The sequence below is a fragment of the Alligator mississippiensis genome, chromosome 1, assembly GCF_030867095.1.
Source record: "Alligator mississippiensis isolate rAllMis1 chromosome 1, rAllMis1, whole genome shotgun sequence".
NCBI lineage: Eukaryota > Metazoa > Chordata > Crocodylia > Alligatoridae > Alligator > Alligator mississippiensis.
In genome coordinates, this window is record NC_081824.1 from 237107066 (window position 1) to 237251244 (window position 144179).

Consider the following 144179-nt stretch of genomic DNA (forward strand, 5'->3'; position numbering starts at 1 on the left):
ACCTGTTCTTACTGCAACAAGACATGTCGCTCTAGAATTGGGCTATGGAGCCACCTGCAGATTCACTATTAAGATCCTTGGAAGACAATCTTACTTGTTTGCAAATGATTGCCCATCATCATCATCATACAAGAGTAAGGCTTCATTTTAAGCTATTGTGTGACTACCTCTGTGTATGCTACACACACACACACATGTAAATCAGGACAAAATATTTTTTGATATCAAATTGATGAATGTTGTAACTTTTTGATTTTTAGAACATAATTTGGTATTTTTCTGGTTCTGAGATGGCAAAACCCCTTGCTGAAAGGAGTATTTCTAGGGGCAAGGGGAGGGACTTCTGGTGGCAAAGGTTGGGGGCTAGGAGGTAGGACTTCTGGTCCTAAGATGGTGACCAGGGGACAGGGCACCTGTCAAGAGGCAGGGCTACCCATGCAGGACTCAACAGCTTGCCAAAATTCGGTCAGCAGCCCTCTGCCTGAAATAATTGCCCAACCCTGGGATAGAATATGTCCTCCTGGTATTCCCCTGCAACTCCCACCAACTGAGCTTAATCCTATAAATGTGCTTTGAGCATACCTAGGCTAAATATAATGCATACATAAGACAGCTGAGGGATAAAAGGTAGAGTGTGACCTGCAGTTAGTTAATTCACCTATGAGATGAATGATCTACATTTAAATCTGCTCTACATGATATGGAGCAGGGACTGAGTTTCCCACATTCCAGGTAAGATCCTCTACCATGAGGGTGTTCTTGGGTGGATCACTGTCTTTATTTAAATTTACTGGGCAGAGATAGGGGGACTAACTCTATAGTCTAGCAGTCAGGACATACATGGGATACAGAAGATGGAGGTTCAATATCCTGCTGCAATAGCAATTTACTTACACAGAACAGCTCCAACAGAAGAGTGAGAGAAACCCATACCAGAATATCCACTGGAAGTTCTTGCTAGTTAGAAACTTGCCAGGACACACATTCAAGTCTCTGCTCCAAAATAAGCCTATCAGGGACCTGAATATAGGTCTCTAGCATCAGAGGTGAGTGCAGCTACAATAACACTCTTGGGTTTTTGGGGCTCTTTCTTCTGTTTTTTGTAGATGGGGGGGTAGAAATCAGGCCTAGGTGCTTCACTCTCAGGAGAACATATGCAGCTGAGATTCTCCTGAAGAGTGAGGCAGCTGCCTGGTCAGAGGTAGGTGCCTAAAATAGGGTGGAGGGGTCTACTTGTTGGAATGCCTGAAGCGTGTTGAGATCTGAGCTGACTGCAGACTTCTTACTAGATGCTAGTGTGCATGCATACAGCTAGAAGTGCAGGTCCTCAAAGGATCATTACAAGGTATCTGGGACAGTTCTCGTCCTTCTAATTCTTCAAAACCTACAGGCAGTAATATGCAGTCAAAAAACCTAATGCTATGTAACAGGGTGTAGGCTATTATCTAGTCTTGTCCTGGAAATTAGCTCAAGTTTTTATGGTGCTGGAAGGGATGGACAAACTTACTGGGATTCTGCTTTGGCCAAGACAGATTAATGTATTTGAAAGGAGATGATGCTGTGCTAAAAGTTCAGCCAGGTGGACTGAACCCTAGCCTGGGGAAGTTTTCTATTTAATTAGGTAACACTGTACAATAAGAGTTACAATCTTAACTTTTGTATATTGTTTGTAATTGTAATGTTCAGCCATGATTAAAAGGATCATAGAGTACACTTTGCTCCCTGTACACATATACTATTTACTACTTAACCATACATAAAACATGTTAGTATGCTATTTTATATGTTTTAATGTATGTTTTAGTACATTTGTACAAATGACAGCTCATGCAATATGGACAACATTATGTTACTATGACAAAGTCATACGTTCAGCTAGTTCTTACTGTAAACAAAAATAAATTACACATCTGTATTTCTTTGGCAGTTAAGTACATACTGAATCCTACAGAATGATTTTTGCTTAGTGTGCAATATTCTTTAGATGATGCGGTAATCGAGGATTTACTGGAACAGTGGAAGTTGGAAGTCCAAATAGCCTAATTATGTATTGTGATATTTGATTAAATAAAATCACATACAATTACATTGTTCCCTATGAGCTCGCTGGAACAATGACTAGACTCATTGGAAAAACAGATAACAATAACTGCCCCTGGTAGTTAACAGAGAATGGTAACTGCCTGACATCTAGTGCTGGCAGCTGGAGATGCAGTTAGGCTTTCATTTGTTGCACTGATATTTAGAAAGATCAGAGACTGTATTTAAAAAAACTCAGTAGGCAACAAACCCTTTCTGTCCCATCAAGGACAAGAGAATAGCCATCTCCAAATCTCTGACCAAAAGCATATTATGGGCTAGGTTCTTTGCTGGTGTCAGCTGAGGGAGCTCAGAGTACAGTAGAGTTATATGAATTTAGATCAGCTGCACATTTTAAATCTGAAATAGGGATCAGATGGAATAGCTGCCTGCTCTAGCAGAGGACAGTACACCATGACCTAGATATGAGGTCCCTTTTAAATCTTTGCTGCTATGTAATCTGGCTCTGGGTGCAATGTACTTCCTGTCCAGAAAACCATGACATCCTAAAAATCCTACCTTTCTCCTTGTAAGGCAGAATGCTTGAGGAATATGATGGGGTACACTACACTCATTATTCAGTGCCTCTTGGGAAGTACCCTGCAGCTCTGTTGCACTTGGCCAAACAGTACACCCTGTGGGGAAGTCCTGTCAGGCAGCCATAATTAAAAAAAAAGTTAAAAACTACTTTTGGCTCCTAAATGTGATGCTGAGTACCCCTCCTAACTTGCAATCAGCTTTCTGTTTTTAAAGTGTTCACCTATGCTCACAACTAGAAGAAGCTGACAGAGGCCCTGATCCTGCTCTGGGTCCCATGTGGGTAGATATCTCTGCCTGCCTGGAGCCACACTGTACTTAGTGGGGCTCCAGCTTGGCGACTGGGCCCTCCCACAAGCAGCTTGTTCACATAACTGCAGAAGTCAAAAGTGTCTTCCTGTGACCCACTCCATGGAGTCTAGCTCACAGCATCTAACAGTCTTTGTCAGCTGTCTGTAAGTTCATTCTAAAGTAGTAAACCACCTGGCAGCATTAAGGCAACCACAAAAACAACCCCCCATCCTAGAAAACAGAGGAAGATTTTGTCCCCTTCTCTGCAGTTGACTCTATCCCTTTAAAAAAGATCAGAAGTTTCAGAGAAACAGACTGGAACACTTTTGAGCCTTAGCAAGTGCCCAGAGCTGAGTTTCTGTACCAGGAGCTTAAACAGAAGCTCTGATAGCTCTTGTGGGAGGGGAAACAAAACAGATGTTTGATCAGAAAGCAGTGGAGACTTAAGAGCTGTCCATTTATGTTCGGATTTTGTTTGGCTGTTCTTTATCTGGAGTTGAACTCTTAAGCTGTATGGAGCTGAAGAATTTACTAGTGCAAATGTTCTTAGTTGCAAGACATTTATGACACAATCTGGAAACTTAAAAAAGATTTTTATAGGGTGTCTTTAAAAAGATTTTTCTGTAAAGCTACTCATTCTCTAGCCCTCCTCTTGGGGGAGGGAATATGAGATGTTCCCTTTTAATGGAGGCTGCTTGGCATGGCAGCTTATTGTGGCTAGAAGGGCCAATTGCTTGATGAAAAAAAACTTGTACTCTTAAAGATGACTAGGTTCTTTAAAGGGATGACATAAGACTAGTTCAATATGGCTGTGAATTAGTGATGTAGTGACACTAGGGTCATTTTCAGTGATCTGGACATTACAGGGAAACTGAGACTGCAAATACGAATTTAGAATAGAAATGAGACTTTGAACTGCAAAAGAGAAATCATTATTATACATATTTATTTCTAATTCTTCCATCCACTTGTGGACTGTGGCCAGGGGCTGCTCAGTTAGGGGTTACCTGTAAACACCTTCTTCTGAAGCCCCCTCTACATGTTACAGGTATTGTGCAATTACTTTGATACCAGCTACACCTGCAAAGTAGTTATAATACACAATAAAAAGCTCCAACCAACTATAAAGTTAGACCTTGAAAATGTGTACAACTTTACAGCTGGTTGCTATCTAGCTTTAATTTGCATGTGTAAGCAGGGTCTCCCCTGCAGCTGGGAATCCTCTCAGCTGACAGACCTCCCAGCCACAGGGTTGCACCTTGCCTACTGTGAAACCCCCAGGCATGGGGGATTGTGGCTGCCTTGGTCCCCTGGGCCTGGGGGATTGCGGCAGCTGCAGTCTGCTGGGCCCAGGGGTGCATGGGGTTCCCTCACATTGTGGGTAGCCAGTTCACAATATAGTAACCAACTGGTCACTCTTATTTGTTTCATAACTGGGGAGATCAACTTCCAAAGAAATGGAAGGGAAGTGGCTTGCAGGCCAAAAGGTTGGAGGTAGAGGAGCTTCGCCCATCCTGTTTTCAGGGGCAGAATGTGTATCTGAGAATCCCAACTAGATAGTAGGCTTGAGACTTCTGCATTATGCCTGATTTACTTTCTCCCAGTAAACCCAGATGGCAGAGCATTCTTTCTGCATTGAGAAGTGCCCAGGTTCTGCCGCAGCAGCTCCTGTGCAATACCTCCCTGGATACCACGGTACAGACATGCCCAAGCTCCCTTACTTCTTGGAGATCCCTATCTCTCTTCTCTTTGAACAGCTGCCATTGCTCCTACCTCTACATCCCAGTAGTGGCAGCTGAGTTCCACCCTGAGCAAAACCTGCCACTATGGTGACAACACCAAGACAGAGAGCCCCGCTGCCTTGGTGAAAGCTGAGTGATAGCTTCCCTCTTCCAAGGCTGGTTCCCTGCTCTAATAATAACAGCAAAGGCACCCTGCCCCCTCATCCCAGGGGTGGATCCAGAGGGGGTGCAGTAGGGTGACTACATCCCTCTTTTGGACTGGATTGTGCTGCTGGAGCCTCTGGGGACTTCTTTTTAAGTGGACGAGAATCCTCCGTTCTCCTCCAGAGTCAGAGGCACATCTCCTCTCTTCCCCTTCCTCTGTTCCCCACCTGTCCTGCTCCTATTTCCACTTCCTGGGGAGGGGGTGGGGGGGGGTGAAATCTTCAGAGCTGATCCTACTCATTCCAACTGGGCTGCAGGGGAGAGGGGGAGGACAGGGGGCAGCCACAGTGCCTACTCCTGGGGGGAATGGGCAGAGTGGAGGAACCTAGCCCCTTCCTGTTGCTGCACTGTACCCAGCACAGAAGCATCCCCAGCTCTGGAACAAATGGGAAAACTGCAGTGACTGGGAAGGGGAGGGGAGGGCACCTGCCTTAGAGCATGCAGAGAAAAATCAGGGATGCTTACATGTTTGGGAACTTAAAAAAAGTCCTCAGAAGCTCTTGTAGGGTGGTGTGTCTGTACCAGTGGCTTCACATCCCACCTGCCTCCAAGCTGCCTCCCCCACTGTCAGTGACACGGGCAGCGTGGATGGCTCTGCCCCACACCCCTATACCTAACCACAGGGCCATTAGCATGCCTGGGCATTGCCTTACCCTGGGGCAGGGGCCTCCTGCCACAGCATCACTGTCCTCCATCTCCACCTCCATGGCGAAAGCCAGGTGGCAGCAGCAGGTCCCTTCCCTCTGGGCCACTGATACACTGCCAGGAGCTCTGCAGCAGGTCTAGTGTTGCCAGGTCTTAAGTATGAAATTATTGTATTTACTGAAAAACTACCATACACTGAAAAAAATTGCAAATGAATATACAAATAAGCCTTCTTATTTACTTTATATTGCTCATTGTAAGTCACCATGAGAACTGGGCCATCCAACTGGAAGCATTTCTTTATTTTGAGGTAAGCTGTCATAAGAAAATGCTGACAGCAAACCCAAAGGCCTGTTAAGACTCCTTGCAAGTGACTTGGGTTTTGAATATGCTGTCAATGAGCTGCCGCAAAAATAGGTACATTCTGAACACATTTTCTATTATTGATTGTCAGGGATCCTGGCTTTCTCTGAAAAAAAATCCCCAATTTCCAGTTTAAAAAAGTAACCCCAAATCCACGTTTCCATGATTAATATGGAATGCCTCTAATATATTGCAACAAGGTTCTTTGGGTAAAGCTGCTATTTCTTATTAGACCAACTCAAATAGTTGGAAAAAATTCTTGCTTCCTCAGCCTTACAAAGGTCTTGCTTGACCAATCTCATTTCCTTTTACGACCAGGTGACCTATCACCTGGACAAGGGGGAAGAGATTGGTGTCGTATATCCTGACTTTAAAAAAGCCTTTGATCTGGTATCCCAAGATCACCTCTTGGCAAAACTGGCTAGCTGTGGACTCAACCTCACCATGATCCACTGGCTGGGGAATTGGCTCTGCAGTAGGACCCAGAGGGTGGTGGTTGACAGAAGCCAATTGTCACAGTGCCCTGTGACCAGTGGGGTCCCTCAAGGCTCTGTCCTAGGGCCTCTACTGTTTAACATCTTTATCAGTGATGTAGACACTGGTGTCAGAAGCAGACTGGCCAAGTTCGCCAATGACACCAAACTCTGGGGTAAAGCATCCACACCTGAGGACAGGAGGGTGATCCAGGCAGATCTTGACAGGCTCATGAAATGGGCAGATGAGAACCTGATGGTGTTCAACACCCAAAAATGCAAGGTTCTCCACCTTGGGAGGAAAAACCTGCAGCATGCTTATAGGCTCGGCAGTGCTACGCTGGTTAGCACTACAGATGAAAGGGACTTGGCGGTCATGATTGACCACAAGATGAACATGAGCCTTAATGTGACGCTGCAGCTAGTAAAGCAAGCAAAATGCTGGCTTGCATCCATAGATGCTTCTCAAGCAAATCCCAGGACGTCATTCTCCTCTTGTACTCAGCCTTGATGAGGCCGCAGCTGGAGTACTGTGTCCAGTTTTGGGCTCCACAATTCAAAAAGGATGTGGAGAAGCTTGAGAGAGTCCAGAGAAGAACCACGCGCATGATCAGAGGTCAGGAAAACAGATCTTACGACGACAGGCTAAGAGCCATAGGACTCTTCAGCCTGGAAGAGTGCAGGCTCAGGGGCGATCTGATGGCCACCTATAAGTTTATCAGGGGTGCTCATCAGGATCTGGGGGAATGTCTGTTCACCAGAGTGCCCCAAGGGATGATAAGGTCGAACGGTCACAAACTCCGCTGGACCGTTTCAGGCTGGACATAAGGAAGAACTTTACTGCTTGAGCCCCCAAGGTTTGGAATAGACTGTCGTCGGGGGTGGTTCAACCACCTACTCTGAAAGCCTTCAAGACACATTTGGATGCTTATCTTGCTGGGATCCTATGATCCCTGCTGACTTCCTGCCCCTGGGTCAGGGGGCTAGCCTCGATGATCCTCCAGGGTCCCTTCCAGCTCAGCCCGAATGTCCGTGAAATCTATTAAATCTATGAAATACCCGAAAGCTTGCAAAGAATTTTTTTTCCAACTGCCTGAGTTGGTCTAATAAAAGATATTAGATTTACCCAAAGAGTCTTGTCTGCCTATGTCCTTAGACCAACACGGCTACAACCTACACAACTTATATAGCGAGAGAGAGAGTGGTGTTTCATTTTAGTCACGGAAAAATGTGGATGTGGGGTGTTTGTTTTTTTAAATCCGAAATGGGTTGGGTTTTTTTTAAGCAGAGAAAACCAGGGTCCCTGTTAATCATACATGGTGCGAAGGCTGAAGTGATGGCACCAACACCATCATTATGGTACATCCGTCTTGTCCCCTCCTCCCGGCCGTACCCCGCTGCCGCGACAACAGCCCGGAGGTCTCCCGCCCCCCGCCGCGGTGACGCAGCCTGCGAGCCGAGGAGGGTGGTGGGAATTCCAAGATGGCCGCGCCCGCGTGAGGCGCCGCTGGGGCTTGCGCTGCGCTCTGCGGAAGGAGCCCCGGTCCCGCTGCCGCCGCGCGCCCGCCCTCCCCCCGCCCCTCCTTTTTCCTGTGGCAGGCAGGTTCGTGCGCGCCCGAGCGCGTATGGGTAGCGGTCCCGGACACCTCACCGGGAGCTCAGGAAAGGGTCCCTCCAAAGCGGGGTTGGGCCAGGGCGGAGGCTTTTCTGTGGCCTCACTGTACAGTGGTTGGGAGGACAGAGCTGTGGGAAGGGTGGGACCGGTAAGGAGCTTGGCAGACAGTGCTGGAATCGCTGCTATCCTGGTGGTTTTCTTTGTGAAAACCTGGGACGCTTGGCTCAGGCTTCAGGAGAAATAGGAATAAGTGAGCAAGTCAGCTGGCAAGCAGAACTGTACACTACAGAACCTTGAAGAGCCTTGAAATGTGTTTCCCCGTATTTCTTTTTCTTGAAAATCCATGTTTACATGCAAAGGTTTTTTGTTGTGAACTGCTAAATATTACCTAGGTGATTTGCATGACATCGGAGGCGTGACTGGCACTGATGACTGTTTTGTCTTGGATTCAGAAATAATGTTGATATTTGGAACCCATGTCGAACAAGCATGAAGAGAGGGCAACGATGATTGCAGCCGGGGATTTGCAGGAGTTTGTTCCTTTTGGCCGTGACTACTGCAGGCACCACCCTAATGCCCTGAACCTTCAGCTGCGGGAGCTGCAGCCAGCTTCTGAGCTATGGTCCTCTGATGGAGCTGCTGGCCTTGTGGGATCTTTTCAGGAGGTGACAATCCACGAAAAACAGAAGGTAGAGTTGGACTTACTGATTAAACAATTATTCTGATGATTAAACCTAATGAGCTTGAAGAAAAAAACTTTTCATTAACTATTTGAACTATACGTACTAAAATACATAATATATGTACTAATATATGCTTAAACTCCAAATATTGAGGAACTCCCTCCAAAGAGCAAATAGGATAGCTGTATGTATTTGTTTAGGAAACGCATGTAAAAATATAGATAGTACATTTTACTGCACTGTTTCTCATTGCAGTGATGTGCTCTGGTTCAGCACAGTTGTTACATTTCTGTCTAGCCATGTGTAGTCACATGGGTTTCATTGATCTGGCTTCTACAAACAAGCTGCTGCAGTAACTACATCCACCCTATGAAGAAAAGGACAAAAGGGCAAGTTTACATACAAAAGCTATACCACATTAACTATTAGTATAAGAACACACTTCTGATGGGGATGCAGTTCTTCAGCTACAAGGCACAGATATAAACATGTCTACATTAGATTTTATACTGAGTTAATTAAAACTGTGAGGGAGAAGGGAAGTAAAAAATGGCAAAAATCAGTTTACATTTGTGCCAGGTAAATTAGCGAATGATGCAATTATTTCAGTGAGATGTCCAGTGGAAAAGTACAGAGAAGACGGGAAGAATTTTCACCTGGTGTTTGTTAACGTGGAAGAAGCACGTGACCATGTATCTATTAAGAGAAGTGGTGTGATATATGAGGGAACAACTAGTACTAGAGCTGTGTGAGGGTTGTGCAAAATGAGTGTAGAGGCTCAAAACCACAAATTAGAAGCGCACACTGGAAGGCGGGATTTCCCAGTCGAGGTTGGGGTTTGTCAAGGGTCAGCACTATGCCTGTTTTTTGTTTGCATTAGTTCTTGATATGTTCACCAGGAGCATTCAGAAGGATGACGTTGCATAATGTTTGTAGACTACGTGGTCGGTTTTGCAAAAGGCAGAGAATGATTTGAGCAGGGGGAGGGACATCCTGAAAAGGCATAGTCTATGGATCAGCAGAGAAAAATATGGAATACATGTCATGCACTTATTCAGGGAGTGCACCCCTGGGATTGGATGACCCACACACCTGCATATACGTTCAAGTACCCGAGCGCCATTGTGGAAAAAATAGAGACAGATGAGAAAATTAAGAACAGAATAAATAAAGGATAAAGTGGGGTTGGTTACCATGACTTACGATGTAAATTTTTTCTTCCAGATTAATTGGCATTTTTCTAAGAGTGGCAAGGCCAGTGCTATTGTATAGATCAGTGCTGGCCAACAAAGAAACAATAGTCGTCCATGATATGGGTGATGGAGATGAGGATGCTGATGTAGATTTATGTAGCCAGTAGGAAAGACTAAGAAAGGGAGAGAAATGATGACAGGCAAAGGTGACATCAAAGTGGGGACACACTTGGAGTAAGAACAGTGAGACTGATTTAATGGTTTTGATAGAAAGTGATGTTCCTAACCTACCATTAGATTAGTATGAAAATTGTGTGTAGGACAGGCCCCAAATAGTTCCCCCCACAGCAGCAATCTTACTTGTAATGATGCCTACTCCATTCCCTCCCTCCTACTTTGATGTATTCCATAACTGATTGTGAAACCCTAATACACAGATAAAATGTTGTACAATCAGGTGGGCAAAAGCTTTATGCCATCACAGGTGGCTGCGAAGTGTAAGATTCTATCTAAAGGAACAAAAAAATACTGCTTCTGACATCGTCCGTTTCTGCAAATTATGGATTAATCTTTTTTGTTTTTGTTTTTGTTAGTTTTTTGCATGTAAAAGAAGCAAAGCTTTTTTCTATTTTTGTCTGTCAGAATCTAGCTGGACATGTGTAATGTTTACAGCTATTCATAATCCATGATTTGAGATGTGTATGCATGAGTTTGTATGCAGCTGGGAAGGAATGTACCTCTGGTAAACCAAGCCCTTGGGTATCAGATAGAAGAGTGTTCCAGCACTCTAACTATAATATAACTGCGTTGTTCTCTTGGTTGGGAAAATATTGTGAGAGGGTAGTAAGGAAATAAGTCTGAGCATTTCATAATTGGTGCATATATCAGCAATCTCTGCAAACAAGCAGAAGAGCAAACAGGCATGGAGACCCCCCTCCTGCCCCCCCTTCTAAAAGAGGTTTCTAGGGCTGGTAGAGACGAGCTGGAAAGGAAAGCTTGGACTATATCCATTTACTTGTGGAGTTATTCTGCCTCTTTCGACTCCAGGCTGGCTCCAAGTTTAGATTTTTTGTAAGCACAAGGTTTTATAAAAGCTAAGGCTATTAGAAATATTTCTATACTTTTTTATTTTTAAACAATGAAAATAGTAATTTTGACATTTCAGTGATTGTTTGGGATGCAACCCAATCACTGCAGAAGTGAGAACTTGAATTTGAAACTAACCTTTAAGAAGTACAAAGATTAAATGGCATGGATTATAAAAAAATAAAAAATAAAATAAAATAGTTCAAGATAATTCATAATAATTCATTATAACTGGGGTTTGTGCATATGCCTTGGGTGTTTCAGAAGGCAGGGTAGATGATGAACCTTAAAAACTGACTTAAATAAGATATATAGGGCATAAGCTTTTGTGAACTTGAGTTTACAGCATCTGATGAAGTGAGAGGACACGCACAGAGCAGTGTATAAAGTGGAGTGAGTGATCTGAATACAAAAGGTGGTGGGGGGAGGGGGAGGAAGAATGGCAGGGCTGGGCAAGGCAAACAAGCATCCATAGAAATGAAGGGATCATGCAAGCTAATCTTGTTTTATATATATTTAGTTTGTCTGTGAAGTGCATATCTACCTTTTCTTCTGCCTGACTTCATACTAATGCAACTAACTACCTTTGGTATTGTAACCATCCCTCCCCTCCTGCTTTCCAAAGATTGCAAACAGACCAGGTTAAAACACCTGAAAAACTATTGGGTTGCCTGAAACACAGTAGCAACAATCCCTGAATTTCTTGCTGTAACAGAATGAGGACAGTGGACACAGTGGCTAATCTGTGTTTTGGTACACCACATAGCTGACCTCTCCTTTGATTGTAAGCAGAGTTTTTCAGTGTAACAGATATTATGTTTTCCCACTTCTAGAAAAGAGAAGTAGAAACCAAAATCTACTCTGCTCTGCAATAATAGCCAAAGACTTTATTTGACTGATTAATAAAACTAAAGCTAGACCCACCTTTAAGGTTGCACTAGACTTGTGGCTAAATCATCCTTCAGTTGATAGGAGTGTGTAATGTTTTCTTAAAACTTATGATTTACAGGAGAGTTGGCAGCTGAGGAAAGGAGTCAGTGATGTCGGTGAAGAAGTGGACTATGATGAAGAATTGTATGTGGCTGGCAATGTGGTCATTTGGAGCAAAGGAAGTAAAAGCCAAGCCTCTACTGTTTATAAGGCTTTCACTGTGGATAGTCCTGTTTTACAGGTATGCACAGTTTGAAGTTATGGTCATTGAATGGGTGCATATTAGCTAATCAATACTAGCTAACTCATTCTAAACTTTCAATGCCTTGGAGCAGAATGAAAACATTGTATGAATAGAAATGGTGTATTTAGTTTTTTAATATCAGACTGTCATTCTTTTTTAGGCATTGTGGTGTGATTTCACCATACCACAGGAAAAATGTGGAAAGGATGACAGTAAGTTTCATTTTAATTTTTATTGTAGTGCCAAATTAATAGTTTATCCTAGTTTAATTTTGTTAACTTGAGAAATAAACTATTCATTTTAGAGCTAAAAATACCTGTTTATATTTTCCATCAGTTTCAGACAGCAATGAAATGGTAGAGAAATGTATCTGCATATTGCAGAGCTCCTGCATAAATGTTCATAGCATAGAAGGAAAAGATTTTGTTGCTGCTTTACCTTTTCAGGTAAGTTAATTATTTTCAATGCTTCTATCTTATTGTGTGTTTTGCTGAAATTGTTGATTCTCTGTTGTGTGTTGGAATGCGCGCCTCTTGAAACATCACTGTAGTGTAGTAATCTGCAGCATGAATTCTTAATTGTAGTTAGAGGTGCACTGATATACCATTTGCATGTCGTATCAGTACCAATAAAAGGAAAATTTACATTATTGGCTATCGGCTTTTTTTGGCTGCTGTAGCCGATAAAGGTCACTGATAAATGTAATTAATTATGCCTTCTGGCCGGGGCCCCTGGACACTTGGGTTTTCTTAGGAAATGGCAGGCTTCCCCTTGCAGGCAGCCAGCATTCTAGTTTGCAAGGGGGGTCCTGCTTGGGGTTGCTGGGAGCGACACACAGGAAGCACTGTGTGCATGTGTGTGACTGAACGCATTCACATGGCCAGGAATGCAGCCAGGCAGTGTGGAGAGCATCTCCCTGCAGGTAAGTCAGTGGAGGGGAGGAACTGTTCGGGAGGGAAGGGGCATGGGGACTCATATTGAGGCCCCCACGGTGAGGGAGGGGCTGGGGCTGCGGCTGGGGCTGGAGGCGGTGCATGGGACCTGGTGCCAGGGTGGGGAGCGGGATAGAGCCACGGGCGACTCGTCTGGGGGGGGGGGGGGGGGGGCACTAGGGTGCAGCTCCTGGCCACTGTACACCTCCCAGGGGAGGCATGGGGGGGGCATGTGCTGCCCAAATTTGTGCACAGGGTGGATGCAGGCTGGTTGCTGTGGGGTTGGGGCTCTCCACCCTACTGCCTTTACCTTGGGAGCCCCATGCCAGTTGCACATCCCCTGTCCACCCAGCAGCAGTGGGGCTGGCGAGTTGTGCCTCCTGCTGCTGGGTGGGCAGGGGTTGTGCAGCCAGCTTGGAGCCCCCAGGGCAAAGGCAGCAGAGTGGAGAGCCTTGAGCCTGCAGCAGGCAGCTCACAACCACCCTTGCCCTGCTCGGCTGTGCTCTGGTGAAAAACATACCCACACTTAAAAATGGTGGTGGGTGGTGGTGCTTGAACTAAAGCTCATTCAACGAACTTTAGTTCAGACATCCTCACTGCCGTTTTTAAGGACCGGGATGCTGATCTCCTGGACAAGCCACCTGCAGCTCCATCCCGCTTCCCGCCTCTGCCCCACTGCCCACCTCACTGTGGGGGCCTCGATCTGCAGCCCCTGCCCCCCCACTCTAACCCAACACTCCTTCCCTTCCACAAACTTGTCTGTAGACTCCTTCTTTCCATGCTGCCTGGCTGCATTCCTGTAAATTGATTATTGGATCGGTATAGGCTGATATGGCTGGTTAATAATCAGCTATTGGTATCGGCCAAGAAAATCTTTGTTGGTGCACCCCTAATTGTAGTAAGAGATGAGGGAGTATGATAAAACAGACCTGAGTGTGCTGTCTGTCACCCTGGGTATTGGATTGAGAGTTGGAGTATTTTGTCATATTCCCAATTTTAACCTGAAACTAGGATGGAGCTGGAAACTTCACAGAGTCCACTAGGAGCACCATTATTGCTACTCTGTTGTACGTGAAAAGTGCCCAGATACCACTATGATTGTATGTGGTACAAATTCCCTGAATAGGTGATAAAATAAGTGATTTGTAGTTTTGTTACCCTGTTAGTTACAAAACTTGGCATGTTACCTGATTAAAATATTGGAGAAAATCACACATGGGATATGGGAAAGGACAGATATGCTGTCTTTTTTTGTTTTGGTTAGCTGTTGTGTTATATATGTAACATTAAAGTCTCTGCCCTAAACCATGGCTAAACATTTTGGTTTTCTACTACTTTAGTAGGTGAAACTCTATTGTTAAAAACATTTGTTTTTCATAGGTGGCAAATGTCTGGCCAACAAAATATGGCTTGCTGTTTGAGCGCAGTAGTTCTTCTCATGAAGTACCCCCAAGTCCACCCAGGTAGGTAGTGAGAGTGGCTGGTAATGGTGGTGGCAGGGAGTTCTAGGATATATCAAGCAGTACATGTTTTAATTGTGTTATAGTGCAGTGGTTCTCAACCTTTTAGCCTCTGCAGACTGGATAAGTGACATGGGGCCAGATTCAGCATAGGGTCAGTCTGCTGATGTGACCCTGCATGCTGGATCCAGCTTGCAGGGCTCTAGCATCCAGTCTTCAGGCTTCCCACAGATCTGAAAATTTGGTGTTTGGGGAGCAGCTGCAGTTTTAATTACTATGGCTTAATGCAGAGCCTTGGCAGTTAATATTGCCACTGCTCCCCCCACCACAAATTGCCACACCCATGGGCAGCCCTGGGGGAGGATGACATAGTGTTGCAGGTCAGAGGTTGAGCACCACTGTTCTAGTCTATCAGTCTTATCAGCGTGACCTCAGAGTAGAAGGGACTGGGACTGTGCAGCCACAACAACAATTGGGCCCCTCACAGCTCTCCTGCCGTCCTCCCAGAGGTGCTGGCAGTGAGTTCTCTGGGGCTCCACAGACCTCAGTGCAGCTGCTTGCAGCCTCCCTGCCACCTCCTGTGAGCAGATTGGGCTCCACAGCAGGAGCCCCGGCCAGCTGTGGCAAGAGGCTGCAGGCAGCTGCATCAAGGTCCGTGCAGCCCCAGCTTGGCTCATTGCCGGCAGTCAGTGCATGCATGCTTCAGGGCAGATGGGGGCCGGGGAGCTGCGAGGGACCCAGTCTTTGTGGCAATGCAGTCCCAGTCCCTTCCATGTCATCCGCTTAGAGGCATGCGTGCACCTGCTGCCAGCAACGGGCTGGAACCTTGGTGCAGCAGCTTGCAGCTTCCTGGCTGCTTGCTGCAGCTGGGCCAGACTGACCATGCCCCTGCCTTCCACTATGGACCTTGGGCTGCTTGCCTCATGTGGCGGGGAGACTGAAAGCTGCTGCACTAAGGTCTGTGGAGCTCTGGCCTGGCTCGTTGCTGGCAGTGGGTGCATGCACACCTCCAGGCAGATGGTGGGGAAGGGGCTGGGGGCTGTTGCCACAACAAGGATCAAGCCCCTCAGAACTCACTCGTGATCCTCCCCTGGCATGCCAACATCCTGCTGGTGGAGGCTGGGTTGTTTTTGGCACTCTGCCCAAAAACATTGCCAACCGCTGATGTAGGAGGAATGGTCACTAATAACTTGCTGTATAGCTTAGTTCAGTGGTTAGGGTTGTATTGTTACTGTGTGTCTATTACTGCATTTTACAGTTTAGAGCTGACATCTGGAAAGGTAAGGCATTCTGGGAGTGTGTCAGAAGAGGCAGGAAGTTGGTTAGAATATCAAGAGCTTGGAGGTAGGGAGACCCCACATTTGTAACTTTCGTTACACCGATTGGAGAATGGCATTAGATGTTCTGGGTTTTATGATGTTTAGCTTCTCTTGTCCCTGAAGCTACAAGTTACCAACAGCTTCTTTTAACATTTGCCCTGGTAGTAGGATCACAGTGGTGGGGTGGGATATTAAAAAATGGACAGAGGAGGAAATAGAGGCCTGTTTCTTTCTCACTGCAATGCACTTGGAAAACTTCCTGATCTTGGTATGCTTTCTCCTCTGCCCATGTTGCACAGGGATATGGATTGGGTTTATTGCAGGCATACAGCCAGAATGCAGGATATAGTGTTGGGTTAGAATGAGATGTAGTGTAAGTAGCTGATTGCTGTCTGCTTTGAAGCCATGTACATTCATTCCAGAATGTGTGGTTCTCTCATCTGAATTGGCCCTGGGCAAGAAATATTTCCCAGAAATAGATTTCCCAGGTTAAAAACAAAAAACAGCCTTTTAATCCAAAACTGGATTGGAAAGTTTAAGTCTTATAAATTTTCAAGAATTTAAAATCTTTAGTTCCAGGCACTTGAATTATTTAGATTCAATAATATCAAAATGTTTAGATTTTCACCATATTTTGCTTTAAACTTAACTTTTTTATTTTCTGATAATGTTGAAATGAAACACTTCAATTTCAAAGCTTGTTTTGAAAAAAGTGAGTTGAAAAACCTGTCAAACTCTTTTCCTACAAAAAGTTTCAGTCTTGATGAGTAAACATTTTTGATGCAAAAAACAATTTATTGAAAAAATCCTGGTCAGTTCTAGTCTTAACCACAAGCATGTTGAAAAACCTAGATGGGTAGCTATAGTTTAGCAGTTTGGATTTTGAAACATATAATTGAAAATCTCTCTTTTTTCCCAGTATATAAAAGTGTTCTCTCTAAGGGCTACCTGTCTAATTCAAGTTTTGCATATAAAAATACAAGTTTATTTTAGTTATTGTTTGACCAAACCCATAAAAATAGCCAGCTAGTCTTTTAATTTTGTTAATGAAAAATCTATTTGCTTGGGCCCACCAGTGGTTCTGAAAATATTGTGCCTGTTTGTGATAAATGTAGGAAACTTTTTCTGATGAGAAATGTAGGAGGTCAGAGATGGAGAATGTGACACAAGCATGCCTGAGAAATTTATGACTGCTCTTTTTTTAGGGAGGTGTAATAGCACTTTTGGCCTTTTGTTACCTTGCACTGTATACTCTGAGTGCAGTATTTCACCAGATGTTTTTGCTTTCAAAAAAGATTTAAGCTGACAGTATTTTTGTTAGGAGTCAGATGAGATCTTCAGTCTTTGTGTTCTGGCCATATTTTTCCTAGATAATTCTGTCTGTCTAAATTTTCATTCAGTTTTAAAAGGATAGAATCATAATTTAATATCCTGAACTTATAGCTGTATAATATTAATATTTGTAACATCTTAGTGATGACTGTATTGGGGTTCTGATTTAACTTGGATATCAGTTAAGGCTCTCTAAACTGTTTTAAGATAATTATATATAAACAAATTTGTAACTAATGTGTAAGATGAGACTTGGAGACCTGAAGTAATGGAATAAATACCTCAGTTATTTATGTTTGATGGTTTTCCATTCTTTAGAACCATAGTGGGTGTTGCAACTCATAAATAATAGCTGTGCTTGTAATAACACTGGTTTTTAAAATGTATTTTTCCACTGTTCTCCAGAGAACCTTTGCCTACTATGTTCAGCATGCTTCACCCATTAGATGAGATAACACCTCTTATCTGCAAATCTGGAGGTAGGTTATGTCTTTCTTAAAAAAAACAAAACAAAAAAAAAACCATGAAAAACTATAAATGGAGATGTGAATCACTCAATCACAATATTGGTGAATTTCACATCAAGTATTTAGCATGGTTATGAGAGAAAAAAGTTTGTGGGAAACTAGGAGTAGAAATGCATTATGCTGTAGGAATGATCTGTCTGCAGTGGTGACATTTCAAGAAGAGTATGATGATAACAAGGATACCTTGAAAAAGTAGCATGGCTTGGTGTTGCTATTACGCCTGTGAGTTAAGAAATATAAGGAAAATAATAACAAATACATAACTGTACCTCCTAAGCAGTATGGATATTACACTCACTCCTGTACAAAGCTGCTTCTCTGAAGATCACAAAACCTTTACCAAGGAGGGTCAGCGCAATATATCCTTTTCTTGCAAATGAATGAAACTGAGGCATGGGTGGATTTAATGACTTGGTCAAGATGACCAGGTAGGATAGTGCAGAATGCAGGAATATAAACTGGGTTTCTTGAGAGCTCTTGTCTTTTCAGAAGCAGTCCACACTGTCTCTTATTTTTGTTACTTATTTAAACTTGGTATATAATAAATTGTGGTAGTCTCCCTTGCATCTGATTTCTTAATTATCTATTTTTAAGTGTCAAAAGGGTTCTCCAGTCCCAGTATAGGAAGTTATAAAGGGAAAAATCAAAATTGCAAAAAAACGGTGACACAAAATACTACAGTAGCATTAAATAACTAATAATAATGGTAGAGACTTATTCCTCCTTAGATGTGGTTAACCTGATCTTTAATTTTTTTAACAGGTGTGTTTCCCCCTGCTAGAGTACAGTATGTTGCTGATTACACCCTAAGAGTAGTTTTTGTCAATGCTGAACCTTCCATCATGATGACATATGACACTGTTCAGAGTTTGCATACTATTTGGGCTCTTCGTAGAGTGAAACCAGAGGTAGGAAATTTTGCTGACTTGAAGGTAAAATAGCAAGTGTTGTTTGCTTACATATGTATATTTTAAAATGCATATCTCCAGTCCAATCTATACAATAGATGGAGACAAAGTTTTGAAAATCAGTTTGCCTTGCACTTGTTTGCTAGTATCAGAATGAAGTATGCTAGATTTCTTTAGCACTTATTCATGTTAAAAGTTTCAAGAATAGGGCAAGCAACTGATGAGTTTGGATAGCTTGTGTAGAGGTATAACTGCTTCACATGGTGGTGATATTTAGGTAGCAAATTGCATTTTATCATGCTGTTTTAATGGTGTCATGGACTCTGATGATTGAAGTTGGTGAGTGGTTTAACTGTATGTAAGTGGTTTAAAATAAAAGAAAGTTAGTAATGTGTTGCTATTAGGATCAAAGAGGATTACTTGTGGAAGGAGAATAGACATCGCTAGATGGATTTATGAGGGGGCCATGCCCCCTTCACTTCCACTCCCCCCTGCATCCTCCATGCCACTCCCCCCTGCATTCTCTATGTGGGGTTTCTTCTAGCCCTTACTAGATCACAGGGTTGAGAAGTCTAGCAGCTGATCAGTCTGAACATGTAACATTTAAACTTGCATTGAGCTGACTAAATCCACAGCTCTTTAGTGACCCCCTTGACACAGGCTGCTTTGCCTTGCTTGCATTCCTTGTGCCATACAGCTTATTCTCTTTTCTCTTCCAGGAGCAGAATGCAGTCCTTAAGTTCTCTCAGCAGGTGGGGACACCACAGCATCTGGCCACTAGTAGCTCTTTGACTGCACATCTCAGGAGTCTCTCCAAGGGCGAATCCCCTGTGGCCTCTCCTTTCCAGAACTATTCTTCTATTCATAGCCAAAGTCGGTCGGGGTCATCACCAAGTGTGCACTCCCGTTCACCTTCTATATCTAACATGGCAGCTCTTAGGTAGGTGCCAAATGTGCTTTGTAGAATTTAGTAAATTAACAAGCCAGTGCACTTGAGGCAGAGAGAGTACGTGCACTATATCTGTCCATGTAAAATACTTGCATGGGTCTAGTAGTTTAGTATCTGAATGCCTTTTAAATGAATTTATCTTCTCAACTCCTCATGAGGTAGGCAGTGCTGTTACCCACAAGTTTGCAGGTGAGGGAGCTGAGGCATAGAAAGACTAAGGACCAAATCCAGATTGGTAAACTATACACCGAAATGGCATGTAGGCAGAATTTATGTAGCAAATTATCAAAAAGTGGTCAAAATCTACCCTGCTTTATTGACCCGAAGCCCCTTAAGCCCATAAATCCTTTTAGAGACTACATTTGTACTGCAAAAGATCCCTAGTCATCTGTACTTGGACTTCTAAGTGTGCACATGAGGGCACCCTGCTCCTAGCACTGAGGTGCCTGTTTCATTGCAGTCCACATTGAAATGGAGATCGTATCTAGGCTCTGCTTAAGCCCCTGGAGAGGTTTTTCGGACCCAGAAAGTTTGGGTCAGTGCCAAATGTACTTCTGAATGAGTCAATGTGTTCCTGTGCCAGGACTGTAATGTGAGCAGTAGGACTCTCATTGAATTAGTTATTCTGAGAAAAGTGCTAATGTATAAATGTCTGGCTCACCTTTTAGAAAAGGATTCTTTACATGTTTGAACTGCCTGCCTGACTCCATAACCTGCTTTTCAGTAATATTTCATGTCTTGGTTTTCAGCCGTTCTCACTCCCCTGCATTAGGGGTGCACTCTTTCTCGGGAGTGCAGAGATTCAACTTTTCCAGTAATACCCAGTCACCGAAGAGGCAAAATATTAGCCATTCACCAAACAACACTTCTAATGACTCCTTCATTGTACCAGAAACTGAGTCAATTGTTCCAGAGCTGTGTATAGACCACCTGTGGACAGAGACCATCATGAACGTGAGGTATGAAGTCTTATGTTTCAGTTTGAGAAGTTCTAGATGACCCCTGAACAGGCTGAAGTAAAACTGTGGTTGTTCTCTCAAGCTTTTAACTTGCTCTTTTATTTTAAAACAGAAATGCCTACACTTTTTGCTTCAAAAGGCCATTTTCAGGGGTGCTGTAGGACCTTAAGGCAATGGTGGTTGTGTACTGCGTTGCCTCTGAATGTGTCACCTGCTAAAAGGGAGTGAGTACAGGACATAAACCCTGAACCTCTTACGCTTGACCAAAGGCCTGCATCAGTCATCTCAGAGCTGTAGCAATCTTAGATCTTTATCTTATCCAACCACTAGTGGGGGCACTGAACTCTTCACTATACATGTTTATTTCCCATGCTGCTGGCTAAGAAGTGTATCCCAAGTGTCAGAGGAGCACTACAAACAAGGCCATGGTACAGGCCATGGTTGTCCTAAGCAAAGCAATGTTTTAGTATTCCACTGCAGATGTATTCTTCTGTAGGGGCCTCACCTGTAATATCCTCCTCTTGTCATGTGAAGAGTCTTTTCTATCATTCTGCCCTCAGGTCATGAAACAAGGAGAGGAAGCTGCCAGTGTTGCAGGTACTCAAATCAGAGATGTTGATTTAGCTGTGTGGGACATTGGTATGAGGACCCTGTACTAGGGTGTAATTGGCAAACATTTTAATCCAGCCCTCATTACAGCTGAAATCCCTTGATAGACTACCCTTTTACCATAACATCCTTTGACTGGCTCGTCAGTAGTAGAATCTAGGACCTTTGAATTGGAAGGTCAACACCAATTGCCTGGGCTTACAGGTCCTGGGTTCCAGTCCTGGGACATAAGTCTGACCCAGGAAAATTGTTACAGTGTGATAGAATGAGAGCCAGTCCTGCCTACTGTCAAGTATGTCTCAAGTTTTATCGCATGTTGTTAGTGTCTGGCCATGGTTGTAACCTTGTGCCTTTTTTTGTTGTTGTTTTGCTTCTGGTGTTTACAGCACCTACCATTTGTTATCCTCTCTAAATTTAATTGCTATGCTGCTCTTCCTCTCCTGGATCTTGAATGGAGATGCTGAACACAGGGATTAGCTAACATCACAAGGGTATCATGAGAGCAGCACTGTGTGCCACCATCTACTGTACTCCTGCATAATACTGAGTGAGATATGTGAGGGCAGCAGTAGGCAGGCTTTTCTGGCTGCAGGCTGGAATGACCCACCTCAGGCCAGTGGCAGGTGGGTGTTGGACCCACCCACAGACTTCCTTAACCCCATGGTGGCACAGGGAGAGCACTTGCAGCTTGCGCTTCTTCCTGAGGCAGTACAGAGAAAGCAGCTGCAGCTAAAGTCCCCTACTACTGAACGCCACTGAAACCACATGTCTGAGAGTTATAGATTGCCAATCCCTGCCTAAGGGCAGGGTGGATTTGATTTAGATCACTGGTCAGGAATCCTTGATTTAATCATTGTTTTATTACAAAAAGTCCATTTTTGTTGTTTGAGATAATCTTCATTAAAATATTCCCAAACAGGGTCTCTTTTATAGCCTGGCAAACCTACTGCCATGTTAAGTTCTCCCTTCTACCATTGCATTCCCTCACTAGATCTCAAATCAGTGAAGAAGCTATACTCAGAAATTTATCCCTCAAGACTTTTGGAATAGTCTGCTCAAAATGTTTCTCTTTGGTTTCTAATGTTTCTCTTTTGTTACTACTGCATCTCCCTCCTTGCATTTACCTCCAGACTCCTCCTTGCCCAGATCTATTCCACCCCCAACAATCAATCCTCTCTTCATTTAACTTCTTGAAACTTTGTACTGTTAGAGAGAGGTAAGGGCTTGATTCTGTGTACACAGACTTGCAGAGAGACAAGAGTGCTCATGGGTAGGTAATCAGATCTGTTATCTCTCATCTCCATATATGGCTGTTAACAAGGATGTTATTTCTGGAGACACAAATCCACAGTTTGAGAGCTGGAACTAAGCATCACAGAGATGCTTAATGGGATTTTCTAGACTGAGCACTGAGTCCCATTGGGTAGAGTGTTTTTCTTTAATCTTTACTAATCTAGAGAGGAGCCTCTGTAAACCTCATAAAATTTGGCCGCTAATATAATCCATTGCTTGTTGTGACTTTATAAATAACCTTTTCTAAAATGGTTCCATGAATATATTGTCTTAAATAGTATATAATTAAAAATTATAATCCCTATTCCATGATGATATCTTTAAACTCTAACGTATCTTAAATTAAAACGATATATGTTTATTTTTTTAAAGCATCTTAACGAAAACATTCAGAAAATGTTTAAATTTTAAAAAAATCAGATTTAAATAAAATCATTGATTTTTATCTACCCTGTAAGGAGGTAATAGTGTGTGTATATCTTGAAACATGCAGCAGTATCATCTCAGCTGACCAGAATATTCTCAGTCTATGAATCTTTGCTTTCTCCCCTTCCATGCAAGGAGTTAATATATTTTCATAGGGCAAAACACCGGTGTTACAGTATGATGCAGTGCAGGTCTAAGTCATGCTTTAGCAAAATCCTTTTATGTATTTTCTTTCTTTGTGGTGTCATCTGTATCATTTGGGGAGAGATACTTACAGGTTTTGAAGGCAGTTAGTGACTAGGAGCATGTGTTTACTTTCTGTGAGAAGTGCTCACTGCCAGTATCATAGGTGACTTCTGAGAATTTGTACTATTGTAGCAGCAGTTGCATTTATAGTTAGTAGGATCTGGTTTAAATCCCAATTTCACATTTTTCATGAAAGTCACAAAATTAAGTGATTTTCATGAAAAATGCAATTTGTAATGACCAGACGCCTTTCCTCCCTCCTCTAAACTCCTTAACTTCACTATCATTTATATTGCCACATATTTACTATTCTTTAACCAGTTTGACTCCAAATTATGTTGGTGCCCCTCACCTTGGTCTTCAGATGCTAATGCTGTTAAGTGGCTGACATCAAAACGAGCCAGGGGAGCAGAGAGAGTACCTTGCAGATAGCGCCTACCTTTGGTGAGGACACCAGCCTTTGATCATACGTGACTTGGAGGTAGATTGCCAGACTAGAGCAGTAAAATTTAGAATTAAACAGGACAATAGGGACAAAGCCATTCAGACTGTGGTGCCGGCCTGCATAGCATATACTCAGAGGGTCAAGAACTTAGGAGCGTGAAGATAGGAAAATGTATTCCTAGAACTGTGATATGTATTAGGGTGGGCACTTGGGTGATCCATTGCACTGCTTGACTGAAGTCCTCTCTTCTACACAACTCACCTTACTTCAAGAATTCTCTCTTGTACATTTATGTTTCTGGTACAATGGTCAGCCAGAATGCTATACAAATTGTTACTTCTGTTTCAATATTGACAGAGAGAAGAATTCCCAGGCCTCAAAAGTGTTTATTACAACTGATCTCTGTGGGCAAAAGTTCTTATGTTTTTTAGTGGAATCGCAGCTCCAGTTACGGTAATCATATGCTTTTAAATATAAATACATGCTAAAGCATGCAGAAATAGTAGTTCAGACCTGGTATTGTATGTGTATGTTCTGTCATTAGTGAAGTCTGTCCCATTAGTGTGGTACATGCATGTCTGTCTAGCTGAAATGCTCTCTTGCAGATGTTTACATCTATAACGTATGTAGTATTGGCCACACAAATAAAAGTAAGATTTGTTTTAAAAAAGTATTATATTGATGCTTTTCCTGCCTACCCCTAGAAAAACTTTGAATACTTTGGCGAAGATTAAGAAATTAATATCAAGTACCAGGGGTACAGAAGCAAGGAAAGGAAATACCAATACCTTAACAAACATAATTGGTTCTCCTACAGCATTGTTTTAATATTCTGTCCCTTTTTAATAACAAATACTGAAAGTTTCTGTATGTAGTGTTTTTGATTTGACTTTTTCTTTTTTCCTTTCAAAATATATAGCTGTGTAAAATTTCAAGAGAGCAATGATAAGTCGCAGTTGATCTTTGGTTCTGTTACCAATATACAGGCAAAGGATGCAGCTCCAGTGGAGGTAAGCATGTGTGTGTGTGTGTGTGTGTTTACCATGAAAAGTTGGCATGCTTGTTCACGTTCAGTGTCTAAATATAGTTTGCTCAGGTAGATAATCTATAACATGTAACATACATGCTTAATATTTACAGGGTATTGACACGTTGTTGGTTCTGGAAGGTAGTGGAAACCTGGTGCTATATACTGGAGTGGTACGGGTATGTAACATAATGTCCTCAAATTCAGATTCTTAGTATCTCAACGTAGACACTTGGAACTTAACTGTACCAAAGGGACAAGTGTAACTGTTATTGCCTAATGGGTTTCATCTGGAGGAAGCTACTAAAATAATTACCTCAATCTTGGTCATTGTAGGGGGCCTCTTATTTGGGACTTCTTCAGGGATATGTTTGGGCCTTTCACTCAAATTCAGCTCATTGCTGGAACTGCAGCCTGATTTGCCATGTGCAGTGCTCTTAAGATAGTCACTGACACTTCAGGGAACAATAAAAACATAGAACCATAGAAAAGTAGGGTTGGAAAGGTTGTTTATACTTTATTTTGCTTGTGTTATATTTTTATTATTTTAACTCACTTTTTACTTAAGAATCAAAAGAATCCTTTAAGATATGAAGAACAAACAGAATTTCTTCATAATAAGAGACTTCAACACTTCTTCAGGGTGTTCCAATGGTCATAAATGTCAAATCATGTTGCATTGCAAAGAACAGTTGTGGTGATTATTCTTGGCGGAACTTTTATAACTTAAAAATGTCTATACCTATTTATAATTATGTGGGGAGATGTACAATCGAATTTTGCTTAATTTTGGAAACCTCATAATCTGGGGTTTTTTCCCTAAATATTTTTATAACTTTTGAAAACAGGAGTTTGTCACTGAAACTGTGCCAGAACTTTAAGGAGATGCCAGTGTGTAGCAGTCTTCAGGCATGTTAAAATATGCGTGGAGCAGAATTGGAATGTTTTTCAGAATTTTAAAAAGGGAAATTTAAAATAGAAAAGCAGTCCCATGGTTAGGAGTTTTAAGGTCAATATTTATGTGTTTTCTCAAACCCTTTTCTTCTGTGTTTATTACCTTATTGGTATCTTGAAAATATATGACCATGTGCATAAGCATGCTTTTCAGAGGAGTTTGTATATTAAAATTACCTACTTTTTTACCTACCCATTGCTCATATAAAGGTAGGGAAGGTCTTCATTCCTGGACTGCCAGCTCCATCACTGACAATGTCAAACCAAATGCCTCGGCCGAGCACTCCATTGGATAGTGTCAGTACTCCTTCCAAGCCTTTGAATAAGCACCTGGCACCCTTGGATGAGGTAAGAGGAGCAAGAGCTACCCTTTTATTAAAAAGCTTGTATTGGATAGTATTCAAAGTGCTTGTATCAGTGAGAAATTATGTATGTTTACTGCTCTATTTTATTAAACCAAATTCTGTAATTAAAGTTGTCCTGATTCAAGGAGAGAAGATTTAGACAAATTGCAGTAGAAAATGGTATTATTTGGCTAATATCTTTTTATTCTGGAAAAACCGATAATAAAAATATTTTTTGTAATACCTTCTGTCTGAGGATCTTAGAACACCTCAAAGTGTGTACTGTTCTAACCCCCTCTGAGGTGTGTATGGGAAGGATTACCTGCCTTTACCTGCCTTTTACTGGTAGGGAAGCAAAAATGCAGAGATATATTGTAGTATGCAGTAGGGTCACATGAAGCAGGCATCGTCAGAGGGCTGTTGGGAAGGACCGGCATTTTGCTAATAAGTCTGGACCAACAGCGAGATACTATATGGTTTGTCAGAAAAAAATCTATGCTCTATTGAACCTTGGACTGTCATGATGGAAGGTCTCTCTGTGGCTTTGCATCCACAAGACTGGGACAAGCAATCTTACTTCTTTGCTGCGTATACCTGCTTTCTGTTTTTGAAAGTCAAAATGAAGAAAATAAGATTTTCCCGAGTTATGGCCTCATAAAGCAGACCCAGAGTCTAATCTTCAGCTGACTCACCCTCCCTTTCCTGCTTACCAAAAGCTGAAACCCTAGCTGCTGTGTGGGTTGATCTGTGATTTTGGAAAGATCTAAAGAGTCTTCAGGGCTGTGAAATAGGACCAACAAACAGACAGCAAAATTTCCCTAAGAAAAGTTAGCTTTATTAGTGGAACATCAAAACTATTAAAAAGGAGGATCAATTGTTAGCACATGTAGAGTGAAGAACAATGAGCCATTAAGTTAACTGGTGCTCTCAGCTGCCTGAAAAGTAATGCCACAGCTGCTGCACTGTGGAGCAGGAATAAAAGCAGGGTGCTTCTATCTGGGCTAATACATATATTCCAGTTTTGGGGGGAAAGGTGCATGTTGTGTGTGAGAAAGTAAGGTAGATTCATAGATTGCGAGGCTGGAAGGGACCTTGCAAGATCATTGGGTCCAGCCCCCTGCACCAGGCAGGAAAGACAGCTGGGGTCAGGTGACCCCAGCAAGGTGACCTTCCAATCTCCTCTTGAGGATTTCTAGGATAGGCGATTGCGCCACCTCTGGAGAGAGCTTATTCCACAGTCTGGACACCCTGGCTGTGAAGTTTTTCCTAATGTTGAGCCTGAAACAGTTTTCCAGGAGTTTATGGCCATTACTCCTGGTTTTCCCTAAGGGTGCCGTGGTGAACAGTTGTTCAGCCCTTGATGTTCTCCCCTAATCCTTTTGTTTGTGATTTTTTTTTTTTTAATATTGAAGATGGGCCTCCCAAACAATGGATGAGCACTGATAGTTTAGAAATGTGAAAAAATAATTTTAAAACTGCAAATAATTTTTAATCTAATAGTCAGCACCTGCATAATGTTAACTGTTAATATAGACCGTTTTGTCCCTTTGCAGGGAGTACTGTTGTCACCAGTTCCAGAGCTCAGGGATTCTTCCAAACTTCATGAGTCCTCTTATATTGATGATTGTACTTTCCAGCAACTTGGAACATTCATTCATTCTGTGAGAGATCCTGTCCACAACCGAGTAACTTTAGTAAGTGTTGCCCTGAGATTTTTTTCAGAAATGAGTCATGTAAAGCAAAATGTTAAATCCACCTTTTTTTTTTTTTCCTGTGTTGTAAACCCCCTACAGGAAACCACGGCCAGGTGTTGTTTTGTTTGTCTAGGCTGAGTAAACAGCCTTTCCCTTGTAGAAAAATCCTGTTTTATACAGCCATCCTTTATCACGTTAATACAGTAAAAGTTCTGTTATCCAGCATCTTACAAGCCGTCATGCTCCACTAACCGGCATGCTGGCTTGTAAGATAAAGTGAAACTGGAAGTGCCCACCATGGCACTTCCGGTTTTTCCGAGGCCCCGTGGCTCGGGACAAAGCAGCCAGTGCTGCCAAGCCCCTGCACAGCCCAGGGGAGCCCTGCGGGAGGGGCGGCGATGCTGCGGGAGGGGCGGAGGGACGCCCCAGACACGAGGCGAGAAGCAGCAGCTGGGGCTGCTCCATTAACCAGCATATTTTGTTTATCCGGCATCCCCCGTTCCCGGGGGATGCCAGATAGCAGAGCTTTTACTGTATCCTCATTATGACAGTGGCTCTCCCACTGACTTCTCCTGGGAAACATACAGCTATTTACTATGATAAATTTTAATGTACTACATAGTCTGAATAGATGGAATAATCTTTACCTTAAAATATCCTTCAGCATTTGACTTCTTTACATTTTTATAGGAACTCAGCAATAATACAACAGTTAGGATTGCCATTCCTGAAATTGCCACCTCAGAACTAGGTAAGATACAAAATCCAATAGATAAGACGTTGACAAAGTTGAAAACTTTCGTATGCTTTGTTTAGGGCAGTGGTTTTTAAACTTTCTGAAGTAACATAACCCTTTTCATGTCTCTTCTTCTGCCAGAGAACCCCTGCCCCTACCCCTGGCTCTGTATGACCTGATGTACAGCCAGGTAACCTAGCCAAGCAGTAGCAACACGCTGCCTCCTGGCCTGCTGCACCACTAGCCCCAGTTTCATTTCAGAACCCTGGTGACCTGTCACAGATCCCCAGGGTTCTCTGGACCACAATCTGAAAACTACTGGCTTAGGGTAACAAGTGGGCTACCACAATGCAAAACCCAGTTTTATAGGCTAAGGGATCAGCTACAAGCTTGCTGATTTGTCTAGCAATTTTCTGCAACCTCTAACGTGTGTCCTGTTCTTTAAAAATGCGCATGCATTTTTTTAGGCTATTTTGTTCCATAATATTGTGCATAGTATTACTTAAAAAGTAAAAGCAAAAGAGGTTTTATCTGTTAACTCAGACAAATATTGGTTTTAGGAATGTGTAAAAAGGCATCCCTTTTCTCTTAAGTTTTCAGCATCCTGTAACCTGAAAGCAGTTTCTGATTGCTTTGAACAGCAACTCAAATTTTTCTTTTCACTGAAGAGTTAGCAGGGAACATTTTCAGCAGACTAGCAGATGGAAATTGTCTTTTGCCTCTTTTGACAGAGTAACGAGATTGTCAAAAGTAGAACTTATAAGAATGGGTTTTCAGCAGAAATTATAGGGCCAGGATTGCAGCTCTGTACTACAGACAAAATAGCACAGAAATGCTTCTTTCCCAAACAGTGAAAAGATGTTTGCAAGGAATTAAGTCCATCCTGCCCAAAGAGATAGCTGTGCAAATGCTTGTCAAGTGGTATAATGCCTATAACGCTCCAGGAGGGCCAAGTTATCACTCGGAGTGGAATTTATTCGTAACATGTCTCATGAATATGATGGGTTACAATACGGACAGATTAGCATGGACGCGAAATGTAAGTAAATTTATATCTTTGCTTTCTTTTTCAGACTTGTATTGGTATTAAATAATTTGCATAACAATATTACAGAGTTCAAGGAGTCTATCTACACAAGTTTGGTTCAACAATAGTAGCATCTTAATCTGTTAAATACCAAGGTTCCATTGAATTTATTTTATAACTTTTCCAAATTTCACTATCTTCCTCCTTTAACAGTTAATCTTTTTCTTCTGTTTAGGGTGTCTTGAAATTTTGAAATATGCCTAAGCCATATCTAGGTTCCATATGAACAATTGTCCATTAAGATGGCATTCTCCCTTTAACCACTGATTGATACTTTTAAAGTGTAATTGTAAATTAGTTTATATTCAGGACTTTTGTGATTGAAGAGGCAGGTCACATTTTATATTTCTTTTCCCTAAGCGCAGGAGTAAGGGTGTAGGCCAGGGGTGGGCAATTATTTTGGCTGGAGGGCTGCTTAATGAGTTTTGGTGAGCTGTCAAGGGCCACAATGGTAGCCCTGCCCCTTGACAGGTGCCCCACCCGCACTCGCCACCTTGGGACCAGAAGTCCTGCCCCCTAACCTGTGACCTTCCCTTCCCTTGCCCCCCCGGAAGTATTCTTTTGGGGGTGGGGGGGGAGGGGTGTTGCCAGCTTGGACCTGGAAAAAAATAAGTCATACACTAATAGTCAAACATCTACTATAATGTATTTCAATTTTATTCCAAAAAATATTTTTTCCTGATTTGTGTGTTTGCATAGTGTATATAGAGGTAATTGCATAGTAGTTCAAAGTAGTCTTACTCTTGTATATTGTGTGTTGGGAGGTATGTGGGGGAATGTGTAGGTTGTAGTTGGGGAGGGGGTTTGTGCATATGGTGGGGTTAGGGTGTGCATGTAGGTAGGTGTGTGTGGGGGGGGCTGGGAGGGTGTGTGGCTGTGTATGTGGGAGGGTTCTGGGCACAGTGTGGGATTTGTGGGGTGTAAGGGAGGGTGGGGAGGTGTGGGGACCCCCCACACACCCTCATCATGGCGCACAGCCTCTGCTGCTGCTGGCAGGGGCAGCAGCTGCAAGCAGCAGGCCCTCAGGGTGTTTGTGGCTTGTTCAGGCTCTGCCACCAGGTGGCGTGTGGCTCCAGTCAGTTCCAGGACCTGCATGTGGCGGCAAGAAGCAGAGCCAGGCCAGCCTACCTCTGTTGTGCGGGGCTCATGTGCAGCTTCCAGGACTCATGTGCCACCAGTGGGGGATGGAGCCAGCTGCCTTCCCCATTCCCTGCCATCACTCTGCCAGAAGTGGCAGGGAGCCTTGCTCCCTGCTTCCTAAAGGAGTCCTGTGAGCTGCATGTGTCAGGAGGGAGCGGGGAAGGCAGCCAGCTCCATCCTGTGGGGCTTTCCCTCAGTGGTACAGAGTCCTAGGAGCTGTGCATGAGTGCTGATGGAGGCAGGCTGGCCTGGAGCCCTCTGTTGCTCAGCACCCGCCCTGAGGGCCTGCCACCTGCTGCTTCTGCTGCTGGTGGCAGGGGCTTTGCACCATGTAGAAGCATGGGGGGCGACCCACATCCCTCCCACCCTCACTCACACTCTACAAGCCCCACTCACTCCTATCCTGCCCACCCGAGCTCAATGCTTCTGCTGCCCTGCTGGGTGCAGGCCCCAGGTTCCGTGGTCCCACCAGCCCCAGCCTTGTGCTCTGCACTCCTGTCCAGCTGTAGCTTCCCTACCTGCTGCCCGGAGTGAGCACTGCAGCAGGGACAAAAGAAGGAGCTGCTGGAGGCTGTGGAAACCAAGCAGGTCCCCTGGCAACTGCAGCAGTAGTAGCAGCAGCCCCATCTGGAAGCTGCATGTACTGGCCAGGGCTCGGGCCCTCCCATGCAGAAGGGTGGGAGCAAAGCGCATGGGTTTGGTGGGGTACAGTTAATTCATGGGCTCCTATGGGCTGGATGAAATTGCCTGGTGGGCTGGAGCTGGCCCATGAGCTGTATTTTGCCCGCTCTTGGTCTAAGCAGACGCAACTCTGGTGTGTTGTGTTTTGTTTTTTTAAAATAGAGCAGGCAGACTATGTAAACACCTACTGTAGTGTAACTTACTTGAATGTGATAGAGGATTATCTCAGGAAAAAACTGGTGTGTGTCATCTGTCAGCAGCCTGTTTTGGGGTACATTTTTCCAAAGGTAAACAAGCTATTACCTACTTCCCCACCACCTCGTGGCAACAAAATGTAATAGCTACCTAGTCGTGGCATCAGCAACACTACAGGAACCATGGGCGGAAATTAACCAGCTCAGTCAGGACAAGCCAGCCCGTCTGACCTGGCTGTTGCCATCACCACTTCTGCCTGCCTCGCAGTGACGGCTGCATGTCCCTGCCACCTGGCACCATGCAAGAGAAGCCCCCTACCACTAGGAAATGACTTATGTGGTGTTCCAAAGGACTGGCATGGCAGCTTTTTTTCTTCATTGCCATTGCATCTGCAAAGTGTTGTTCTGGCAGAACTGTTCTGGGTGTTGAATGGCCTGGTGAATTCAGCTATCCTTCCCAGAAACTAAGTCTGTATCAGTCTACTGTGGTGAATTTGCCACCTACTTTGCAGATAAAATTGCTTCTGTCTGGCATACCTTGAGGACCACCACTTTTGTTGCATAGTCAGAGTTTGGAGTTGAGAGAGCCTGGTCTGTTCCTGTTTATATGGATTGTTCTAAATTGCTATCACCCACCAATGTGGTGGATGTGCTTGGAGGGCTGAGGGTAGTCAGCTGTGAAATGGACCAGTGCCCATCCTGACTTGTAAAAGCTAGCCAAGGGAGACTTGGGCCACTGCTGGCAGTGCTTGTCAATGCCTCTCTTTAGGAGAGTAGGATTCCAGATGCTTTTAAGTCTTCCATTGTCCAGGCCCTGTTCCAGAAGCTGTCACTTGATGTTGACTTCCCATCTGGTTGTTGCCCAGTCTCCAGCCTGCTTTATGGGAAATGTCATTGGACAAGTAGTTGCCCAGTAGCTCCAGGTACATTTGGATGTCACTGGTTTCCTGAACTCCTGTCCTGGATAGAGCACAGTGACGGCACTCTTGTTCTTGCTCAGTGATCTTCACATTGAGCTCAACCGGGGAAATTGTGCCTTGCTGATATCATTCAGTTTTTCAGTGGCCTTTGATACAGTTGACTATGAGGTGCCGATAAAGTGTTTACATGACCTGGTGGGTATTTGTGGGACAGCTCTAAATTGGTTCCATTTTTTCCTATCAGGGAGATCCCAGAGGGTTGTAATGAGTTGAGTGCTCATCATCCCCTTGGGATCTTTCCTGTCATGTCTTCTAGGGCTCTGTTGTGTTGCACCTCCTGTTTAATGTGTACATGAGGCTGCTGGGTGAGACTGTGCAGAGGTTTGGTGTGAAATGCTATCAAAATCCTGATGACACCTCTGCTTCTCTTTTGACCCTGGTCTTGCAGTCCTAGTCCTTTCCTAGTGCCTGGCTGCAGTTGGTGGCTGGATATGGATAAATTAATGGAAACTGAATCCTGACAAGGCAGTTATGGGCAGACCATGTGATTTATGGACACCTGTCATTGATGGGATTCAGTCTTCCTTTGTAACTCAGGTCTGCAGCCTTGGGGTGGTCCTGGATCCTCTACTTCACTTGGATCTTCAGGTGGTGGGAGTGACTAGGAGCATTCCTCACCAACTCCATCTTCCTCACCAACTCCTCACCATTCCTCATCCAACATCCAACCCTTTGTTTCAGACTCTGATCTGGCCACCATCATCCATGTCTTTGTAACCTCAAGGCTAGACTACTGCAATGCACTCTACTTACAGCTGGCCTTGACAACTTTCTGGAAGCTGCAGCTGGTACAGAACATGATGGATTGCCTTCCAACAGGGATGGGCTGCCAGGACCACATAACTCCAATCCCCTAATTTCTGCACTGGTCCCCAGTAGCTTTTTGGGTGCAATTTAAAGTGCTGGTTTTGACCTAGAAGGCCCTAAATTGCCCATGTTTCTAGAGGGCCACCTTCTCCCTTATGCCCCATTACGATCCCTAAGGTCAGCTGAGAGCGACCTCCTACAGGTGTCATCAGTATGCCAAGTCTGTTTGGCGAAAACGTATGGGAACTTTTTCTTGGCAGTTGTTCCTCAGATCTGGAACTCTCCCTCCCTCTGGAAGCCTGCTGGGGAGCCCAATCTTAGACATCTTTTGGAAACACTACAAGACCTTACTTTTTGGGCAGGTGTTCAGCAGCCAAAGCAAAGCCAGGATTTTTGTTAGTGGATCTGAGCTTTATTTTGTTTTCTTCTGTTATTTTGCTGTATTTATCCTAGTTGCCTTTAAGTTGTTCTGTTTCTCTTGCTGTAAACCTCCCTGAGCCTTTGCTGGGAAGGGCAGCATATAAATCATGTAAGTAAATACAAAAATACATAGAAGCTTTAGCTTCATGGGCTGGTTAGAATGGATCCAGGTTCTAGGTTGCTGACCCGTGACCTGCTGTTTGCAGTCACTTATGCAGAACATGTCTGCTTACTCTAAATCTGAATTTAATTTATAATAGTCTATAAAAAACAGAGATGTGGGTTTTCTAGAAAATTTTGATTCAGAAAATTTTCCAATGCCCTAAATAGAGTGTCATCTGATTCAGCATGTTTATTTGACTTGTATTTAGTAAACAAAACATAAAAAGTACCCCATGTTAATTTTATGTCCCAATAATCATAAGTATTTGAACTGAAGTATTTGATTAGGAAAAAAATTAAATACAGCAAACTTAATGTGGTTTAAATGTTATATTCAAACATTCAAAGCTTTATGTGGAAAGAAATTATTTTTATTGGAATACTTGTAAAAATGTAAAGACAATACACAGTAGCATGTACTTCCCTTACATTGTTTGTTTAAATTTAAGGGGAAAAAAATGAAGGCACTGAAAACTGTTGTCAGTAATTTTGGCACACCCAAAGAACTGTGTGTGATATGCTGTGGTTGTCCACTCATCTACTTCAACAGAGTTTAACTTTCTTCCACTAAGGCCGTTGCGGCACCTCCAGTTTCACTGTCACTATCTGTAGAATCACTTGCATTACTTATTAGTTCCACTTCAGAATCAGATTGAGGCAAATCTGATTCAGAACTATTTGAACCAGGTTCTCTTTCACTAAAAGATGGTTTTACCAATGAGTCTATGGGCAAGGGCAGCTTATCACACTGCATCTTCTTCACTAATTGTGCTTCTGACTGATTCTCCAGAAGCAAGAGATTTTGAGAAATAGAAACAAGTTTAGCATTGCGTTCATTTGTTAGTCTATTCCTCTTTTTTGTCTTGATTGAGCCGAAAGCCTTCCAGTTCCATCTGCAAGAAGCTGCTGTTGGTGGAACGCTTAGGATTCTCAGAGCAATCGTGGACAGCAGTCAGGTGTTACAGTATCCCTTCTACCATGCAAGAGGAGACGTATATTCTCTGCTGCCTGCCAAATGATGTCTTTGCTCCAAAGTTTTTCTTTTGCCCAGTATTCAGCAATGTGTGTCATCACAGCTATTTTGTCACTGTTGGGGACATTTTTAGCTACTTCCATAATTGTATGGAGAGCTGTAGATAATTTATCTTCTTATCAATGTTGTCCTCCGTGTTGAGGATTCAAAAGTTTTGCTGCCAGATGAACTAGATGAGAGCAAAACTCCAATCTCTTAGTAAACATTTGTTTGACTTCTTTTTTGGATAGAGGTGAAGAAGGTAAAAGCTCAATCAGATTTTCATTTAGTTGTCTGAATATCTCTGAAATATTTGAAAGGCTTGGTGTGTCTCCTTCAAGTTTCTTGATAGCCACTGAAACTGGTAGTAGCAAATTGAATGCTCCTTGAACTTGGAACGCAGAACACATCGTGGTTGAGAATCTGCTTCCAAATTTTCACAAGAATAATCTGGGATACTGTGTCATCTACTGAAGCACACTGCAAACAGTTCTTTGTGCACAGCAAACTATGTAAACACTTTGTAGCCAAGCCCCATCTAGTTTTTCTTGGTAATAAAAGTGCTCTTTTCTTCCCCTACTTCTCTTTCTGTAATTTCTTCAAAGTCTGATTAGCAACATGATGATTGTTGAATACCTTCACAATCACTTTGCTGTTTGCTAATATTGTCTTCATTGTAGTCACACTTATTATGTCCTTTGCCAGAAGATTCAACCCATGAGCAAGACAGCCAAATACTATTAAATGAGGATACTTTGCCTTTAATATTTGCCATGCAGCTTTCATGTTACTCGCATTATCAGTTACAAGGGCTTGTACCCTGGAGGGACCTGCAGTTTCAATCTCTTCACTCAGTAATTTGGCCATGTATTCACCTGTATGACGAGAAGATTTGGTAGCAATTGCTTTCAGGTGTTGCTAACATAATGTTCAATAAAGGATTTCCTTGTATATCAGTCCATCCATCTGACATCAGAATCAATGATTCTGCTTGACCAGTCCTTTGAATAACCATTGTTTGAACTCTCTCATACCCTCTATCTAAGAGAGAATGTGATAAACAATAACATGAAGGAGAAGGGGCAGGGAGCTTGCTTTTCCCCCCTCCCTGCCAGAAAGAACACTCTGCTGTTCAACTTACTGCTCAGTTGCCCTGGGACTGCAGAGCCAAAGGAAACTATAGTCTGGCCTCTGCCATTGGCCAGAGCACTAAATTCGCTCTGCTGGGTTGAAATAGTTAACTTATTTATCTATTATATAATATATATATATTGTTAAGCCTAAGCCACTTAAGTGCTTAGTGCAAGCAGAAAAGCAGGATACAAATATTTTACATAAATAAATAGTAGTCCAGAGTTGCATTAACAACTTTTAAAATTATAATGTTTTAAAACAATGTAGATGCTAGTCTATACTGTGTGTTGTTTAACATATTAATTTGTTTGCTTACATAGGATTCCTGAAGTAGACTTTTCTCAGATGATGTTGTTCCACTGCTTCATTTCTGTATAAGCTTTCTGTATATGGCTTGTACTCTTTCAGGACCATTTCTACATGTTATGAAATGTTTCTTCATTCTTGTAGCATTGTTAGCATACTCCTGCCTGCAATATGTTGCTAAATAGTAACTTAATTTTGGTGCAGATATTGATTAACCTTAGTTCTTGTTAGGGTTTCATTTATGTGATTTTCATGATTTTTCAAAATAATTATTGAAATTATTGAATTTTTTTCAAATTTTGTTTTTTTCAGTTTGATTTTGAAGGATCCCTTTCCCCAGTTATTGCTCCCAAGAAGGCCAGACCTTCAGAGATAGGATCTGATGAGGTAAGAGATGCTTTTATTTTTAATAAGTGATAACTTTTTGTCCATTCTTTTCTTCATGTATAAAGTACCGTATTTACTTGCTTATATGACAACCCTAAAATAAGATGAGCCCCTAATAGTTTAGATTTTAACTTTCAGATTTGTTATAATTATAAATTATTGGAGGTTTGCCTTGAATCTGAATTTGTCTCCCCCATCCCACTGCTACAGCAGGGAAAATAAATCTGGGGGTCAGTTAGCCCCCCTTCCTTACCCTCTCGTGCACCGCACCAATTGCCCCCTCCAGTACCTTCCCCCTCTCCTTATTGTCAGACCCTGATTTGAGCACATATGAAAGCGCTGACTTTGAAATAAACATAATTTATCATATAGACAAATTACTACTGGTACCCTTAGACTTAGTTCATCCAGGATTGATGCATTTTACCTTTTTTTGAAAATGCTATATATTTTAGCACAGGTATTTGAAAAATACACTTTTAAGCAGCATTTTAGCACCTGCTTACATAGAATACAAACATGATATTAATCCAAAGCCAAAGTGAGGCGAGCAGCGCTGGCCTTGGCCCCCCGCTCTGTCCCCTTCATCGCCACAGTCATGGTGGTGCTCTGCCACGCCTCTGCCACCTCCTGTCCAGAATGCTCTTGGACAACTGTTTTTTCCAGTCAGCATTGTGACTGGCTGCCAAAACAACCAATCAGAGTGTGAATAAAGCATTACAGACAGACAGAGGCTTTTATTATATTAGAATTCTGAATACTTTATTTTCTTGTATATACCCCACACCTTTCCTACCAAAACCAGCCAGGAAAATTGGGGTTTGCATTACATGTGAGGAAAAGGGCTCCCTACAGGTCTGGAAATTTGTGGGGGAGGGAAAGACCAATAGCAGTATTAATTGCTGCAGCTCCTTAAACCCCCCTCCCCCCAAATTTTCAGACCCACAGGGGAGACCCTTCCCCAAGCATGCATTGGATTGGGGCAGTGCACAGGGTTCATTTTCAGTGCAGCACATGGTTCCAGAGCCTGCATATGGCCCTGGAACCAATGCACAGGAGTGGACCCAGCACACAATTCCAGGTTTGCAACGCTGGGTTGGGCTCTGCCTCACGATCTCTGACCTCTCATACTTATCTGTGCCCCAAGGTAAGATTTTTTTTTTTTGTCCTGCCTGGAGCCTTCCAAAATATAAGGCACATGTTATAGGTGAGAAAATATGGTATTTAACCTAAATTTTCCTGGTTGTTATTTAAGACTATTATGACTTATCCTGCCCTCTGTGGAAACAAAAGAGAATAATCTTTATAGACACAGTATTTGAAGGCTATTATCAAACCCTCCCCTAAGTCTTCTTACCACCTTGTTAGCTGCACTATGTTTGGTTAAAGAGCTTAGGTTGAAACTTCTGGTTTCCCAGAACCAGGAACAGAGAGTATTTACATCTATAGTCCTTAGCTACTTTCTTAATATTCAGACATCACCCAAACATGTTCTTTGAGTCTTCTAGCAAAGATGGGGAACAAGGGTTCTGTCTGTATAGAACAGTGAGCAAGACCTAGGGCCCAGTGAGTGACCTTCAAAAAGGTATAAGGCAGAAGGTAGTGACTTTGCAGACCAGTTCAGAGAGTGAATTTTACACTTAAAAACGAAAGGGGTTTTGTCTGGCATTGTTGGTAAGTAGAATGATAGATGAGTGAATGATGTGATGAGAAACTAGGTCAGAAATCTGGAGGTGCTGAGGCAATTAAAGTAAGTAAAAAGTGGAGGCAGAGAAGAAAAAAATTCCACACTAAGCTCTGAGTTTTGCAATAACTGTCTTTAAATGTACTTTTGCAATACGGATAGTGTGGGTTTTTTTAATGCTGCTGTATGTTTTATAGTATTGCAATGTGATATTATATAGGACAGACCATAGGAGCTAAAGAATTTTAGATATATAGAGCCTGAACTTCTAGTTTTTAATCGCATATAAGATCTACAAGAAAGATCCAAGGAAATGAGTCACGTGGGTCCCACTATCCCAATTTACTGGGAGAATTGATAACTTCTTCAAACACTGCTAGTTATAATTGGATTTCTGTCATCTATTCTGGTGTTATTTATCTATTTTTACAGTATTGCTGTCATTTTAAGAATCAGTATTGCATTATGTACATTATGCTGATCTTTTCTTGAAATAAAACCCAACTGCTTATAGATTCATAGATTGTAAGGGGCTGGAAGGGACCTCGCAATATAATCGGGTCTAGCCCCCCTGCACTAGGCAGGAAAGACAACTGGGGTCAGGTAACAGCAGCAAGGTGACCATCTAGTCTCCTCTTGAAGATTTCCAGAGTAGGTGATTGCACCACCTCTGGAGGGAGCTTATTCCACAGTCTGGACACCCTAACTGTGGAAACGTTTTTTCTAGTGTTAAGCCTGAAACCGTTTTCCAGGAGTTTGTGGCCATTACTCCTGTTTTTTCCCAAGGGTACCCTGGTGAATAGTTGTTCACTGAGCCCTTGATATATTCCCCTGATGTAGTGGTAAGCTGTTACCAAGTCCCCTCTCAGCCTTTTCTTTTATAGGCTGAAGAGGCCCAAGTCCCTTAGCCTTTCCTCATATGGCTCGCCTTGCAAGTCTCTGATCATATGGGTGGCTCTTTTCTGGACTCTCTCAAGGTTTTCCACGTCCTTGTTAAAGGCTTCTGATACTAAATTTCTAATAGTTAATAAAAGAAACGAAAGTTCAAGGTTCTCCTGTCAGAAAGGAATATGCGTAGTTTGTAATTGGTACATGTTCTCTCTTTTGACCAGGACTGGGAATACCTGTTAAATTCTGACTACCATCGAAACTTTGAGTCACACCCTTTGGCTGGAGCCTTGGGGTTAGATCCGTTGGAAATTTCAACTCCAAAAGAAGACTTTTTGCATAGCCTTAGCTTGGATTCCTCAACTCTTCTCTTCACACACATTCCTGCTATTTTCTTTGTGCTTCATTTGATCTATGAGGAGCTTAAATTGAACAGCCTGATGGGAGAAGGAATTCGTTCGCTTGTTTTTCTTTTGGTTCAGCTGGCAAGGTATGCTGCAGCTATCAGTCCTAGAAGTGAAGACCAGCTGTGATTAGGTTGCATCATGCCTTTTTTGATGTGTGTATACTGGTTTTGAAAGTGAATGCGATGACAACCTTTTAAAGCAAAGCACATCTTCACATATTTAAACAAATTTGTGAATTGGTGTCTAAGAATGTTTGTCACTAGCGAATACCTCTTACAGTTGGTATGTGCATAGTGCTTCACACCACCAAAGTGTTTACAAATGTTAATCCTCATAATACCCTGTTAGTCATGTCACACCAAAAGGGGTAAACTGAGGATGAATCCTGACTGACTTGTCCAAAAACACAGAAGGGCAGTAGCTCATGCCCAATGCAGGTTTAGGCCTCGGGAGTTCTTGGCTTCAAGTCCTGTTGTTAGACCATGCCTCTCTTTAGATTAAGAGTTCTCAAATTTTTGTTTGGTACACAACTTGAAAAAGTCAAAACTCATCCTGCAATTCACAGTCCTTTGTGTCTTCAGATGACCATTGCATTGTGTTATGGCTAGGAACTTGGCATAGTTTTGTACTAGTGATCCTTGAACATACTGTTTGGACCTTTGAGGGATTGTGGAAGTGCTGGCTTTGGAATGTGTTGGAAGCCCAGGCAACCCAGCTTTGAGGGCAGCACTTCTCAAGAGGTTTTGGAGCCAACGTTCTTGGGAAGCACTTCTGAACACTTAGAGCTCTGAGATAGCTGGAGGCCAGGAGAAGAGAAGCTTGTGGCAGTGTCTCAGAACTCAGGGTGGGAGGTAAGTTGTAGGGTGTGGTGGAAGCAAACTGATCCTTCCTTCTTTTGTCATGGTTTTGGAAAAGCTCAGTTCCTTTTTCATGTACAAATTCTAAACCCGAGTAAAATCAATAGCTGAAGTTCATAACTCAGAGAGGCTTATGTCAAAAACTCTCTATCTTTCTAGGGACTTAGAACTTGAAGCTTACATAGATTATTACTACAGAGACTACCCAGCACTTGTAAAAACTTCCAGACAAGCGTGCATAATTGAACAAGGTAAGTGTAAGGATTCCAAGTGAAAATGGCATTGCCCAGAAATGAGGACAAACAAAGTGGGTCTATAAATGTTATAATTTTCATGACCATTCTTACTAGAACTAGCCATTACATTGCTCCCCAAATACAAAATGCTTTTTACTTTTTTCCAATACACTGAGGTTGCTATTTTATTTTGTACTGGATTGTTAAAAAGACTTGGAGTTAGGGTATAAGTATCAATCAAAATAGACTTGTTGGGGGAGTTTTTTAATCAGTTTCCCACTGCTGATGTTTGAGTCTGTGTCCACATAGCCTGTTTTCTTCAGAATTTCTGGCAGGCAAGGGGAGTTAATTTTAATCTCATGGTGCACTTTTACATGTGCTCTGCTGCGTTCTGATTAGAATGTGTTGGAGCAGACTCAGTTAATAATAGAAGCAGGGTCGGAAGGGACCTTATAGATCTTCAAGTCTGACCCCCTGCCTGGGCAGGAGGAAAACTGGGCTCAAATGACCCCAGTCAGGTAGGCATCAAGCTGCCCAGGGTAGGAGCCAGCACCACTTCCCTTGGAAATTGGCTCCAGATCCTAGCCGCCCTAACTGTGAAGTAGTTCCTACAGATGTCTAATCTAAACCTACTTTCCAACAACTTGTGGCTGTTATTCCTTGTTATCCTAGGGGGTGCTAGGGGAAACAAGGTCTCCCCCAAACCCTTCTGGTCCCCCCTAGTGAGTTTATAGATGGTCACAAGGTCCTCAGCCTTCTCTTGTGAAGGCTGAACAGGTTCAGGTCCTGTAGCCTCTCATTGTAGGGTCTGCCCTGCTGTCCCCAGATCATGCGGGTGGCCCTCCTCTGGACCCTCTCAATGTTGTTCACATCCCTCTTGAAGTGGGGTGCCCAGAACTGGACACAGTACTCCAGCTGTGGCCTGACCAGTGTTGCGTAGCAGGGGAGGATCACCTCCTTGGCCCTACTTGAGATGCACCTGTGGATGCACGATAAGGTCCAGTTAGCCCTGCCGACCGTGACCTCGCATTGTCGGCCCATGTTCATCTTGGAGTCAATAATGACTCCAAGATCCCATTCTGCCTCCGTGCTCTCAAGAAGGGAGTTTCCCATCGTATAAGTGTGCTGCTGGTTACTGCTGCCCAAGTGCAGCACCCTGCACTTGTCAGTATTGAAACGCATCCTGTTTTTGTTAGCCCACCCCTGAAACCTATCCAGGTCCTGCTGCAGTCTTTCCCTCCCTACTAGCGTGCCCACCTCACCCCAGATTTTGGTATCATCAGCAAATTTAAACAGGTTGCTTTTCACCCTGTCAGCCAAATCGCTGATAAAGAAATTGAACAGTGCAGGCCCAAGGACCGAGCCCTGGGGGACTCTGCTGCCCACTTCCCCCCAGGTGGACCCGTCCACCACCACCCTCTGAGTACGACCCTCCAGCCAATTTGCAATCCATCTGACTGTGTAGGCATCAGTGCATTAGTCGCCTAGTTTTTTAATGAGGATGGGCTGGTCGACAGTGTCAAAGGCCTTGCTGAAGTCCAGAAAGACTACATCCACGGCGACACCTGCATCCAATGTTTTTGTGACCTGATCGTAAAAGGCAGTCAGGTTGGTCTGACATGACCTGCCCCTAATGAAACCGTGCTGGTTGTCCTTGAGCATCATCCCCGATGCCGGCCCATCACAGATGTGCTCCTTGATGATCTTCTCAAAGAGTTTCCCCAGGATTGAGGTAAGACTGACAGGCCTATAGTTGCCCGGGTCCTCCCTCCTCCCTTTTTTAAAGATGGGGACCACATTGGCTATCTTCCAATCATCTGGCAGCTGGCCTGAGCACCATGAGCACTCGTAAAGCTGTGCCAAGGGCCCTGCAATAACCCCTGCTAGCTCCCTCAACACCCTGGGGGAAGAGCATCTGGACCTGCTGATTTGAACACGTCCAGCCCCTCCAGAAGCACTCTAACCCGGTCCTCCTCAACCTTAGGTCTGGAGGCGTTCCCCTCGAGTCTGTCTTGAATCACGGTGAGGGAGTCCCAGTCCCTGCACAAGAAAACGGAGGTGAAGAATTTGTTAAAGAGGTCTGCCTTCTCCTCTGGCACAACCACCAGATTGCCCAGTATATCTTGCAGGGGCCCCACATTTCCCAGTGCCTTCTTCATCCTCCCTATATATTTGAAAAAGGACTTTTTATCTTTGATCTTGGACACTAGTCCTAGCTCTGTGTCCGCCTTAGCTTTCCTAACAGCCCCCCTACAGGCCCGAGCAGTGGAGGTATACTCCTCTTTGGAGATAGCCCCCCCCCCCCCCCCCCCCCGGGTGTATGCCGCCTTTTTGGCAGCTGGGCATTCCCGGACATCCTTGGTGAGCCAGGGGGGCTTTTGGGCACTCTTGCCCCCCTTGCTTCTTGTTGGGATCATCACCCCTTGGGCCCTGAGTATCGTCTCCTTAAGGAACGACCACTCATCTTGGGCACTGAGTTCCCTTGCCCTCGAGAACCCCAGTGCTTTTCCTCTGATGAGACTGTGCACCTCCTGGGTTAAGTGGAGGTCTTGTATCTCGGCCAGGAACCTCCTGGAACGGTCCGACCTGGCTGACTGCTCCTCCCAGCAAATGTCCAAGTAATTAAGATCACCCATGACAACTACATCCCTTGCCTTAAGTGCCTCTGCAAGCTGGCCCGAAAATTCCTGGTCCAACCTCCTCCCCTTGATTGGGGGGTCTGTAGTAGACCCCCACTGTTAAATCCCTCTCCCCATGACCCCCTTGTATCTTGACCCAGAGCACTTCAGCTTGCCCCTCCTCTGACCCCATTTTGCTGGCAGAGGATGTGTATTGCTCTTTGACATAGAGTGCCACACCCCCTCCCTTCCTTCCTTCTCTATCCCACCTGTAGAGCCTATAGCCCCTAATGCTAACTGCCCAGTTGTGGGACTGCCTAGTCGTGGGATTGATTAATCAAGTCTGCTGGAGCTTTCTGTCTCATGTATTCAGTGTTCCGCATTTCAAAATGGTGTTGGGGCGCTTTAACTAAAGCTCGTTGAACAAGCTGTAGTTGAAGTGCCCCCACAACCATTTTGACATGCAGGGCACTGAATATACGAGATTCTGTGGATATTTTAATTAGAGTGGCTCCTGAGAGCCACTCTAATTAAAATGCACTCCCCCCGGCACACATGATGACTGCTTTCAGTCCTACTGCTTGATGGATCATATCACAAATCCTCTACTACAAAAAAATTCTAATTGGTGCTCAACAGAAGGCCCACAGACTTCAGCCTGAATTACCATTCTGCGCCTGCCCCCCTGCCCTGCCCCGCCCCCCTGCATAATGTTTTTTTCAGAAGTGGGTTGAGTAGGATTGGTAATGAGATGCAGTGAAGCCTGTTGCACTGAATAGCACAAGCAGGACCTGCTCTGTGGATAAAGGCCTACAGTCTGTCAAGCTGTCAAGAGCCAATTTTTTTAAACCTGAAATAAAAAAAATAAGTCCTTTGCTTGCATTTTCTTTTTAATTTCTCATTGTTTGCAGTGGCAGAGGTACAGTAGGCACTTATACAAGAGATCCTGCTTCCTCTGCTGGGTATGAAGGCCCCCAGTAGTAACAGGCAAAAAAAGGCCTGTTAAACTTCTTCCACGCATTTGCAAATGGCAAAGGCAAAAAGGATTAAAGTAGGCTGTCTGTCTTCTTACCAAAATTGATAAAATGAGGATGAATGTATTACATTTTTCAGTTACGTTGTTTAGGAATAACTAATTCTGTATATTACTTCTGATTGAAGACTGAGATGATAATTTTTAAAAGGTTTATAAATATCTTAGTCATTTGCAAAGGTACATCTGTAAAGTTCCATCTACCTGAAAGTTGTATATTATATAAATTGTTTTGAGGAAATGTTGGAGATTACTGCATCTTAATTTAAGAAATAATAGGAAGATACCGTAGGACTTGATCTTAGGTTTAAGGATAGTGAAAACAGGTTTTTTTGCATGGTTTCCATGTGCTCAATATCACTACTGTTCATATGACTTAAGTCCAAACAGGTTTCATGCACCATCCTTCATTTTTTTCTGCTGAGCCTCCAAGTATATTTCAGTGGCTGAGTTCCTGTCTCAGGGGGGAAGGAGTGCAACCATATCCTTACTTGCCAGGAATCTGCGAGAGGAGCAAGCTGGTAGTTCTGGTATGTACTACAAGAATAGCCTCTGTTGTGCCTGTAGCAGGCAGCCAGGAGGCTGCGTCAGATTCTGTGGCGCCCCGGCCTGGCTTGTTGCGTGCATGCACTTAATAACACGTGGATTAATTGCTTCCCTGGGCTTAATCAGGATATTTAATAGGGCTCTGAGAAGCTTCAGTTGTGGATTCAATTTGGCCTGATTTGGCGGCTGAATCTCCAAATCCGAATCGAATCGGGAGACCCTTTAATCTTTCCAAATCAAATCGGAACCCTCTGAATTGATTCAGAGTGATTCGACAGTTGGGACATAGATGCAGCTTTACACATTTTTTCTACATACCTTAAGGTACCAGGTGGCTCATGAACAATGAGATGATGGGGTGGATGGAGCGTTCCATGGGAGAATATGGGGGGGGGGGGTGGTCCCAGCACTCTTGGCAGTAGACCCAGAAGTGGGCCAGAAGCACTTCTGGTCCACTTCTGTATCCACTGTGGAGCACGTGGGGGACCCACCCCCCAGATCGGCAACTGGTGCCTCCTGGGTCTGGGGGGGCAGCCAGGGTCCCCCATGGCTGATAGCTGAGCGGGAGGGGGTCCCCCACGCACTCAGTGGCAGACCCGGAAGTGGATTGGAAGTACTTCTGGTCCACTTCTAGGTTCACTGCTGAGCACATGGGTGGGGGTCCTGTGCGATGCTCTATCTGCCCCACCATCTCAGCATTCACGAGCCACACCTGGTACCTTGAGGTATGTAGAAAAAACATTTAAAGCTGTGTCTGTGGCTGAATCGCTGATTCTCCAAATTAGAATCAAATCTTCAGATTCAGCTGAATCAAATAGGGACAGTGATCTGAGTCAACGAATCGAATCACTGTCCCCTGAATCGGGCCAAATCTAAATTGAATACAGCCTGCTTTGCACACTTCTAGTATTTAAGTCACAGTTTTGGGGCATCTGAGAGGGGGGCTATGGCAAATTTTGGAGTGGCTGTAGCCCCCTTCCAGCGCCACCTCTGCCTGCCCCGTGTGCAGCCCTGGTCCAGCTGGCCCCCCTCCCTGCCTCCTGCTCCCCCTGAACTAGATGCAGCTCAGTCCTGTGCCCTGCCCCAGTTGGGCAGTGCCTGCCCCTGCCCTAGCCCCACTCTGTCCCTCACTGGGGCGGACTTCAGTCTGCCCCCTCCCCATGCCCCTTCCCTTCCCTACTCCCTTCCCCTGCAACAGACTTACAACCCGGATGCTGCTCTCTATGCTGCTGGGCTGCATGTTGGCAATCGGATCGGTATTGGCCGATGTGGCTGGTCAACAATTGGCCATCAGTATCAGCCCAAAAAATCTTTTCAGTGCAGCCCTAGTTTCCCCCCACGCACTTCCTGCAGAAAAACGCTGATTTTCCCTTTTAAAGGAGAAAAACACAGATTTTGCTTTTAAAGGAGAAAAATGTGGCTTTTCTCCTTTGAAAAAGAAAAAAGTAGATTTCCTTTTGAAGCAGGAAACCATGAGTTTACCCTTTTTGCAAACAGCTCTCTGCAGGCTGGCAGAGTTCTAGCCTGTAACAAGCTGCTTGCAAAAAGGGCACAAAACCCTAAGCGGTGTCTGGAAGGGAAGAGGACAGGGTGGGTGGGACTGAGAATCTGAGACCAGCCAGGGCTGACTCAGATTCACTTTGCCTCCTACAGCCTTGGGGGCTGGGGGCCCCCTCTGGCAGGGCAGGGCAGGGCAGGGCAGGGCAGGGGGGCAGGGGCAGGGAGCTGTCAGTTGGGAATGAGGGGGGCAGCGATTTCCTGGTCCCTGTGCAGCCTGTGGGCCTGATTTCATGGGTTTCAGGGCCTGCCAATTGGCCTTGTAGGGAAGGGGTGAGGGGGGAAGCCTGGTGACAGGCAGGGCAAGTGGAGGGAGAGAAGGAGGGGAAGTTGGAGGGGGATGCAGCAGGGGCCACTGACGGCCAGGCGGGGTCTGCCTCAGCCACCTCTTAGCCCCCACTAAATGGGGATCGCTGCCCCCCCTCCTCCCCACCTCTTCTGCCTGCCCTGCCTGCTGCCAGGCTTCCCTTGGCTGGACGATGGCAAAATATGGGACACACACAGGCCCTGACAGGGCTGGGAAACTGTGGCTTTGGAGTTGGGGGCAACGGCATAAGCCAGAGCAGGGCACTGGCATTTTAGGGCTGCTCAGTGCCATAGAGCAGCAGGGGGGACAGCTGCAGTTGGACCTGTGTCCTAGTGCAGGGGGCTAACTGCTACCAGGAGGGAGTGAGTGGTGGGTAGGCAGAGGCTGTGGCTTGGCAGTGGGGGGCACTGGCATATCAGGGCTGCTCAACACCACAAAGCAATGTTGGGAGGAGGGGGCAAACAGCAGTCACGTCTGGACCTGTGTCCTGGTGAGGGAAGGGGGCAAGGGGATTTTCTACAATAAAAAACCCAAAATCAAATTCCAAAATTTATAGGTATTTAGAATTTATTTTATTATAATGATTGAGGCACTAATGGGCTTCTAAATTGCTTTAAAATTGTAAATATATCAATAAAACGTTGTGTTCAGTTATTACGTATCTGTGGTGTTTCATTTTAATCATGGAAAAACATGGATTTTGTGTGTTTTAATCAGATAATCTTGGATTTTTTTTATCGGAGAAAACCAGAATCCCTGTTGAATCCCTGCTGATAACATAGCGTGTCCAGTAATAGGAGACAGTCTGTGTGAGGTGGCAGGAAATTCCTGATGCCACACCAGGAAGTTCCTGCTGTCTGCTGCCTCACCCAGACTGTCTCCTGGGATGCCACACTTCTGGGCACTGCGTTTTCCAGGAAGACCTTACTTTGTTACATAGTAATGACTCTGGAAAAGTCTTTTCTTCCTATATTCTGCCTTCCAAATAATATAGTATATGTTTTATTTGGGAGTGCATAGTATGCAAGAAAAATATGGTATTTTAAAAAGTTTGCTATGCAAAAGGTAGATTTTTTTCAGTTAAATATTAATTTTGGAGGATTCTCTTAGCATTTTAAGAGTTGTTTCACCAAAGTTAAATACTAAAACCAACCAGTAAATGTAAAACAGAGTAAAAGTCAAGGTAATCTTAAGTAATGAATCACCACTCGTACCTTCACAGTAAACTTGTCAGTCTATTTAAGATATCATTTACATTATTCTTTTTTCAGCTGACGTAAATTGTTTATTTGTCATTTAATTAGCACTTTATTATTTAGTAATTTGGCATTTTTTTTCCTACACAGAGTGTTGCACTGTACATACTTGGCGATGAAAGAGCTGTTTCAAATGAAGCATCACATTATTTGTACAGAATAACTTCAGGTACTCGGACTTGAAAAACTACCAGAATGTTTCTCTGTGTATTTGTGTATACACTGGTTTTTATCCTTTTTACCCAGAGGAGACAGAAATAATATTATCTTTATTTTTCTCTTACAGGGCAAAGAAAACAGCCTGCAGAACAGGATGACTGTCGGTACATTAAATACAATTAATTAATAAATTTGCACTCCGATGTGGCTGGACTTGTGATAAACCTTTATGCTCTCCTTTCCCATTCCTTTAAGATGCAGTGTCACACAAAGCACATCTGTTTCCAACCTAGCTGAAAAATTAGTTATCTGGATGACTAATGTAGGTATGAGAGGCTTTTATCATTTTTCATGTGGATCATCACTGTGTGTCACGGTTTTATGTTTGAGTAGCCTGCTTGTCTAGGCTAGAAATATACTTTTTTTTTGTATTTTGTGGGGCGTTTTTTATAACTCTTAAGGCTGTCTCTCTCTAATTTTTAGGTTTCACTTTGAGAGATTTGGAGTCTCTCCCCTTTGGGGTTGCTCTTCCTATCAGAGATGCAATATACCGCTGCCGAGAGCAGCCTGCCTCAGACTGGCCAGAAGCTGTCTGTCTCTTGATTGGGCGTCAGGATCTTTCCAAACAAGCACATGAAGGGAACTTGCCAAAGAGTAAATCTGTGAGTATCAGCCTTAAAGGAATTTTGCAAAGGCAGGTATCACAATGCTGTAGTGGGCACTCAAATAGAGTGTCTAAATGCTTAAAAAAGTTATATTAGTACGAGTTGTCTTTCAGCAGCTGGCCAGAATAGTAGAGGTGCAGTGATGCATCAGTCTAATCTCAGATTGGTACCAATATAAAGAAACCTGGCTGTATCGGATATCGGCCTGATGGGGCTGATAAATGCCCATGCTATGCGCAGCCACAGTACGGCATTCAGGCCGTGCCTCCAGTTGGTAAGTCTGGTGTGGTGGAAGGGGAGGGGGGGAGGGGAGGGGCTGGGGGGGGGGGGGCAGATCAACACCCCCTGCGGAGAGGGAGGGGGTAGGGGCAGGTGCTGCCCAGGTTGGGGGCGGGGGGTGGAGCCGTGGCTCGTGGGGTGGGGGAGGCAGCTCCCGCCGCTGCTTGCACCCCAGAAGGGCACTGGGTGGGCTTGTGCCCCCCAGATTTGCATGGGGTGGGGTGGGGCGGGGCAAGCTGCAGCCAGGGCTGTGTGGGGCTCTTCTCAGTGGGGCTGGCTTTGGAGGGGGTGCCAGCGGCACTGGGAGGATGCTGCATCCACCCCAAATTTCACCGCCTTCTTGCTCCCAGCGCTGCTGCCACCAGCTACCCAGAACAGGCCTGGCTCTTCTTGGTGCATGGGTGGAGGCAGGGTGCTGCGCCATGGGTGGTGGTGGTGCTGGGAGTGGAGTGGCGGCGAAATCTGGGGTGGATGCAGCATCCTCCCAGTGCCGCTGGCGCCCACTCCAAGCCCAGGCCCTGCCAAAAAGAGCCCTGGCTGCAGATCCAAAGAGCACACACTTTCCCATCCCCTTCCCCCTGTGCCCTCCTGGGGTGCAAGCAGCCATGGCAGCCGTCCCCTTCCCCCCTCCCCATGAACTGTGGTTCTGGCTCCTCCCCACCCCCCACCCCTGCCTGGGCAGCCCCTCCCCACTCCCTCACCGTGGTGGGTGTTGATCTGCCCCCCTTGTGCCCCTTCCCTCCCCTTTCACCACGCGGGACTTAGCAGCTGGAGGCAGCTATATTGGAAATAGGATTGGTATCAGCCAATATGCCTCCTAAAATATCAGCTATCGGTACCGGCCCCAAAAATCTGCATCGGTTCACCTCTACAAAATATATTAAAACATATAGAAAGTATGGTATCTTGACTCCTGATTAGTGAAAGCAACATAAGATTTACATATGTGTAAAGTTTTAATACAAAAAACATTGTCTGGTGTTAGAAGGACAAGTTTATTAAATATAGAGATTCTCTTAAATTATTAAAGAAAAATAAAAGTCCATCTATTTTACTCTTTAGGTAAAAATCTCCAGAGGTTTTCTCTCCAAAGCAACTGGGCTGCTTCTGTAACCACTGTTACTTTCTAGAAAGGTTGTGACTTTGAGGTGAGGGGGAAGCTTCAGTGCTCTGTCCCCAAAGCAGATGCACTGAGATGTGCATGACTACTAATGTAGCTCTGGTGTGTATTTTCCCTGTTCTCTGCAGCAGTTCCACTGAAGTTTACTGTTGTACTTATAGTATATCTCCTTCCCCCAAAAGATTTTTCTTTGGGGTTTTTGTGTCCTAGGTACCTGTGAAAAAAAAGTCTTCCTTTAAATCATTAACACCTTGTGTATCAGTGGGCTATTTGTGCATCCTTTACTGAGGCCTTTGCCCAAAGCCAAAACACTGATAGGCTCAGAACGTGGCAGTGTGGCAATCATAAAGCCACACAATGGTAGTGCAGAGATAGCATCCACTCAGAAGTCACAAAGGGAGAACTAGTGCTTTCAGCACATCCTGATAGAGATCATTATCTCAGGATTTTGTTTTTCTAGAATGGTATTAAGAAGAAGACTAGGTCCTGTAACGGTGTTTGCAAATCTAAATTCCAGTTATTTTCATTCAGAAGAAAATAAACTATAGGCATAAATCATCTTATCCACCATTCATTAAAATCTATCTTATCTTCAGCCAATGACCTTTTTACCTCAGGTGATGTTTTGTAACCATGCTGGATCTAAACTGACATCAGATTTGATTTTATCACTTGTCTTATTTGAGGCATTGTTATAATTGTTGCCTTAAAAGGATAAAATGGTTTACAAAAACCAAATTGTTTGTCATTTTTTAGTTGAGCAGGGTGGAGTTTCCTGTTTCAAAACGGACGCTAGCTCTATGGGTGGTGCTGTTATGTATTGAAAATTTTGATTGCATATTTATGAAAAGAAATTGTTTTTCATTCATTAACTGCTTATTTGTTTGTGCTTCATAATGTCATGTGTTTGTAGTCAGTGAAGAGCTTATGTCTGATGTGTTCTGTATGATGTGGTATCTTCACTTGGTGAACTTCTGGGGTTCAGTATTGGAAAAATAACCCAGTAGAGGCTAATTTGTTTGATGTGTTTTCTTTGTCCCCAAATTATATCTTGTTTCAGCATTAAACTTTTTTTCTTACTTCTTTAGTAAACCAAATTCAGTAGAAAAGGGAAGCATGCTAACCTACCTTACAGTTACTATCCAAATTGTTCTTTCAGGTCATTTGGAACAGATGGTGATTTCTGGCCTGCAAAGAGTCTCTGTAGGACTTTTTTTAGCTTGAATTAATTTAGCGAGTATCAGATTTAAGAGACTTAAACCAATCTAGTACAGGCACATCCAGGGCACATTTGGTTGCACAGTTCAGCCATCACAGTTGTCTTGTCCTAGCACAACCCTGTAATTCTTGATTTTGTTTTGAGTTGAGATTGTCTTGCAGTGAACCTATTGTATTTTTGGGATGTGATGTGTGGGCCCTTAAAGGCATAATAGAGACCACTAGACCCAAATCAGGATTTGATAAATGTGCTAAGAAATGTTACAGGGGTATAGGTTGTAGCTGTGTTGGTCTAAGGACATAGGCAGACAAGGTTCCTTGGGTGAATTTGATATCTTTTATTAGACCAACCCAAATGGTTGGAGAACAGTTACTAAGCAAGCTTTCGAGTTCAAAAACCCTTCGTCAGGCTAAGGAAGTTTCAGTAGTCGGTGTGTGCTCTTCCTGGATGGAATGAAAAGTAAAGAAGCCAGGGGCTGGGCTGGGCTGGGGAGTCAGTTGCCAGGCAGATTGTAATGTATCAAAAATCCAATGTCTATGTTTAGTCCATGATCTCTAGTATCCAGGAGGTTGATGAAATGGAGCTCATAGGCTCGTCTCTGGGAAGTGTTGTGTAAGTTTCCCTTGAGGATCAGGACTGAGAGATTGGAGAGAGAGTGGCCCTTCTGTGAGAAATGTGCCCCCACCAGTAATTGGGTATTTCTGTCTTAGATAGATTTCCAGTGTGCATTCATTCTGGTGCGCAGTTGTTGTTTGGTCTCTCCTACGTATTTTCTATCAGGGCATTTGGTGCGTTGGATGAGATATATTACATTTCTGGAGGTGCAGCTGTAAGATCCAGGGATGCTGATGGCTCTGTTGTGGGGTGTAGTAAGAAATGTTAAGGTTTTACCACATTCTCATTACTTTTGAGTAGCACAGTGCTGGCGTATGAGCTTGGAAGGCACCCAAGTGTCAGTGTAACACATTACATTGTGAAAAGTGCATACATAGAATCAACTATCCTAAATGCTTGCAATTTTTAAAATCAGTACTGAAAGTTAGATTTCTAAATAAATAACCTGATTTTTCAGAAGTGCTGAGCATGTTCAGCTCTCACTTAAGACTGCTGCAGGAGTACATCCCTGTTCAGGTTAGCAGTGACGCATGTGCTTGAATAAAGGGTGCACTCAAATATGTGGTTAAGTGTTACTGAATTGGGCCTGGTAGGTGCTGGGTGCTTCTGAAAGTCAGGCCACCTGTTGAGGAGTCTAAGTATGCTTTTAGAAGCCTAACTTTAGGCTCTCTTTAAAAAAAAGTATTTTCCCTGTTTCCATTTTCCACTACTGAACTTAGAAAATGAAAAACGTGGGAGAAATACATGCACTTCCTTATTGTCCTTGTATATGTTTGATACTTGTGTAGGAACATAGAGGGAGCATTCTTGATTCTCCAAAGGTTCTGTTCCATCTACAATGGAATATCATTAAGAAGGTTACAGTACCTCAGCAGTCATCTATTTGCATTTTCTTGCCTTTTCTACTTTTGCAACAGGAGTTAAAGTTGTCAAAGTCCATTTGCTTCATTGTTGGAACCTAAGAAACAATATTTTCCAATCTGTGTGATCACATTTATCCTACTGGTGTGTGTGAATATGATCAGTTCCAAGTTCTGAAGCTCCAGAGATCTCAGTCCCTTACTCCCAGAGAATCCTCACTTTAGGTGACAGCTGCACACCTCGGGTCTCGCTACTGTCATTTTGTTGGTTTAATAAAACTCAGTGGTCTAGGTTCACTTTCTTAGAAATAATTTCCCTCTTTTTTTTGTTCCCTTTTAGTCTGTTTCCCAAGTGCTCTCATCTGATGTGCCTTCAGGAGCTGAGGCAGAAGAGGAGGATGATGGTATGAATGATATGAACCAGGAAGTGATGTCACTAATATGGAGTGAGGATTTGAGAGTACAGGAAGTACGCAGACTCCTTCAAAGTGCCCATCCTGTACGCGTCAATGTAGTACAGATGCCAGAAGTCAGTGATCATGAATATATAGAAGAAAAAGAAAACAGGTAAATTGTTTCTAGTGGTTATTTACCAGTGGCTTACTTAGATGGGGATGACTGTAACTCTCCACATTATAAACATCTCCAGATAGTATTTGTGTAATACCAAAGAGGTGGCTGGGAAATATCATTCTCTATTTTGTTTGTTTGTTCTGAAGTACGTGATTCTCTTGGGGAAGGGGGGAAGAAGAATTGTAGATTAATAGAAGTAGTCTTTTAGTTGGTTATCTCTCCTCAGAGAATTAAAACAGAGAGAAAACACAAGAGAGCATTCTGGGACAGGTTGCAGATTGCCACTTCCTTTACTGTAAAATTTTAGCTGTTCTGAGAAGTAGTAAGGGTTAAGGGTGTGTGACTGGGAGTACAGTTATACATGTCATGCAAATACTGTTGGTGAATTTTAAATTTTAAATGAGGGATAACCACATATCCCTGTATGTTTCACTGGTCACCAGTATTAAGAGAGATCCTGTGTTCATATTATTCACATAAGAGGTTTGTGTTTCAAAATCAAGGATTCTGAGCTTTAGCATGAATAAAAACTGAAGTATCCGTCTGAACTGCTGGAACAAAATATAGGCAAGATTGTTGGATTGGCCTGGCCTCAAAAGAACATGTTGAAGTTGGGCTGTTATGGCCTGAAAGTATTTTGTAGCATCCTGTCTGGTTCAAAAGAAGCAAAGATGCATGGGATCCAATTCTAGACTGACCCAGCTGTTCAAAAACATCATAACTCACATTCTGATGTTAAATGCAACCTGTTTGTCAGACAAATGTGAGATCTTCTGTGTAGTGCACATAGACTCAGTATATTGTGATGCATCTTTACAAAATCATGGAGCTGGTTTATCAGTTAATATCTTAGGAACAAATAAACTGTCTGAAATGTAGAATAAGTGAGAGAGACCATGCCACATTCTCTCCTAATTGAGTGTTTCCAGCATAAAGACCACAAATCTAATTTTGATCCATGGAGTATCCTGCTTAATGGTTTCCATGGAAGGGGTTTTGCCTCTCTCTGAGGGTCTTGTTGCACATTAATTTTAAGCAGCTCCTGGAGCTCTTAACCCGTGGGTTGTCCACACATTAATGCTTTCAGATAGTTTTACACACACTTTAGGCAACTTAGTTATTCTACTTTAGGGCAGGTTTATCTCTGATCCATGTTACCCAGCTCTTGTTCCATTAGTGTGTGGCTACTCCCTACTGATGAGCCACCCAAATTGCAGTCCTCCAGTATCCCAGGATGTAGTGCCCTCTCCCCCACCCTCCTGTGTGGACAGACTTTCCACCCCCTGAACTCTACTGCCCAGGGGGCAGTTCTGGCATTAAGCCACCTCCCCCTCCAGCCCCTGGGGGTGTGACTTTCCCACCTCCAGGAGTGCAACCCTATGCAAATAACCTGTAGAACACATGCCAGCAAGCCAGGTTGCAGGGCATGGACAAGTTTAGGAATGGGTGCTAGAGGATTTGCAGGGAATGAGGTAGGAAGCTGGGTGGGCTAGGGCTTCCCTTCCAGGGCAGGGGCAGTAGCTCCCCCAAAAGTACTTTCCCTCGCTGCTCCCACCTCCCAGCCATCGTGGGAAGCATGACCAGCACCCCTTGCACCCCAATCCCAATTTATTAAAACATGACATGTCCTTTAATTTACTTCCTCTTTATTTCTTTTAAAATTCTCTTTGCTTTTTATTTTATCCTTCAGTGGCTGACTTCTTTTATTTCACCACCCTTCCCCCACTCCCATTTCCTTTCCATCTTTCATTATTCACCTCCATCCCATTAATTCTCAGCTTCATGTTCTCCCTTCCCCCAACTCATTTCTCACCCCCCTGCACCTAGACCAGGGATAGAAGTCTTTCATGGCTCACCAGCCCTGTAGTGGCAACTCTCAGCTGTAGATCCTAGTCTGGTCCCTGCTCACCAGTCCTCTAGTGGCAAGTCGTGGGTGTGCAGATCAGGGACAGTCAGAGAAGGTTTTTAGCCTTAAGGTGTGACTGCTCCAAACTTGAGCTAGCACTAACACGGATCAACATATGAGCAGCTTAAAGTCAAATGTGTAATAAGGGCCTAAATCAACAGATGACGCTACATCTACAGAAGACTGGCCAGCAGCATTGAACAGGTAGCACACTAGTTTTCTGCATATAGACCCACTATTTGCCTTCTTTCCATTGAATGACTTTATTTCTCTCCGTCAAACCCAAGACTATGCAATAAGGGTGAAATATGATGAAAGTGTTATTCATGGCAGTAATTTGTAATGGTTTGATACTCAGTGCACTTTTCCCTGGTTTTTGGATCACATTGATCAGAGTGAGTGCTTGGTTCAGTTCTGCCCACTGGAGTCTCCCATCCTAGAAGGCCACAGCTGCTTGGGTGCAGAAGGTAAGGGACAGTGGGCCTGATCCTGTTAACCAGGGTTTACCCCATTTCACCGTGCTCCATGGTTTTGTTGGAGCCAGGCAAACCACCTTCCTTCCCATCCTAGAGTGCCATGGCAGCTGGGAGCAGGAGGTAGGGGCACCATCTGCAGGGTGGGGGTTTTGTGTGCATGAAGGGAGGTGAGCAGGAGGGCACCTTGGGTGCTAGGAGCTTCTGGGGCACATCTGAGCTAGGGATGTAAATCTTATTTAAAAACTATCTGTTTAAACTTTTCTAATTATATCGGTTAAAGGTTAACTAATAACACAGCAGCTCAAACACTCTCCTAGCCCTTTGATATGGGGGGACAGGGAGGAAGGGAGAGGAGACAGTGGCAAGTTGCAAGCCCCACTAGACAACATCGCTCACCTGAAGCCCTGAAGTCACGGGCTGGGTGGAAGGGAGGGAGCATCTGTGACTGAGCACCTAACTACTTAATTGACAAGCCAGTAGGCTGCCGGCTGTTTTTCCTCTTTAACCTCGTAGGTGAAGAGGGGTACTAGTCCCACCTCCCTCTTGCCTTCTGGTTCCTTCTGGGGAACTGCTGCCTGGCTTCCCTTCCCCACCTTCTCTGCTAGACTGCGCCCTGTCCCATGCTAAATGATAACCGGTAAACTAACTGGTTATCACTGGTTTCATTGATTAAATGATTCATAGTTTAACCTTTCTCATTCATAATCTGAGCATGACTAGCAGGGTAAATAGCTGCCTCCTCACCCTCTAGGGGAAAATACCAGGTACAGTTAAGGAGAGAGTTGCCCTGGGACTAGAACAACTATTTTCTTTTTTGTGGCTATGTAATGTGAGGTGCATTGTTTCTCCTGTACTGTATTGTACCAGCCAGAAAGCCTCAAAAGATTAGCAAAAGAGTTAAGACTGTTAAACAACAGTCTTAACATTGCCAGCAACAGAAGTAGCTCCTTCAGATAGGATCAAGCTCAGCATCTCAGCTCCATTCCCCCAGCTCGCTTCCCATAAAACTGGAGACCTGTGCCTGCAGAGCAGCTTTTGTAAGCCCCTGAGAATCGAGGGCAGCATGGTGCAGAATCATTCCTCTCGCATCCTAAACCACACCATAGGATTGCAATAGGCTTGTCAGGCTTTCAGCAGACTGCTGACACTAATTTTTATGTATCTGACATTTATCTCTTAGGTAATCCTTATTTCTAGTGAGTAATCAATTTCTTTATAGCAACATCACCTTGCAAAACATTCTATAAAAATGAGATGCTAAGAGTACAAAGAAATATCATCTGACATAATGAGCTGAGTAATTTGATGAGCCCTGAGAGTCTCCTAAGCAAGTACATTTGTCTCCTTGAAGTACATTTGTACTGTTCATGGGTCATTACTAGGAGTTTCCAGTAGTCATAACAGGATTGTACATGACAGCCTTCTCTGTTTTACCTTCTCTTTTATAGATCTTATCTATCATCTTTACATTCTCATATGGCTGCTGAACTGTAAAGAGCTTAGATTTCTTATTTGTAAAGTTGTGTTCTAGTTAAATACATTTGCTTCAACATGATCTCTGCTAAAGGATTAGATTAGATTAAACCTGGGGGGGAGGGGGTGGGGGAGGGGGAGGGGAAGGGACAAAACAAACTTTTGATGAACTGGTGTTTAGCACCACTAAGCCATTTTTGTAGACAGAAGTAACATTTATATTGGTATAAAAATAGTGTTGTTTAAATACATTGCAACTCTTACAGCTGCATGTTACACACGTTACAAACCATTGTAACTAGAACTGTATTTCATTCCTGTTTAAAGTTACGGTTATTTATCTCATGTGTGTTGCTGTAGAATAGTGGTTTTCAAACTGTTCCGTGAAGCCCTGGGGTTCCAAACTAGGGTCATCAGGGAGACTGGGGGTAATGGCGGAGAGGACTGGGAGGCAGTGTGCCACCATTGTGGGGTTGGGTCACTTGGCTCCACATCACTTTTTAGGACAGGGATTCTGCAGCAAAAGTAGTGATATGAAAGGGTTCCATGACTTCAGGAAGTTTGAAAAGTACTGCTATAGAAGCATGTGGAAGAAACAGTTAAATCAAAACAGCCGTTTCATTCTTCTGAGGGGCAACAGCCCCTCCCCTTTTAAAGTCGTTAATAGTTACCTCTGTCTATAACTGTAGGGCCTGGACAGATGTGCTCTTTGAAGGGTTACAAATGGTTTTTAGCGCTCCAGAAAGTATGAGTAGAGATGTGAAATGCTTCAAAAATAGTTTGGAAAAAAAAGAATGTTTTTTTGAAGCATCTCCTTTGGAAACACTTCCTGAAACATCTGTGCAGGCCAGTGGTCTTTTTAGCATCCCATAGTGCTTTGCTCCCTCCATCCCCAGCTCCACTCGTGCGGGGCAGGGAGTGGGTGTAGGCAGACAGCAAATGAACACCCTCCTGTGTGCTCTGCTGTCCCAAGGAATCACAAGAGACTGAGAGGCCTGCAGGGATTCCTCATTTCCAACCCCCCCATTTTGAAGCACTTTCGTGTTGGTGGGGAGGGAGGGAGATGTGGAGAGAAGCACACGTCTGCATGTTGCTGCATTTGAAGTACTTCAAATACATATCTATCCATGGCTTTAGAGTAATGTTTTACCCCTTTATTCTTACTAATTTTCAGTTTATAAGGTTGGTCTGGCACACAGGCAATAACCTAACTTTTCATACTTTTGAAGAATGAGTGTCACCTACTTACCATTTCCATAGCTAGATTCATAGATTGTATGGCTGGAAGGGACCTCGGAAGATCATCATGTCCGGCCCCCTGCACTAGGCTGGAAAGACAACTGGGGTCAAGTGATCCTAGCAAGGTGACTGTCCAGTCTCCTATTGAAGATTTCCAGGGTAGGCAACTGCACCACCTCTGGAAGGAGCTTATTCCACCATCTGGACACCTTGACTGTGAAGAAGTTTTTCCTAATGTTGAGTCTGAAACTGTCTTCTGGGAGTTTGTGGCCATTACTCCTAGTTTTCCCCAAGGGTGCTCTGCTGAGCAGTTGTTCACCAAGACCCTGATATACTCCTTTAATGTAGCGGTAAGCTTTGTGACCTGTGTGTTTCATATGTTCTCAGTGCTGTTCTTTGAGTTTTTTTTGTTTTTTTTTAATTTCCCCCAAATAGGTTATTACAGCTGTGTCAGCGGACAATGGCACTACCTGTAGGTCGAGGAATGTTTACTCTGTTCTCTTATCATCCAATTCCAACAGAACCACTGCCTATTCCTAAACTGAATCTAACAGGTATGTCACTCAGCACCTCCTCCCTTTGGGTTGATTGACTTGATTTAAAATTAACTAAATGCCAGTAAATCCTAGACTTGTTAGGTGAATGATTCCCTTGTCCTGCAAGATTTGAACGTATGCTTTATTTTTGCCACTGACTTCAATGGGGCCACTCACCATCATAAAGTAAAGTGAAGTTATGGACCTTAGGACTTAAGTAATGTCCTAAAGCACTGATTGATATTTGTAGCTGTGACGGGACGGGACCCCAAGTTGGTCAAGGCCATGAGGGTGCAAACTCCCCATGAGGTGAGAGACCCAATTAAAGGACAACTAAATATAGACCTAACCGCTGCCGCTGCCCGCCCCCCCCACCCCAACTTTAATAAGTAGGGAAAAAACACTGCCACATAACAGGGGGAAACAGAACATAAAATAAAGGTTTAAAACAAACTAACTCCTAACAGCTTTCACCCTCATACCTGGCCAGTGCTTCTCAGTCCCCAGCTAGTTCCAGTGGCAGGCCGGAATCCTTAGTCTCTGCAGCAGAACTCCACCTCATCCCTGAGGGTCTCAGCTTTTCTGTGAGCTTTTAGCAGGTTGCCTCTGCCCCACCATTTCAACCTTATCAGCTTCAGTCCCCATGTGGCAGGCTCCGTTTGTCTCCACTTTCTGGGGTTTCACACCAGCAGGCTTCAGTGGACTCCAGTAGGCCTCATTTTGGCAGACACATACAGCCCACACATGCATATGCATGCTCTGGCTCCCCTGCTCATTATCTCTTTCTCCCCTAGCTTCTAGATAGAGCCAGAGTTCTCATGAAAGGGGCTCTTCCAACACCATGCATAGAGCAGAGTACAGTTAGCCAGGCCACACCTAGCCCCTATGCACTCTAGCCATGAACACCTTCCCAACTAAAACAAAATCCAATCTAAAAAAACACTTTCATCATACAACATCAAAATAGACAATACAACCACATAATTGTCACAACAACCAAGTCAGAGCACAGAAAATGATTCATCATCAGTAGGATTTACACCGTATAGAACAACTGCATAGACTTTTGCCACTTGGCTACTGGAGTTAACTGTGCAAACAGATAGCAGTAGTAGGGTTACAGTATTTACTGCATCAAGGTTTTGCCTCTAGAGCAGCACTAAAGGGCTGTACAGATATTTATTGATAGCAAAGAAAAAGGTGAAATTCAGTGAAGCTTGGAGTCCATTCCAGGTGCTAGAGGGGAATGTGCTCTAATTGTCACAGGCTTTCCTGCCCTTGTGCCCTTCAGCCTGTCCAAACCTTAGCCACTCCCTTTTCCTCATGTAGCCTCAGTCTGCACTCCTGAGGCTTCCCACAACAGTCCCAAGTTCCTTGCCCAAATAAGTCCTTGTCTTCCCACCCCCCCACTCCCAGGTTCCTAAGTCACCTCACCATTCTCCCTCTTTCCCTCTGTCTTCTTGCTACCCCATCAGCCTCATTCACCTGCTCCTCTGTCCATGTTTTTTATCTTCATTGTTTGTTTTTCCAGATCATCTTTTGTGGGCTGCTTATCCAGTCTCAGAGTATTATCTCCCCAGTTCCCTGTCCTGATTTGTTTGTCCAGACAGTCCCAGGTCTCCCTATATATGCTGGTTCCTGGTCAGATCCATTTCTCTTCCTGCTTTACCCCAGGATTACCAGTCTCTTTGCCCTGCCAGCAGCAGTCTCTTTACATCCAACAGCTACATCCAATGTCCCTGGGTCCCCCTGAAGCTCTACAGGCTTCCCTGCCTCACCCTGGGGAGGTGTGGGGGAGGGGCAGGAAGCAGAAGCTGCAAGAGGAAAAGGCAGCCTGGACAAACTGTTGGCAGCAGCAGAAGAGTGATGGGAGTGACACCCCGCCCAGGAGGCTGGGGGATGCAATAAATGAACCCCTCGGAGGCTGTATGTGGTCTGTCAGTTGGACACCTTGATAGGAGAGAAGAAAGTCCCTTGTCTTGGACTTGAGTATGAGGCAGTGGGAGGCAGGCAGATGCTACCCTCCCCTCCTTCCCTGCCTCGCCGGCTTACTTGTGCTTGGCTCCAGCTCCGGTTCTAGCTCTGGCAGGCTCCAGTCCCGCTCCAGCCTGGGGCTCGGAGCCTGTGCTTGCTTCAGTTCCAGCCTGGCCCAATAGTAGTGATGGTGGTGGCAGCTCTGGCTATGCCCTAAAGCTGGAGCTGCTGAGCTGGGTTGGGGGTGGAGCAAATGCATGCTCTGTGCCCCAGGCTAAAGCAGCTGGAAGCTGCCAGAGCTTGAGCCAAGGGTAAGCATGACATGGATGGGGCAAGGTATTGGGGAGGCAAGGCGCAGGGATCAAGCTGCTTGACCCCCCCCCCCGATCCCTCCCAACATATACACTGCCTCCCTCTACCACTTGCCCCCCAAAATGCCACTGCTTTCCTGCTACAGTGGTGGGGGAGGCATAATTTAAGATGAGACTCCAATAATTAGATTCTATACATGGAAAATTTATAAATGTGTTATAATTTTCTATGTATAGAATTTATTTACTGGGTTGTCCTCTTAAATTCATGGTCATCTTGGATTCAGGTAAATATGGTGGGTCTGTGCCAGGGGTGGGGAAAGTGGCACACAGGCCAGATCTGGCTGGCAGTGGAGTCTGTTTCCCAGCAGCCCCTGCCTGCATGGCTGGAGCCGGTTACCATGGAGAACCCAGCAGCAGCCGTTCTGTGATAGCACAGGGCCAGGGTTTCTGTGGAGACTGGCCCCAGAGGCACCAGCTTCTTCCTGATAGGGGGACTAAGCGGGGGGATGTGCTGTGGGTGGGAGCAGGGCAGGCTCAGCTGCCGCTGCCTGAGCAAGGTGTGTAGTGGCAGTGCCAGCAATGGGAAGGGTGACTATGTTGGACTACAGAAATTGTGGGGTGGCTACACCCCCAACCCCATAAGCTCCCCCTAGTGCCACTCCTGCTGGCAGGGTGGGGAGCTGCTCTGGAACCGGGCTGGGATCTTGTGGCAGTGACAACATGGTCCAGAGTCAGGGCAGAGCTGCAGTCTGGAGCCTCAACACCCCAGATAGGGGTGTGCAAGCCATAGATAGTGGTTCTGCCCCAGCTCCAGACTACACTGTCACTGCTGGAAGGAGCCAGGGCAGAGCCACTACTGCAAGATCCCAGCCCAGCTCTGGAGCAGCTCCATGCCCTACTTCGTGGTCTGCCAGCACTGTTGGGACCAGTCTCTATGGAAGCCCTGGCCTTGCACTACCATAGTGTGGCTGTTGCTGGGGTCTCCATGGAAACTGGCCTCAGCCATGCGGGGCGGGGCTGCTGAGAAATGGAGTCTGGCCACTGGCTGGATCCGCCATTTTGCCCACCCCTGTTTTATGCACACAGACTGAATTGTTATGCACTCCTGCAGAAAACTTGAGTTTTCTTTTGATTAAGCTTGATGCAGTGAATATTGTAACTAAGTTACTCTTCCCTAGCTGCTTGTTCTTTCTATTGGAAGGAGCCTTGGGTTTAGTCTTTGACTTATGAAATTGTGGTATTTTCTGCTGGTGGTGAAACTGCCAGATAATTCCTGTCTTGTTACAAGTAGAAACCTAATCAAATAGTCAGAAACTGCCTGAGCCCCAACCAGTTCTCCCAAACAACAGGACAGTTGAGGAATACTAATTTCTGTAGGGGATAGCACACAAATGCCACACAGCTTACTGGTGTCTTTTTTGATTAGGGCTGTCAGTTAATCGGCGCTAATGTGCGCAGTTAACGCAAGTATTAATTAATGTGTTAATTTTTTAATGCATTAGTTACACACGTGATTTTGGAGCCCATGCCTGGGCTGCCCTGCAGCTCCTCTCCACTGCCATCACCACTGACTCTAGGCCATCCAGTGGGGCAGCAGTGACGGTGCAGAGGAGCTCAGGGCAGCCTGGGCACAGGCTCTGGGCGACTGCAGCAGGAAGGCAGGGTGGGAAGTGCCTGGGAGGTAAATCTGTGGAGGGGAAGGGGCTGGGTAGGCAGATTGAGGTCCCCACAGTGAGGGAGGGAGTGGGGTAAGGTCAGGGGCTGGGGTGAATGGGACCCCAGGGCCAGGGCAGGAAGCGGAACGGACCCACAGGTGTCTTGTCCAGGAGTGCGGGGGGGGGGAGGGGATCAGCTCCCTGCTGCTGTGAGCACCCCTGGGGGAGTCATGGGGAGCATGTCCCCCAGATTTGTACACAGGGTAGAAGCAGGCTGTGGGCTGGGGCTGTGAACCATGCTGCCTTTGACTTGGGAGCCATGCAATGCCATGCTGTCTCTCCCGCTGCTGAGTGGACAGGGGCTGCGAAGTGGCCAATGCACGGCTTCCAGGGCAAAGGCAGCAGGGCACAGAGCCCCAACCCACAGCAGGCCTGCCTCCACTCTGTGCATAAATCTAGAAGCCTCCCCACCCATGCCTCTGGATGAGCTAGCTGCCTGTGGCTCCATCCCTCCCCTGCCCTGGGTTCCCATTCACCCCAGCCCCTGCCCCACTCCCTCCCACACTGTGGGCCTTGATCTGCCTCCCCCTTCCCCCCCCACTGTTTGCCCTCCACAGACTTACCTGCTGGGTGTTGCTTTACATGCCACTAGGCTGCATTCCTGTAGGGTTACCATATTTCCAGTTTCAAAAAGAGGGTGCGTGCGTGCATGCACGGGGGGACAGCGTAATGATGTGCCCATATTCTGCCCCTGCTCCTTACTCCCAAGCCACACACCTCCCACTCCTCCCCGCCCTGCTGCTGTCCCTCAGCTCCGGATCCACAGTACCCACATCCTGCCAGCGTGTGTGGGCCCCCGCTCCCTGGGCTCCAGACCCCCCACACCCCGCTCCCAACGTTACAAAGTACCTGCATAATTTTGCATAATTTTGAGTTTTTAGCCCTATTTTTTTTATGTCTCCTTGAGTAAAGCAGTGTCAGTACTCTGCTAAACTATGCCATTACTTTGCTTATTTTAAAGGTGAGCTGATTTTAGCATCAACTGTTTTACATTTGTTTAATGATTCTTTCCTGGGCAGGCCGTGCTCCTCCTAGGAACACTACTGTTGACCTCAATAGTGGGAACATTGATGTGCCTCCAAATATGGCTTGCTGGGCCAGTTTTCATAATGGTGTAGCTGCTGGACTGAAGATAGCCCCTACTTCCCAGATAGACTCTGCCTGGATTGTCTATAACAAGCCAAAAAATGCAGATCTAGCCAATGAATATGCAGGTTTCCTCATGGCTTTGGGTCTCAACGGGCACCTCACAAAGCTTGCCACACTCAACATACATGACTATTTGACCAAGGTAAGGTCTTCATTCAAAAAACAAGAGGCATAAATGTCTTTAATGTTGGCTTTTCTGTTACCTGTGCTAGCTCATTGTTCATCTCTATCATTTTTTTTAAATACTTGATTTTGGATGTCATGGTGTGAGGGAATTTCTGAAGAACTTAGGTGGTAATAGCCATTATGCCTTTATTTCAGTTTGTTTGAAGAGAGAACCTTTAAAGGGCATCACCTGGAAAGCACTGGCTGGTCTCTAAAGGTTTTCTTTGTATAAGAATTTTTTTGGTAGCCGTAACTTTGAGCTGATTTTTCCCAGCTACATCTCAATAGTTCTGCCCTTGCAATGGTATCTGCTCGCTCACGCTATAGGAATGTAACAGATTTCATTTCATTTCACTATACAGGACTTACACATTTCTTTGTGCACTTTGGTATCAAAATATAGTAAAATTCTTCAGTGGATTAATTCCTAACACTCTTATCTTTGTCCAAGAGGTCAGTGAAAAAATGATAGGAACGCTCCAACAGCAATGAGTTTTACATGACTCATCCTGGCTTCAGATGTGGGTAGAGCACTGAAAAGAGCTTTGGAATCAGAAATGATTTGCTGATCACGATGAATAGTCAAGTTTTCATTTGTTGCTGAGTACTTTCTGGATTGCCGAACTGATCAGCTAGTTATAACAGAGTATGGTCTTGAATTAGTTCTGGACATTCCTTATGGAGCAATTCCTATTGTTTATGTTTCCTACTTATTGTTAGGGGTAGAATATAATTAATTCCTTTTTGAGGTTAAGACCTTAGAATTAGCCCCGCTAAATTATATCCCTGTTAAATTATTTTTAGTTCAGAAACCCTTCAGCATGGTACATAGTATAACATTTCTCTCAACTCAAAGACCACACAAATTATCTTATTTTTTTTGTATTAATTTTTTTAATTAGATGTATATTCTGTCCTTCCCAAAAAAGGGCCAGGGTGACTTTCATTAAAAGACAAAAAAAATTAAGGAAAGAGAATAAATTATTAAAATAAGGTGCAACAAAACAAACTCTCCCCCACAAAAAAACTCCAAAAGCAGTCCACCCTTCCCCCTCCCACTCTCCTGCCTCTGAGAGAGAGAATGTCTGCTCCTCCTATACCCAACCTTGATTTCCAACCCACATTCAATACCTCCATAAAAGAAAACAACAGTTACTGCCACTGCCCATATTCCCTCCCCTCCTGACCTACTCCAACTCCTCTGTCTCGTATCCAGTGGATTACTCGCTTGCTTACTCACTCTTACAGCCCCCCTCCTCTTTCTCTCAAGCCTGGGTGGTGGCTGTCTCCAAAGCCCACTCATCCTCCCCTCCCCTCCAAGGAAGAACTTTGTTCAATTAAAAAAAATAAGACTTTGGTTTCAGTTAGGATAAATACACCTATATTTAACGTTTTCAGTCTTCTTTGTTTCCTGTTTCAGGGCCATGAAATGACGAGCATTGGGTTATTGCTTGGTGTTTCTGCTGCCAAACTAGGCACAATGGATATGGCTATTACTCGGCTCCTTAGCATCCACATACCTGCTCTCCTACCCCCAACTTCAACAGAACTGGATGTCCCTCACAATGTCCAGGTGGCTGCTGTGATAGGAATAGGCCTGATATATCAAGGAACTGCTCACCGGCACACAGCAGAGGTACTGCTGGCTGAAATAGGTAAAACAATAAAACAGGAGTGTGTGTGTGTGTGTGTGTGGGTCTGTGTGTATATGGTATGTACATGTTTTATATAATACATGTGACTTGAAAATTGATCTACTGCCTACTTGCTCAAATTAAATATATTGGAGACTATACTTGCCTGTCTCATCTCTCAACCCATGCACTCTGCAGTATAAGGGACTAAAAGTTACTGTAAACTAAGTGTTCTGTGCAGTATTTAAATTAACATTGTCAGTCAACTGCCAAATTAACAAAATGCTATTGGTATTGGATGAATAGCAGAAAATATTCATTGAGTATATTTGATTAATTCTATGAGTGTTAATCTAAAGGCTGGTAGATAGTGAAATAAAGTCTTTTAAAACTTAAAAACTTAAAGGAGAGGTTCCAGATAAAAATGTATTTGGAGTGAACACAGTCTCATTCCAAAGTGAAGGAGTGATCAGCGCAGAAATCATTTATGCTTATCTTGAAGAAAATCTTAGTTCCCACATGGTCTGATTGTTATGACTCATCTGAGGTCCTCTGTTGAATCACTTTGTAGTCGCTCATTCAGGCTTTCTGCTAGCTCTTTTGTTTAATGGGAAACTTTTAAGCTTCTGAACAGAATATCCTTTACACGTTGCATAGTTGGGGGGAGTGTAAATGTTTGTGTGTGTTATTGCTACTATTTTTTTTACAATTAACCATTAGACATTTTAAGTGTATTGTTTAAAGAGACAGCAGATCATTCGTTTTAAATCTAAATCAGGATTTTAAAAGAGATGCCTTTTTATTTATGTCTCTAGCTACATAATATCATCACGAAATGTCAGTAAATTCTCATACATTATTTTCTGTTGAGAAGGGGTACTCTTGCTTGAACTTGTTACAATATATATAGTTGAAAGAATTTTGAGCCAAATCATGGTTTATGAGATGTGTGAACAGTTCACAAAGAAATAGAAAAGCTTGTATATATTCTTCTGTGACTTTCATAGCTTTTGAAATTTTGTTACTTGCTTGGGGATAGGTAATGACTCTTTTAGTTCATGTTTGCACCATAGCCCTGTGGATTTTAACTCTGGTTCCCTCTATAGCTTTTGACAATTTATGCTGCATTCTTGAATAAAGTAGATCTGAGGCTTACCGTCATTTCTGAGTACTGAAATGTATTACCAATAAGGTTAATTGGTTAATATTTTAGATTAATGTCATGCTATGTTTCCTTGTTTTATTAAGGACGTCCACCAGGTCCTGAAATGGAATACTGCACTGACAGAGAGTCCTATTCTCTAGCATCTGGCCTGGCCTTAGGCATGGTTTGTCTAGGGGTAAGTCCAACCTGCTTTTCACTAAAGTGCAGGTAGTGGGAAAACACTATAAACTGAATTACTGCCCTAATTACAAATCAAAGGACAGTAATGTCATCAGTATGTTTGAGTGATGTCTGTCATTCCCTTTTTAATTAATTGCATTGGCAACTGAGCCAGTGTGTTCAAATTTTCCACAAATTGGAAAGTAGTTGGGGCTGTGTTCATGTCTCTTTGAGTTCACTTTCTGCAGATAATCAGGGAATAAATTTTCTGTCAGAGTTCTTGGTAATAACTTTAAAAAACCCCAGAGATGATCAAAAACAAATTATTAACTTGTGAGCATGAGTATTCACACTGAAATACAAATTCAAAATACTCTTCTCATAGGAAGGCCATCTGACTTGCATGTCCACACGTAACTGACCCACACTGTTCGGTTTTCACTTTCTCTTACGTTGCTAGTAATAAATCTGCAAGCAAGAGTTTATAAAAAAACAGAGAATTTGCAGAAGCTAAATTTGTCTGTGTACTTCAAATAACTTGCTAAGCTTCTGTGATGACATGAGCTGCCAGAACCTTCCATGGTGTAAAGAATATCGTGTGATGCAGAGCATTTATGCAGCCTATAAGAAGCCAAATTTCTGGTGTGTTGGTTCAGAAAATGATGGCTGTGGTATGCCTTTGGGCCTACATTTTGAAAAGCTGAGGGCACATTCAAAGTAGGGCTAGTGCCCTTAGGTTAGTAGGTTTGACAGTGTCACTGAGAGGTCACATCAGAGAGGTAAGGAAGGTGGAAAGCAAGTCATGTGGGGTACTAGTGAATGGGCCAACTCCCAGTTGTGCTCTGGTAGAAAGAACCAACATAGCTTGCAGTGCTTCAGCATTATTCCTGTTTCATCAAGGGTCATATTTGTACAGTTTGGGTAGATTCATAGTGCTGTAGACCTGTGTAGTTTCTTTTTTTTGTTTTGTTTTATAGTGCTTTTAAGGCACACAAAGATTTAGAAATGTTATGTCTGCCCACATCCTTAACCTCTGAGGCAAGGTTTCATACGTTTCACAGACATCATAAAGCTAGATTGCTGTTTGGAACGGTAGGGTGACAGAATTCATACTAGCTGAAGAGTTTCTTCACTGTTTTAAAATGGCCATGTATGAAGGCACTATTCTATCTTCCTTTTATCTGTTCTCTCTTTTTAGCATGGCAGCAACTTGATAGGCATGTCAGATCTTAACGTTCCTGAGCAGCTTTACCAATACATGGTTGGAGGTCATCGACGATTCCAAGCAGGAATGCACAGAGAGAGACACAAATCTCCAAGTTACCAGATCAAGGTAATAGTTACAGTTGGAGAGAATGCCTGCTAATTTAAGCAGAAATGGGGGTAGTATAGAGGCTGCCTTGCACATTGCTATGGGCTTGTCTCCCAGCAAATTAAATTTTGAATTATTAAACTAGTAAAATGGTGCAATATAGTAAATAGGACTGAAAGTGCACATTATATTTTGACAGGAAGGAGATACCATAAATGTGGATGTTACTTGTCCAGGTGCAACGCTAGCACTTGCTATGATCTACTTAAAGACTAATAACAGGTACTGATCTTAACATCGCTTTGAAGTTTGAAATAACGTGTAATTTGCTTTTAAGTTCCTGTATATTTCTAATCTTCTCTTGAGCATTCACAATGTATCTGAGATAAAAACATGCCTTTTGGGATAATCTCTATATAAGCTACTCTGTTCTTCACGATTTGACTAAGAGTGTAATCTATTTCCTTAGCTTTTCTAATGCCAATTTATACTATGCATGTTTATTGACTCTTTTTAATTAGTGATTTCAAAGCACATAAACACTAATGCACACTCTCACAACTCTCTTGCAAGTGGCATCCCCATTTTATGCTAAAATCTTGCCATGAGGCAGGTGAAGAAACAAGTAGCATCTAGAGCTTGCAGTTCTAGTGTTGAACCACTAAACAGCTTTGTCTCCTGTCAGTTAATGACTGCATTACTTGATTACTGATGCAGTATGTGGCTCAGTACAGTCTGTGTTTTGCTGAAGTGTATGATGTAAAATGTTACTTTACTGTGCTTAATATAGGTCCATTGCTGACTGGCTTCGAGCTCCTGATACAATGTATTTACTGGACTTTGTTAAACCAGAATTTCTCTTATTGAGGGTATGACTTTTTTTCTTTTTCCAGTTTCTTGTAATGGTACTGAAATGCATGTGTGTATAAGTGTGTGTATATATGTGTATGTGCATATGTGTAAATATACTGAGAGACCTCTCAGTTAATACATTTATGAAAGCCATTAAGACTAAGTAGGACGTCAGCATCATTGCAGGTTTGCAATTCAATTTTGGTTACATTTGCCAGTGAAAACTATGTAAACTGAAATGGTATATTCTACTGTTATTTTGTATGCAAGCATAATTTGAATTTTCTCATGATGTTCAGTGAGACATTTTAGAGAGAGAGTAGATAAACTAATGTTTGAAAAGCAAGGATTTCACCTCTGTGGAATATAAATTTTCTGTCCTGTCAACCTCCATGTGTTTAATAAGCTAAAATAATTATTTAGCTGTATTAATACTATTCAGTAATATTATGATTATTATTATCTATAAGTTTTCTCTCTTTTGTTTGAACTTCCTTACTACTTTAGACACTTGCTCGATGCTTGATTTTATGGGATGACATTTTGCCTGATTCCAAGTGGGTTGACAGCAATGTGCCACAAGTAAGTACTAATATGTTTCACTTGAAGTACTTTTTACTGTTCCCTCTCTCCCTTCCCACCCTCCCCAGTCTTCTGAAAGTCTTCCCTGCTTGCTTGTTATCCTTTGCTCTCATTCTGTTCCTTCTCCATATATCTTTACTAGCATCTTCCTGTATTTACCTGATACTTACACAAATGTGGATACTTCAAGAACTGTGCAGTTGAAGGAGTTAACAGAGCTGGGTCTAGCAGGGACAGCTGGTGGGGTACTGATACTGTTAGGGGCATGGGTAGACAGCAAAAGACAAGAGTATTCAGTGGTTTTCTCTACCCCTTCAAACAGAAGATACACTCAGTAAGCTCCTCCTTCTCTCCTCCTTCACAAGGTACAATTTGACTAGAGTAATGAATTGAGACTAGGTTAAAATATAATATTCATAATTTTTGGACAAACTACTCAACATCTGTTACTCTACAGTCCTGGATTATGGTAAGGTCTGGTGAGTGCTACTCAATTGCTATTCGTAAGTCCTTATGGAAAAATTTATCTTTTTTTTTTTCCCCAATTGATTTCAGCTGAATTCTGCATCCTTTTAAGAAGGAGCTATACAGTGCAGTTACTGCAGAGGATGTAAAAAGCAAATCTTGTCCAATAAAATATACCACCTAAAAAATTGCTGCTTCTCACATAATTTCTGGACAACATGGCTACCACATCACTCTTACACTACCATAAGATTGGATTGTAATTATTTTGGGCATGCCTGACTCAATCATGTTCATGTCTGAGCGTAGCACAATGGTATCCTGATTGTAGCAAGGTATTGGTAACAAAAGTAATGATTTTTCTTAAAGTAATTATCCACATGCCTGTTTTCTTTTACAGGGGTGTCTAATGCCCCAAGCTTCAATTGGAGACTTTTGGTCTTCACATTATCCATAAAGTATGCTCCAGTCTTTTTTTCCTGTCCCTGCACTGACACTTACTGCTTATAAATTCCTCTCCTGGCTAGAGGATAAAGCATTCGCTCTCCTTGTTCCAAGTAGCTCTTGTTCCTTGAGGGGACAGTTGGTTCCTAACCATAATATATTTTCCTTTTATTTTTCTCTTTTTTTTTTCTCATTACCCCTACCATGCTGTGAAATTTGAACTTGAGAACCCTTTTTCTCCTTTTGTAAGGAGAACCTTTGAGGACCCTTTTTCTCCTTTTAGCCCTTCTGTACTTTTCTTTTTGTCTTCCTTGCACCCTCAATAATTGATCAATTACTGATATTTCAAGCCAAGAACCCACAGAGACAGATAGGAGATTAAACTCTGGCTGCTTCTCCTGAACAAATCGCTCTGCTCTGTCAGAGCCGGGCCCAACTTGGCACCATACAACAGGACTCCTCACAGGCCAGCCTTCTTTCTGATGCTAATGGGATCATCACCAACAGACCAAAGTCAGGATTCAGAAGCAGGGTGTGTTTTAAGTAGCGAACCATTGGAGTCTTCTTCCTCCTTGTTACACTATCACAAGAGCAATACACTTCAACTTTTGAAAGGTCCCAACAAGAGAAATATGATGTCCATGACCTCACAGCCTAGTGGCAGTGGGAGAGGTTTGCACATGAAGAATTTCAATCCCACTGTTCCAGTCTGCCCCTGAGACTATGCAGGATTATTGCAAAAGTTAGTACAATTGAAAACTTGAAATTTTTCCTTCCAGAGCCACTGTCCCCAGTTCAGGGCTTAAGACATGGAAAGGTCATGAGATGGTTCCACTTCAGTTAAGAAGCATGTTTTCTTTGTGCCCTGTTCTTTAATGGGGCTACCAGCCTATCCACTGCCATCTGAGTCATTAAAGTTCAAAAAAATTCTGGTAACATCCTCAGCTCAACAAATAGTATGATCTTATCCTCAAGTTGAAGCAGTCTTTTTATAGTACCAAAGAACTTTGCCAATCTCTTGATGCCACAAAATTTACTGGCATGGAATCCTGTAGGAGTTCCCCCATTAGTGCTGTTGCTGTACCTAGCACTGTCATCTGGACTAGTCTCCCTGTCACCATTGGCAATGCCACCAGGATGTTCTCTGGCTTTGGCATGGCTGGTTTCACCTTGTAACTTCCAAGAGCCCCCATTACAATCTGAGGGATGGCACTCAATGTCCTGAATTTCTTTCCAGGGGCATTTTCACTTTTCCTCAAATTGCTATGAATGATTCTTTACCCGATCAACAGTAGGAGATTCCCAGTAGCCTTCTTCTATTGGTGCAACTTTGCTGTTATCACTCAGTACCATGGCCTTTGGAAGATATTTGGGACTTTCAAGAAGTAGTGAAGTGGTTTGCCCACATACTGCAGACTTCCCCACAGGAGGAAACTTGGCCTTACCTATAAATTAGGTGATGGTGGGCACTGCAGCAAACTCTTGTATTACATGGTCTTACCGCCTGCAGAGCCAACAGAACATACTGAATACCTTCTAGAGGAGAAGAGTACTTACTTTCATCTGACCCCATCTTTTGCATCATGAAGCCAAATTAAAAAAGAAGCCAAACTAAATCATGACCTCCATCTACTTCCTAAGCTTAAGCAAGAAACAAAACATCATTCCCAGAGGACTTGTTCTCTGCAGCCTGTTGACCAACACATACAGTTCTAAATACGTTATCCAGTTATGCAGGGGGATGTCAGAGAAGTTGAGAAACCACCTCTTTCACTTGATCTACTCAAAAGGGATCAATTTAGCAAATAAATACATACTTTAGTAAACTGGAGGAAATAAACCTGGGACATATGTGTTATACAGTAGGCCCAAACTGCTGCCAAAGAAACTGGTGATAGCCTTCTAACTCAACTAATACAACAGCAAGTAGCTCACAGACATCTAGATGACAGCAACAAGGAAAATAACCAAGCCAATACCATTCACCACACCAGCATCAACACCTTGCCAAAAAAGCCACTGACTCAGTCTAAACTATCTGCATGCTTAAAAGTCTTGAACTTCTGCCCAGATAAACGACCCAACAAAATACAGGCAGTTCTCAACTTACGTTTCAAGTTACAGTGTTTCACACTTACAACGCTTATAAATTGTGACACCTTTTTTCAACTTTCTGATGTCAGTTTCGATTTTACAATGCTTGATCTGATGCCACGCTATACCTACCAAACAAATTTGCTGCGTTGCCCCTCTCACTGGAGAACATCTGTCCAAATTTCCTTGGACACTTTCTTTAAGAAAGCAGACAAGACTCCAGAAAAAACAGTAGCCAAGACTCCTGAGAAGACTCCAGCCAAGAACCCTTCAAAAAGTCCAGCAAAGTCACCAGAGCACCCCGAGGGGTGACAAGATCAAACGGTCACAAACTCTGCCGTGACTGATTCAGGCTGGACATAAGGAAGAACTTCTTTACTGTCCGAGCCCCAAAGGTTTGGAATAGACTGCTGCCGGAGGCGGTTCAGGCACCTGCTTTGAACACCTTCAAGACGCATTTGGATGCTTATCTTGCTGGGATCCTGTGATCCCTGCTGACTTCCTGCCCCTGTGGCAGGGGGCTGGACTCGATGGTCCTCCGGGGTCCCTTCCAGCCCGAATGTCTATGAAATCTATGAAATAAGTCCTTCCAAATCAATATGATAGCTATTTATAATATAAATACATTAATGTAGCTATATTATTTGTCTATAATTGATTGAGTACAAAATTCTGGGTTATTTTTGGTGAAAATAGGGTATCGGGCCTTGGTTCAGGAACCAATCCCTCATTTATAACATTGTTTCCTATGGAAAATCGATTCCTAGTTACAGTGTTTCAACACAGTTTTCAGGAACCAATTGTGTCGTAAGTCCAAGGACTGCCTGTACTAAAATGTGGGGAGTTGGAAGAATTCATCCACTAACTGCTTCTAAGTATTCCGCAACCAAAACAAGACCACCTTCTCATGACAGACAACAAGAACTCCAAATGATATCTGACTGGACACTTCTTGTGCTCTGGACCACTTTGACTGTTTTTCAAAGAATTAATGGTAAAAATCCTCAGGAAAAACAGTCATTGCCGCAACCTCTCTCCTTCAGAGAGGGAAAACCATACAATCCCTAAAATCCAGCCACCAGATAGTGATCAAAAGAGCAGCTACAAGAATAGTTATAGTTATCGTCAGCTGCTCAAGGAGCTCAAGGAAGGCCCAATACCACTATTCATCCTTAAACTAGAATACTTTTATCAAACTGGGGGCTAAAGAAAGAGTCCCTGAAATCTCAGGGGAAAATGGTTGTAGTAGTTACTTCCCAAATCTAAAGAGATGGGGAGGATGGTGATCAGTTTAGATGTAAGAAAGCTCAACACTTTTATTCAAAAACTTAAGTTCACGGTGGTCATTCAGGTAACAATCCACCATCAAGGTGTTTATTTTGCATCTTGTGATTTACAAGATGTGTGCTTTCATATTACAATAAGACACTTGCACAGAAAATGTCTCTGGTTTGTGGTGGCCCAGGATCACTAACAACACAAAGTCCTTACCTTCTGGCTTCTCTGTTGCTTCAAGAATCTTCACCAAAGTCCTCACAATAGTCGCTGCTCCACTCAAGAGGCAGAGGATTGCATTGTGGCTTTGCCTGGATGATTACTTACTAACAGCTATCATGTGTTTAGCAGATGTTGGAAATGAAGGGCAGCACTTAAGCTTTTAGGGCACTGACAGATGTGGGGGGAAAAAACACACTTTACCAGAAGCAGCAGCGTATTATTTGAACCTGGCTCTGCAGCATCTGTATAGATTTGGGTGCTCAAGTCGGGTTTTTTGGCACTTTTAGCTAAAGCTGATTCAATCAACTATTAGATAAAAGCACCAGAAAAGCCCCACTAAAGCGCCCAATCTATACAGACATTGGGTAAGCCCGTGTGCATCTAACACACTGCCTCTGGGTATGTGCTGGGCTCAGCACTGGATTGTGCCAAATTTCATAGAATCATAGAAGTAGGGTTGGAAGGGACCTTGTAGATCTTCAAGTCTGACCCCCTGCCGGGGCAGGAGGAAAACTGGGCTCAAATGACCCCAGCCAGGTAGGCATCAAGCCTCTTCTTAAAGACCCCCAGGGTAGGAGCCAGCACCACTTCCCTTGGAAGTTGGTTCCAGATCCTAGCCACCCTAACTGTGAAGTAGTTCTTACGGATGTGTAATCTAAACCTACTCTCCAACAACTTGTGGCCGTTATTCCTTGTTATCCCGGGGGATATTTAAAGTAAAGCACTGTTTCTGGGGTGTTTAAAGACCAATAAATAAAGCCTTACAGACCAATAAATTAGGCCTGATGCCATAGATGCTGAATTTCTTTGCAACTCTGGGGAGGGGATAATCTTTCAGCTTTGTGAATTCATCTCCAACTGCATCAAATGCAAAAAGATCTCTCACATTTGGAGAAAGGCCACAGTTGTTGTGGTCCTAAAACCTAACAAGCCCAAGGATAATGCAGAGAGCTACAGACCAACCTCCCTCCTGTGCATTCCACAGAAGCTACTGGAATGCCACATTCATGCCTGAGTCTACCCAGTAATTGATCTGCAGCTGCCTAAGTAGCAGGCTGGTTTTAGATGCAGATGGTCAACAGTGGAGCAGGTAACTCTTTTCTCAAGACATTGAATAGAGCTTTGAGCCTGGGCAGAAAGGTGACTGCTGTCCTGGTGGACCTCACTGCCACATATGACATTGTTTGTCTCCATGGCCTCTATTACAAGCTCCTCTGAATGATACCTGACAAAGCTGCTGACCTTTTTGTTATGCTTATGCTTCAAAATCACAGTTTCACTCTCAAGACCATCAATGGACTGGAAAGCTGCCCCAGAAGTCTTAAGAATGGCGTCCTGCAAGGCTTAGTACTTTCTCCATTGCTTTTTACCATGTATATTGTCAACCTGCCTGACAATCCAGTCCAAGAAGTATGGCTGTGCTGACAATCTGGCTCTTACTTGAACCTTTTCATCTCAGCATAATCTTAGTGACAGATGCTTCTGTGTTGGGCTGGGACACTTCCATGCCCATGATGTAAACATGACCAACAAGAAATGCCTCTCTTCCTGTTGTAGAAATATTCCAGACCAGGCCCTCTCTTTAGCAAACTCCTAATAAGGTAATTAGAGAGCCTCCTGTCTCTGTGCTCCCTCATGCAATTCTAATCATACAACTGTTACTGCCTGTCTTTACAGTGGTAGTACACTGATAGTGCCCTCTTCTTCCTGCTTTATGTGTGGTGAATTAGGGTGCTTTTGATGTTTCAGACATTGTGCCTGGTAGTTGTGTGTGGGGGTATGTTTGTGAAGTTTTTAAGAACGGGTTAGACAAATGCTTGTTCAGGTGGTTGAGATGGCCAAGGCAGGATCTTTACTAAGAGACTGGATGGACTACATGACTTCTTGAGGTCCCTCTTGAGGGGGGTTGCCTTACTTTTTAGTGGGGGGGGTGTCCTCTGCCTTGGATTTCTTTCATTGCATTTTAGCAAGCTACTTCCTATCCTTGAAGTGACAAGACATTAGCAATGCTCTCATCCCTGTGTTTGGGCCAGCAAGATAGGGTGTTTTTGATATTCTGGGCATTGTGCCTGGTAGTTGTATGTGAGGGATGGTGTATGAAATTTTTAAGAACAGTTTAGACCAGTGGTGCTTAACCTTTTTGGGCAGTGGGCCAGATGGGCAGTGCCCAGTCCGTCCATGGACTGGATCCAGCCAGTGCTCCAAATGCAGCAGCTGAGGCAGTTGCAGTGGGACCCCATCTAGCTGTGTGGAGCAGCAGGGGAGGGGGTAAGGAGCCCAGCCCCAACCCAGCCCACAGAGGAGGGGGTAGGCTTGTGACTTGGCTCTGAGGCAGCTAGGGGAGGGAAGGCAGAAGGTGTGTGGCCCAGCCCTGAGCCAGCCACAAGAGAGGAGGGGCAGGGATGTGGCCTGGCCCCGAGCCAGCCACTGGGGTGGGGAGCAGGGGGTGTGGCTCTAACCTGCTGCACAGGGCTTGTGGCTTGGGGTTTGGGGTGTTTGGAAGTTGGCAGGGGCAAGGGTGGTGGTACTGATTGCTGTTTCTCTCTGGCTAAGAGAGCTAAAGGTGCATGATAGTCCAGAGGTTTTCTCCCCAGATATCAAACTATCCCATGAAACTGCCAAATTTGGTTTGCATTTGGTGAGATAAGGACCTGTTACACCAGGTCCAAAGGCACTAACATAGCATCCATGTGTAACATCCTGTAATTGACATCTGCAGGGCAGCTGCCTAGGGCTCTGTGTATATTTTCATTAAGTATTACAGCATCATGGAAACCTTCAGAGCAGATGCCTCATTTGACAAAGCAGCCTTGTGGCAGATCTGCCTAGAGAACTCCAGGATCCATCCCCAGTTGTATGGGCACTGCTTTGGCATCATCCGTCAAAGAATGTGTATATGGATAATTACTTGAAGAAGAAAATAAAAGTTACTTACCAGTAACTGGAGTTGTTCAAGAAGTATGCCAGTGTGCACATTCAAATCCTGTCCTTTGGTTCCTTTTCCTGGAGTCAAATATACTATAGGACTCTGGTTGAAAAGAAACTAAGCAGTGCATACTGCCTGCTTTACAGGTGCTGCTAAGGCAAAAAGTATCCAGTTGCAACTTATGGGTGAAAGACATAGTCTAAGTGAGAATGTGTTTGAGGAAACTATATCGTAAAGAGCTCCAGTTACTGATAAATAATGTCTTTTCTTTTTGGTTGACCTTAATGTACCTTTAAAGTACAAAGACACTGTGAGGAATAATTGTTCAGTTTAAGTTTGACAAAATTAAATTTTAAAACCTGTTTTTGACGAAAAGATGTCATTCTCAGTGTCAGACCTTTCTTTGAGCTCTTGCTATAGTAATTTGGATCTTATTTTTTATTGTATGGCTTGCTTACATGTTGCAATGTTCAACTTGATAGATTAGATTGATCACATAATGAGACTTTCACTATCACTTTTAAAAATCTCAAATTAACAAGATTAAGATATTTCATAACAAAATGTTGACCCTTGAATTGAGCCTATTGTTATGTGGCAGCCGTAGAGGAAAAGCTTATTGTATATTCTGATAAAACAGATTTTTTATTTTGTATCGTGTATGAACTGAAAAAGAGTCAAGAATGAACAGTTCAGTCAAAGATTTCATTTGCCATGCCTTTTGCAGATTATAAGAGAGAATAGTATATCCCGTCAGGCAACAGAACTGCCACCATCAGAAGATCTGAATTTGGAGACTCTGGCGTAAGTAAGCTGGAAATAAGTTGATGTAGAATCACTGGCAGATATTGTACAAACCCAGATTTTATATTGTAGGAATATAATCAAACCTAACTGTCATTTGCCTCGTCATGCAAATGCCATGGTATATTAGCCACGCTTTAGCCTTTTTATGCTTTCTGAGTTCTTATTTGCTACTTTCGATAAAAGAGGAACTTTTTTATTTATTTGAATTAGGAAATGATAAATAGTTATTTCCCATTTCCAATGCATTTTAGGCAAGCACGGGTCTACATTATTGCTGGTGCCTGTTTGTCGTTGGGTTTTCGATTCGCTGGTTCAGAAAATATAGCTGCATTTAACTGCCTGGTAAGAGACTTCTCTCTCCCTCTCCCCTCCCCCCACCATCCTTTTCCTGTCCCCATTCCCCTGTTCCCTACCCTCCCACATATACCAGTAGATTTTTCATCTCTGTCATTTTAGCTCATCCACATACACATACTTCTCTTCTTTCCAGTACAAGTTTGCCAAAGATTTCATGAAGTGTTTATCAATACTGCCTACAGCTTCCATAGTAAGTTCTTTTAAATTCTCTGCTCATGAAAATGAACCTGAGTCAGGTTTTGGTTTAAAAATAAGTAAAACATTAATGGATATGGAATGGATTATGTCACTTTTTAGTTCCAGTCTGCTGAACATATATATTTTATTGCATACAACATAAGCTTTTTTTTTCCTAAAAACCAGCTGTTGGAAATTGCAGTGCACATTATATGTGATAAATATGATGAGAACAGTTTCTACCTTACCAGGCAAAAGCAAAAGTAAAATCTGCAGGGACTCATGGGCAGCAGAACAATGCTGTTACTTGGTTACTTAGTATAAGGAAAGATCTGCTCTTTTCTTCATTTTGCCTCTTAAAAACTTTATTCTGGAATGTGTTGTATGGGAGAAAATACAGTGTATGGTATTTCAGTAAGCCAGTATTATAAAGGATACCACTACTTTTTATTCTCTCCACAGCTACATTTTCCATTTTTTCTAATATTGGGGAGTAAACCAAGTAGTCCTGAGAAAAATATTTTTATAGTTGTAGGGATTGGAATTAATGGGAGGAGCGTATATGTAGCTGTTGCACTTTTTTGACTATTTGTTTGATTTTTGCTAGCATATTAATGAGAAGACCGCATGATTAAGATTTCTAGTAAAGCAACTTCAGTTGGAACTTTCCTTTTTTCTTCTGGGTCATATAAAAGGCCTGACCAGAAGCATTTGTAATGATGTGGAAATGTACTAACATCTTTCTCCAATCTAATTCAAGACAGGCCACTATAACCTCGAAACCTGCTTGAGTGTTGTTCTCCTATCTCTTGCAATGGTGATGGCTGGGTCTGGAAATCTGAAGGTCCTCCAGCTTTGTCGTTTCATGCACAAGAAGACAGGTGGAGAAATGAACTATGGGTTCCATCTGGCTCATCACATGGCTCTTGGGCTTCTCTTTTTGGGGGGAGGAAGGTAACCGTTTTTTTCTTTCTTTATATTTTGAATTCTGTTGCTTCTCATGGATGATAAATATCTAGAACAATACTAATTACAGCTTCTTTATAAATGTTCTCTGTCTGCTTAGTAATATAATCTTGATCATGGTTACAGCTTTTGCTGTTTCTGTATGAGTTACTTAGATATACTTTTCTTTGTGATAAGGTGGGTAAAATGAATCTCCCAAGTCAAGAATTTGACTGCTGTTATAAATGAAAAGTTGATGACATCAGTGGCAGAAACCAACACTGGTACTGCCCCTCCAGTGAGTCTGTTGGCCTCTGCAATCAGTCATACCAGGAATTCTGTTAATAATACACTAAAATGGGGAAACTAAAATGGGCTGGTCTTCTGTTGTAATCTTGGTTCTTTTATTCTGGACTGAGGTGTTTTGTTAGCTGTCTCATCCCGACAAGAGTTTGATTATAAACAAAAGAACGGTAATGCAGCTGGCCAGTTTTTCCTTTCCTGTTTCAACTGGTGAGAGGTATATTTTCACTCCTACTGCTAATTCAAAGGTAAATATTGCTGCCATTCATATTACTGCATAATTCTTTTTAGCAACTCATTTAAACCAATTGCCCCAGTAATTTTCCTACAGTAGAGGATATGCATGGTACTTGTATGCTATGCAGGTATTAACTTTTTTTTTTTAACCTGTTTAAGTATGTAGTTATTTTAATTAGATGTTCCCTTGTTTTATGTGGGAGAAGATGTACCAGATTGACTTTCATTATGCCCAGGCCCTGAAAAATCTCCTTCACCACTGGAAAGCTGGAAACTTTCCACAGACCCTCACTTCTTGTAGAACTGTCATTTTAAAAATTCTATCCCTTATTCTTGTGTACACAGTTTTCCAAGTATAAACAGATAAAATATTCCCCTCTTGACTTTGCAGCCCTCAAATAGCAGAGAGGATTTTGCTCAAACTATTCTTTTTGTCACTTTTTATGGCCTACCACGCTAACAGATGTACATTTTTATATTTTAATTTCATCTGTGCACTTGGTAACATCACCTTTTCTCCTAGCTCACAAGAATACACTTGGAAACGCATGGAAGCCTTACTCTTATTCACCAGTGCTGAGAGCTAATAAGGGATGTTTCTTTGCAGATACTCACTGAGCACTTCTGATTCTTCAATTGCTGCCCTTCTCTGTGCATTGTATCCTCACTTCCCTGTTCACAGCACTGACAACAGGTAAAGGGTTCCTTATTGCATACATTTTCTTAAAATCAATCATACTTCCACAAAAAAATAAAATCCAGAACAAGGCTCTGAAAGCTTTTAGGGGTGCTGGGAATGGGAAATAAGATAGGAGCTGATGCAAGCTTTCAAAGATTAGTAACAAGTGACACAATAAGTAACGGATGGTATGATGGTAATAACTTTGGATCAGTGAAGAAATAAAGTTCTGTTATTTCTTAACAGACTGAATCCTGGAGCAATGTAATTTGGCAATAACTGTTTGCTCTGCAGTGAAAACTTTCATGTAAGATCTCTGTGTGAGATCCACTGCAAAATACATATTTGTATTGTCCTATATGGTACATCATATATATCTTATAAAAAGTAGTACATGTATGTTTGTAATAGTGCAAATGTCATCGTTATAGTCTCCTCTGGGGTGTATCTGTTCCTTATCCTGGGAACAGCTTGCCAGAAAATGTAAAGTTCTCTAACACTGTCATGCAATTTTTTATTCATATAAACAGGTATCACCTTCAGGCCTTACGGCACCTCTATGTGCTGGCAGCAGAGCCAAGGCTTCTAGTACCTGTTGATGTAGATACAAATACTCCATGTTATGCATTACTAGAGGTCACATTCAAGGTAAAGTATCTTGTGCTGATGCTGGGGTTGGGGGGAACCTGTGAAGTTGTGGGAGCCTTCTATAACCTTTGTGTCTGGGGCACCTACCGTCTTCAGTGTGATCTTGGCTGTGTTTCAGTCTTCTGGTGGAGCTGAACCAAACTGCTAAGTCAAATTATGAAGGACCACCTCCAAATCCTGCAATATTTCACATATTTCTAGTGCCATGAATGGTATCTTGAGTAGAGTGTAAGGCAACTAAAATGAGTAGCAAAAGTCTGGGGAACCAATTGTGCAAAACTGGATCTCTTCTTTATTTATAAAGGTGAGATTTTCAAACACACAAACATTGAGAGTTGACTGTTCATCTGCTCATTTGTGATTCCGGTCCACCAGATTCTTTTGAAATGGGTCCTTTAGCATGCCTCTCAACTACTCTCAGCTACAACACTTGCTGCTGATTGGACTTGTTTGTAAAGATATATTCAAGATGTAACTTCCTGCAGATTCTCTGTGATGTGGCAGAGTGTTCTCTGTGGAATAAGGACATGCTTCTTTGGCAGATAGGACTAGAGATCTACAGAGACCCTATACACTTAACAAGAGATATCAGAGCATTGCTACACCAGGTTGCCCTCACTAGCAGCACTGCTCACCTCTAAACACTTTAGTTTTAAGGTGAAAAATGATATGTAGCTGTATATATTTCATAACATGCACATGCCACATAGTTAATGCCACACTTAATCAGAAAAACTAGAGAATATTAAAATATGTTAAGTTTAACAAGTTGAATGTTGACACTGTGAAATGTGCTTACTTTCTTCCCCTTCATAATGAAGGTATGTTTACTTCCATATAAATGTTGATATTTTAAAGGGTACACAGTGGTATGAAGAAACCACAGAAGAAATGATGGCACCAACCCTTCTCCCTGAGCTCTACTTACTGAAACAGGTAAAATAAGGCTATCCTGTCCTAATTAATATCCTCTGTAGGGGACACAGAGCCAGTTTCTGTCTCCTTTGACTCATCAGAGAAGCACAAAGCAACTGGCTTGGAAGGAATCATCCACCCTTTAAAAGCATGGCAAGAACAATTGGTTTATATAGAGCTCTGTTCTTGCAGTCCTTGTGACCCCCATGTAAGTAACATGCACCTAAGTAGTAATTAAAACATTTATGTTACCAGATCCGAGTGAAAGGCCCACGATACTGGGAATTACTAATTGATTTAAGCAAGGGAATGCACCATTTGAAGTAAGTATCCGCAATGATACATACTACTTTGACTTAATTTGATAATGCTCTTTTAGCTCTTAACATTTTTTTTTTTTTTACCTATTCTAATGTTAATTAACCCCTAAAACTTACAGTAGGTTGGAGCAGCTCTCCATTTTCAGTCTGTTTGCTTTTGTGCATTTGACAGCACCTTGTGCATATACAGTGCCTGGGAAGAGTGAAACTTTCAGGAGAAGTTTTCTGTTTTCTCTGTTTGTATGGCTCTTGCATGAAACGAGAGGGGGCGGGGGGAGTGATGACAAAGCCACAAACATGGCAGGGGTTTGAGAAGGTGTGCAGTATTAGAAACTACCTTGAACTTGTGCATGTTTGTTTTGTGTTTCTAACTGATGGGATTTGATGCGACTTATGTCCCTGAAAATCATATGCTGTTGGTGTGAAAGTGATACCAGTTTTTCCTGATATTTATCTGCAGTATCATGCAAGATGTATGCAGTACAGATTGATTAATGCAGGATAACTTTTTAATGTGTACTTTGGACAATTATAATAGATATTGTTTCTGAATACAGTATTCACAGGTAAAATTGCACTTAGCACGATAGATAACAACCTGTAGGTATAAATTCTGTAAATGAAATACAGTATGCAAGCCTGAGTGGCTTGAAGAAAGCCAGTTGAATTTTTTGTTAATAAGATTGCTGTTTTATTTAAACAACATTATTGAGAATAAGTTAGATGTTATGAGATACTCTGTGGGGCTGTGTTTCAAAGCCATGCGCTTATTGGTAGATGCAGCGGCTCACTTGTTGAAAGGATATCTTGCCCTAAGCATTTGGATCAGCTCTGAGGAATCTGCAGGGGCTGCATTTCAGCATTAGGTTGAGTTTAAGGCATTGCCTTTTGACTTATTGTGGTCCATGTGACTTGGAACTTGAAACAGAGGTTGTCTCCATGTTGTTTGTACTGCCCCAGCTGAAATTAGCACTAGTGCTCCCGGGGGTCTGTGAAATTAAGGCAGGATCCTGACTGAGTCTGTAAGGCTTCCCAGCTTTGGAACTACTGTGTTTACTCTGACCAAAAATTGCATGAATATGTTGACTTTCAGGGCATGCCACAGAGCCTATTCTCCACTGCTCCAAAATGGAGTGAGTTGTGAGCATGACAATTTGTTGGAGGAGAGAAGGGCAGGTGGACGATCTTGCCTTTACTTGCCTGCCTTGCTATTACAGGTTATCGCTGCGTTGTTACATTGGAGAGCTATTTCTGTTAGGATTATTTAAGGTGATGTTGAAAGGGCTCAAAACAAATGGGTAGCCATCCTCTAAATGAAGTAACCAACTGAACTGTTTCATAATGGTGGGAGTCTGAACTGTTGTGTTTGTTTCACTTGCCCTAATTTATGGAAGTGTTCATAAACAGATTAGTTGTTGACATTACTGTTTTTAGTAGGGGGGGAAGCAAAGCCCGATCTTAAGGGAGAATGTCATATAGAGCAGTACCGTGTAGTATTACTCTCTGTAGAGTGAGGCATGATGCGATGGAACACAATGGTGTCCATTTATGATCATTCACAGATACTGAACCATCCTCTGAGGGTGGAGCAGGTGGCTGTACTATCTTTAGAGGAAATTGTGTTATATGTCAGTTGTGCTGGAGCACCTTGCCCCTTTGCACTTATGAAATGAAGGCAGTAGTCTTCTCTGGATTTACATCCTATTGCAGGATTGCCAAAGAAACCAAGACTTTCACATACAGCATGTGTGCAGCGGCTAAATAAGAAAGAGAGAAATCCCTGCATGGGGATGGTAGTACAGGCAAGTTTCCAGTTTGTTCATTTCTTTTAATTGTTCACATAAGTATTAAAGGTAGCCTGGGAAAATAACTTAAATGACTTCAGTCTGAGGAAGATGCTGATAATTTTGTTGTTTCAGATCAATTCTTTCCAAGGATGGTGTCCTGTATGTAAAACTGAGAGCAGGGCAGCTGTCATACAAGGAGGACCCAAAGGGTTGGCGCAGTTTGTTAGCCCAGACTGTCACTCACAGGAACTCCGAAGCTCGAGCATTCAAGGTATCCTCATCTGACAGTTCTGCTCTGTGAGCCCAGAGCAGCGATGTGACCTCAGCACTTACTGGCAGTGTTGCCAGTAAATGATTTTGGTCATAGTTTGTTGAGAGCATGAACTATAAAATGGAGTTATGAATGTATTGGGGAAATGAATGATTTGTGTACCAAGCTTTCCTGTTCATTGTGGGTTCAGATAAGGATGTTGATAGAAGTGATGAAAGGCTGATGTCCTCTGGCAGCTATTTGGTCCCTATTATATGAATTGATCATTTCAACTCCATTCCTTCTGGGCAATGAACTGTGTCATAAAGCTGCCATCTTAGACAGCCAAAGAATGAATCAAAGTTCAATTGGAATGTCTCCTCTACTTACAAAGCAGGGGGGTAAATAAGGTACATAGAGATATATTAGAGTAACGTGTGCCATATCTTTTCCATTCAGAATTTCTAGGGACATAGTCCTTTCAGTAGACTACTGTTCATGAGTGCTGAAGTTACTTGTTAAAAGTTGCATTGTTTTAGGAAAATGAATCCAGTAGCTAGTACTGAATCAGGTTCTCAAGAATAGCTGCACTATACATTTGCCTCTTTATTTTCTGTGTGTGTGTGGCTGGGGTTAAATGGATTTTGCATTTGCTTATTACATATATTGCATAAATTACTAGAATCTATCTTAAGCTCTAGAAAATTACTGTGGAAAGGGAATGGAGATCCTGGACTGTTGCTGGACCTCTGCAATAGAAGCAACAGATTTCTAATCTCCAGTGTGTCTTCTTACCTGTTTGTAGCCGGAAGCAATTTCAGCCTTCACGTCGGATCCAGCGCTGCTTTCATTTGCTGACTATTTCTGCAAACCAACTGTGAACATGGATCAGGTATACTATGCCTAAATGTATAGTATCCCTCAAAAGAATGGATTTTTATTTTCATAAATAAAATACAAAAAGTCAATGTTAAATTGCAGATTGATTTGGTAATGCAAAATAATCCTGAATAGTCTCACTATTTGGGAGGCATTTGCTATACATACCAAGAGGGTTTTACAAAGGCTGTATAAAAACAGAAAATAGAACTATGGTGCAAACTTATTACTACAGCCTTTTGTCACAAGTGAACACCATAGTTGCATTTCCTAAGCCCCCTGTATTTGTTAAAAGATGCATATAATGAATAAAATTATAAAAAATAATGGATGGAAGAGACCTGCAGAAGGTCACCTAGTCCAGCCCCTACTCAAAGCTGGATCATCCTCTATCCAAAACATCCGAAGTGTTTGTCTAGTCTATTCTTAAAACTTCATGAACAGTCCTCATGCCCAACTATTAGGTATAGTGCCTGCGATACCCTAACTTGCCACAGGTAAAGCTTGGGGGCAGGAGCACTGTTAATGTCCTGCTATTGCAGGGACAGGAAGTAGTTTTTTAAAATGCACTCAGGAGATCCAAGGAAGAGCACCGTGACCCTCACTGCAAAAGAAGGCAAAACTCTCTCATAGCCATGCCAATCTGACCAAGGGGTAAAATTTCTTCCTTGTCTGAAATGTGGCTGTCAGTCTCACCTTGAGTGGAGAAGCCAGTACCTCTATCCAGTACCAGCACCTCTGGGTTTTCTAACCTCTATTTGCCAGAGGCACATTAGTCAGAGTAGCCTGGTTAGAGTACTCTCTCTGGAGTTATAAGTCTGAAAACCCCTCAGCAGGAAGTAAACCCAGGTCCTCCTGGGTTTAAACCTGGTAGTAAACCCAGGTTTAGAAAGAATTGATCTTTCTTGGTAGTAAACCCAGTACCTCTGGGTTTTCTGAATCCCAGAAGGAGCATTAGCACAGTCCAGTCAAAATTGCTGGCCTTGGCTGTAGCAAACACCTTGTTTGTGCTTCTGAGGAAGGTGAAAAATCCTTGAATCTTGTGGCAATGGGAATAGGGAGGGAAAAATTCCTTTTTGGCCCATGTGGCAACCAACATAGCCCAGAAGAATGGAAAAATGAAACACCCTCCATTCTGCACTGTAACCTAAGGACCACAAACATTACTCCTCACATCTCACACCCTAACTGGAGAGCCAGAACGCTCTTTTCTGTCACCTGTATTTCACTGTATCTCTTCTATAAGTTTATCCCATTTCCTTTCATTTTCTGTCATAGCCAAGCCAGTTTTGGAGTTTTTCACATTCCTGCTGCTGAGCATGGTCCTCTCCAATTTCCAGCTGCTCTGGACTGCTGAGTTCTTGTCATGGTCTCTGTGTAATGTGTGTGTGTGTGGGGGGGGGGGGGGGGGGGGGGGGGGGGGGGTGTTAGGACTCTTGTGCTTCCAACTTTTTTTTTCACAGCCCAGTCCAGGCACTGCTACCCCTATGTCATCCCTGACCAATGCTTATCCTTTCTCTTCTTGAAAACTCCAATGCAGGAGATTTCATAACTTCCCTAAACAGTTCTGCTTCACTGTTTTAACCATGAAGTTTTTCCTGATATCCAATCTAATCCTACTGTGTTGTAATTTCAAGCCATTGCTATATATCCTAGTATCTCCAGTAAGGAAGAAAAGGTGTTTTCCATCTTGTTTCTGGTGACCCTTCAGATACTTGAAGATTGTTATAATATCTCTCCTTAACCCCCTTTTCTGTAAGCTAGACATGTTTATTTTTCTTGCCATCTCTTTGTATAGCTTGCCTTCCAAAATCTTTATCATATTTTTTTTCTCTCACATTTTTGGATTAATTTCTCCACATCCTTTTTAAAATGCAGAGCTCAAAATTGCACACAATATGCCTAGATGAGGCCTAACCAGCCACAGAGCGGCACTTTCACCTCTGATGTCTTACACCAGGTAGTCATACTGAGGCAGCCCCAAATCTGCACTCACATTTTTTTGCATCTGCATCGCATTGATGAGATGCATTAACAGCTATAAAGGTGCATATCTACCCTGCTTCTGACTGACTTCAGACTAATGTAGCTACTACCTTTCTTGACTCATGTTAAGTCTTCAATTCAGCAACACCCCGAGATCCTTCTTAGCAGAGTTTCCACCCAGCCAGTTATTTTACATTCTGTATTTGTTTTTGATTTTTCTTCCCTGAGTGTAGCATCTTGCATTTGTCTGCATTGAATTGTATCCTTCTCTAGCTCACCTTTTCAATTCATCAAGATTTTTTCTGAATTTTACTCCTGTCTCGAGTGTGTTCACAGTTCTTCTGATTTTCATGTCATTTGTAAATCTGCTTAGAAAACTCTATTCAAGCATCCAAACCACTGATAAACATGTTGAAATAGCATTAGACTTAAGGCAAACTCCTTTGGGACTCTATCTGAAACCTGACATTCCAACATTACTAAAAGAACATTTAATTAATTATTTTACTTAGGGCAGCCAAGTTGTTTTTGAGTGAGGATTGTATTTAATCATCTGAGTAGAATGAAATGAATCTACTCAAAAATGGTGAGGGAAGAAGAAAAAAACCCATATTTTTCTCTGTTTAAGTGAACAAATGCAGTGGAGCATGAACCATTACGTAAGTGAATAATTGCTGATAATTGGTGATCATGGTTTTCTCTGTTTAAAAGTCACAAATTCTCTGATTAAAACCCCCAAAGCCCATGTTTTTGCATGATTAAAATGAAATGCCACTAATACATGTATAGCTATCAGTTCAACACAATATTTTATTGATATATTTACAATTTTACAGCAATTTGGAAGCCTAGTGCCTCGAAATAAATTATAAATACCTATACATTTTGGTGTTTGTTTTTGGATTTTTATCATGGAAAAACAGAGCTCCCAGGTTGTGGGTCCAGCTGTGGCTGTCCCCTCCTCCCCCGTTGCTTTGTGGTGCTGAGCAACCCTGATATGGCAGTGTCCTGCCCATGCCATTGCCCCTCACTCCACACCCACAGCCCCCTGTTTCCCCCAGCTGCCAGGGCTATGGGGCCAGGAACCTGGGTCTAGCTAGTGGGTGGGACCCAGCATGGCAGGGAAGAATAGGGCCAGGCAGGGAAGCTCTTTGCTGCTGCTGGGAGCCTTGCGCTGCCATGGTAAGGTGGCCCCCTTCCCACCTGGCAGCAGCGAGGGCCACAACACTGTGCCTCCACCCCCACTGCTGCCAGGAGGGCAGAGGGGCATCTCACCATGGTAGTGTGGGGTTCCCAGCAGTGGCAACAAGCTTCCTGACCCAGCCCCGCTCTGTCCTGCTGTGCCAGGTCCCGTCTGCTGGACTGCGGAGGCCCTGGGGGGAGGGCAGCAGGGTGGGGAGGCTGAGCCCACAGTGAGCAGCCCGCACCTGCCCCACGCACAAGTCTGGAGGGACACATCCCCCCAGCCCCTGGATGAGTCACCTGTGGTTCTGTTCCACTTCCCAGCCAGGCCCTGCGGCTGCCCATTACAGCCCCCAAGCCCCATACACCTCCCTCTCATTCTGGCCCTGGCCCTGCCCAACTCCCTCCCTCCCCTCCTGCATTTTTCTCCTTAAAATGAGAAAATCCAGCTTTCACTACTGTTTTCCATGGCAAAAGGAAAATGCAGATCCCTGCTGATAATGTTACATGTTCAGGGGTTAATCATAATGAAAGAAAATTAGAGCAATTGAAGAATTTCTAAATGGAACTTAGAGCGTGCATTTTGTGAAATGTGTGTCTTTTATCAGAAACAGGAAATTCTGGACCTTTTCTCCTCTATTCTTTATGAGTGTGTTACTCAAGAGAATCCAGAAATGCTGCCCACCTACATAGCAATAGATCAGGTAAAGTGAACAATTTCACTTTATTTTTTTTAATACTTATAGTTTTGTATACGGTCATGATACTTGAACACCTTTCTTACTTGTCCTGGGTATCAGAAATAAAAAATGGTAGAAATCTGTCAGTGGATTTATAGCAAGAACAAAATTTTGAAGACAGCAGATGAAAAATAACTGATAAGGTAATAAGAAGCAGAGTCAGCAAAGGAAAGTTTTCCTTCCATTATTTCTTTTCATGCATTGAAGGGGAATGTTAATACATTGGGTTTTTTTAAAGAGTTTGATTACTTCACAGTTACATAAGGAACACTTCTTTTCTCTTACAGTACAAACTCAGCATACCTTTTGTTTTCTATTAGGCAGTGAGAAGGTTGGAGAGAAGAGAAATGTCTGAGACGTTTGAATTGTTCCAGATAAGGCTGGTTTTAGAATTCTTCAACTCCAGGAGCCACCAGGACAAGATGGGAAGAAGTCCAAGCAGAGGGCTCTTCATGAACTCTGAATTTTTGCCTGTGATGAAGTGCACTATTGATAACACTTTGGATCAGTGGCTACAAGGTAAAGAGTAGCCATTAAACCCTGGCCTAGCTTATTGTCCTCAGTCTTATCACTGCTTGATACCCACTTATGTTTTTTACGTTGCGGTGACTAACGTGGGTGATCTCTCCTGAGACAAAAATATATGGAGAACACATTTTTAACACAAAGAAAGCTCACTGAGGTCAGTCCTGTGTTGCTCCACATGTTATTTTGTATTAAAACTTGGGTACCTTGTCTTCAGTATGTGTTTTCTATTGGGATCACTCACCCATACTTGGCACCCTACATGTAACACCTAGTTTGGTATTTAGCAGTATTGACAAGCTTGTGTGACAGTGTATTCAGAGACAAAAAAACCCTGCTGTATACAGCATAGGTAAGAGGATGGTTTCTTCTAACCAGCTTCTTCATATCTTATCCACCAGCTGTTTTTAAAATTTTGCTGCTGAAAGTGAATTGGAATAAATAAAGGTCAGGCTGCCCATCTTTGAGCCCTGTTTATCTGAAAGTTAGCTGTGTGGTAGCAGTGTTGGTTGTGTGTAGTTATGACGGTCCAGTTATGAGAGAAGTAAGGTTCATGAGATGAGACTTTTTTAATGGACCTACTTGTATAATTGGAGAGGGAGAGAGGCGACTTTCAAATATCAAGCACCTTTCATCGTGTTTGTGAAAGAAGCAGTCAGTTTAAGCTAAGGAGAAATTAGAGAAGTTGTATGAGTTTAACTTGGGTTATTTCTGGTTATTCAGTCTAGAGAAGAGAAGACTGAGGGGGATTTGATAGCAGTCTTCAAATATCTAAAAGATGATTACTGAGAATGAAGATGGGCTTTTCTGTGTGGCTGTAGCGGACAGGACTAAGAACAATGGCTTCAAGCTGCAGCAGAGAAAATTTTAGGTGGGAAATTAGAAGGAATTTTCTGACTATGAGAGTGGTCAAGCATTGGACCAGGCTACTAGAGAAACTGTGGAATCTCCATCCCTGGAAATTTTTAAGAGAAGGTTGGACAGGCACTTGAATGAGATTGGTTTACTTGGGGATAATCCTGTCTTGTGCAGGGCCTGAACTAGATAACTTTGTGAGGTCCCTTCCAACCTTACGTGCTTATGTTCCTATGATTGTTAATAAACTTGACCACTTGAAAGGGGCATGGGCAGTTACCACCAGTGCAGCAAAGAAAAATTGGCAGAGTTGAGAGGTAAGTTTATAATGGTCCATAAAACTAATGCGTTTGTTGATCCCAGGGTTTTGGTGCACAGTAAAAATGAATTTCTGCTCTCAGGCCTGTCATCTGAATGTATTTTGCAGGTTTCCTTTGAAGACAAGGACTATTTGGTGAAATGGGGGTTCTTTTGTAAAAATGAGTTCTCCAACTGGTGATTGAGTTTTTTGTCTTTTATCACTTCTATATAGGAGTCAGTTCTGGTGTGTAATGAGAGTTTGGTTTAATTTACATGGTTTCCATGAGAACATTTAGTGCATTGGCTAAGGCCTAAGATAACATGTTATAGACATGGGAGAGTGTTGCATTCATCCCAGGCCCAGTGAAGGACTCCTGAAGCCAAAAGGTTGTTTTGCAACTCTCCATACCTTATGAATTTGTCTAATAAAAGGCATTACCTCACCTCACAAATGTTGCTACTCTCAGTTGGCCAGCTTGTGAATCAACACTGCACCGTCCCTTTTAACATTTCAGGTGAAGAAAGTGTAGCTCCAAAATTGCGTTTTTCAGAATTTTTTTCTTCATCAAATTTTTGAGTGAAAATACCTAGTTTTAAAAGCTGATCTTGATGCCCCCTGAGTAATCTATAATAATAATGGGCTTATTCTGTCTGTCCAGAGCACTTTAGTTGGCTCAGCAGCCAATCACAATGCTTACTGAAACTACCAATCGAAGTGCTTCAGACAGACAGAATAAGCATGTTACTTTTATAGAAGATCCTGAGGCCTTTCAAACAGATATGCAGGCAAGTCAAAGCTAGAATGAAGCACTGGGGACTCCCACCATGGAGTGGGCAGGATCTGTCAAAGGGAGGGGAAAAACAAACAAAGCAGTGAGGAGCCTGGTTCTTTTTTCCCCAGAGCCTGCACATCTCTCCCACAGCCAGGGCAGCGAGCTGCTGGTGGGCCCTGAGCTGCAGGGGCCCCCAGTGCTCCCCTCTGTGGTGGTGGCATGCCCCAGGACTGCCCAGGTGGGGTGCCAGCAGGTGTGTTGCCCAGGGAACACCACCGCCCAGGAGGGAAGCACCAGGGCCCCCTGTAGTTCAGGGCCTGTTGGTGGCTGGGATGTGCTTTAGTTTGCTATGTAAAATAGTCATTTAAATTGAAATACAACACCAAATGTGTACACTGTTACAAAATTAATTGTAATATGCTGCCAAAGATGTATACTGTTATGCAGTTAAATCATTAAAAAGGGCAATTAAACTACTAAAAGGGACAATTTCCTTATTTGTACAAGGGTCCTCTTATTCTATGATTATAAACAAGTTACAAAGTCAGACTTTTGATAAAATGTCTTTATATTACTAAGCCTGTGTGTACACATGGACAGCTTTTTGTAGCCTTTTCAAGGGTGAGAAGTTTTGATTCCATTAAAGTATTCGGTCAAAGGATGACTAAGTAGCCTGTATTTAAAGAAATACTTTTGCAATAAAAGTTTAATCACAAATGTTTTGCAGGTTTCAGCTAGTTTTAAAATAGTATCCTGAATCTGGTTGCCAGTGCCATGTATGCCTGTCTTGGTGACTAACGTGTGGTATGTTGTGTGTCGTATAAAACAGCAATGCCAAATTATGTAATGCCAAAGTAAGGTTCAGACTTAAAGGATGTCCTCATTTTTGAGAGCTTCAAGTCTTTTAAGTGTAGTTTTTTGTATGGAATATATTGAGGAATCTGAAGTCTTTTTTTGTGTGCAAGGATTTGGTTAACATAAAGAGATCAGATGTAAAAAGAGGGGGTAGTGTGTTGTTTTGGAAGCCCTTCTTGGGGCAGAAATGTTGTGGGTGTGGACACTGGTACATTCAAAGGGTTTCAAATGGGCAGCAGCTGTCCTGTAAAGAAGCTGAGAACCACTCAAATGTAGCAAATCTCCAACTTCAAGACTTCTTTATCTAGCCTTAAGGTTGGGGCATTTTGCTACATTTGAATGGTTCTCAGCTTGTTTACACATAAGAGCTGATGCCGTTTTGGAAGGGTTGCAAATGCACCTGTGTCCATGACAAGCAGAGTGGGGATTAGGTTGGGGAAGGCATATTAGTAGACTATGAATAGAGTAGCTACAGATTCAGACCCTGGTCTGGATGAACCTGTCTGTGCTATAGAATGAGGGGCCCTTTTCAGGAAGTCTGTGGCCAGGAGCCTGTCTCACTACACTCCTTTGACTTTTCCTTTCAACAAGCGAGAAAATGTTACTTGACTCTTAGAGGTCTCCCTGATATATTACAGTTGGAGGTGATGTGTCTCTGCGTTCCTATTTAAGTGGGCAGCCTGCTGAGGAATCTCAATCAAGTATGCTGGCTTGCTTCCTTGTTTACTATGCAGTGGCAACTCCAGGGCAGCTAGCAGCAGGAGGCTTGGAAGGTAAGGCAGAAATTAGTGTTGTATCAGTATGGCTATATGTAATTAATGGCCTTGCATTTTTGCCCCATATATGAAATTGTTGTCAAGGCACACACGTGCACACAAACACCCTCCCTTCCCAAAAATATATAGGGGAATAAACCACTGAAGATACAAATATCCATCTACCCATTCACACATGTATGGTTTTAAAGCTGGTTCAAGTATGCTTTTTCATTGAGAGTTTTTTTGGGAGCATTATAGCAGAGGGACTTGAGAGAGGACTAAGGGCACCAGCACTATCCTGGCTTTTCACCAGTTTTTTCTGGGTGACAGCTTGAGTCTTGCCTGTCCTCCTAGCATCTGTCTGGTGGGTCAGGCAAGCAGGTTCTTTCATCACGTATGATCAAGGTTCCCTTTAAGGTGTGTGCATGCACGGCCGCACACAGCTAAGCGTGTGGCTGCACACAGCCTTTTCAAGGCTGCACACCTGGAAAGGCTGGGGCTGGAGCCTGGCGCAGGCTCCCCGGCTCCGGGGAGCCCAGCAGCCGCTGCCTGCCCCAGTGAGGCTCCGCCAGCTCCGGGACACTGCTTCACTCCTCCACTCTCCCGTGTCGCCTCGGGGAACGAGGAGGCATGTGGCGTCAGGGCTGGGAAGCAGAGCAGTGTCCTGGAGCCTGCGGAGCCTCCCCAAGGTGAGGCAAGGCAGGGATGGAGGCTGGGGCGGGGGGCTGGTGCGGGCTTCTCCGGCTCTGGGGAAGTGCTCCACTCCCTGGCCCTGATGCAGGGGAGCGAAGCACTTCCCCGGAGCCATGGAGCCCACTCCAGCTCTGGCCTCCGGCTCCAGCCCCTGGCCCCAGCCCCTGTTCCAGCTTTCGGCCCCCAGCATCCAGACTCAGCCCCCAGCTCCAGCCCCCGGCCCCCTTCAGTAAGTGTCCAGTGCCGGACCAAGGTGGCATGCTCACAGACCAAGGCAGCGTGCTCATGGACCGCTGCTCCTTAGAGGGAACATTGCATATGATATGTTAGTGATTACATTGTCCTTATTAGTCAGATCTGGAGATCAGTTTCTGTTGGCCAGTTCTGGGGATAATAAATGTTTCCACACTTTTGATGCAAGGCAAGCTCTAAAGCTTGGTAGAGAATGGGAAGGATTTTACAGCCTCAGTCAATGCCTGCCACAGGGAAAAGGGAATGTATTGGTGAAGCTTATTGGCTTAAGGAATGGCATCACCCCCAGAAGCCCTGCATATTCCTTCGGAGCACAAGAATGTGTCCTAACACAAAGGAAAGGTGTTTTCTTTAAATGTTTTGAGAACTGTCCCCTGGGTAGCTTCTTTAGTCCTTTTCTTGCTATTCCAGGCCAAATGCAGCCTTTAGATACCACCTTTTGCATCGTTGCTTCCCTGTGTCCTTTCTCTCTGGTGTGGCGCTCTACTTTGGGAGTTTCCAGTGTCCTGATTGATGCTGGGGCACCCAAATAAAAGACAGTCTGCTTAGCACTGTAAATTCTCCTTGCAGTATTCCCCTTATGTATATTTACCAGCCTTGGTTTGCTATATAACTTTTACTGTGTGTACTATAGTCAAACCTAGAAGTACAAACATCCATAAGTTAGGTCTCCATCAGTTGTAACGTTTTTAGATCAGTGGAAGCCAACCTTTTTGCACTCATGCCACAAATTAAGCTCTGCACTCTCCCAAAGTGCCATTCTGATCCCCTTCCCCTGCTTGATCTGCTGCTCTGATTTCTATTTCCTGTACTATCTGGCACTGTGCTGCCTGCCCTCCCCCCAGATCTGCCTGTGCCACTTGAAGTCCTTGTGCTGCAGGTTGGCCACCTCTGTTTTAAACCATGATAAATTCTAGCTCTGCCTTCTCATGCAAGTCTCAGGAATTACTCTACATCTAACATGGGCTAAGAATGGACTTTAATTCTTTTTACATGAAAGCAGAGGTTCTGATATAACTGGAGTATTCTGAGAACTGGCATTGCATGGAAGTTCCTGTTGATAGAGAGTTAGCGAGACTAGAGGGTGTACTGCAGGCTGCCTTCCCTTACAGCCATTCCATTTTCCCTCGAAGGAGGCTTTTTGTGTTACTTGTTTCAAAATCTTGTTCCTTGCTTTGGAGGGGCAGGGAGGCCAGGTCTAGGTAGCCTGGCTGCTGACTCTTCTAGCTGAAAATGTACTGTTTGGGGAGCTTTTATGCATAGAACCCTCAGTAAGCAATACATACATAATAGTATGTGGCTTTATTTTCTGTATTCTTTGTGCGCATTGGTCTCAAGTCAGACTTTGAGCTCAGATGGTATTTTTTGAGAAGCATTCAGAACAGTTAGGCTTTTGAGTGTCAACACAGCTCATTTTTTATATTTAAATGGCAATGGCGGAATAGAAAATGCACTCAAGCAGCAAACTTTTCTACTGACAGCAAAAGCCCAGCTGAGTTTTTTTCAAATAAAATACCTCTGTTCTATGTGCACTATGGTATGAATGCTCTTCTCCCTTCCTGAAAGAGTTTGGAAAAGCTAAAGAGAACTTTTAAGGATGAATGAATTAAGTCTGACCTCTGGATGATTTTTGCTGGGATCCCTTCAACTGGATGACCTGCCCCTTAATTTTGCCCATACTAGCTTTTCATTTTCATCTAAGATTTGTATAATTTTTTAGTTTTTTCCAGTGTATATAGAGAGCTTTAGTGATTTTTCTGTACAGCCTCTTTTGTAAAAAGAAAAACAAACAAACAAAAAAAACCCAACCAAAAACCCAGTTCTTTTTCTGGTTTGTGTTTCTGGGGCCTCATCTTGGGTGTTCCTGGATGAAAATTAATTCCTTTCCATGAGTCATTTCCTTTATTTGTGAGTTTTTTAACTTTAAGCTTGCATGAACACAGTTTAACGTATGGTCCAACAAGTACAACAAAATTATTATATAGGGAAATAAACCACAGAAGATACAAATATCTACTATGCTGAAAAGCAGTAACATTCTACTTTCAACATTTATTACCATTTCAGTCCACAAGCACTATTTAGCTACATAACTATTTCCTTCTTTTTTCTCACTAGGAATTACCAGCTTTTCTGAACTGCTGTTGAAATTCCGGCAGCTGAAAATGCCAGTTCACACATTACTCAGACTTGCACCTTTGCTGCTTGGAAATCCAGAGTCAATGGTATGGTAGTTGTGCCAAAACAGAAACCTGCAACATGAATTTCACACCCAGTGACCAAATGTCAGTGATGACTGTCTCGTGTGTTAAATTATTTGAAAAGTGACAGGGGTAAAACAAACTTAATTTTGTAACTTTGCAAGGAACAGCGTACTTTGAACTTGTCTGTGGGTGTTGTGACTGTGATTACGGGGATCTGCTTATGAAGTGATGCCATAAATTGTAGATGGGTAATGGTGAATTAATAATAAATTTTACTTTTGTAACTAAAGTTGTCAGAAAATGCTTTTTGTGATTAATTGGGAAAAATAACCCCTCTGGAAGTGACAGGTGTCTCTTTCTACACAACCTGATGTCCTTGGCCTGTGGCACTTCTTAAAGGACCCATCCCCAGCCTCTGCTCTTAGCTGGAAAGAGACCAGAAAGAGGAATATGTCTGATGCCATCACATTAGGATGCTTCCCAGATCACTCCATGCTAATGTCTTATTGTTGACCTGGGGTGGTCTTTTAGTGCATCTCTCATATGACTCTTTCCTACCATGCACAGTTTTTCCTTCTGTAGAAACTGCTTGTGCTTTCCTTCTTTGCTCATGACACACATTTGTTACCCTATTTTACGTCTTTTTTCAGATGTTTGTACTGCAGTTAGTCAGTGGATGCTGCAAAGGCAAAACACCTTCCTCTGTATTATGTTATGTCTGGGCAAGGGAAACTAATCAGAACTTTGGAGCAATTGGGCATTCAGTTCCTTTTTCTCCACCTCTGACACAATGGCTTGAATATTTCTTCATCTTTCCCCAGAGTATAGTGGGTATCACATTTACAGTCTCCATGTGAGATGCTTCATTTTTTTCATACAGCAAGCTGACATACTTTGATAAAAGGGGCCACACACAAAAGCTGCCCAAAGCTCAACAAATGGTACTACATGGTGGCAGAGTACCTTACCCTGGGCCACTGACTCGGGCTCCTTCCTGTTCATGGGCTCGAATAACATCTGCAGCTCCTCAGGTCCAGTGCACAGGATGCCCAGTCCTCTATGTTTGTGTAAATATTCATTCTATGTATTTGGCCTGCCACCACCCTGACTATATGGAGCCAACATGGAAGAGATGCTTTTTGGAACATGTGGAAGGTGTGCCTTCTGCTCCAGAAACATTGGGCTTTGAAACCCTGTGCCCAGATCTTGTGTTTCTTGATTTTACATAGAAATATAGCTGAGCTCAGACTTCACAATTCAAAGGGTCCAAGTGGGAAACTCATTTTATGAAATAATCACAGGACATGCTATTCCAGGTGTTGGGATTTATTTAGGCTGGGGGGCCACTTAGGGAGTTTTGGTGATGTTGCAGGCCAGATCAGCATCCCCCACCCACAACCTGCAGCAGCACACCAAAACTCATGGGGCCCAGCCCCACAGTCACTGCCTGGTAATTCTGGTGTCTCCATGGATACTGGCCAGGGACCCATGCAGACAGGGAGTAATTGGTCAGACGGATGGGATGGGGCTGCGGGTAGGCAGGTAGCAGCATCCAGGAGTGTGACAGGTTGGTGGGGCTGGGGCCAGGGCTGGAATTATGGGGCAATACACAGTGTGGGACTGGGTCCCAGGCAAAGCCACAATCTGCTCCCTGCGTGCCACTGCACTCAGAACTAGCATCCATTGCAGAGACATGCGGGCAGCAGATTGTGGCTTTCTGCCCTGGGCCCCAGCCCCATGCTGTCACTGCCCCATGATCCCAGTCCTAGTCCTGGCCCTGACCACCTGTCCTGCTCCCTGCTGCTTCTTTCCACCTACCTGCAGCCCCATCCCATCTGTGTGGCCAAGCGCTCCTTGTCTGTGGGGTCCTGGGCCAGCCTTCATGGAGCCCCCTCCCACCTACTCCATCTGGCACCCCAAGCAGTGGGTGCAGGGCAGACAGGCTGGGATGCTTGGGCCATGGGGCTGGGGCTGGCAGCAGCAGTGGCAGTGGCAGCCAGAAGGAGCTACCGCCACTGGAGCTTCAAGGAAGCGGAGTCCAGCCACCATACCACCCCAACCTTGTTGCATGCCCAGGAGCAGTGGGACCAGCCACACATGCCATGGCCTGAGCTACCCCCAACCACTGGGCTGGGCAGGGCCAAGGGACCAGCTGTGGGCTGGATTTTGCCTGCCCCAGTGCTATTCCTAGCACCTTACTTCTGAAACTGGATCAACCTTCCCCTGGCAGGGGGGGAGCCATTATACTTTGCAAATGCCATTACTATCTAAAATGAAGACGTTCTCCCTGCGTTCCCTGTTCCTTCCAGATTAAGTGTTCTCGGTCATCTCCCCAGCCACAAATACTGTGTTAACCCAAAGACAACTCTGAATTTAAGACCCACCCCGCCACCCAGTTAGATTCTAGACATGGACATTTATAAATTAGATATAATTTTCCATGTATAGAATTTAATTATTGGAGGGTCATCTTTAAATTGCACCCCTGCCCCCCATAAATCTAGCAGGAAAAGCAGAGTGTGGTGGAGTGAGGGAGCCTATACCCCTTGCCCCCTGCCCCCCCCATGCTTGCCTCCTCTGCCACTTGCCTTCGGGGCAAATCTCACTCCGACTCCCAACTCTGGGGAAGACAGCAGCAGGACCCCAGCTCACCCAGCCAGGCAGAAACAGTGGCAGCAGCTCCAGGCTCAGGCACGTTGTGGCTGGAGCCCAAAGTAAGAAGCAGCAGATGATGGGGAATATAGGCTGCATGGTCTCCCACACAAACCACCCCAATACTTCACAGTGCCTCTTGTGCACTCCCTTCTTCACCATGCTGTTTTCTTCTGCACTCTGTGAGCACCCTCCTCCCATATACAAGCCACTCTTTCCCAGGACAGGTAGAGGGTCAGTTCTGGCTTTGGCCATGAACTGAAGACTCTAAGACAAAGCTCTTTTTCCACACGGATTCAGGTAAATGCGGTACTGTATGGCATTTTCATTTGCTGTCATTGTGTTTCATGGGGCTTATTTTCATGGGAAATTATGAAAACGTTTGATTATGAATAAGGGATTGCCACCTTGCAAAGGTGAGAAGCATGAATCTAGAGCATATGATCGGAAAAGTCGCTGCTAAGTGACTTTCCAGGACTGCAGAAGCTGCTGACCAGGTAAGAGTCCATTGTCCACAGGAGCCCCTGCCATGGTAGGGTATGTCACACTGAAGCTCTCTGAGTTCCTGTGTGGGCATGTGCTAACATTGCAATAGCCAGGCTGTCTGAGGCTCTGGAAGTTGGGGGTTGAGCAAAAACAGATTTTAAACAAATGCACTGAGAAGATGCAAAGGCCTGATTTGTTCAAGCTGCCTTTGAGAGATCCGAGAAAGTATTTATATGTGAAAAAGAGAGGGTTAAACATCTGCTGAGCAGGTGCAGAGGGTATCTGTGCTTGGTGCTCTGCACATCATAGCTGACAGCAGGGGAGATACTTAGCTGCTCTTTTGTGGTGAAATTTCTCAGGCTGTAGCAGCAAATCTCCCAGTCCAGTGGGCACTGTGACCACTGCAAATATTCTGAACCTGTCATCTTCCTTCTTCCTTTGGAAAAGAAGCCAGCCTGTCTGATAATTGCCTCACACACCCACCTTTGGGATGAGGAGGAGGTGTAGAGCATGTGTGAGCCTCATGAGCTGTGTGAAGCTAGATCTGAGAGAAGCTTCCTGTTTCCTTTTTGAGATTTCACAGAATTTGAAAGCAGCCGTGATCTGACCTTGGCCAATGATCTTGGCAGAGAATCAGAGGAGTTTCATTTGTGACGTTTCTGGCGCCCGTTACAAATGCCAGCTTTGTATTTTCCACCCCATGTGAAGAGAGCCCAGCGCAGAGGATTTTATGCCACTTGTGATCATTGCCCCTGAACGTGGGATGCCAGCCTTGCTGCAGGCTGGCAAGTACAGAGATGTTCCTAAGGCAGAAGCTACTTTTCCAGCACATCACCTCAAGGACTGGTAAGATGCACTTTACTAGCATTGACAAGGCACCAGGGACAGAAATAGAAGCAAAAGCCTGGCAGATTTAACAGCTGGCAGGGCTTTATACTGCAAGTATACAGCCTCGTTTTCATGTCATGTATTGCTTTCTGGGTGACAGACATACTGGAATTTATGCCCCAATATATATACATTTATGTATACATTTTTAAATCTTGTTTAAATTAGGCATCATATGTAAGGACTTCACAGGGAGCTTCTTTATCAACTTGTACCAATTGTTATCTGATTAATTTCTTGCAACCTTTATGGTGGTTTTCTTCAATGAGTGTCTGGGTAGGGGTGAGGGGGCTCCACCTTCTGTATTTCTTCGTTGTCTGTGGTGTTTGTGGAACCACTGCACCAGCCTGAATTGGCCCTAGCATTGCATTCATAGCAGCCCCCTATGCCTCCCCTGCACTTAGCATTTGGGGATGGGGCAGCACAGGCTTGTGCTGGTTCCCTATGTGTCTTCTCACTGATACTTGGGTATTTTAGATATTTTGTAAAGTATGCCTGGCCCAGGGCATCCTTTTACCTGCTTGGAGCCAGGTGCTCAGTAGAAGCCCATAATGGGGACAGAGGGCTGTCCACCAGGACTCCTCTCAGCTTTATCAGTGTGGAGGGCACTGGAATCTGCTTTCACTTGCTTGCAGCACCCAGCTCTCTGGCGAGACCCAGCAGCAGGAACTGACTCCCCTTTTAGCTGACTGATATAGGGAAGAGAGAGAGGAAGCAGAGGTTTCAATGTGTACTGAGGTGGGAACGGACTGGCCTCTCCCGTCTCTTCTCCTTTCGCCTTAGAAGTGACTTGGTTCCCTCCCCCTTGCTCTGCAGAGCCAGGCTTGCTTTCCCTGCTGCACCTGCCCAGGCAGTGAACCCCATCACTGGGGGAATTTCTGCCTCCCCCTTTTTTCTAGCTCCTTCCTTTCTCTCCTAGGCCACAGTTGTCACCTTCCTTTGCCTATCTTGTAGCATTTCTCTTTCATGCCCCTAGTTTCTGGCCCCTGCCTTGAGCACGTTGCTGCCCAGGATGTCCATTCATGGACATTGAAGGCTTGTGTGCTCCCCCTGCCCCCCCCCCCCCCAATGGTCCCAGGTGTAACAATTCAAGGCATGACTGTCCCGGCCACTTCTTCCCTCACCAGTATGGTCTCACCCTTCCTTTTCCCTCCTTTCTGCACGTAGCTGTCCCCCCACACCCACACACCTCTCTCTGCTCCCCTACTGATGCACCATTATGTAACAATGGGGAACAAGCCAGGAAGCTTCTTTCAAGGAGCTGCAGTCTGGTGTGGCTTCCCCTCACTGTCTTGCCCCAGTGCCAAGCACAACCCCTTCTTCTGTCATGTACCAAAAGGGGTGACAGCAGTATTCAAACAACCAAGTCTAGATGTTGGAGCCAGTGAATAGCATTTGAGCCATCATCAGGACATGACCAAAGTGGCTTGTGATGGGCTTGTGACCACTGATTTGCAGCATGGTCTGGCTTGGGATGGGCATCCACAGTTCACAGCATCTCTCTCCTCATCCTGAGACTTATGAAATTACTGCATTTGTGAGGTAACTATTTGGGACAGTTCAGTGCAGACCATTGTTTCCAGAATAGGCTGCAGCCTGGACATGAGTGACTGGTGCCTCTAGAGTGTGGGGGGGGCACCCACAGAAGTTGGTGTTGGCAGCAGGGACAGGGCTGGTGAGCACCTGCAGAAGCTGGTAGTAGTGGGGACAGGGCTGACGATCACCCACAGAAGCTGCTGCCAGCGTCGGCAATGGGGACAGCCCTGTCGGGGGCATCCCCCCCCCCCCCCCCCCCCCCCCGTGCCCTCCTTACCAGTCGCCTATGAGCCTGGAAGTGCTTCTGAGGTATTTGCAGTAAGGTTCATGTTTGGGACTATCACATTATCCTGAAATTCTTCCTGGGGATAACGTCCAATGACGATGCTAGAACAGCTTTAGCTTGATCCCAAAATGGCTTGCTAAGTTTGCAGGCATCTTTGGAAGGCTCTGGAGACCCTTGCGCATTTAGTAAGATCAGGATGGCCATGGCCTGATTGTATTCAAAAGCTATGTTTTTGGAAGTGGGGGAGTAGAACTGCTCATTCCACCCTGCTGGGTTCACATCACACTAGTAAAACAAGTCTAGCAAGCACAGACCATAGGATTGAGTCCCCAGAGCTTTTGAGCTGATGTTGAGCTCCAGTCCCTGGGTGCTCTTCTCTTAGTGCCCTTGATGATCATCCTGTACTGAGCTCCTGCTCAGAGTCCCCCTGGCCTCAGTGACAGGCAGGGCACTGGCTGCCCAGAGTTCACCATGGGATTAATTTTGACTCAAATTTCAGCTGCTGCAGAGCAACATAGAGCTGAGCACCCATCCATCTCCCTCAGAGTCTCAGAGCCTGCGGTGGGGTTTAACCTGTCTGTTAAGTGGCTCAGAAGGGTCTGCAGGAACTTGGCTTTTACAGCCTGAGCCCAAGTTTTCCATGGAACAATCCTGCTGTCTCTCTACTGCATGGACGAGGGCCCTAAGGTCAAAACAGCCTGTGCTCATGGGTGGTACCTATCAGGTTATATCTGGCTTGAAGTGCTTAACTTACCAGGTTTAGAAGAATGTGGTGTTTGGGACCCTTTGGTTGTTGCACTTGGGCTAAGAGTACAGGGGATCACACACTCACTGTATTTTCGTCTGGTAGACATGCAGTGCGAGCGCCTACCAGGCTGGGCCACATGGGTGAGGCTGGCAGGAGACCATCCTGTTTGTAAATGCCACTCACTGGTCCTGTGGTACCAAGGAGATCAGCACTGCCAGGACTGTGATGGTTTTGCTGGATTAGTACTCTGGAGGTTTTCAAGGCAAAAAATGACCCTCTGCTCCCTTCCTCCTTCTCAAAACACTTTTTTTTTTTTTTTTTTTTTTTAGGAAACAATATTCAGCACTCCTTGCACCATTGAGATACTGAGAAAGGCACAAAACCAATTACTTTGCCCTTGGCATGTTTCTCTGAGGCCCCAGGACCAGCTTCCACAGGTGAAATACTAAAATGCCAGTATACTCACCCACATCCTTCCCCTTCCAGTCATAGGAACAGCTAGTCTAGGGTAGGTCCAGGACCCATCTAATGCAGAGTCCTTTTTCAGAAAGCATCCACCACCTGCTGCTTCTGAGGAAGGCATAAGAAACTCTGAAATCTGTGGCCCCTCCCGAGGGTCCACACACTTTTGATCTCATCTAATTTCTGATAATTGGAGATTGACTTAAACCCTGAAGAGGTGGTTTTATTTCCCTTCCTGTACTCTTCTTTTTATCACTAGCATATCCTTTTTTATCATTAGCTATTCCTACACTGCAACTCTAATGCTCATATCTTTTTGAATCTTGCTACGTTCTTGGCCCCAGCAACATCCTGTGGTACTGAACCTAATTGCACATGATGTGGAAAGAAGTATTTCCTTTTATCAGGTTTGAATTTCCTACTTTTATTTTTGTCAGCTGTCCTGGGTTCTTGCATTGAGACAAGAAAAGCTCAGGCTCCTGATCCACCTTCACCAAACCATTCCTGATGTTATGAACAATTTTATGAACTTTGATCTTGTCTTCTCTTATTCATCTGCTCTTTAGCTAGCAAGCACAGCTCTTCCGGTGTCTATGGATGTTCCAGGCCTTGGATGTTCTCAGCGTCTTTCCCTTAACCCCTTTCTAGTAAATTCTTATTAGCTCATAACTGTTTGAAAACAGAAGACTACTTCCTTTCGCATTCCCGCAATGTTTTTGCAAATTCACTGTCTGTTACCATGGGAGGGATCATGGGGCTTGCCATTGGAGCTGGCACTCTTCAAATAATAGGGCAGAAGAGGCTGATTTTAAGACTCTGGTTCTCTCCCAGCTGGCGATGCATTTACAAGATAGGAAAGCAGAGCGCTGTTTTGGCATTGTATGAAAATATATTGGGGACAGGTGCTGGAATATGGAAGTAAATCTAATGCTCAAGAACAAGAACAATCCTCATTCACTAGCTGCAGATATTCTTAAACTGCTTCATGACATTACTGTATTGTCCATGTGACTCACATTACATGATCTCAGTCAAACAGCAACTACGTCCTCGACAAAAAAAAACCACATCTTTTGTTTTGCTTTCTTACCCTTTTATAATTTCCCTCCTTACCAATTCATAACATTAAATCACTTGTTAAGCATTGGGTTTGGTTTACAAGTCAGCAAGAAATACCTTTATATAAGCATGTGAGGATAGTAAAAATCTGGCCACCTGCTTAGCAAGAAATGAATGAGTGCTGCCATGATGAGGAGTTTGAGGCCAGCCACTGATTGGTTAAAATGTAGCGGTGTTGTTTTTCAATCTGAAGTGGTAATTTTTAACTCTCTCATTTCCAGTAAGCCAAATAGCTCATCAGCTTCATTCAGCACAGGAAGTGGTTACTGTAACACCTTGCATTCATTAAAAAGTAGTATGATAAAAGATTGTAAAATACCTAAGATTCCTTTGTTTTTGACTATAGAGCTTGTTTCTGTCTTTCATTCTAGTTGCACTTAAATAACAAGAGCTGTGATCGGAAGTGCATGGTAATTTTAGGGCAGATGCTAGTAACTGGGGCTTTTTACAGTTTATTATCATCTATCTCTTACATGATGTGTGCAAGCATCTTTTTCTACCAAAGTTCCTTTTTTTTCTGATTGCTTTGCAGCTTGCTAGTCACTGCACAGCTGCTTCTGCAATAGTGACACCTGGTGGCACTGATGGGTGCAGGGTTTTATTGCTGCAAAGTTAACGTCTCTGTCTGAGCCAGGCTACCCCCTCTTCTCCTTGCAGCTCACCAGACGTCTTTTTTGATGATCTATGCACTACCTTGTATCTGATAAACTAAGAAATAACCCACTTTATCAGTCAGAGCGAGGCTAAAAGTCCCATTTTTTCACAGCCTGGAGGCTTCAAGTTGTTTTCCAAACCACAAAGGACCAGTAAGGAGGTTTGAAGATGTTTCCTGGTTCAGCCTGGCAGTGGGATGACATCTGAATTTCTGCAGGGCTGTTCATTTCTGAACATGCAACAGGCTGAACACTTCCCTTGCTGTGGTGTTGCCTGAGCTGACTTTAGCACCTCTGTGAGGCACTCCTTGTAGCAGGGCAGGTTTAACATGTCCTTTCCAAGGCTCTTCTATGCTCACTTGAACATGGAGAACTAAATCAAAACCCAAAGACTGTCTTTAAGCCTACATTCCCTAAATGGACAGAGTCCCAGCGAGAGTTAAGGCTGATCTTAACCTTCTGCCAAAGGCATCTAATGGAGCACGTGACTCTTCTCTATGGCTTTGCTCAAGGACATTGAATATTTATATTCTTTTGACATCCTTCCCCGTCTTTGAAAATTCTCCATGTAGCATTGAAAAGCACAGAGCCTAAAATCATATGATTAAAAAAAAAATCCCCTTCCTTTTTTTGTTTGGGAGGGGTTCAGAGGGAAGGGACTGCTGTGGGCTAGGATGGCTTGATGGGCAGTCAGGGGCTTTTAGAGGTGGGGGAGAGGAGTCTGTGGGGACAGAGGGGTGAGGAGGGGTCTGGGGTATTATGGGGGTGTGAGTAGAAGATGGAGTTAGGGGCTGAGGAGGGTGGTGGAGGCTATGGTGGTGAAATGTCTGAGGGGTGTTGGGGCCAAGAGTGCTTGTGGGTGAGGGGGGCCCAGGGAATGTGGCTGCTCAGAGGGGCAGCGGGCGAGCTTAGTGGGGAGTGAGGGGGATGGTGGGATCTGATGAGACTTGGGGCACAATGGGCTGGGCTGAGCATGGGTATATGTGGGATAATAGGATGGTGAAGCAAGGGGGCATTTGAGAAGGCAGGGACAATGCATAAAGGGCACGTTGGGGCCATGGTGAAGTGTCTGAGGGACCCAAGTGTTGGGATGTGGGGAGCAGTTCCATGCATGGCTAACTGGGGAACAGCTGTACTCCCCCAGAACAAGGTGCCTGCCTCCTTGGGATCTGGCAGTCAGCGCTCCCTCCAAACTTAGTTTATAGATTTCATAGACATTAGGGCTGGAAGGGACCTCGGAAGATCATCGAGTCCAGCCCCCTGCCCAAAGGGCAGGAAGTCAGCTGGGGTCATAGGATCCCAGCAAGATAAGCATCCAGTTTGCTCTTGAAGGTGTTCAATGTAGGCGCTTGAACCACCTCCGGTGGCAGGCTGTTCCAGACCTTGGGGGTTCGGACAATAAAGAAATTCTTCCTTATGTCCAGCCTGAAACGGTCTTGCGGTAGTTTATGACCATTCGACCTAGTCGTCATCCCTTGGGGCGCTCTGGTGAACAAACGTTCCCCCAGATACTGGTGGTCACCCCTGCCCACTTTGATCCCCAGGGATCCCTGAAAGTGCAGACTGTAGACCAGAGGTGGGCAATTATTTGAGCTGGAGGGCCATTTAGTGAGTTTTGGTAAGCTGTTGAGGGCCAGTGGGAGATGCTAATTGATCCTATCCAGCCTTCCAGCCACTGTCAGGAGCCTGAGGTAGGAGGGCTGTGCCCCATGTTACTCCACTCTGCTGCAGGCAGGGCCAGGCCAGACAGCGCACAGACTCCTTCATCCCACCTCCTTCATCCCCCTGCATCCATCCCCGCCCTGCCCCTGGTTTCCTGTTAATGCTATGTAGTCCTGGCACGATGACCACTGGCAGCTGGGCCTGTGCAGGATGGGGTGCAATGCAGCACTCTGGGTAGCCATCCTGCCCACCTGCCATGATGAGCTGCTGGGCCACACCAGGAAGGTTGGTGGCAGCTGTCCTGAGCCAAGTCCCTCTGTCAGCCAGCAGAGACTCTCCTCCTAATGGTGCTATGGTGGCAATGGCTCATTGTGGCAAGTGGGACAGCTGCTCAGTGCTCTGCATTGCACCCCATCCTGTGTGGGCCCGGCAATGGGTGGCTGCAGCGACTGGGCTGTGTGGGGGGAGGCAAGCGGAGGAGTCTGCGTGCTGTGTTGCCCTGCCCTGCCCTGCCCAGCCCAGCCCAGGCTGTGGCAGACTAGAGCAGCACAGGGTACAGCCCTCCTTCTTCAGACTCCTGGCAGCGGCCAGTGGACCAGAAATGGCCCATGGGCCACATTTTGCCCACTCCTGCTATAGACCCAGATGCCCCAGGGGGAATCTAGAACTGTTGGATAACAGGTCCCATTTCCATAAAGGGGCAGCAGACAGTGTCTGTACCAAGGAAGTGGCCAGAGAGCCTGGGCCAAGGCCAGTGCCTGGAGCCTACTGGGACCCAGAAAAGTTTCCAGCCAACAAATCCAACAGGTTAGGACACAAGCGTGGGAGCCTGCTGAACATTCAGCCACCAGGATCTTTATTTTAACTACTGCACACCCTGGATTCATCCCAGAGCTCTCCTGCTTAGGTAGGAATGGGGTAGAGGTCCTGTGACGGACACAGTGTGTGAGCAACTGTGCAGCTGGACAGCAGGGGGAGCCAGCTACACATCACTGCCAGCGCACCCTGGTTGTTGGATTTTTTTTATTTTCATAGCGTGTATATGCAGTGTCCCCAGTCCAAAACAGACATGCACAATCACATGGAAAAGAGTCTGCAGTTACTACGGGTATTTCGGTAAACACTCATGTGAGTGAACAGCTGCCAGTTCTGATCAGAACCATAGAAAAGTTACCGAAAGGTCTTCTGAGGACAAGCTAAAAATTGAAAACCCTGCGGGGATTTAATTTAAGTGCTTTGCAGTTAACCTCTGTGACACGTGTAAATAGAAATGTTACAACTGGTGAGTAATTTTGATAGCACTTTCTGTGAAGGTTTTATCTCAGTCAACATATGAGTATGTTCACAATTAAAAAAAAAAAAAGATAGCCTTACAGGAAGGTGGTAAAGGGGGAGGTTTCATCCCCAAGCTGCTCCTTGCACCCATGCTTCTGCATCAAGGAATGGTACATGCTGTCATTGAGCAGAGAGCTGGAAATGGGTGACAGTCTGACATGGTGACATCTTCCACCCAACAGTCCTCAGTTTGCCTCTGGCAAATGGCTAATTGAACTTCCAAGTTCAATTATGAAGCGACTAAGCTTGAAGCCAGTCTTGAACCCAGAAAAGATGGATATTCCAATGGCCACACTGCCATAGAGCCAAGCACTGAATTTACCTACCAGGACCCAATCCTGGGCCCTCAGTATGGACTGTCATCATATCCTGTTTTGCTTTGCTCAGGGAAGAAAGGCAGTTGCGTGGGGCCAAGCTCTCCTGGACCCATCAAGCACTGTCCAGACTCCTGATATGCCTTGGTGATATGCACCTGTGTGTGTTAAACTCTCAGTAGCTCCCACAGTGGTGGGGTCTGGGAGCCCTGCCCCAGTCCTGGTAAAAGAGATAGCTCCCACTACCTGCCCCAGAACAGAAGAGGCTTCCAGAGAACCACTTAGAAATGCTGTGGGGCATAGTGTGTGTTTGCCAGCAGTTCCCAGGAGTTGATCCAGTGGCTAAGTGGTAAATGGAGACATGGGTGTCTTTTTGGTCTGTCTTCAATGGGACCAGTGTTATGAAGCTTGGCATGCCTAGGGTGTGCATGCCAAACTTGGACATACAGCACTGTGCACATACCAATGGGTGTGCACAAGATGACAGGCTCACTGGCTCATGGCCAGAGCCACAGTGCCCCTGCTCCAGGCATCATGCACATGCAACAGTCAAGCTGTGCATTGCCCAGGCTCTCCCCAGGTGGTGCATCAGAGGCACAGCCCATGGGTCAAGTGCTTTACACATCCCCAGTCTACCCTATGAGTGAGTTGCAAGCCAGTTCAGGAAATCAGCCTGTTAGGAGAACTTGACCAGCCATTCTTTGATGATCTTGGTGCACTTCGTTGATCAGCCTCCTCACTGCACCCAGGGTGAAACTCCCCTGGGTGGCAGTAAGTCAGGAGTTTATCTGGTGGCTTTATCCCTTCCCCCAGCAACATGAGCAGATAATGACTGTGGACAGATGTCTCTGGTCAGATGTGCTGGTGGCTCACCTGGGACGGAACTGTTGGGCAAGTTAGACTTTCTGGAGAGGAAGGTCTTGCCTCTGGCCAGGCTCATGTACCACAAGCTGACAGGTTTACACTGAGCTGGAGATGCAGCCTAATGAGAACAAAAACCAAATGAAGAAATTCACAATTTGCTGGGCCAGGCCACATACTGCAGTGGTGGGTGCTGGCAAGGGCTGGACATGTCCTGTCCATACTTCCCTCTGTCCTCCACACCTTCACACTCACATGCCAAACTCAGAAGTTTGCCAGTGCAGCCATTCCAGTCTTGTCCCCACCACCTGCTTTCAGGCTGCTGGATACTGAGTGAGAGCAGGTACTGATGTGTGAACCTGGAGCAGCCTTATCAATTTATTTCCAGATATGCACTGTACAGCTCAGAGTGGACAAGCAGGGCATGAGTGCAGGGTATGCTTGGGCACAGGTGACCTACAACAGTGTAGATACACCCAGTACTGTAGCAAGAGGGGGTGGTGAGTGGGGCGACTGCCCCAGGTGCCGAAGCAAAGGGGTACCAACAAGTGCTGCCCAGCGGGGATGGAGTGTGGGATGAAACGGCTTGTTTGGTGGGGCATGGGGATGGGGGAAGGGTAGCTCCCAGCACTGGGTGCACTCCCGGGTAAGCATGGGGGGCGTGCCCCCCAGATTTGTGCACGGGGCGATAGCAGGCTACTGCTGCAGGCTTTGCCCCGGGCGCCAAACTTTGTTGCTATAGCACTGGATACAGGCTGTTGCTGCAAGTCATAGCAGGGTGTGCTCAGAAGCTTGGAGTGAGGTTATAAAGAAGGAACCTGAAAGCCAAGTGACTCTCATCACATGAAAAGGGCTGCAAATGTCCATAAATGTCCAGGCCAATGTATCTGGTCCTGAGGCAGGTCAGGAGCTTGCACTTGCAGGCAAAGACTGCCTTCTTGCCCATGTACAAATATGAGTCCACTGCCAGGCAATGGTATATCTCAGCTGGGCCCCAAAATGCAATCTGTGCCTTAAGGGGAAGCTGCAACTGAACAGCTGGCTGGGATTGTGGCAGCATCCGCTCTGCCAGAAGAGTAGAGGGAGGCATAAAATCCAAACCAGCACAACCATGGTCCAGACTGCCCCTGAGCCATGACAAGTGGCTCACTTGGAAGCAAGTACCAGCCAAGCAAAGCTCAGGCCGCCTGCTGTTGGACTCGGGGGCAGCAGGTGGAGGTGACAGTGTGGCGCAGAGGAGAAAATGTGAAGAGAGTGTACTGACCAATGCCCTGGCAATAGCAGCAGGGAGAGAACATGCCAGCTGGTTCCCAGGCAGTGCCAATGCAAAACAGCAAGGAATCTGAAACAGAATTTAGTCAGTCTGGTTTTACTGCCTGTTGGCACCTACAAGTGCTGCCTCCTACAATTGTATTTGTGTCCAGAGCCAGCTCTGGGTGGCATCCATAGGGCATTTAATAGATGCTGAATCAGACTTTTTTCAGCAGGGCTCAGCACCTGCATCCTGGGGCTCGGCACTGCAAACTTGCTGGGACTTGAGCCGCTTGGAGAACCACTCCCCAGATGTAGGTGCTGAGCAATCACAGGACTGGCCTCAGCTATCCTACCAACCTGGCCTTCTTCATTAGGTGATGTTAAATCAGCACCATTTTCCCATCAGAGTCCATCTTGCCTTTGGCAAAGGAGACATTGTCAAGTCCCAGCATAACAAGGTAGACAGAGCTGTAGCTGTCCCCAATCCATTTGAGCAGATTCAAAGCAAAGCTGCCAGCCAAGAGAGAATACACCAGACCTACAGGGGTTGTAAGATGGCCCAGCTCCAACGCTGCTGCATTGGAGTCTCTGCCACCACAACTGATACCACCTTGCAAGGGAGCTGGTCTTGTTCACCGGCTTCCTTGCAAGGCAGCAGCCAGTTTGCACAAGCTAGGGATCTAGCTTTTGATATTTAACCCCCAGGGAATTTGCTGCCCTTGCTCAGGGTCCCAATCAACACTGGTTGCTCCTTGAGCCTGCTCCTTGCTCTTCTGCAGCAAACTTTGTTCAGGCTTTAAGACCCACAGTTATCTGGGTGGGGTCCTGTGTGGGATTGAGCGCATGGGAGGGGGAAGAATAGGCTCAGGTGGGGGAGAGGGGTTCAGGAGGACAAGTAGCAAAGGTGTGGTGTAAACCTGGCAATGGGTCAGCCAATCCGGGAACAAAATCAGTTAAGTGGTAGAAGTAAGATGATGCACCAGCTGGGCCCCTGGAAGCTGCCACATCTGAAGAGGGCCTCAGCAGAGCATGTTGAGTCCTTGGGCAGCGGCCTGGTTCTGTCTGCTTGGTGCTGAGGCTTGCTTGGTGCTGGGAATATCCCTGTCCTCACCTGGGGCATGGTGGGGAGCATGGCTGTCTGCTCACACAGCTGTCTGCCTCATGTCACCAGTAAGGGTAGAATTCACAGAGCAGTTCTGCCTCTTTTGGCTTTACTCCCCGTAGGGTTTTCAGGCCCCACATGCAGTCCCTTTGGTGTCATGGCAATTTAATCCAAGGAAGAAATCTCCCATTCGGAACAGGAGGTGGCTAGTGGTTCTTTCACTATGCTTTGATGACACAGGCGGGACTTTCCTACTTTTGGTCTCCTTCTGTTTTTCCATGAAGGAGCAAGAGTCCTCTCAATTCATCAATCACACAGTGTCACCTTCTTCCCCACCTCATAATCAGTTTGGCCCTGAGTGCCTCTGGCAGTCTTCTCTGCAGAGCAGGGCGGGTGTGGGGAGCAGACCTGTGGCTTGTGCCAGAAACTCCTGTGTTTTGATTGGTGCCCTTATCTGCAGCCAAGAGAGGAAGTATCGACGTGATTGAATGGAGGCCAAGAAATGCTATTTGTAGGCTACCAGACAGGCTTCACCAGGGAGTTTGTAGTTTAAAGTCCCTTTTTTTTCCCACCAAAGAAGTATACAGAACTTTATTTCTGGGCTTATTTGCTTATAGTAAGGCCTGGTGGTAGCAATGCCCAACACTATATCTTCAAGGTAGTTTGTGAGCACACTCTGCAATCCTCCATGCACCTTGGAAAGGGAGTAAAACAGGAGAATGCAGATTTACATCAGGCTACATAGTTCATAGGACAGCCATGAATTCATATTCAGAGCTGCCTATCCTACGCTCAGCTCTGTTTCTTACCTAGAGCACGCAGCTGCTTGTGCCAAAGCCACACCATTTGCATTTGTCTAGTCTGTTTTGCCCATTACCATTATTTTCATATTTTTTACCTTCAGCATTGAAACTTTCCTTTCCACAGAATACATAATGGACTGTGGGTCAGTGTGACAATCTGAACCTGATAGCCCAGGGCTCATTAGGAAAGAGAGCTTGATCCAGTGGTTCTCCACAGGAACAGCAGGTCATAGGCCCATCTTTTGCCCCCCAGCTCTGTCACACATTTGCTGTTGGCTCTTGGCCAAGAACCTGTGGATCAGATTTGCCAAAAGCTCAGCACCCAGTCTGACCACACCTTTAAGTGATCAGATTTCTAGAAAAAAAAAGCCAACTGCAGTCCTCAAGTGGGAGCTGTACTCCTGATGCTTTGCACAGTGAAGCTGACCACACTGCTGAAGAGCTGCACCCGAACAATTCTGAAAGCAGGGCCCTGCCTTTTCCTATAAGGGTAAAGACCACTGTACATGTGCTGCTATCATGCAGGGACTAGCTCTGACTTGCCCACAGCAAGACTTCTTTACTGTGTAAGAGCCACTTTGGGATCCTTGCGTAGAGGTTTATGTTGAAAGGCAGAATATTTATATTGCTCCATAGGGGTGATATCAGGTATTGTGTCTGCACACAAGTATACTTTAATGCCTCTTTTGACTCCAGCAAGCCCCATTGTACTCAATATCTTCAAAAGGGACCATTGTGGTGGAATGTATCCTGTAACTTCACAATGCATGACATAGAAGGGTTGCTAAAGTAACCAAAAGAAATCACTGAAGTAACTCAGAGGTGGCTTTACTCAGCTGGGTGTCCAGGGTCCTCTGAAGTCAGGTAGTGCTTACTGATGGTGGGAACGGACTACCTTTAGATGCTTGGAGCTGGGTTGCAACAGTCCTACAGGAAACGTAGAGGGATGGCCTCCTGAGCCCAGGAGGAAAGCAGGTAAGAGATGGAATTCAGGTTACTTGAAAAATTATTTAATCTGACAAAAGTATAAGATTAAAATAATGATTAAAATAATGTAAAGAGCCAGATGGCAGATATAAGTGTATAGTTTCAATCCTCTGGGATAGATCCTCAGTTGGTATAAATGAAAATGCTCCCACAGAAGAAAGTGAAACTACAGAGCTGTTTCGGAATTTTATGGTGAGACTTTTTTTTCCTTGTCAGAAACCTACCTACAGGATCCAGGATGAATAGTCCCCCTCTCTCCCCTCTTCCACCCGCCATGCCCACCCCTTGAAATAATCTCATTTGGACATGCTAGATTTGAAATATTCAGTTTCCTGAATTGAATAGCAACAGCAGCTCTCAAAGGCACATGGTGATATCAGTGCAACAGCCTAGGCTCAAATAAGGATAGGTTTACAAGACTGGTTAGTATTTCAGTGAATTTTACAAATTCTGCAATTTAGACGTTCTTTCCCCTTCTAATCTGAACAAGGTTTCTGCTCTGGGACAGACACTTACTGAGAAGCAGGACATTTTGTTGTTGTTGTTGGTTGTTTAATGTGTTGACCGGCAAGACAGAAGATGGATGCAGAGGATGCCAAACCCACACTTTGCCATCAGCCCTATCAGTGGTGCTGGGTGCTAGGGCAGCAGTGAAGTGGAATATAAGCAACGGTGGGCGAGTTTCCTGGCACAGCAACTGGTGAAGAGAGGGGACTTCTTCTCCCTGTGACTTACAGATATGTGGAAATGGTCCTCAACCACAGCACAGACCAGCATGTTTCTGTTTGGGACTGTTTGTTCTTTGGAGGCTTTTTTATATCGATAAGTAGGAATTGAAGTCAAATCAGAAAAGCCTTAAGCTACGAGTGCAGCAAAACTTGTAGGACCTCTTCTGCTCTGTGGATTCCTACAGATGACTTTTAAATTGCTGCCTGTTACAAGATCAACATGGGGGGGTAGAGGGATGGGAGCTCTTTCTTGTGACTCCCCTGGAAAGAAGCCTTTTCTGGTATCCCTCTCCTGAGAAGACCCCCTGAAGCCAGCCCTCAGTTGTGGAGTCTCAAGGAGCAAACCTTGGGCTTGAGTCCCTGGTTCTGCTCGGTCCCTGGCTTTCCCGGTGATCTGTAGCACTCCCAACCTCCCAGAGCTCCTTCTTTTTTGGTCAGCTCCTGGAAGTGGGGTGATTTCTTCTTCAAAGGGGTGGTCAGAGTGTCAAATAACATAGGCAGACTGCTCAGTTCCAAATAGACTTTATTTTGCCATTCCTGTTTCCCCTGTCTTTCCACAGACTCCACTGGGACTTTCTCCCTCCACTGCCTAGCTCTCTCTCGCCCTTCTTTTTTTGTCTTCTGCCAAGCCACAGTTGCAACAGCATAGATACAAAACTCTAGTATTAACCTGGGGACAGCACTTACCCAATTAAATGAAACAAAGTCACAGGAAACCAATCAGAGAGTGGTCTCCAGGCCCTGCTGCTAGTCCCAGACTGCCATCTCCTCCTGGGGTTGCTTACAAACTATTTACAGCAAAGCCTGCCTCCCATTGAGCCCTTCGAAAATGCTCCCCACATGAACTACAGGCTAGAACTCAGCCCACTTAGCCTCTTTCATCCCACTTCTCTAGTGAAATATTTGTGCATTCACCTGCTATACTATTGCAAGCAGAAACAAGACAGTATGAAAGGTGTTTATAGGTTCATAGACTGTAAGGCCAGAAGGTACATCTAGTCTGACTTCCTGTAAAAACAGCCCATTGGACTTCTCTGGAATAGTCCCCATCTGAACCAGAGCATAGCTTTTAGATAAACATCACATTTTGACTTAATGATGAAGTGTGATGGAGAAACTGCTGCTCACTTGGCAAGTTGTTCCCATGGTTAAATGACTGGCCCTGTTAAGTATCTGTGCCATATTTCTAACCTGAAATTGCCCAACCATTGGATCTTGCTGTTTTGGGGTACTGGACTTAAGACAACGCTCCACATGTTTGCCCCATGCCAGGTGCTTTGGGACTGTCAAGTCCCTCTCCTTCTCTTTGATAAAACAATATAGGTTGGTTCCTGGAGTCCCTCACTAGCAGGCAGGTTTTTATCAGGCCTTTAATCATATGCATAAAGTGCTTCATTTTGACATGGTGGAAAAATATCAGGGAGAGAGAAGACCTGTGTGATTTTGCAGAAGGATATATCCTGCTCAGTCAGGCCTGATCCAAAGCCAGCCAGAATCTTTCCCCAGACTTCTCTGGCCCAGGAGTCTAGCTCTATTCCTGAGTCTAATGGTTTGATAATGGAGACAGTGCACAGTTTATCTTTCAAAAAAAGTTGTTTTGTAAGAAGGTTCCCACAACGGTTGCTTGAGGGAGGGTCTCTGCCAGCTTGCCTTAGTCACGGGGCCCAGGGATAAATGTTTGCAGAGGAGGGTTACAGCCATCTGTGCAGTGTACATATGTGTAATTACCCGGTGTTTAAGACAGACAAAAGAATTGCTGATCAGCAGTTCTGGGGAGGCTGCAGGTGGTGGAGAGTTTTAGAGGAATGTCACAATGTACCAGGCAGGGGCAATGACTCAGAAGTGCTTAGGTCACTTGTGGTTTTTCTTTCATGGTTTTGCTGTGACTATTGACTTGTTTTTACTTAACAAGAAGGCAGGTGCTTTGTGTGTCAGCGGGAAGCAGTATTGTTGTTACAGGGCTGCATCTTCATAGAGCAATTCACATGCTCACCAGACCGTTTGTCTTTGGCTGGCTAAAAAAGAAAGGCAGTGTTTTACATATAACTTATTGCAAGATTTATGTTCTCTATCAGCCTAGAGGAGTTTGCATCATTGTGGGTGGCTGTACTGTAAACTTGTTCTTATTCAGGGTGAGGGGCAGCCTGTGGATGGAATTTTCCCTCTAATCCTACTCCAGAAAATCCTGAGGAGGATGAAGGCTCCCAAAAGGGCAGTTAAGATGCTGAACTTTATTTCCTTGCCCTAGTCACATGACACAGGTCAGGGTCACAAAAGACTGATCCCAGTCATCTGACAAGGGCACGAATATCATGACTCCAGGGACAGGAGCTACATCTTCTCTATCTGCTTTGAAAAAGTTTATTTGCATTAACATCAACTAAAAATAGCAACCACAGCCTGATGCAGTCAGTGAACATAGACACCGGAGGGACAAGGAGATATGGGGTGAAGGGCAAGGGCAGAAACCTGTGTCCCCACAGAGGGAAGGATCATTCTGTCTCTATGGGTGCTGACAGAAGTGACATTTTGTTGTGTGATTGGCCCCCTGAAGTGCCCTACAGTTGTGCCCTGACAAGTGCATGCCTTCAGAGTTTTTTAAAAGTGCCTGATCACATGATAATTTGAACCCTCATTACATGAGGGTTCAGATGAAAGCAGCCCAAAGCAGAGTGCCTTCATTAACTTCTGTCAATGTGCATCTGAAGCAGGGCTAGGCTGATGCAGCCCAGCCCACCCCTCGTGCTGTCTTCAGGATGGGAAAGGGAAAAGGGAGGGGAGGAGCTTCATTTGCCAATGTGTGGGGGTGCTCCAATCCACCTGCCCCACCCTTCAGCATAGTCTGGGCAAACCCCAGACTGAGCACCACCCCCACTCCCACCCCATCCTGAAGACAGCACCAGAGCTGGTGGGGGGGACAGGAGGGGGGCTGCAGACACACAACCATTTCCAACTGCAGTTCAATTGAATGTCTATTTGGTTGGGGGCAGGGGGAATTGCTGTAATTAATGGCACTTCCTGTGAAGTGCCATGAGTTACAGTGAGGAGCTGCACATCTCTCAGCATCCTATGGGGCACTGCTGTCCGAGCCTTTGTGGCTACTTCTTCCTAGAGCAGTTCCCTCTGCAGTGGCCTATTCAGCTGGCAGAGTGGACCCACTTCCTGGAGCCCATCTAGTTCTCTTGTATTTGTCACTGATGAGTCGCTGTCAGCACAAGTCCTGTCAGTAGCTTTCAAGGTGTCCTCCAGAGCCAGAGAGCCAGTCCTTGGCTCTGTTTAGATGTTTTCTGCCATCCTGCAGGACAAGATCTCCAGGGTGGTGATGACACCAATATACAGTTTCCTTTGGAAACTCCTGTACAGGTTCTCATTTAAGGAGGCTCTCTGTCTCAGCAGGCCTGCTGGCCAACCCACAGGGTCATATAGCTGTAGTGGGTCTGACTAATCCAAATGATCCCTTCAGGGGCTCTGCCTGATCCTTATTCTGCCCTTCTCATGTAGGACTCCCCAAGGCCCACTCCATCTTCCCTGTGCCAGGTATCTCTGAGCCATCTCATTAGCTCTGCAGGATCAGCTCCTGTTCCTGTGCCTATCTACTCTGTCTTTGACCCTCCCTCTGTCCTGAGCTCCTCTGAGCACAGTTTGTGGAATCAGCTTTCACAGTGCCTTGCATACCCTTTGAAGGGCCCACAGCACTGGAGGCCAAGGAAGCCTGTGGGACGTGACCTTCTCCCCATACTCCTTTCTACGCAGTTTTTATTCTTGGGCTGATCTTTCATTTGATATTGGAGCCATAGGTGGTGGCCAGCTTCTCATCTAGCCGTGGTACGTTTATGGTATTGCACTTTATGGTATCTCAACCCGGTTATGATAGATTTATGGTGTCTGCCCAAATAAATGGAGACAAGTAAGGATATGGCTGTCTGTCCATTTGCATGCATCAACTACAGGGATTCACTTTTAGGTTATTTAGCATGTGATGGCTGTCTCTCTCTCAATTAAAAACAGGGCACCCATGGGCTGAAAACCACCGCTGTTCTTCCCAAAAGAAAAGTTAAAGTAGGCTAAGGAAACTGTATTCAAAATTTTCTACCAAAGGGTGTGGAAGAGACAGTGTTATTCCAACATAACATGTTTATTCAGAGCAATGAAGCAATCAGGAAATCCTGCTTCTAGAAGATTGCGTTCCCATTTAAGTTCAGGATGCTTGAGTGAACTTTTAATCTTCATTGCATAGAAGAGTTGCTAGTATGTGTGTAATAATGTGCCTTTCGCCTAAGAAATGCAATACCATGTGGCTAATGAAAACCTCTGGGTCACACTGCTTAGGGGCATAGCTAGTTTACATTAGTATTGATTTTTGCATTTCAGCCTTTTGTACTTGTCAGACACTGGCTGCTCTCAATGGCAAGCAGGGTCCCTTTGGAGATTGCTAATAGTGAGAAAATGCATCTCACTGGGATCCCGCATTTGGTGGGAACTGAAAAGACAAAAAAATCCCTACAAAGAAACAAGCATATTGGCGCCAATTGTGAAAACACTTTCTCTGTATTAACAATACAAATGTCTTTTTCAGATGTTCTTTCAAATAGTTATTGCCCTGTCAATGTGTTTTCACCAGACTCCAAGTCTGAGAAACTTCAGTTATCGATTTCAGTGTCAAAGTAATTGAGTGGGGAAAGATTGTGACTTGTCATTTGTTTCTTGATTTAATAATCAATAAACTTGCAGCTCTTTTAGTATACAAATGGCTTGTCACCCAGATGTCTCATTAGATCTGATACTTAAAATATAGATTTGACCTCTTTTGCAATTCCCCCTGCAAAGCAACAGTTCTGGTAGCTACCACTTCTTGAGGTCAGTAAATTTTTTCGCTTCAATTTTCCTTTCTTTAGTGATGTCACCAGTGTTCAGTTTCATTGTACTTTCTCTGTGTCAGTGTAGTTGCAGGTTGTTCAGATTTTCAGCGCAAGGGGAATTTGAAATCTAACTTCGGCTCTGCCTGGGGACTGATAGAAATATTTGTGTGCTTACTGCTAAGTGTATGCATGAGCCTTTACAGAAGTGGAGCTTATGCTGGCCTTAGTGTTTATTCACACTGGCATAAAAGATGCATTTTGAAAAAGTGTTAGCTACAGACTTTTTGAAACTCTGCTGTAAGTGAAGCAAACAATAGTAGGGGGAGCTCAGGTACACAACAGCCACTTAGCACTCACTGTAGCACCACTCATCCCATCTGCACACAGGTTTTAAAGCCACCTAGTTAAAGTCTTCTGGCTAGAACCTTTTTCAAGGACACTTTTTTTGACTGATGGATGTAAGCTATCATTCCCAACTGGACTTTACCCAGCTCCCATTAACATCACTGGACCTTGGATCAGACACTGGGGTGGATGAAGTGCATGGAGTACTTCAGTTTGCTTTACAAAATGCAAAGGAAAAATAAGTCTTTCCACTGAAGACTGTCCCTTGTTGCAGTTGTGCTATGTGGGGAAAGAGCTTTAGAACCATATCTATTTGGGTGTTGGTTTAAAGAGCAGAAAGTTTCAGCAACAGCAAATTCAAAGTCCTGCAATTTGCCCATCAGAGACTGAACTCCTACCTCACTTTTGCCCTGCCTATCTGCTTGTACCACTTCTGATTAGATGGGTATAAATACCTGCACACACTTCAGGGCAGTGGATCATCAGAGGGGAAGAATATTATGATTAACGGACAGATATGGTGTGAAACCTGGGGGCTGTCTTCTGCTAATGGCTCAACAGAGAAATGTGAGTCAGCTGTAACCCTGGGCAAATCCTGTTTTTCCTCCGTCTGCAGCTGAGCAGCTACTTGGATGCAGTGACACCTCTATGCTTACACTTCAGGGCAGGACAAGGAAGGACATTTCAGGGGGCTCATTCTGCCATGTGCTCGAAGCCTGGCTCCCCAAGGACTCCCTGAGCTAATGTGTATAGAGGGGCAGATGAGTCCCTGGCCATGGTTTTCCAAGTTCTGGGCATACTGTAGGGCCTCGGAGCATAGTGGCTTTGGGATGGATCTGCTGCCATTTGCAGCTCTCTTGTTCTGAGGCATGCAGGGTGTTTTCTTGGGTGGTATTTTGTTGCTGCTACTATTGATATACAAGCTACTGGGGTCTGCGTGTTCTGGAAGTCTGACACTAGCAAGCAGTCTTCCTAAAGCAATGCAGAAAAATTCTATTTGAGTCCATGTTTGGGTGCAAAAGCTTGGAAAGTTTTAGTGTCCTTGGACCAACACCAGTTGGTCTGATTAATGGTCAGTCCAACTTAGTGAACCTTGCCCTTGATAGGTTGTGAGGCATTACATGCAACTCAAGCTCCCCTAGTGGGGAGAAGGAACAGGTCTCACAATGCCCCGTCTTTATACTTGAGTGCTCCCCCAATCTCATACCAATTCTTATCTCTCTCTTTGTCAAGATGTTCATCTCTACTTGTTTCTTTGCAAAGTTTACCCATCTATACTTTGTTTCTTGTTATCTCTGCCTCATTAGTGAGTTTGTACTTTTTTATGTTTGTCCTTAAGTTTTTCTTACTCCCTTCTTTGAATCAGTGTTTTTTTGCTCATTAGTGTATTTCCCCCTCCCCCCCCTTCTTATCAAGTCATCCAGTGGTCATGGTGCCCATTTCTCCCAGGCTGCTTTTCAGCAACTTAGCTTACTATAGCTTAGCATAACTGGAACTCCTACCTTGATGATGTGCCACACTGTCCTGCTTTCAGCATAGTTATTGGCAGCCTGGATGCGATAATGTTTTTCTCATCACGATTCACTCTTATCATCAATGTGCACTCAAACAGTGTGTTCCACACCCAAGTATCTCTCAGGAGGGGTCACTTTCTGTCTCCTGCAGAAAGTGGATGTTTTTTAAAAGTTGTTTTTGCTGAATGCAGAGGAGTTTTGTTTATTTGTTTCATAAGCAAGAAATGATTGTCTGATTCTGAAGTGCAGAAGAGTTTTGCTCGAGCTCAGGACCAGTGTTGTGAAGTTTGCCACCTACTTGGCAGAGTGAAAGAACAGGAAGGATTTTAAACTAAAGTACAAGGTTTGCCTGGTCCCAATATATTTGGAGTGTAACAGACACACTTCTTTCACCATACTGGCTTGTGTTGCCAGCTCTGGGCTTCTTGATACACGTACCATGTTTTCTTCTTTCCCTCCCAAAGCAAACCAAGAGGATTTCCCTACCTTTTACCGGTGCAGTTGTCCACAAACAGGGCACTTACCCATGTATGATGTCCAAGTGAGAAGGACTTGATGTACTCTCTCCACAGTCTCTTCCCATAGTAGAGCTTACCAGGCCAAGCTGCCCTTAACCACACCAGTACTTGTTGCTTGTTTGGGTTCATGCAGAGGAGAGAATGACTACAACCTAAGGATGCTGTGTGCATGTCAGGTGGCACTCTGCCCTGAGCCACAAGTGGGACTCAGTGAAGGGTGATGTCCTAACTCTTTTGCCCAGCTAGCACACATGTCTACCCCAATAAGCTTGAAATACAGCGGGATCAGGAACACTGAGACCCCCCCATGGCTCTGCTGACACCATGCACAGAAGAGAAGCACTGAGGATGAGGCAGGGCCTTTAGGGAGCCATTGGTTAGATTATCCAACATTCTGTTTGTTTAAATGGCCACAGTAGTAACACTAGAGAGCAAGGGGAAAGGCTTCCCCCCACCCACGGATATTTTGATTTTTCAGAGAAAAACAAAACCCAAACTTTCAGTCTAAGCCTAAGCCATTTTATTTGATGTGGTGCTTCAAGAAAGTTGAAACTGGGGGGCATTATACCTCATTCTTTTCCAGGGACTGGGCTCCCTAAGACAAATACTCCTCCCATGATGTAGTATTATCTCCCTTGCAAATCCTCTACCCATGGCACAGCAGTGTATTGATGCAGCTGGGCACTTGGGAAACAAGAGCAGTGGCAACTATGGGTTGTCACCACACCACCAGTGCATCGTGATTGTGATGGTGTAGATGCCAGTGGCAGCCATTTTTTTCACCCCCTCCCCTGCCCCCATTCAGTGTCAAAGGCAGTTGGCCATTGCCATAGTGCATCATGGAAGAGGGAGGGAAGAGTCCTGTTTCTCCTTCACAGTTTTCCAGCCACTCCCCAGGCCATCTTTGGCCCTGGCTTTATCCAGTGGATGCCTAAGCCTGTACACTCAGAAGAGCAATGCACTGGCTAAACAAATACATGGCTGCATACATGTACATATAGGCCAGGTAGTCATGTACATGACCATAAGAATGGTGGATAGGGAAGGACTCTCCCATGTTGTAATCCCAGTAGTTAAGTGGGTCAAGCACTTACCCAGGAAGCTGGAGCCCCAGGTTGTAGGCCTTTTGTTCCTAGAGGGGAAGCAAACCTGAGTCTTTCTGACTTCTCAGCACAGGACTGTAAACCCCAGGCATCAGAAAGGGCCCTTTGAAACTGAACAACTGCCCCTTGCATTTACTAGCTGTTTGATAGAATTGATGCAATGAGAAAGTTTGTATCTCATTAGGAGCAGGGGTTGACTGGAACCCAGAGTAGTCTACCTTTGAGGGATGACAGGGTAAAAGGAGGATCCAGGCCCAGGGAACTACAGACCAGTCAGCTGCACCTCAGTTCCTGGAAAAATCATAGAGCAGATCCTCAAGGAATCCATTTCTAAGCCCTTGGAGGAGAAGAATGTGATTAGGAACAGTCAGCAGGGATTCACCAGAGGCAAGTCAAGCCTTACCAACCTGATTGCCCTCTATGACGAGATGACTGGCTCTGTGGAGGTGGGGAGACCAGTGGATGTGGTATAGCTTGACTTTACCAAGACTTTTGATAGTCTCCCACTACATTCTCGCAGGCAAGCTAAGACAGTACAGGCTGGATGAAGGGACTGTACGGTGGATAGAAAACTGACTGGAGCATCAGGCTCAGAGGGTAGTAATCAATGGCTCGATGTCTAGTTGGCAGCCAGTATCAAGTGGAGCATGGGCGACTAGTGCCACTTTAGTTGGGGGGGCATGTGCCCCGTCCCCACCCCGCGACTAGTCAGCAACTGTGGGGGGGTTCCCCCCGCAGCCAATATCAGTGACCAGGGGAGTGGGATCTTGCTGATTGGAGGGCGGGGGGTCCCCCGCAGCAAAACTTACCAACCAGTGAGCCGGCCGCACTGCTCCCAAAAATGGCCATGGGGCTTCCAGAAGCAGCCACGGCCTACATCCAGTGCTCACACTCCCTGGCTGGTGCTCACAGGGGAGACATTGGCACTCCTGCCTGCTCCCCCTGCCCATTGCCTGAACGGGGAGCGTGGCCTACTGGGGTACACTGGCGCTCTCAGGGGGTGCTCCGCCTACATGTTGCCACTGAAGTGGAGTGCCCCAGGGGTCAGTCATAGAGCCAGTTTTGTTCAATGTCTTTATCAAAGACTTGGAAGATGGCATAGAGTGCATCCTCATCAAGTCTGCAGATGACACCAAGCTGGGAGAAGCAGTAGATACACTAAAGGGTAGGGTTTAGAGTGACCTAGACAATGTGGAGGATTGGGTCAAAAGAAATCTCCTGAGGTTCAACAAGGACAAGTGCAAAGTCTTGCACTTAGGACAGAACGCACCCATGCACCAGGACAGGCTGGGGACTGACTGGCTGGGCAGCAGCTCTGCAGAAAAGGACCTGTGGGTTATAGAGGACAAGCTGAATATGAGTAAACAGTGTGCCCTTGTTGCAAAGAAGTCTAATGGCATACTGGACTGTATCAATAGAAGTGTTGCCAGCAGGTCAAGGGAAGTGATTCTTTCCCTCTATTCAGTCTTGGTGAGGCCACATCTGGAGTACTGTGTTCAGTTTTGGGCCCCCCACTACAGAAAGGGTGTGGACAATTTGGAGAGAGTCCAGTGGAGGGCAACGAAAACGATTAGGGGGCTGGGGAACATGACTTATGTTGGGAGAAGCTGAGGGAACTGGGCTTATTTAGTTTGGAGAAGTGAAGACTAAGAGGGTATATAATAGGCAGCCTTTAACTATCTGAAGGGAGGTTCAAAAGAGGATGGAGCTAGACTGTTCTCAGTGGTGGCAGATGACAGAACAAGGAGCAATGGTCTCAAGTTGTAGCAAGGGAAGTTTAGGTTAGATATTAGGAAGAATTTTCTTACTTGGAGGGTAGTAAAACACTGGAGCAGGTTACCCAGATTGGTGGTGGAACCTCTATCCTTGAAGGTTTTCAAGACCTGGCTAGCCAAAGCTTTGGCTGGGATGATCTAGTTGGGGATGGTCCTGCTTTGAGCAGGCGGTTGGACTAGATGACCTCCTGAGGTCCCTTCCAACCCTAATTTTCTGTGATTCAATGACAGCTATCTCACCAAGTCACACATCCTCTTGGATTGCTGACCACCTTCTGGCTCACATACCTTCCTCTCTGGGTTGCCCAGGGAACCAGCTAAAAAGTGCTGGAGAGGAGCCCTGGTTAATGCTTTACCTGTGGTGGCTGGGGTACTAAGCTGAAAAATCAGAGAGATCCTGGTTCAAGCGCTTGCTGGTTGAGGTGCCCTAAAACCTGGGTCTTCTGTTTCCTGGGTAAGTACCCTGGGAAGTAGGGATGAAACGCAGGAGAGGCACCCTCCTCTTCTTGTGCTGAAGTCTAACCCTGTTACTTGGAGGTTTCTGGTTGGTTACAGTTTTGTACTTGGATTCAAGTACACCTCCTGCATGGGCATGCAAATATAGCTGTAGCCCCCCTCCCAGTCATGCATAGCTTACTGCATATGCTCAATCTATGCACAAAACTTTACATATCCATATTGCAGGGGAAGTAGAATCACTACCTGTGCATAAATGGCAAAAATGCCAGTTAGGCAGCTAGAAAGGAGGGGCAGCTAAAAGGGGGCGAGGAGGGGCACAAGGCAGGTGACCTTTATCTCTCCTGAGGCACTGAGGCAGCGTTCACAATTCAAATTGTTTTATTTGTGTATGACAAAATGCTGAAGCTCAGGTTTGCAGAAAGCAGAGTATTCTGAACAAAAAGCTGAAAACAGCTATTTTTTCCATCCCAAGACCCTTTTGACAGGGAACTTTTGAACAGCCCGACTCATTTGCGCTCAATGTCTTCTTAACACCAGTGAATATACCACCAACAAGAAATACATTTAACCTGAGTTAAATACACATGAAAAGAAATAGTAAACAGTTAAAACATAATTTAAAAAAAATTAGGTAACTCTAATGTCAGTGCCCTCACCTCTCATGCTGTTCCTCTCCTATCAGAAAGCCTTTCCAGGGCAGATATCTGGCCTTGACATGCTCCATGATGGGGCCAAATCAACTCGCAGGAGAAAAAGTGAATTAGTTCTGAGTGGGAGGTGTCAGACCCTCTTGGCTGATGTTATGAACTGGGTAAGCAAGCAACCTTTGCTCCTCCACCTAATGAGGGTGGCAGCGTTATCCCATCAAAACTATCCAGTCCAGCCACGGTTCCAGTAGCTAATCTGAAGATACATCCTTTCATCCTCAGATTCTCGGTCCTGGCCATTGAATTCTGCCACTTTGCCAGAAGGTCTTGTTTGAACACAACCCCATGATACACTCACTAGAGCATTCACCCTTAGAATCCACCTTTTCCCACTATTTAATTTTGCACAGAAGTCCTCATGCTGAATCGGTGCCCACACATTTCTCTCACTGGCAGTGTGCAGAATATGTAAGCACAAATTAGAAATAAAATGGCAGCTGGACAGCACAGGAGAAATAATTTATTTGCTCGTAAGTTGCCTCCAGAATAGCAAAATGATCATAGAAAGTCAGGAGTAGATCCAGGGGGTGTAGCGGTGCAGTTGTGTCCCATTCTGGTGCTGCTGCCATTGCTGTCCCCAGCTGACCTGGGCAGAGGGGTAGCCTCAGAGCTGCTCATGTCTTGTTCCAGCCATGGGCTGTGGCTTTGTGGAATGCTGGGGGCAGTGGCAGTGGCACATGGCCCATGGGTTCCTCCTTCCAGAGCTGGCTCCCAGCTGGTGGATGACATGAGGCAGGGAGGTTCAGGAGAGATGGCCAAGGAACAGGGGCTGGGAGGAGGCATTTGTGCACTACTGTCACTGTTCCTGAGTGTGGCTCTCCATAGACCCCAGCTGGAGTTGGGTAGGAACAGCCCTGGGCCCCTGCCCCCAGGTTAACTGGGGACAGTGGCAACAGTGACTGTAAGGAGTGGGTTCCTCCCTCCTTGTGCAGCTGCTCCATGTCAGTTCCCCAGTGTCCCTCACTGGTCCTGAGGCTCTAGCTATGCTTCACCCCAGTCTTCCATGGTCTGTCTCATGGGCACCATGCTGCATTCCCTTTGCTAAATCCTGGATCTGCTCATGCAGAAAGTGCACTCTAAATACCATTCTTTAGGTACAAATGTGAGTTCATGTAGCAGTCAGGTGTGCAATGGCTTTCTTTGATATGAAAACCCACTTTGGGGTCCTTCCAGTACTTTAAAATTAAACTGTGATCTGTGCAGCTGCTTCTTTTATATACAAACCATTAAGGAGGAGTTAACACTGGTCATGCAAGCTTGTAATTTAGGAGCATTCTCCCCCACCATGGTAAATATTAAGCCCAGAAATCTGTAGGTCAGAGTATGGCATAGTTCTAACTTATTGAGTTCAGAAACAATGCCTACTAACACAAGAATACCAAAAAACAAGCACTACAAAGGACTAGTTTTCATGATGCTTACAACAGTGGCTGTGTTTTATATGGGCCGTTAACAGTACAGACACATTTTTCTTCAAAGGCCTAAAGGATTCATGCCTCTAGAAGCAAGTTGCATGATGGTTATAACTGTCTACTGATAAGAGACCCTCATTTTAGCAAGGCAAAGCAAGGAGTTGTTTTTAATAAGTGTAAGGTTCCTGGACAATGTGCAGGCCTATGTGATATCTTTGACAACTTAACAGAGTATAAGCCAACACCTCAAAAAACCCTAACTGTATTAAATGTGTCATTGCAGGAGTAGTTTACAGTTTTGTACTCTGTTTTGTTAAGGTCATGTAAGATCTACCTACCCTTGGGCAGGTTTCTTAAATTTTGTTATTTATGAGATGTTTACTGTCTTCTGTGTTTTTCCTTTTGAATCATTCCACTTGTATTTGATCTTAATATGAAACCAGAGACAAAATTATGGTTAAAAACACTTCAGAGCAGAAAATTTATTTTTTACTTTTTTTTTCTTTCTTTGCCATGTATTTTATAAATATTTTTAGTTCAAACCAAATAATATAGTGTGCCTCTAACCTTTGCCTCAGCCAGTTGTTTCTTTGAACAGCCGTCTCCTTCTTACTTTACAATATTTTTGTACACATCCTAGGTAGAGGCCAATACCATTATGACAATGGAAGACTGAAAATTTCCCAACAATGATATTTGAAGGATATCAAATTGGGGTGAGATTCAAAACCTGAGCTTCAGCATTGACGTGACAATTTTGGATTTTTGAAAACATTGTTGAAAAAAGTGTCTATTCTGACTTTAAATAAAACACAGACCAAACACCTGAAAACTGAAAAGTTTTTGGTGTTTGACTAGATAGTTTTGGTGTTTGAGATTTTGCGAAAGAGAGAGAAACCCATTTTTTTCCAGGGAAACATTGATGAAAATTGCTTTTTAAATTTATCTTTTTAATAATTTCTTGTGGAAACAGAAGGGAAACATTTTCTAGTCAACTGTACTTATGAGTACTTGAGGGGAATAACATCTGCCCATAAATGTAATTATTTTAGCATTATATATGAAACTTTAAATGGTTATGAGAATTCCTCATTAAAGTCAACTGAAGGTTTGCCTTTCACATTGGTAGAGTATGATTGGGACCTACAAGATTAAAAGGGCTTCCTTACACTATGTGTTGCTTTGACGCACTTGGGCTCCTTTCGTTAGCTTCCCATCTGATATAGGGGTGACAAATGAGGATTGCACACATTGCTATGTGTAAGACTTTTCCACGAATGCTGCAGCTGATATGCATTTGCAAGGGTTTTTGCAGTCCTGCATTTCCACATGCTTGTCTCTGCTCCTGTTCCAGGTTTCTATGTTGTTTCTGCCTGAAGGTCACAAGTGGTCGCGTGATGTCTTGTTCACAGTCTCCTGGACACAGGTTTTATGGGGGTTTATCCAGGTTCCCAGAAAGGTGAGATGCTTCCTGCCAGTTTCCAGAATCCACTTGTACTCAGTCTCAGGCTTCCTTCCTCCTTTTCTGGTAGCCTGTGATGTTGAAACTTGCTACCCTCCCTCAGCACCATCCCCAGCTGTTTGTTGAGAGCAGGGTGAGTAAGGGTACCCTTATATTAGTGTCATTACATTACCCTTACATTACATTAATGTAAGGGTATCCTTACATTAGTGTCACCCCTCTGTCACCCCACTTAGTGCTAGCACTGCTGAGGCTCCTTGCAGCAGTCTGCACTGCCTGGTTCTGAAGGGGGTGGGGGCAGCACAATGAGATGTCCCCCTGTGTCAGAGTGAACTGAAGCCTCATCCTTCCCCCCATCCTTTTGAACATGTGGTTCTTCAGGGGGACAGAGATGGGGCCACAGCCCATGCACTCATCACCCATAGGTGAAGCAAGTTGTATACAGCAAAGGAGGTTTTCGGAGACGGACAACACCAGCAGTCATGGTGTTAAAGCTTGGAGAGCCAGTTCTCTGTCTTTCCCAGGTACCTCTTCAGCTGGTGAAACCCATTAACATTGCTCTGGAACTGACTGCTTCTGTGCTTCTGCCACCTCTAATCAGAAATGGGTGGTGGAAGTCCAGTTGGCCCCTTGAGAAGTGGTTAGGAATTGATTGTATGAATCCTGTAGTCAGGATCTCATCAGTCTAGTTTCCTGGGTAACTTGGAAGCTGTCAAAACAGTCACAGAATGTAGAAAATAAATTAAAATGGTAATTTACTGGGTGTGTTTACATGTTCATTAATGTGCCTTAGATACTGCACATTAAGTTTAGTACTTCCTTAATAAAATACTAAGTTCAGTACTTAAAGTTACTGTGCAGTAGCACAGGTGTGTGGTTATTTAGTGATGCTTACTGCTCATTAGCCTAATAACACTGTGCAGCAGGCTATTAGCATGGTTTTTGCTGTGACATGCTGCTACACAATGTTTTTAGGCCAATGTATATTAAGTATCTCGTGTAGACATGCCCACTGAGATGCAAGAGAAAGCAATAATATCTAGGTTTGTGTACCCATGTTAACGTGTAAGATTAAGGAATCAAGAGATTCAGGGATTAAGAAATAATGTATGTATTAAGATATATGTTATCAGGAGTGCTTTGGATTTGGGTACACTGGCAATTTATCCAATCTTCAGTTGAATTAACCAGCCAGCTCACAGAGAATGAAGTATGTTTTGTTTCCAATTGGTTTCTACTCATTAGTGAACCTGTAGCAGTGGGACTAGGAAAAGTGTCCCTGTAAATTGCAGCAGTAGTGTGATCTCTAATCCCTTGTCTGGAAGGGACAGAGGCTCGACCCCTCAAGTTGCATGTGTACGTCTGAGCGTTGCCTGCCCTGGCTTTTTCCTGTGTGCTACTACTTCTTTTGGCGGAGCATGTTTGCAGGATACTTGTACCTTGCCTGTGGAACCAGATTTGTCCCATGTTGCAAAGGGCTGGATATTTTCCAGAGTCTTGACTTCTGCAGAGTGATGTTTCCCTTGGTAGACTCTCCTGGTAAACACTACTGACAGGTAAATTGTTCCTGGAGGCAGTGAGGCTCACAAACCTGTGAAACTGGTTTTGTAGAGGAGGAGATGGTTCACACCTTAGTTTCTGCTCATTTTTAGCTAGCAGTTGTTTTCTCTCGGTACAGGTTGACTTACCAAAGCATCCAGTCACACGCTAATGTACAGCCAGACCTGCACAACAGGGAGGGCCAGGCATGTCACCAAAATGAGTGAAAACACAGCCTTTGGAGATTATAGGAGAACACAAAGTGAGACCTAAAGAGGACATATTTAGATAATGCCTTTCTTTTTAAAGGGGACTTTCAAAGTTCCTTCATAGAGAGCTACAGACACCACCAGGGAGTGTGGCTCAAGACTTCCTTGTGTTGTAGCAGCAATGATCATGTGGATGCCTAATGAGCGGTTACTACCACCCCCATCAGCCTCCCTTGGACTGCTGTCTTAAACCAACACAAGTGGTTTTGATTTCTCTGTCAGGAAAGAGGACGTACCTGAAAGCAGTAATTAGGCTGGTAAAGAACCACACTGTGGCCCACAGGTCATATGCATCCTCCTCTCCTGGTGCCTGTTCAGAGGCACTGTCCTCTGTGAACAGTCCCTTGGCAATCAGGCAGAAATGCTAGTTGGCAGGGTTAAGGGTGACAGAGCCTGGCTCAGAGAAGTGACTTGCAGTACAAGGTGGGAGACGTTGAACTCTAATGCCTTTAACATAAACAGGTTCTGTGCTCAGTTTAGGGCTTTATTACTTGAAGTATAGCCAAGCTGGCCACAGAACAGCTTGTCAGTTCCAATGCAAGTTTCTTTTGCCAGCATATTGAAATAATTAGAAAGAAGGGACTTTTTTTTTAAAAAACTGGAAAAAGGACAATGAGACCACTTCAAGCATACTTGAATCACAAGAGGATATTTTTACAGCCCATCAGAGCACTTGCAGTGGTGTAGCTATTGTCATGTGCAAACTTAAATAGCAAAATTAATCTCTTTGTAGTGACCTCAAAGGTTAGGCTTGTCACAGAGAAAACCCTTGGGGCCACATCCTCAGCTGCTGTAAATGAACTGATTCCCTCTGAAGTGAACAGAACTGGGCTAAATTACACCAGCTGGGACTCTGGCCCTTCAGACCACAAGGACAAAAATTTCCTTTTTCTCATAGGATGTTTATTATAGTGCAGGAGTAGCTTCCTGGTTTTCAGAAGCCTTTTCTAAGTGCCTTAAAATCCATGTGCCTACTCCCGTTTACCAGAAATTATATCTTATAGTCCAGTGTACCTAATGTATAAAGCTGAATATTTAATGATCAGGTAAGCGTTCTTCCGTCTTTGAGCCTGTCTACAATGGAATTCTTAGTCATGCTTTAACATGAGTTAAGCACCACATGTGAACAACATGATTCTACCGTTAAGTTAAACAGAGCACACGGATGCTAGGGTTAAACTTAATTAACAACAAAGTCATGAGTCCTGGAAAACTGTAGTGTCTACGTTAGAAATTGTTTCCGTGTTAGTTAAGGAGTGTTAAACAGAAGTACAAATTCAAGTCCCACCATCCTTCCCTCCTCTCCTGGTGAGGTAGTTCTCTGCTGGGCTGAATTAACCCACCCGATAAGGAAAGGTATGTCTATGGCTTCCCCAGTTCTCCCAGAGAACACTGTTCTCAACCCTCCCCCTCCCCCCCCCCCCATCAACACCACCTTCCCTCACTTGCTTGCAGACAAAGCAGAAAATTCTTTGAATGTAAACTGCACCAGGAAAGAATACCAAAAAAGGGCTCCATGGGAACTGTATTGTGAGAGTTGTTTTTGACTTCCAGGTTTAGACTTGAAAATGGGCAGAGATCTCTGTAAGGTCTTTGGAGAACTCAGTAATAGTGAATGTTGTGTAGCCATGGAAGACCTTAATAAGCCTTTGTAGACTAGACAGCAAACACTATCAGTAACAGGAAGGCACAGATAATTTTGGAGTAGTTGGCTGATAGATTTCTCTGTCAAATGGTCACTGTACCAAAGACAGGCCATGCTATCTTAGATCCAACCTTGGCTGTAACGAGGACCTCTGAGAAGGTTTGGTTGTGGGTTAATCTAGGGTCAAGCAATTATGAGTTAATTCAGTTTAAATTGTAGAATGGAGAAGAATAGGTCTGTGATAAGGGTTTGGGACTTTACAGGGGCCACTTTTGAGAGACTAAGGCAATTAGTTAGAAAGGTTCCCTGGATTTGAGAGGAGAAGAGGCATGAAATAACTTAAAGGCAAAAGTTTGCCTTTTGGAGCATGCATCCCTAGAAGGTGAGTAAGGATGGATATCTTGCTGGGCTCAAAGGCTAGAAACAGAGGTCACCTTTGTGCCACCATAAAATTGTGGCATAAAATTGTGCCACTTTTTTGCAGCATAACGTCTATATTCTCCAGCTGCCCTGGGCAGGCACTCCTGGGACTCCTGGGACCTGATCCTGCACTTCCCTGGAATTCCCATTCCTGAGGCACACAGTAGCAGGTCCCATCCTCTCACAGCTTACCTGCTTTGTTTGGTGATGTCTGTTTATAGCTAAAGAATGCAGGAGTAAAGTGAGAATGGCCAAATGGTTCACTGAATTAGACATGGATAAAATGTACAGCAAAAGCTTCTTTAGTTATATAAATAAAAAGAGAATGAGGAGGGAAGAAGAAGAGGCAGAGATTGAAGATAAAGTAGGCATGGCTTTGCCTTGGTCTTCAGTCTTCAATACGAATGTTCATTACGGATACAAATACAACTGAGCATTTGTGGGATGGCTGGATAATCTTCAGCCCAGAGTACTGAAAGAACTGGCACATGAAACAGTAACTCCTTTTACACAGATCTTCAATGAAACTGTCAAGTTGGGGATAGCAGGCTATGGAGAACAACAACTGTAGTGCCTCTTCTTGGACAAAAAGGAGGAAGAGCAATCCAGGAAAATACAGGCCTGTTAGCTGGACTTCCATATAATGCAAGGTTTTAGAACAGCTGTTGAAGGAAAGAATAAATGAAGATATGGCAGCCACAGAAAATGGAACAAAATGCAACATGGTTTATCCAAGGCAGGTCATGTCAGACCAGTCTAATATCCTTCTTTGACAGCATAACTGATTTAGACAAAGGCACTTCTGCAGGTCTAACCTATCTAGACTTAAACAAAGCTTTTTGACATCATTTCATGTGGGAAATTATTGGCCAAAGTGGAGAAGATGGGAATTAATACCATAATCACAAAATGGATAAAGAGTTGGCTACAGCAGATTATGCTGAAAGACGAGTTATCAGATTGAAGAACAGTTACTAGGGGTGTTTCTCAGGGATCAGTCTTGGGACGCATCCTGGTTAATATTTCCATTAGCAAACTCAGTGTGGGAATGAAATGTGTGCTTATGATTCCTAAAGATGACACAAAGCTTTGGTGTATTGTTAGGACAGAAAAGGACTGGATTTTTTACACATGAAGATTTGGAAAACTTTGTGGAGTAGAGTACTGGAACTTGTACAGAATGTAATCATGTGAAGTGCAAAGTCATGCATAGGGACTACTAACACAAAACTCTAGCTGTAAGTTGGGGGTTTACAGAGGAAGAGAGAGACTTGGGTCAGTTGCAGGATGACCATAAGCCACCGATGTGATGCAGCTGTGAACAGGACACTAACATTATTCTATGCTGTATGTGTATTCAGTAGACACAGAGGTACTGGTACCATTGTACAAGGCATCAGCATGACCCCTTTTAGAATACCATGAGCAGTTTTAGTCACCAGTGTTCAAAGAACATGTACTTAGACCAGAAGAGGTACAAAGAAGGACCACTAAGATGGTCAAAAGAGTGAAGAATGCATGTTAGGCAAGGAGAATTAATAAAGCTTTGCTTACAAAAATGAAGATCAAGGGGAATGTGATTACTTTTTAACTATGTATTTACAAAATGAATATCAAAGAGGGAAAAGAGCTATGTAATTTAAAGGAGAATATCAGTGCAAGATCAAATGGATACAAACTGACTACGAACAAATTTAGGATAGAAATTAGAAGTAAGTTTCTAGATGGTTAGAGGAGTGAAGTTTGGAATGGTTTTGAATAATTTCAAGATGAGGTTTTGACAAGCTTATGAAAGGAGTAGCATAATACGAAAAGAAAGTTTGGGGATCATTTATTGGTGCATGTGATATGTGGGTTCAAGCATTTGCAGCCATCATGGCAAAATGAGAGGCAACTCTTTCTCTGTAAGGAAATTGTATGCTACAGGGCTTCTGTTGATTACCTGGGGAGGCAAGGAAAAAAAGTTCTTTCTTCATGATGCTTTATGAGCCTCTGGTCTTTTTTTCACCTTCTTCTAACACACTGGATGCTGATCACAACAGAGGGTGGGAATTTGGTTGGGTGCACTGGTGTTCCTACTGGTACTGAGCAAAAGACAGGGAGGGGGAGGTTTTGCCTTCTTTTGTGGCATGAGGCATGCTAGGATCCTCTGACCCTAGCAAAATGGTCTGTCATTCCAGTGGCAAAGCACTGATGGGGTCCTTGCCTCCTTTAGTATCTATTTATCTGTGTCACAGTTTAGGATGGTTTACTTTTTGTTTTCCTAAAGTACTCTATGGTTGCATGCAATGTGTTGGAGTGGCCAATATTTGGGACTCTTGGGACAAATGGTAGTCTGCAAACTCAAGGGACAAAACTCGATGGCCTGGGAGGCCCCTTGCAGTGTTTCCTCTTGTGTGTGCCAAACCTGGACCTAGAATGAGACTGTAAAGTTGTGCAGAAGGTGTCTCTCTCCTCCCCGCCATTGCTGCTGTCAAGTACTGCTCTGGAAACAGAAGTCTGGGAAGTGGCTGGGGGAAGCCCTCACTCAGGTTTCCCTGACGTATCTGGATTTGAGGTGAGGGAGTGGGAGTGGGTGGGCAGGTTGGGCTCTAGAGCAGTGCTCTCTTGGAGTGCTGGGGAAGTAGCTGCACACCAGTCCTGAGGAGTCTGTTTTTCAAACATGCTGAGCACCCAGGTCTTCTGGAGTTAAAGAAATGGCTTTTTTCTTCCCATAATATCACCCATGACTGGGAACATGACAGGAAAGTGGCACTTGATAACCAGTTCTACTCAAAATGCCCCTGCTTTGGTTTGGATGTGGGTTGTTATCCACTGGGCCCATATACAGGGTGACCATACATCCCGGTTTGGCTAGGACAGTTCTGGATTTGAAGCCCAGTCCCAGCCAGCTGGTGAAAATTAAAATGAGCATCCCAGGCATGGGGTGTGAGGTGGGGAGGTGAAATGACAGGAGCTATGAAATAGGAAACCCTGGCAGACAGTTAAATTGCACTAAAATAGGTTAGCTTGATTAGTGGGATGACTATTAGAATGGGAAATGATTGTTAACACGTGTGAAGAGTCATTACTGGGCCATTTACACCCTCAGCTACCTGAATAGTAATACTAGAGCTTCACCATACTGCCCATCACCCCTGCAGCAATGCCACTGACTTGGGGTGCTGGGAAGGGGGGGAGGCAATGCCCTGGATTTCACGGGGTCTTTCCTTATCTGGCAAACAAGCCTGTCTCTGCATCTGTTTAGTGGCACACCCCACAGTGGGTGTTAGGATTCAGGCTGGCTGGCCAGTGATATTTATTTATCCATTCTCCTTGGTACAGAGCTATTTTGAGAACGTGATAATATGCTCAACAAAATGCTAATTCATGGTGACACCTAGGCTCCAATTCTGAAGAATTAGGTGGCTCACTCCACTCCCCACTCTGTGAATAGTCCCATCCGTTTCCTGATACCTGAGGTTAAGCATATGTCTTAACTTCTAAAGGATCAGGCCCTGAATTCATTCCAAAAGTGCCATGTGGCCACCTGGTGGGGATGCAGTGTGGTGGAGTGCTCAGGCAGATGTCAGGATATTTACCTAACCAGCCGAAAATGTCATTTACAGGCAGTGCTGTTTGCTTCAAACATCTAAACCCCAACCCCAAACCACAAACTCTAGGGAGCAGCGTTAAGCTGCTACACAATACAGGGCTCCAACACAAACACCTCAAATATTTCACCTGCATAGTAAGTCCTCCCACACACACGTTAGGCACCAGTTGCAGCTCCTATATGCTACATGTTGGGTCACATGGTTTCTTCATTACTGAACATGTTCCTGGGGCTTGTTAAATCATTTCTAGCAGCATGTTATGGTAGGAGCAAACTGGTATCACTATCATTTGAGACTTCTAATGTGTGGTGTTGGTAGGTGCCGAACTGGTCAGGAATTCTTTGGTGATAATTTTTTTTGAGCTTGTCAGCAATTCTTTGGTGATTTTTTTTTTTCATTGGAACGTGCTGGGATTTTTTTAAATGGTTTTAATAAAACATGTTAGTTTTGATGCAGCGTTTGATGTCTAAGAAGGAATTTCTGTTGCAAGCCAGAGCATGCCACCATGGAGTATCTACTAGCTTGAGGAGCATGGCATGTACCTAAGGTGGTCTCAGTTTTAAATTGCTCTTCTGCCCTACTCAGAGCAGGTGCTCAAATTTGCCTAGCTTGTTGGTTATTTATTTATGCAAAATGAAACAGCACCCAGAACAGAGATGGAGTGAGGGACTCTGCAGCCTTGAGCAGAGAGCACTTGCTTTGGGAGTAAAGCAGTAGGAGATTTGGTTGACAATTGGAAACAACTGGTTGCTCAAAAGTCTGATTTACATTGTCCCCTGTAAATGAACCTGTGTCCTTAAATTATCATGTTCATTATCACATTCATTATCATTTGCAGCCTTATTCCTTTAAAGTGATGGACTAAAATGATTCACTCCATGGGTGTGTCACAAATTCTCTCACTTAAGGCCTAATACTGAAGACAATGGCAAAGCTCCTGTTGACTTTGGTGCCCCAAATGAATAACTTCACTGTGTTCCTGGGGGGTGTAAGTGGTGGTGGTGGTGCGGGGGGGGGGGGGGAACAGGTTAGCCCCTTTTACTGAAAGTGGACAGGTAGCTGATTGGGTAAACAGCAGAAGAAGATGGCAAAACGCAGTCTCCAGGGAAGGCTGACGGACTGCTCACTCAAGCCTGTGAAGGGAATAATAGGAAACCCCTGTACCTAGTGCAGAGGCAGAACTGCAGGAGCAAACACAAGTTGCAGAGTAGAAAGCCTGGTGATAGATGGTGAGCGCCACTTGTGTTCTGTTGGAAGGAGAACAAAGGTCAGGTGACCAGATACAGGAGGAGTCAGGGGCTATATAAGCCTGCCTGCAGAGCCTGGGAGGCAGTCTGGCTCTGACCTCTGCAGAGAGGGGCACACCCGGAAATGTGCTGCACTGGGTTTTGGAAGTAGTTCAGAGATAAATACAGTCTGTGGGCCAGGTATCTGCATCAGGCAAGAAACCTAAGTGGGAGTACATAGAAGTAGAGAGAAGCTGCACCCAGAGGTAAATCCTTGGTTAGGGACAGCCCATAGACAGAAGTGGGAAGGACCTTGAGAAAGGGCAACCCTGAGCTACAGCTACCAGTAAGGAGATCCTAGGGGAGGACAAACCCCAGGCTTTGGTTGGATTGAGACTGGAGAACTGGTTTGTAGCTATGAGAGACTACAGAGGGAGAGAAGGTGTCTGAGGGGCACTATGTTTATATCCCTGCAGAAAGTGAGAACTTAAGATGGGTGGATACAGAGAGAGAAGCAAAGGTCAAAACAGTCTTCCATGGGTGTAGGACTCAATTAAAACCATTGCTTTACTCTTTGACCACTCTTCATACTGTCACTTCCAATTGTTACTAGTATGTTTCAAACTGGTGGCCTGATAATGCACTGCTAATGTCACTGGGAAGTTTGTCATTGTCTACAGTGTGCACAGAATTAGGTCTTAAAAGAGTGTGATGCCATGGGGTAAAACAAACCAGCCATGAAACCAATTCAACAGGGGAACTATATTTAGGTGTAAACCTAGATACTTATTTGCCCAGAGGTGTTAAGTACTGTATAACCACCCAAAATATTTCCATAGCTAAACTAGTCACATGATGGCCTGTTTCAGGAAAACAAAAAAAACAGACTCGTGTAAAATGTTACTTTATAACCTAGTAGCTGGCAAAACGTTGTATGCTAAAATGTTGGGTTTCTTTAATATGAGAGAGGGTGTATATGAAAGCCACAGATAATAAGACTAACAGATTCAGCTCTTCTGTCAGGACCACAAACACCAACCCTTATCAGATTGAAATGTCACACACCAAAGAAAACCTGCCATTCTAAGTCAACACCTCTGGGTCTCCCAGTGTTTTTTTTCCCCCTGCCTAAATCAATCTGTAGATTGCAAACTTGCTGGGGCCACACCTTGTCGTTTCCAGCCTGGAGCATATTGGCAGTACTTAACAAATAATACAGTTAGTGGCTAGCAGTTGGTTTGTCTTGTCATTGTGGCTAAGTGCATAGTCACTAAAGTAACCACAGCACCAACAACCATAAGATTTAGGAACCTGTTGTAAAAATGCTGAAAGAGTTAAAACTGCCACAAACGTGATTATGTTAAGCTGTTATTGCAAGACAAGCTGCTGGGCTCTGAAGTTGTGCAGTACATATTCTACAGTACAGGGTGGGTATATAATAGAGAGGACTAGATGAAGCGTTTATGAAAACTTTTACCTACCCCAACTGAAAAGAAAGCAATTCTCAGGTCCTGAGGGTCCTCGTAGCTCTTTATCCCTCCTATAGGCACAGCTGCTACCTTCATCTACATTTAAGGTTGTCTAACTGTTCTTCTGGTGTAGTTTAGTACCCACCAAGGTGTTGGGGCTTAAAACCCACTTTATGGAAATGGGAGGCTTCTCCCTAGCTTGCTCCTGTGGCCATATGGCTGAGGGAAGGCAAAACTTGGGGGCATCCAAACCCCAAGCCTCCTGCACATAGGATGTCTGCCAAAACCCGTTGGAAATATCTGAAGCCCCTGGTGGGGGTGGAGGATGTTGGCCAGGTGCAGGGCCACTAATGATTCTGGACTGACTCATGGATTTGGACTTGATTTGACTGATTTGGCTTGGAACACCAACATTTTCTTTAAAAAAAAAAAATTTGCTTATAGTTTACACTGTAAGACTCTGTCTTGAATTTCTTCCAACTTTGAAGACCTGGAGAAGGGCACCTGATGCTCAAAAGTTTGTCCACAGTCTTCCAATTATACAGTTGGACCGATAAAAGATATCACACAAAAGCCAACCCCTCAATGCTTCCTGAACCATCATGACTACAAAAACACTCCAATCTTGTTTCTAACTTTGCCAAACCTTAAGGACCAAGCTTGAAATTTCCCCTGACCATTGGCAACACGTAGGGGATGTATGCAGGTGCATGTGCACCCCCTGAGATTGGCAGTGCACCCCCGGTGCTTGTGAGTGATCGCTGCTCGCCAACCCCCCTTCCCCTCCCCACCAACACCACTGGCGGCAGCGTCTGCAGGCCAATCCCCACTGGCCACCACCGACACTGCTGATGGCGTCTGTGGGTGGTCGCCGACTGCCAGTCAGCGCTTGCCACCCCCTCCCCCACAACACCGCCATGGCCATGCCCCTGCCACGGTCATTGTGCCCTCCCAATCTCCGCAGGCAGACGCTGTTCATGTCCCTGACATTATCTTCCTGAAGCTATGTTTTTCTGAAGTTTCAGCCTAAACAGTAGTCAATCCATCACTGAGAATGAGATTAGGGGAAAATACACATTTTGCTCATGTGAGAAAACAAAAAACCTCATGATCACTTAATTGAGAAATGAAATGGCTGCTACCAATACCCAAGCTGATGAGCTTAAAGCTAGCTTGGGTATGACGCACTACTCCGCAGTCTTACTTGTGACTATGGGGTGAACATTTCCTAGTGGAGAGTAACTGAAGCCAAGCACTATTCTCCAAAGTGGCCAGGAAGATGGCTTTGTAGATTCAAAACCACTCCTTATATTGTCCGTGGCAACAACAAAGCACCCCTGTGAAGAGACCCTTTTAAGCAAGCAAGCAATATCTTGCATTATCTGAAGTTTTATGGGTACCTGCCTAAAAAGTCCACTGCACTGATTCCCTTTGGAAACAACTAAGTCATGAGCAAATAAGTGGAAGGGAGGGCTGGCAAGTTCTGAACCCTCTGGGGAGGAATGTGGCACCCAGACACACAACAGTAAGCTACCCACTCTCGTGTGTGCGTAGGTGCCATTTCAAACATGCTTAGTATGTACATTTTTGTCAATGGTGAGATCTGTTGATGCATAAGAGTCATGACTTATAACTGCAGAATCTGAATAATATAAGCTGTGACCAGAACCTATTGCATGAATCAGATTTCCTTTCTCTGTTGCTTCAGACTGGTAGGTGGTTTGAGTCAATTCTTGGGGGAGGCAGGGTATTACAACACACACAGTGTGCTGAATTTTGCCTATATTAAACATTTATAACTTTGCTCCATATTTTAGCTTATTTTTTTAATCAAGACCTTAAATTCTGGGCAATTTTCTTGGGAAATCTTGGGAAAACCCTAATTCCATAGGCTCAATATATTTTTCACATGGACTGATTTCCCTTGTTCTGGACTATGACTTCTGTATAGTAACTGATATTTTAAAAGAGTGTTCTCTTGTTTTGTCAGAATTTGACACTGTTCTAGATGTTGTCTGCTTATCCTCTACTGGATGTCTTAAACCCCATTTTCTTACACACCACATTTGTGCTCAACAGATTTTTGCAAACAGTTACTGTTTACCCCTCCTTTGTCAAGTGAGTAATATCTCATCTTGGTTTTAATCAGACAGCCAAACCTAGCTTGCTTTATTTTCTTGAAACAAGTAAGAGCTGTGTTGCTCTCCATGCTGAAATGATAACAGAACAAAAATTCAGTGAAGAAAAACCAAATATTGTAGAGGTACTTGCAACAAGTTCAGTTTCACTGTTTTCATAGCTCAGTGCCAGTTGTGCCCCTAGAACTGAGGCTGTCTCGAGTCCTTTATTTCCAGGCCAGACTCAAGGTCTGTCCAAGGGAGACCCTCCAGTCTCCAGTGGCAGGGTCCATGCTCTTTCCACCAGCCTGGTTAGGCTGAATAGGAAAAACTTCTGTGAGGAGCCACAGAGAAAATGAGCTGGCAGGAGCAGGAAGAAGCAGCTGGAGCAGGGGGCCTTGGAGGCTGATGGTGTCCTCAGTGTGTCCAAAAGCATTGTGCAGGTGTGACTCTCAGTCTCCCCTGCCACTTGCTGATTGGTTTCAGTCCCCTCCCTTGCTGTTTCTGCCCTTTAGCTCTACTCCTGCTACTGTCTTCTCCTTGCCCTCTCCTGGCCTTCCCTTCCCTTTGACTGTTTATCTGAATACCTCCCAACATAATAAATCAAGCCAGCAAAAAGCTCTGTGCCCTGGGTATGCTGTTTGTACCACCTGCACTGTTCATCCTGCTTCACCTAACCATGCCCATCCTAGATAGTGAGACGGTGAAGGTCAGACCTTGTTCTACCTCTTAAACATGTAAGTGGACTTGCGTGTTTCTGTGTAATCCTGCTCCACCCTGCTTGAGTTCCTGATAATCCATGTCTCTGTTTTTTGGTTTACACTGTCCTCTTAGCCTTCTGACTGTCAAAGAAAAACAAGAGAGAAGGATCCACCCTACATTTTGAATGGACAGTTTATCAAATGAGTTGCATTTAGGCCCTAATAAGTAGAGCAGAATCTGACTCTTAAGTTCTTCAGGGAGAGGGAAAAACTCTTGTTTTATGTGTGGGTGTATAGATTGCCCAGTTCTCTTGACCATAATACCATGACTATAATACCAATTCAGGTGTCACCCTGCCCTGCCTTTCTGCCAATTATTATTATTGCTGTTGTTTATTACTGGGAATAGTGTTAAGTCCAACATTTTTGAAAATCTCACCCAAAACATGCAAAAAGTGGTTAATTTCTTTCTCAGCCAATTCCAATTCCAAGTCTGCGTCTGCGTGGCTTTTCTCCTTTTTGCAGATAAATGGTCCTTGCTCCCCTGGGCATGTCTTTCTATTGCTGCCAGTGCCATTAGCATTGTGGTTGCCCATTGATAAGAGGGCAGAACTCAAAACATTCCTTCCAAAGAAATACATGCCTTAGTGCATTTCCTACATGCTGCTTGCATTTGTTATAGCATCATCCAGGGAAATGACAATGAAACAGTAAAGTCACTGATGCCACAGGGGTGTTTGGAATGGAACATTATAACTATGCATAACACTGCAATGTAGATCATAGAAAAAAAAGGCTGGAAAGGACATTACAAGGTCATGAAGTCCAGCCCCCTGCTCAAGGCAGGATCTTCCCTGACTCAGCCATCCCAGCTAAACATCTGTCCAACCTGGTTTTGAAAATTTCCAAAGATGGAGATTTCACATTTCTCTAGGCAGCCTGTTCCAATGTTTGACCACCCCCATAGTGAGAAAATTTCTCCCCATCTCCAAACAAAACTGCTTCTGCTGAAGCTCGAGGCTACTGCTCCTAGTCCTGTTTCCTACAGTCACAGAGAAAAGCCGGTCTCCATTAGGGCTGTCTGAAGCTGCGGTCCCTAATTCGATTCGGTGGAGATTTGGCCCGATTCGGTGGCTGAATCCCCGAATCTGGATCGAATCAGAGGACCCTTTAATCTCTCTGAATCGATTCGGAGAGATTCAATGATTTGGACATAGACACAACTTTAAATGTTTTTTGTACCTACGTCTAGGTACCAGGCAGCTTGTAAGTGCTGTGATGCTGGGGCAGATGAAGCATTCCACAGGAGCATGTGGTACTCCCCACAGTGCTCAGAAGCAGACCCAGAAATGGAAGCGTGGAGAGGGGGCCCCCAGTTTGCTCCCCCATGAACCTGGAAGTGGACCGACTTCTGGTCCACTTCTGGGTTTGCTGCCGAGCATGTGGAGGGGCCCCCCCATGCTCCTGTGGGACTCTCCATCTGTCCCAGCATTGCAGCGATCATGAGCCCTGCTGGTACCTTGAGGTATGTAGAAAAAACATTTAAAGCTGTGTCTATGTCTGGATCGCTGATTCTCCGAATCAGCATTGAATCTTCAGATTTGGATTCGGCCAAATCACTGTCCCTGATTTTGGCGGAATCCAAATCTGAATCAAATAGGGCCCCCTTTGCGCACCCCTAGTCTCTATCTTTGCTCTAATCGCTATTCAAGTATTTGAAGACTGCTATAAAATCCTCCCATAGTTTTCTCTTTTCCAGACTGAATAACCCTACTTTTTTCAGCCTTTCCTCATAAGTGTTGCTTCCCAGGCCCTTAAACATTTTTGTCACTGTGCTGGACACTTTCCAGGCTGTCTACATCCTTGAAGTGTGGGGCTCAAAACTGAACACAGTACTCCAGGTGAGGCCTCACCAGTGCTGAATCGAGTGGAAGAGTCATGTCCCTTGGTTTGCAAATGACACTCCTGTTAAAAAAGCCCATTATGCTATTAGCTTTTTGCGCAAGAGCACACTGTTGGTTCAGACGCATCTTATAATCTACTGTAACTCCAAGTCCTTGCAGTACTGCATCATTTCCCAGTGTGTATTGTGCATGAAATTATTCCATCCCAAGACTTTGCACTTGTCCTTACTGAATCTCATCTGACAATCTGGAAAAGTGGTCTACAATCAATCCAGGTCATTCTGGATACTAGCCCAACCCTTCAGAGTGTCTGCAACTTCACCCA

The 144179-nt window shown here is 44.4% G+C and overlaps 1 protein-coding gene across 2 annotated transcripts; it reads left to right on the top strand.

The window, feature by feature from the left end:
- Nucleotides 1–7812: 7812 nt before the first annotated feature.
- ANAPC1 (anaphase promoting complex subunit 1) lies at nt 7813–97227 on the top strand. 2 transcript variants are annotated; one of them, XM_014598197.3, is made up of 48 exons: nt 7817–7937; nt 8402–8638; nt 11921–12082; nt 12246–12297; nt 12422–12531; nt 14398–14480; nt 17534–17607; nt 18418–18563; nt 19283–19503; nt 20262–20471; nt 23848–23943; nt 24410–24500; nt 24631–24696; nt 25682–25819; nt 27369–27509; nt 28200–28260; nt 29097–29284; nt 36481–36555; nt 39352–39617; nt 40551–40642; nt 44660–44808; nt 48035–48113; nt 48231–48267; nt 48359–48429; nt 48587–48765; nt 53202–53428; nt 58964–59082; nt 64087–64358; nt 65802–66036; nt 67264–67355; nt 68538–68672; nt 68851–68933; nt 69442–69520; nt 70011–70085; nt 78239–78315; nt 78570–78660; nt 78809–78865; nt 79613–79806; nt 80945–81031; nt 81547–81664; nt 82523–82600; nt 82835–82902; nt 84819–84957; nt 85742–85828; nt 89592–89687; nt 90044–90242; nt 93670–93804; nt 96853–97227. In XM_014598197.3, exons 2-48 carry the CDS (start codon nt 8426–8428, stop codon nt 96966–96968), a joined length of 5859 nt encoding a protein of 1952 aa, XP_014453683.1. In that variant the 5' UTR covers nt 7817–7937; nt 8402–8425; the 3' UTR covers nt 96969–97227. The 2 variants fall into 2 exon arrangements, with proteins under 2 accessions (XP_019335637.1, XP_014453683.1); XM_019480092.2 differs by lacking the exons at nt 85742–85828; nt 89592–89687; nt 90044–90242; nt 93670–93804; nt 96853–97227 and adding an exon at nt 84610–84701 and having other exon boundaries at nt 7813–7937; nt 84819–84905.
- The last annotated feature ends 46952 nt before the right edge of the window (nt 97228–144179 follow it).

Excerpts from the sequence above, each read along its gene's own strand:
- ANAPC1 (XM_014598197.3), top strand. The coding sequence starts at position 8,426 with ATGTCGAACAAGCATGAAGAGAGGGCAACGATGATTGCAGCCGGGGAT. Across the intron at positions 81,032-81,546 it reads GTTCACAGCACTGACAACAG|GTATCACCTTCAGGCCTTAC; the intron begins GTAAAGGGTTCC and ends TCATATAAACAG. Across the intron at positions 82,903-84,818 it reads AAGGGAATGCACCATTTGAA|ATCAATTCTTTCCAAGGATG; the intron begins GTAAGTATCCGC and ends TTGTTGTTTCAG.